Source organism: Chionomys nivalis, chromosome X (genome assembly GCF_950005125.1).
Source record: "Chionomys nivalis chromosome X, mChiNiv1.1, whole genome shotgun sequence".
Lineage (NCBI taxonomy): Eukaryota > Metazoa > Chordata > Mammalia > Rodentia > Cricetidae > Chionomys > Chionomys nivalis.
In genome coordinates this window covers 72,222,663-72,366,841 of record NC_080112.1, presented here as the reverse complement: position 1 = coordinate 72,366,841, position 144,179 = coordinate 72,222,663, and the positions used below count along the sequence as shown (strand labels likewise).

The window sequence follows — 144,179 nt, the reverse complement described above, 5'->3', positions numbered from 1 at the left end:
TTTTGAACATAAAAAATAATGCTGTAGATATCACCAAAACTAATTTCAAGTTATACTATACAGCTATGGGAACAAAGTAGCATGCTAATGGCACAAACCATTATAAATAAATGGAATAGAACAGAGAACCATGATGTAAACCCATCCAAATGCAATCAACTAAGTATAAAGATGTAAAAATAATGCATTGGTTTCTTCATCAAATGGTACTAGGAGATCTGGATATCCATATAAAGAAGAATGAAGCTAGATCCCTTTATCTTAGCCTATATAAAAACAACTACAAATAGATCAGAGTCAATAGTACAATACTTTATAAAACTCTTGACAAGAAAAAGGAGAAAAAACAGTTCAAGCACAAGTAAGGATTCTCTTTCCTGAATAGGACCCTATTTGCTCAGGAAATAAGCTTAACTATTGACAAATGGGATTCATGAAAGTAAGAAAGTTTCATGCTGTAGAGGAAACAATTGAGTGGAAAGGCAGCCTGAAAAGTACAAGAAATTCAGCTAGGTGGTGGTGGGGTAAGCCTTTAATCCCAGCACTCTGGATCTCTGTGAGTTCAAGGCCAACCTGGTCTACAAGAGCTAGCTCCAGGACAGGCCTCAAAGCTACAGAGAAACCCTGTCTCGAAAAATAAAAAAAAAAAAAAAAAAAAAGAATGCAAGAAATTCTTTGCCAACTACATCTGGCAGAGGCTTAATACCTAGAATACACAAAGAACGGAAAAAAACCCTACCTAAATCAAACAGCTTAACCAATGAAATAAACACATAGTTCTCAAAGCATAGAATACCAAGAGTCAGTAAATAATGAAAAAAATGTTCAACCTCAGATGATTAATATTGTCAGTTTGGGAGGATCTAAAATCACCATGGAAACAGCCCTTGGTCACGTCTGTGAAGGATTAGGTTAATTGAGCCCCAAAGACCCACTCTAACCCCTGGGTGGCATCATTCGCAGGTGGTGGTGGTAGGGGGCTGGTTGCATAAGAAGGAGAAAAGACGGACGAGCGTGAGCATTGTCTCTGTTTCCTGACTGTTCAGTGTGACTAGTGCATCACACTCCTGCTGCCATGACTTCCTCAGTCTATATCTCCAACTTGTGGGTCGCAATAAATCCGTCCTCTCTTAAATCGTGTTGTTTTTTTCCAGATATTTTGTCAGAGCAACAAGAAAAGTAATTAACACACACGGGTCATTGAGGAAATGCAAATTAAAACTCTCTTGAGATTCCATCTAATTGTAATCACAATGGCAGTCTTTAAGAAAATGGGTAACAGCCCAGCATGGTGGCACAGGCCTTCAGTACCAGCACTCACAGAGGCAGAGGCAGGTGGATCTCTGTGAATTTCAGGTTTAGCGTGGTCTACAGAGTTCCAGGACAGCCAGGGCTATACAGGGAAACTTTGTCTCGAAAAACAAACAAACGATAAAAGAAACACGTGTGAAGCTACAGAAGGGCTGTGTTACTGCTTTACCTGCTTGTCCTCTAATGGGACTTTTGATGAGCAGGAAAAGCCTCCAGGTTGTCACAATCACCTATGGAACAGTACTTTCTTAAGTACTGTTCTCTACATGAGTGGACTGAGTGTAGCCCACTTAGTAGAAATCAAATTATGCTCTTAACTCGCCTCTTTTCTTTCAGAGTGTAGCTGTATTGACTAGCAAGTATGCATGTTTTGACTTTTATTGCATTTAATCCAGTCAATCAATCAATCAATCAATCAATCAGTTCTCTCCTACCATGTGGGTTCTAAGGATAAAACTCAGGTCATCAGGCTTGGTGGCAGTCACCTTTACTGTTTGAATCATATCATCAGCCCATATGCATGTTTTTGAAAGGAGCAAGCTGGGTTTCTATTGGCAGCTGAACTTTTGAGTTGTGACTATTGCCCAGATATGTCTATGCTTTACTCAGGAGAAGTATATACACTTTTTGAAGAATAATTGTTATTTTCTTGGGGATTTATTTAGGTTAGTGAAGAGAGTTTTATTTTAAGGTAGGACAAATATGTCTCAATATTTAGCTATATCTTCTCTAAAGTCAACTGGCTAGATGTTTATTTTTTATTGATCAGAGAGGCAAACAATCTGGAGTGTATGTACAATTCTTAGTAGGCTATAATGGATTAATAATAGGTCTTCAAGTGAGACCTCTCCTTTGATTTTATGAATCTCTGGTTTCGTAGAAAGGCGCATGATTAGTTTTGAAATGGTACCAAATTGCTGGTTTTGTTTTTTTAATTAGTTTTTCAGGACAGGTTTCTGGCTGTCCTGGCACTCGCTTTGTAGACCAGGCTGGCCTCAGATTCACAGAGATCCACCTTCCTCTGACTCCTAATTTGTGGGATTAAAGGCATGAGCCATCACGCCTGGCTAAATTGATTTGCTATATTTTTAAGCCTATCTGCCACATGCATCTTCTATGCCATTCCGTGAAACTGGCTCAATGTAATTCCTATTATTTACACATTACTATTTTCTGTTTAAGATGTCATTTCCGCCTTCAGTTACCGAAAGACCATGTGTTTATTAATAACACCTACCATATAAAAGTTACCTATTAATTGATTACTAAGTCAATAGAAAATGTTCTTATAAGGTCCCAAGGATCAAAATACCTGCCCTGGTTATTTTTGAGCACAACCCATGTAGTCATTGTGATTTTTTTAAAAATATTTTACACATTTTATTCTGACATCATTTTTAAAAATATATGCGTACATTTAGCAATGTCCTTTTCTTTATATATGGTTTCATTTTTGTCCTCCAGGCTGTGCTTTCCATACTGCTCATTTGTTTTGCGAGTGTTCACCAGACACTTTGGCTTGACTGACTCACCATGTGCTGCATAATTTCTTTGAGGACTTTTGTAACAGAGACAGTATATACAGGACTTCAGTCTGTTTGATTTTCTCCTTCTTGTTTCTTCTTAAAATAAGCATGTTGGGCTCCTAGCAACCCAATGGTGACTCACAACCATTTATAATGGGATCTGGTGCCCTCTTTGGGCCTGCAGGCAAACATGCAGGCAGAACATTGTATACATAATACAGAAATAAATACATAAATACATAAAAATAAATAAAATAAGCATTTTCCAGTTTCTCATATTTTCTTTGAATATATTGTACAACATTTTATTATTTAGAAGATATTATGTCTCAGGCAAAGGTTTTTTTTTTCTCCACTCAGGAGGTGCTAATGTGCAATATTTTCTTTTAGAAAGGTAAGTGGTTGTCTGTGTGACCATCATCAAAGAGGACAGAACAGATGAGCTTGTTGGATTCAAGTCTGAAATGACAACAAATTATTTCTACTATAATTTTCCAGTTCCTGGGGCTGGAGAGATGGCTCAGAGGTTAAGAGCATTGCCTGTTCTTCCAAAGGTCCTGAGTTCAATTCCCGGCAACCACATGGTGGCTCACAACCATCTGTAATGGGGTCTGGTGCCCTCTTCTGGCCTGCAGGCATACACACAGACAGAATATTGTATACATAATAAATAAATAATAAAAAAATTCCAGATCCATGTAACATGCTTAGTATTGAAAAGAACCCACAAAGCCTGTCAAAAGCCGTCAAATAGGCATGCTATCCTCAGTGACTTTCACCATGAGAAAACTGAGATATTTCATATATATTCCAGAGACTCCACGGTTTCCTGGAGCATGCTTGCTTCCTTTCTGTCACAGAGAATTAATGGATGTCTGCTGAAATCATGTATGATTTTAGGTTTTGTTGGCAGAACTACAATGGAATATTTCAACATCTCTTTGTGACCTATAGCCATTTTTTAAAGACTCATCCAAAAGTTTGATAATTCTTGGAACAAGTTCTCCAAAATAAAAATGTTCTACTCTGTGAGAAATATTGTAAGAATCATGACTGGCAAAAGCTTCTAGGACAGTGTGCATGTCCTAGGAGAAGTAAGAGTGCCTTGTCCACACTTATGTGAAAATTCTCTGCTCCATTATCGGTATACCATGGATTCTGCATGCATCTGGAGAGAATGCTGGATCATCTTCCCTTGGTGGGAGTGCTGTTGATGTACTATTTATTTATTTATTTATTGTATATACAATATATGCCTGCAGGCCAGAAGAGGGCACCAGCCCTCATTACAGATGGCTGTGAGCCACCATGTGGTTGCCGGGAATTGAACTCAGGACCTTTGAAAGAGCAGGCAATGCTCTTAACGACTGAGCCATCTCTCCAGCCCTGTTGATGTACTTTTAAGAGCACTTTTGAATATCACATATTGAAAGGAGTGCTCTTTGGCAGCCTACTCTGAATCAGATGTAACACACTTCTGCGGTGATGATAGGCCAAATGCTGCTGGTCCATAAACTAGGTCCTCTGTGGATGCAACCATTTTCTCTGCTAAATCGAGTACATGTGGTCCAACATACTGACACTTCAGGGTAATGGCTATATCTATGCTGATTCTCAATTTGCTAGAAAAGTCCTTGTCTATCTCATATTCATACTTTAGTCATGTATGTTTATACACTGGGAATTCCATTATTGTTAATAACGCTACAGTGGTAAATGCTATTAGAGAATTTGTCACCCAACTGGCTGACATTTCTACATAACTGTCAGAAACTGTGGCAACAGCATTCAACTCTTGCACCAAACTTAACCCCCCCCCCAACTCAGTCACATCATCTTCAGGGAAACCTCCCTCTTCCTTCATATAGTCATGATTTGTTGGGGGCGGGGCACACACCATGACACACATTTAGAGGTTAGACAACAGTCTGTAGGAGTAAGTTCTCACCATCATGTGAGCATCCTCTTGTGCTACTGTCCCAGCTGGCCACATAAACCCAAATCATTATGATTCTTTACATGCATGGTTTTATTTTATGAAATTATACCTTTACATTTCTAAAAAAGTTTTTTTGTTTTTTGAAATTAAAGTATAATGACATCATTTTCTCCTTTCCTTTCTTACCTCCAACTCTTCCAATGTAACCCCTTTGATCTCTCTTAAATTCATGGCCTCTTTTTATTAATTGTGTTTTATAACATAACACAAATATATACACTCGGCCTTCTCAGTCTATATCATGTTCCTTGTATGTATATGATTTCAGAACTAACCATTTGGTATCAGATAACCAATTGTGAGTCTCTTCCTGGGACAAGTTCTCTTGCTCTCAGCATTTCTTCTTCTTCTTCTTCTTCTTCTTCTTCTTCTTCTTCTTCTTCTTCTTCTTCTTCTTCTTCTTCTTCTTCTTCTTCTTCTTCTTCTTCTTCTTGTTTTTCGAGACAGGGTTTCTCTGTAGCCAGGGTTTCTCTGTAGCTTTGGAGCCTGTCTTGGAACTAGCTCTTGTAGAGCAGGCTGGCCTCGAACTCACAAAGATCTGCCTGCCTCTGCTGGGATTAAAGGCGTGCGCCAAAACCACCCGTCGCTCTCAGCATTTCTTAGTTGCCTATAGTTCTTTGTCATTTTTGTTTAGGTCTTATTTAAGCAGTCATATTAATGAGACTTCATGGGTATAGTTTCTCTGGCACTTCTAGGACACACAACCTCACAGCAAACTTCCTATTACTCTAATTCTTACAATTTTTCTGCCCATTCCTTTTTGCTGTGATCACTAAGTGTTAGGCATAGGAGTTGTGTTGTAGATAGATCAGTTGGGGCTGGCCATCACACAATCAATTGTTCTTTGAATTTTGACTGGGTATTATTATTTTTTTTTGTAGTGGTCTCCTGTTGCAAAGAGATGGTTCCTTGGTGAGAGGTATGATTTATACTTATCTGTCAGTACAAGAACAAATATTTATGATGTAGTTAAAGATTAGGCTGGTTTAATAACATGGTGGTTGTAGATTCTCCTCCAAGATCTATGACTTCACTACCCCCGGGTAATGGGTTAGGTTTCCAGTACTAGGCATGATTTCCATCTTTTTAAGAATGTCTTAAGTCCAATTAGAGAGCAATTGGTTACCACAAAGGTATGTGTGCCACTATTGCAACCCCTAGGGTTATCATGCTATGCCACTTATTGTAGTTTATAGACATCATTGCTATGTAGGACTACTGTTCGCATCCCTTTCTTCGAACTTTGCATGGTACCTACTGGTAGCCTAAAACCTAGTACGCAGGGAGGAGGCTTTCATGCCAGAATCAGTTCTTATCTTCCACTTCCTGTGTCTGAAGTATGTGGCAGTTTCAGTAATGTGGATTCACCTTCAATCACTGGGAGGCAATCAAGGGCAACAATAGCCTATAATGTTTGGGGGTATCTTGAACAGCTCTCATCTACAACTCAAGGAAGCTTCTCACGCCTGGTGTTTTTTGTGAATTGACTCTTCGGTGGACTACTCATTGTTAGCATGAATGGGAAAATGAATAAACAATATCTATATGTAATTTTAGATAAATAGATACTGATATTATATGGCTTTTTAAGAATCCTTACAGTTATTTCGCCATCCTCCCTCCTTTTCTTTATATGTCACCCTTCCTGTCCCTAATTAAATTCCCCTGATTTCCTCCATTCAAATAACTTGTACACCACTCTTTTCATCTCTATTGCTTACCTGATAAGATCCCCTTATTACTTTTCCGTTTTCTGTAGTTACTCCAGTTTGTATACTTTCATCTGACTATTTGTAGCCAGGAAGTTAAGGAACAGTCCTTCCTTATCTCTTCTGATTAGTTTTGGTTAGAATCTGTTTGGGCTATCCCCACCCCACACGCCCCCAACAGAACCTACCTCTCACCCCTCCTAACTAAAGTGGAACTCTGAAACGCAGCCTGCTACACTACTGAGAGGACAAAAAAAGCTAATGAGCACCCACCTGGCAGGATACCCCACTCTCTAGGCCCACCAAACCGGGGCAAAGCCCCGGGCCCCACTCCCACCAACCTTGGTTTCTTTTTCTTTTTCTCTTTTTTTCTTTTTCGAGACAGGGTTTCTCTGTGGTTTTGCAGCCTGTCCTGGACCTAGCACTTGTACACCAGGCTGGTCTCGAACTCACAGAGATCCACCTGCCTCTGCCTCCCGAGTGCTGGGATTAAAGGCGTGCACCACCACCGCCCGGCCCCAACCTTGGTTTCTCTAGCAAGTCAACAGGCAAGTTTCCAGCACGTGGGCTGCTCCACTACCCCCATCACATCCTTTGCACCCTGCAAGCTACAAGTCCAACTCTGTCCCCAAACTGTCCTAATACCCACCCCCACAATCTCAGTGGAACTCTGAAATAGCCTCCTACTACAAAAAGAGGACCAAGGGGCAAATGACTACTCACCCAGCAGGACACCCTACTCTATAGGCCCACATCCTCCCTGTCAAAATCCCAGGTCCCTATCCCACCAACATTGGTTTCTCTAGCCACCAGCAAGTGAATTTTCAGCAGATGGGCTGCTCCAGTACTCCCATCCCATTCTTTGGAACATGCAAGATACAAGTCCTACTCTGCCCCCAAACCCTCCTAATACCCTGCCCCCGGCATTCTCAGTGGAACTCTGAAACATAGCCTGCTATTACAGAGAACTGAACAAGAGGTGGGTGACCACTCACCCTGTCGGACTCCACACCTTCTAGTCCCTCCATACTAGGTCAAAACCCCAGAATACTGTCCTACCTGCCTTGCCTTCTCTAAACTGCCAGCAGGCTATATTCCTGCAGGTAAGCTGCTCCAAAACCCCATCCCATCCATTGTACCATGAAAGCTACAAGTCCCACTCTGCCCCCAAACCCTCCTAATACCCGCCCCCCACCCGGCAATTGCAGGGGATCTCTGAAACACAGCCTGCTACTACACAGAGAGGACCAAGAGACAATTGACCACCCACGGGGAGGGGTACCCAACTCACTAGGCCCCCATACGGGGGCAAAACCCCAGGGCCCATCTCCCACCAACTTCAGTTTCTCTAGCCAGTCAACAGGCAAATTTCCAACAGGAAGGTTGCACCAATACCCCATCCCAGGCTTTGGACCCTGCAAGATACAAGTCCTACTCTGCCCACAAACCTTCCTAATACACTCATCTGCCCCGCAATATCAGTGGAACTCTCAAACACAGCCTGCTACTCTACAGAGTGGAGCAAGAGGCAAATGAACTGTGATATGTTGTAGAAATTTTCTTTTCTGGTCTTGTCCATTTGGTGTTAGGTGTGTTTCTTGTATTTGTAAGAGTGTGCCTTTTCTTAGTTTGGAGACATTTTCTTCCATAATATTGTTGAAGATCTTGTCTATGCGCTTGACCTGGGGTTCTTCTCCCTCGTTGATACTTATAATTTGAAGGTTTGATCTTTTGTTGGTGCCCTACATTTCATGAATATCATTTTCCTGTGTTTTTAGAAGTTTTTTTCATATTCTTATTTGGTTTAGATTCTCAGCTTAATCTTCAAGTCCTGATCTTTATTTTCTGCTTGTTTCATTCAACTTGTAAGACTTTCCCTTGAGTTTTCTTCTTGGGTTATTGGATTTTTCAATTCTGTCTTCATCTCAGGTTGAGTTCTTTTCAATGTTTCTATCTTTTTATTGAATTCTGTCTTCAGATCCTGGATTGCTTTTGTCATTTCCTTTAGCCTTGTGTTCATGTTTTCTTGATCATCCCTCAGGCAATTACTATTTTCTTTTATTATTTTCTTTAGATGTTTCCTTGTATCTTCTTTAAATTCACAACTTTTTGATGAAATTTAAAATATTGCCTTAATCTTTCATGTTGATTGCGTTTTTGAAATGAAATCTGGTCACATGGACATTTCCTGTTAGTTCTGTGTCTGAAATGGACACAGCAGTTTGGGAAGGAGCACAGAGTGTGTGGGCTCGGTTGGGCCTAAGGGTTGAATATATTTTAAGTGGAAGAAATTCAGGTGGACATAGGGAACTGGATTGGCATGTAGGCTAGGCATTGGAGTTTTGGGGTGGATCTGGGAGTTGAGGACAGTTTATGGAGGGGAGAATCTGTTGAAGTCACCAGGCGAGACCCTGATACAAGATGTGCAGAACCTGACTAGGCAGAGAGAGCGAGTGTGGCACATGAGGAGCCTGTAGGTGGGGAACAACATAAGCAGGGGCGATCAGATTAGGTGAGGGCACTGATGTGGCCCTGGGATAGATCTAAAGATTTGAGGAGGTTGTGTGAATGGGAGGAAGGACAAGGAAGACACACTTGGATATACTTTGGCACAAAACACACAGGGTCTTGCTGGACAGAGAGAGAGGTTGAATATGATGTATAGGTTGGGGAGAGAGGGTTCACATTCTAATGCATATTTGGTAAACAATGAGGAGATCTGAAAGTATTCTACAATGGTGTATTATATAAGCAAGGAGATATTCAAACATACCTACTGGCATAGGTTGAGTCACTTTAAACCAAAAGAAGTATTGTTTTTGTACTTTGGTACTAAAGTATGTTATCATAAAGAACATCCTTGATTTCCCTTGCTTATTGAATGTAACACATTTGTTTCCTTGCAATTCTGTGGGTGACTCACTCTATTTCAACTATTGTTGTGTTTCTTTTTCTTTTATGAGTCATCTTTCCCTTCAAGCTAGGATATTGTACTTTAACATCCTTAGTAAATAGACTCATCTGCTCCTTGGAGACTTTGTTCATCTATTGTTTAAAAGGAAAATAAAGAACTTTTATGGAATAATTAACTGATTAAGAAATGAAACAAAAATGTCTCACAATAGAATTCTATTTACATCGTGCCAAACTAACTGTGCCCTGTACATAGTTATTTCCACCATTGCAATTAGTATCTTTTTAAAAACTTATGCTCAGATTAGAAGGTCCATTTTGTTATTCATTTGCCACATATTTATTGACTGCATTTTAACATCTCTATTAGACTCTAGAGATAAGAAAGACACATAAACCATGCTTTCAAGGAGTCACAGGTCCAATGAGAAATACAATTATTTGTAATAAATTACAAAGACAAATATTTGTAATTAATGCCAGAATGACCGTAATAGAGGGGCTTAAGATGCTGTGAAAGTAACAGGAATAGCCGAGCGGTGGTGGCGCACGCCTTTAATCCCAGCACTCGGGAGGCAGAGGCAGAGGCAGGCGGATCTCTGTGAGTTCGAGGCCAAGAGCTAGTTCCAGGACAGGTTCTAAAGCTACAGAGAAGCCCTGTCTCGAAAAATAAACAAACAAACAAACAAAAAAAAGTAACAGGAATAAAGTAGCTAACTTTGACTATGGATAAAGTATTAGCATGGTAAGTGAGGCTACTGTGTGATTGGAGAAATGGAAAGGATGGAGAAATAGGGAAAGGGGGGGCATTGCTTTACCAAATATATGATGTCTTTACTAAATGTCAGGCAGAGAAATTGGGAAAGGAAATTCCTGTTAGAGAAGTAGTCATGTGAAAAGATGCAAATTATAGTTCATTGTCAAACTCAGTTCCTGCTTTGGGCTCATAGACTACTATTTTAATCATAGCTACACTTCCACCATTTCCTTTCCTTTACTTCATAAGGATTGTGGAGTTGTAGTATGTACATAAAAACTTGGAGTTGGGAGTGGTTGTGTATGCCTATAATATCAGCACTTGGGTGTTTTAGGCAGAATTATCTTGAGTTCAAGGCAAGCCTGAACTATAAAGTGAAACCTTAGGGAAAGAGAGATAGGGGGAGGGTAGGGGAAAGAATGACAGGGAGAGGAAGGAAGGAGAAGGAACAAGAGATGGTAAATGATTTCTTTACTGTCGATTAACAAACAAAATTCATGCAGAAATATTAAAGAACAAATGGGAAACCTGAACCAAGTCACAAGTCACCAATTATACCCACCATCACTCACTCCTTGCTCAAAAACATGGCCTCTCCCTTGGTCATGTTCATACCTAATGAAAACCATGCCTCTTGGACCAAAATGCTCCTCTCAATTGCTTAGCAGACCAGTGAGAAAATTCCTGTAACATTTCCCCCTTTTTTTCTAATTAAGAAGGAATGGTTTAACCCAAACATAGTAAAGCTGTATTATCAAGTATTGCCCCAAACATAGGCTAAGAGAACAGATATGAAAGTAGGCCCATCCTTCTGCTGTATGCAAGAAACATATATCAACTTCAAAAACAGACATTACCTCGGAGTAAAGGGTTTGGAAGAGATTTACCAATCAAACGAACCTAAGAAACATGTGGATCACCTAGGACAGAGAGGGCCGAAGGAAACAAGCTCTACTTTCATATCTGTTCTCTTAGCCTATGTTTTTTTTTAAAAGTGAATTGAGTCCATTGATATTAAGAGATATAAATGACCACTGATTGTTAATTCCTGTTACTTTTTCCATGGTAGTGTTTATGTGCTTCTATTCTTTGAGGTTTGCAGGTGTCAGGTTCTCTGTTGCCTGTGTTTTCATGGGTGCAGATAATTTTCTTGGGTTTGAATTTTTCTTCTAGTAGTTTCTGTAGGGCTGGATTTATGGATAGGTGTTATTTAAATCTGGTTTTGTCATGGAATATCTTGTTTTCTCCATCTATGGATAGGTGTTATTTAAATCTGGTTTTGTCATGGAATATCTTGTTTTCGCCATCTATGGTGATTGAAAGTTTTGCTGGGTGTAGTAGTCTGAGCTTGTATCTGTGGTCTCTTTGTGTCTCTAAAATGTCTGTCCAAATGGTCTTCAGCATTTTCATTGAGAATTCAGGCATAATTCTGGTAGATCTGCCTTTATATGTTACTCAGTGTTATTTCTTTGCAGCTCTTAATATTTTTCTTTATTCTGCATGGTTAGTGTTGTGACTATTATATGGTTAATGGACTTTTTTGGGTCCAGTCTATTTGGTGTTCTGTAAGCATCTTGTACCTTCATAGGGTTATCTTTCTTTAGGTTGGGAAAGTTCTCACCTATGATTTTGTTGAATATATTTTCTTTGCCTTTGAGCTGGAGTTCTTCTCCTTCTTTTATTCCTATTATTCTTAGGTTTAGTCTTTTCATGGTGTCCCAGATTTCCTGGATGTTTTGTGTTAAGAATTTATTTGATTTAATATTTTCTTTGATTGGTGAATCTATTTCCTCTATCACATCTTCAATGCCTGAGATTCTCTCTTTCTTCTCTTGTATTTTGTTGGTTATGCTTGCATTAATAGTTTCTGCTCATTTACCCAAGTTTTCCATTTTCAGAATTCCACCAATTTGTGTCTTCTTTCTCACCTCTATTTCAGTTTTCAAGTCTTAAACTGTTTGAACTGTTTGCTTCCCCTGTTTGATTGTTTTTTATTGTTTTTTAGCTTTCTTTAAGGAATTTTTTTGATTTATTTAATTTTTTGTTTTATCCTCTATTTCTTTTTTCTTTGAATATTTTTTTCTGCTGTCAATTCTTTTTTATTATTATTTCATTTTATTACTTTACAAAATACCAATCCAAATTTTCACTTCCTTTCCTCCTCCCACTTCTCTCCCACTCCCTTTCCCTACCCCCCCCCACTCCTCTCCACTCTTAAGAGAGGGCCAAGCACTGTTTCCTGTGGGAAGTCCAAGGCCCTCCCTCACACATCCAGGCTTAGGAAGGTATGCATCCAAAGAGAATAGGATCCCAAAAAGCCAGTACATGCAGTAGAGACTGATCCCAGTGCCATTGTCATTGGCCCTTCAGTCTGCCCCAACTGTCAACCACACTCAGAGGGACCAGTTTGATTCCATGCTTGTTCATTCCCAATCCAGTTGGAGTTGGTGAGCTCCCGTTAGCTCAGGCACATTGTCTCAGTGGGTGAACCCCTATCCTCTATTTCTTTAAGGGAGTTTTTCATTTCCTTTTAAGTGTCTCTATCATCTTCATAAAGTTATATTTAAGGTTGTTTTCTTCTGCTTCTTCTGGGTTAGGATGTTCAGATTTTCCTGTTGTATGACCCCTGACTTCTGGTGTTGCCATGTGGCTTTTTAGGTTGTTGAATGTATTTCTGCATTGGTGCTTACCCTTCCTTTCCTCCATTTGGTGTGGGCAAGGTCATTGCTTCTTGCTCAATTTCTTGCAGTCGGTATCTGTGTCTCAGGGAACCTCTCTTGGATTGATCATTGCAGTAGCTGTCTGTGTCTTAGGGAGCTGCTCTTGGTCTGCTTTATGTAGTTGCTGTCTGTGTCTCAGGGAGCCACTAAGATCTCTCGGATTGGGTGTGTTTGGAGGTGGAGTGGGACTTGTAGATTACAAGTGTCTGGTGAATGATGGCGTGTTAGAGCAACCTGTCTGCAGGTGGATTGTCTGCTGACTGGCTAGTGAAACTGAGGCAGGTGGGGGAGGGGCATGGAGTTTTGCTTTGAGGCATGGGCCCAGATACTGGGCTGTGAAGATGGAAGCTGATTACTCATCTCTTGGTCTGCTCTGTGCAGATGCAGTCTGTGTCTTAGAGAGCTGCTCAGGTCTCTGGGAATGGGTGGGTTTGTGGCCAGAGTGGGACTTGTAGGTTACAGGGTCCTGTCGATGAGGGTTGGTTGGAGCAGCCTACCTGCAGGAAGCTAGCCTGATGGCTGGCTAATGAAGCTAAGGTAAGTGGGGGAGGGGCCAGGGTTTATTCTCCCCTCCCCTGGGCCTAGGGCCTAGACACTGGGCTGTCCAGCCAGGGAACTGGACACTCACCTCCTGGCTCATACTGTGTCTGGAGTGAGAGTCTTAATGAAGAATCATCTTGATGAGGATCAGTTTGTGGGCATGGTATGGGCATGTCTATGTGAGATTGTCTTAATTGTTAATTGATATAGAAGACCCAGCCCAGTGTGAGCAGCAGTGGGTAATGAGTGACAAAAGGTAGCTGAGAGAGCAAGTAAGGTTGCATGCATTTTTCCTCTCTGGTCTTGACTGTAGATATGATGTATCCAGTCACTTCCCATTGTGACTTCTCTGCTATGACAGGCTGTAGCCTGAAATTGTAAGCTGAAACAAACTGCTTTTTCCCATAAACTGCTTTTTGTTCCAAGTATTTAGTTACAATAACAGAATAAAACTAGAACAATATAATATTTCTTTCTGTATATGGGTATTTGTAGGCAAAAGTTTCTGTCCCTCCCAGTTCCACAGCCATTCAGTCTCAAATACATATACAAATATCATAAACTGTTTGGCCTATTGCTCAGGCTTATTATTAACTAGCTCTTACAACTTAAATTAATCCATAATTCTTATCTATTTTTAGTCGTGTGGCTTGCTACCTTTTCTCAGTAAGGCATTTTCATCTTGATTCCTCTGTGTCTGGCTGGTGACTGTGTCTCTGCCTTTCCTCTTCCCAGAATTCTCCTAGTCTGGTTGCCCCGCCTATACTTCCTGCCTGGCTACCAGCCAATAAGCATTTTATTAAGCCAATACAAATGACTAATCTTTGCAGTGTGCAAGAGCATTCATTATCCCACTGCAGATGATCTCACTTAGCATAATGTCTTTTAGATTTATCCATGACAGATTTCTTTGTTTTAAAATTTATATTATTTATTATTAGTGTGTATGAACCTACTGTGGCTTGTGTGTTGAGGTCCGAGGATGGCTTTGTGTAGTTTGTTTCTTCTTCCACATTTCCATGAGTTATGAAGACCTAATTTAGGTCATCAAGCTTTCATGGCAAGGACATTTAAACTCTGAGTTATCTTCCCAGCTCCAATTACAAAAAGTCCCTTTAACTCCTCTTAGATCCATCCTTGCCTCCCTACCTTGCAACTTCATATCCTTAAAAAAAATAATATACTGACTCCAATTTGTGCAACCAATATACTCCAGGGTGTAGGGCCCATCCACTGGAGACAACAATATGGGGGTTCCTTCAAAAATATAAATAAAACTACTATATAATCCAGATTTTATTCTTATATAGCTAAAGGATGTGAAATCCATGTTTCCAAACAATGCCTGCATACTCGTACATATGTATTAGTATTTAGTCACTATAGTCAGTGTATGGAATAAATTCTACAAGGAGCTGCTCTTTTAGAGAAAACTAACTCTCCCCCAAGAAGTCACCAACTTCCCATAGCATCTCAGGGGTGAAGCCTTGTGAAAACCTCCTTTTTATATTCTAGAATGTTGATTGACATGATCTTGAGCAGACAACCATGGCTCCATTAGCTGCTGCCAACTTCAGAAAGAAGCTTCTCTGGCCAAAGTTTAGAGTTGCTCTAATTTGTGGAGTGCATTGCTGGTAGAGCTGTGCTGGGTTGAAAGGTCATGTTCTCAGATCACACTGGCTCTAGCAGGCTCTAGATGATATTGTGTGCAGGAGAGACGAATGGGAGCCGCTCTTCTGTGCAGTTTCTGGTTTTGGCATTTTGGGGCTCAGAGGTCTCCTCCAAACCCATTCAGGCTGTTGGAGGAACATAATGCCCATGGATGCAGAACTTCTGAAGGCTACATATCCATATAAAATCCATGTACATTTTCATCCACTTACTTAGAAATGGACACTTAGGTTTATTTCATATGTTGACTATAGTGACTAAATACTAACATATGTACGAGTGTGCAGACATTGTTCAGAAACACAGATTTCACATTCTTTAGCTGTATAAGAAGAAGTAGAAAATCTGGATTATATAGTAGTTTTATTTATATTTTAAAGGAACCCCCATACTGTTTTACACAATGGCTATATTTTCTTGAACATTTGTTTGTGTGTTTTGAGTCAAGGTCTTACTATGCAGTCCTGGCTAGTTTGGAACTCACTATGTAGACCAGGCTGACCTTAAACTTACAGAGCTCCACCTATCCCTGCCTCTGAGTGCTGGGATTAAACACTTGCACCACCACACCCAACTCATAATTGCTATTTTTAAAAAATTAAATTCTTTAATAGTTCATAATCTCTTGAGTGAATTTAGTCATTTTCACCTCGTATTAGCCTTTCTTATGCCCCTTTCTTCTTCCCAACAAGTCTTCCTACTCTCATGTCTTTTCTCTCTGTGTGTGACTGACCCACAGAGCTTAGTTAGGGTTGTATGCACACAATGACTGTTTTAACTTATTCTCCCTTCAACAATGGGTAAAGGTTGTCTTTTCTCCAAATCCTCTGCAATACTTATCCTTTATGTTTTTGGTAACAGCCACCCTAACATGTTTCTGAATTTTCACTTGTACTGCTCTTATGTGTGTTGTTTTAAGAGAAAGATTTATTAGTGTTCTTTATTTACTTTTATAAAGATTATTCAGGGCAGTTATAAGGGTGTTATATTATACAATTATCAATAAATGTAAAATGCATTGCATGTAGGTGAAATATAGTAGTATACAAAAAAGCATTTAAATGCTTATTATTTTATTTCTATAAATTGTTTAGGCAATATAATACTTTGATATATATATACAATGTGTAGTGATCAAACCATGGTAATTAATGTATTGATTTCCTCACTATATTTTTGTTTGTAGTCTGTGAGCTCCTAACATCTAGTTATTCATAAAATGTTTAATATGTTATTGTGTGTTGTTTTGTAGAGTTCTGGAACCCTAGAATATATTAAATTTATCTTACTGTCTTTGGGTATCCACTATGCAAGCCCCTATAACCTTACTAGTCTCTCCCTCCTTGGTCTCTAATAGTAACAAGTCCACATTTCAATTAACTCTAAAATGTTTGTACAAGAGACCATGCAGTATGTGTCATTCTGCTTCTGATTTATTTCATTTAATATAATGTCTTCTGGTTGCATGCACTTAGCCACAAATGATGGAATATCACTTTTATAATTCATTTACATTCTATTATATAGGTGTGTGCCTCATTTTCTTTATCTATTCATTTGTTCATGAGCATCTGTGTTGAAGGAGCTGCGGGCTGGCATTCCTGCCACCCAGGTCCCGGCCGCCTGGCTAGCTCATGCCCCAAAATAACGACACACAAACTGTATTCTTTTAAACACTGTCTGGCCCATTTCTATTAATGTGCATAGCACCTTGAGGTGCTCTTACCGGGAAGATTCTAGCCTACGTCCATCCTGGGTCGGAACTTCATCACGTCTGCCCTGGAGAGGAGCAGGCATGTCGTCTTTCTGAGGCATCTTACCTCACTTCCTCTTCCTTCCAGCATTCTGTTCTGTTTACTCCACCCACCTATGTTCTAACCTATCCGGGCCAAGCAGTTTCTTTATTAATTAACCAATGACCTTGCTCCATCACATCTGGGTTATTTTTATATCTTATCTTTGTGAATAGTACTATAACAAATGGGCATGTAAGTGTGTTCTGATATGACAATATTTATTTTGGATGTATTCTTGTCTTCGTTAGGTTTTTATTCCTGTGAAGAGACACTATGACCATGGCAACTCTTAAAAAGAAAACATTTAATTGAGGGGACTTGTGCAGTTCCAGAGTTTCAGTCCATTATCATCATGGTGGGGAACATGACAGCATCAGGCAGATATGGACTGTGGGAGTTGAGAGTGCTACATCTTGCAGGCAACAGGAAATCAACTTTCACACTGGGTGATATCCAGGGTATATGAAACTTCAAAGCCCACTCCCACAGTGACACACTTCCTCCAACAAGGTCATACCCACTCAACAAAGCCACACTTCCTAATAGTGTCATTCTCTATGAGATTATGGGATTATGGGGGCCAATTACATTCAAACTACCACAATACTCAAAATGATATAGCTACTGTTAGTATTCAGACATCTGTACCGGCCTGCCCTTGGGATTCTGATAGGTTACATCCTGTGCACATTCGCTATGTTCCCTTTTAAAAGGGCCCTACCAACCTCCCATCTCTCTGTCTCTATCTGTTTCTCTCTTTCTCTGTCTGTCTGTCTCTCTCTCCCTCTCTTCTCTTCTGCTGCTCCTGTCCCTAGAGGCCTGTCTCCCCCTCCCCTTTTCTCTTTTTACATTCCCTTTCCCTTAATAAAAACCCCTCCACATAAACTTTGTTGCACGGCATCTTTCTCATGCTCGCCATTTTTTCTAAACCACAACAGCTAGATCATATGATATATCTATTTTAGTTTCTTTCTTTCTTTCTTTCTTTCTTTCTTTCTTTCTTTCTTTCTTTCTTTCTTTCTTTCTTTCTTTCTTTCTTTCTTTTTTTTCCAAGACAGGGTTTCTCTGTGGCTTTGGAGCCTGTCCTGGAACTAGCTCTGTAGACCAGGCTGGTCTCGAACTCACAGAGATCCGCCTGCCTCTGCCTCCCGAGTGCTGGGATTAAAGGCGTGCACCACCATCGCCCAGCCTATTTTAGTTTCTTTAGGAAACTTTAAGATAAAATTCTCTGTACTGGGCATACTAGTTTACATTTCTGTCAGAGATGCATGGAAGTTTTCTTGCTAGCATCTATTGTTTTCATGAAAATATGTTTGATTGTACACCTGCAATTCCAGCAATAGGGACTCTGAGCCAGGAGGATTATACATTTGAAGCCAATCTGGGAAATTTTATAAATTCCAGTCCAACTTGGGTTATATGTCAAGAGCCTGATTTGAAAAACAAATGAATACACCTTCCTCTAAACTCCACAAAGAGTAACAGTACAAAGTTGAGGCCAGAGGCATGGATCTATAATTCTAGTACTTAGGAGATATTGAGGTAGGAGAATTAGAAGCTCTAACTTATCCTTGGTCACATAGCAGTTTCAAGACCAACCTAAACTACCTACCTGAGAACCTGTCTCAGAAACAATTTAACAAAAATTAATAATTGCTATTTTAACTGTGGTAAGATAGAATCTCATTATAGCTTTGGTTCACTTCTACAAATTTTCACGTGTTTATTGTTTACTTGTATCTCTTCTTTTGATGATTTGTCCAATGTAAATTTTATTGCTTGATTTGTTTTAGTCCATCAAAAATAATCTTCATATGCTTTGCATATTAATTCTCTGCCTGTTGTATAGCGTGCATAGACTTTCTCCATTTTAATGGTAGTCTCTTCACAGCACTGCACTTTATTATTTCATAGGATCTTATTTGCAATTTTTTTCTCTGTGTTCTGTGCTTTGGAGTCCCATTCAGGAGGCCATTCCATTGCATATGCCAAAGATTTTGACCCTCCATGGTTTCCTCTGGTAGTTTCAGATCTTACATTAAGATATTCTATTCATTCATTTTGATTTCAGTATGGAGAGAAGGGGTCAGGTTTCGGTCTATTACATGTGAATTGATGCCACGTTGAAACTTTAGCTAAGAATCAGTTTATTATAAATGCAGAGGCTCATTATTCCATTCCATTGACCTGTGCATCTATTTATACACCAATGGTGTGCTTTTTGGCTACTATCATTTTAAAAATACAAACACGATACTTTAAGATTACTTTGACAACTCTTCACTAGCTGCAGCACTGGGGAGAGCAGTCCCTGTACCTCGCCTGGGCAACACAATAGAGCCAACCCTGTTGGTGGAGGTGTGGGTGAGCCAGTCCCAATATTGTGAACATGGGAGAACTGTCCCCATTACTCTTCTATCTTGTAGCAGCTTGGGTGGGGGAAAGATGCCCTCCCCCAAGAACAGGAGACCGTCCTGGCCCTCAGGCTCTGCTTCTCTGATCTTCCAGCATTAACCTCTATATCTGACTCCGAGTTTTTATTATTAATGCCAATTAGAATTTGTGCTATACGTTCTTTTAGCACTGAGATTAGTAAAGTCCAGAACCAACTCTGAAAGCAGCACCAAAATCAGTAACAGAATTCTGAAGCTATTACTAGAGTCCACAGGAACATTTTTTTTTCTCTTCAGAGAAACCTCAAATTTTCCTTTAAGGCTGACTACACACACACACACACACACACACACACACACACACACACACACACAGCAAAAGCAATCCCCGAATCTACAAAATAATGCTTAAATCAATCTAAATTACATACATAAGTAAACAGAATAGTAACGTGTATCCATGGATTGAAAGAGCTCTTTATGTCAGTACTGGCCTGTGTGCTGGCCTCTGCCCTATAATTGATTGATTTCAAGCTTGGTGGCAGCGCTCTACGTCTTGCTACTGAGTCCCCTGCTCTCCCTCCCCCTCCCCCCCGCCCCCTCAGGTGAGGTTGTCAGGGCAACCAATGCGGAGCACTGCAGACAGGTTGTAATGTCTGCTTGTCTGCTGGCTGCAGTGCTTGCTGCAGTGCTCACAGCTTTCAACCAGCATCTCTGGGCGAGCCCTGCACATCCACCAACTTCGCTTTCCCCATGAAAACCTGGTAACTATGACGTACGTGTGGTAGCAGCTGGAGTGTTGTCTCCTTCCAACGACAGTGTACTTCGAAATGTGGCAAGAAACATTTGGCTGAAACATATGAAGTCAACATCTGCTTGTGAAATTCTCAATAGGTGCTGGCGTCTGTGGAGGGCCTGAGGGAGGGAGACAGAGAGGGGCTATGCTTCTGCAGATTATTTAGCATCAACAGTCCAGTTTCACATAAGCAAAATGAGGCATTCTGTCTTTCTGTAGACGTTTCATTAGGGTTCTCTGCATTTGCCAGTGTGAGCTTCTCTTCTCAAGTTCTCAAGCCTGATTACCAGTCTTGGAGGCTCTCTTCATTGTTTGCTTTAGTCTTCCAAGATGGGGCCTGCAGGTACCAGTTGTGACATACACTGGCTTGCCCTTTTTTTTTTTTTATTGTTAGAAGCTTCAAGGGTACAAACACGTGTGTGCGAGAGCCAGCACCTCCATGGTCTCCTGTCAAGAAACCTTCACAAAGTGTCAGTGAATGATTGTGGAGAGTTCTCAGAGTCATTACAACTCGCAAGGGTACAGTGCTTCATGAATTCTGGAAAGTGTGGAAAGAATTGCAGGTAGTTTTATCTACATTATTCAGGAAGGCAATGCTTTGTTATGAAAACCTCCATTTTTGGTTTTAGAGACATGCAGATTACATAGGGCGATATTATAGAGGAAATTAGGGTCCTCTCTTGGGGTTCTTAGTCTCCACTTAGAAAACCATTTAAGAATAGACTCAAATGGAAGCCCAAGGACTACTTCATTACAGTTTAAAGGGAAAAAAATCCCCATGGCGGTCAAGCTGTAAACCTGCCACCACAGCTGCCTGAAAAGGAAGGTGGAGGAGAAAAGCTGTGTGGTTTAGGTGGGTATGGAAGTCAGACACATGCTGGGCAGGGGAGCTTTCGAGAAAGAATGAGGAGGCACAAGGTGTCAGAAAAAGCATACTCATGTTTTTGCCAGCATCTCAAACTACCCCCCCCGCCAAAAAACAAAAAAACAAAAAAAGAAAAACACAGATGATTGTACCTAAAGGTTGCAGGACCCACTGGAATGTCATGGTAGTCCATAGGGGTTACTCTGAGGGAAGGGAATGGGAATTCTGGGAAGGAATAGTACAGTATTTCATTAAAGAGAAAATTATTTATCCTGTTTCTTTAGCATGCCTTAAGGTAAGCCTGCCTTTCTAGGAGGGTCCCCTTGGCTGGGAGGGATTTTACATCTCCACCGAGAGCAGAGATTTTTCTCTTACTGGGCATTTTTGACTGTTCTAACAAACTCTCAGCATCATGTCTTAGTGAAGGAGAGAGGCCTCTTCAATGTATTGCTTTTGTGGATGTTGACATTGAAATGCTCCTGCAGAATTATGGAGCTTCTGTAGATGGATTGTGGAAGTCACCAGCTTCTATTTGTTGCTGAAGACAGATGAGGTCTATCACATGGACTTAGAAGTTGTTTTCATAGAATTCACCAAAGAATGGGCCTAATTTGCAATGGGGAAATGTCTTGTTGAATTGGGCAGTGGACAGAACTGGAAAGTGACCGGAACAGGAGTAGCTCAGACTGGCTTACTCTCTAGGAGGTCCAGAGCACGTGACTTTTAGGGCTTTTGTCTGTTGACTGGCTGGCAATTCAGAGAGGTTAAAGACCTATGAAGATAAAGATGTATAGGCATGTGGATGGCACAGTCTTAATGTCCTAAAAAACATCAGGGTAGTCTCATGACTGTATGAAAAGCCCCAGGAGACAGGGACACCTTCATTCCCGGAGTGCTTGCCCCAGGAGCTAAGCAAACTGTGGTAACTGGACGAACTGTGTGGTAATTCTTATCAATGTGGAGAAAAAGAAACAATTCTAAGCAGAATTGTTTAAAGATGAGGGCAAGCTTGTTGGCAATCTCTACATAAAACCAAAGAAAGCCTGCTCAGTGGTAATTTTAGCTGTAGCCTGTGTGGTATTTCATGATGTTTCCACAAATCCTTCCTAAAAACAACTGATACTGTAGTATAAACATTTTTTTTGTATATTAGAAGATAGTTTAAAAATAGCAGATTATTTCATAAAAAGAAAAATATCCCCCTAGGTCCTGATCCTAGAAATTGCAATGGCAATTAGCAATTCATCATTATCATTTTTCTGAAAATGGCTTAATTAAAAAATCTGGAATAGTAATCCAGTTTGAATCATTAAAAAAAGATTTATGGGCTGGAGAGATGGCTCAGTGGTCAAGAGTGCTAACTCTTCTTCCAGAGGTCCTGAGTTCAATCCCCAGCAACCACATAGTGACTCACAGTCATCCTGTAATAGGATCTGGTGCCCTCTTCTGGTGTGCAGGCAGAACACTGTATACTTTTTGCTTTATGTGTTTTTTTGCCTGCATATATGTATGTGTACAACATGTGTGCCTGGTGCCCAAGGAGGTCAGAGGAGGGCATTAATTATCCTGGGACTAGAGTTACAGGAAGCTGTGGACCATGTGCATGCTGAGAACCAAATCCCAGCATTCTGCAAAAGCAACAAGAGCCGACTCTCCAGTATGGTTTGTTTGAATCTTACCTGATTTATCAAATTACTCTTCATAACTTAATTATGAAAATTACAGACCAAAAAGAGCTCACAAAATGCCATATGATCACTACCTGAATGCTTGCCACTGATGTCAAAGTTTGGGGTTCTGGAAATAATGTCAGACTGTAGATATTTGGGTGAAGTGGAACTTGACCTTGAAAAGGAACCAATTATGATCCTTAATTTTGGACTATGGTTTTTAAAGTAGGAGAGTACTATCTGGGTTTTTTTTCACCATTTAACAAACAAATAGTTGTGAGAATGAACAAAATTGAACACTTGGTCGGGATTTTATTACCACAGGGAAAGATGGTTCTGAATCATTGACACATGGAAGAAATGAATTGTGCTTTCCTCCTATGTTTACCTAGTAGAATAACTTGAATCACAGCCAGCAATCTTCTGTAGAAGATATGTTCTCAGCTGGGTGGTGATGGTGCGTGCCTTTAACCCCAGCATTGTGGAGGTCAAGGAAGAGTGAATCTCTGTGAGTTTGAGTACAGCCTGGTCTACAGAGTGAGTTCCAGGACAGCCTGCGCTGTTACACAGAGAAATCCTGTCTTGAAAAAACAAACAAACAAACAAACAAGCAAAAGGCTGGAGTGATGGTTCAGTGGTTAAGAGCACTGGGTGCTCTTCTAGGGGACCTAGGTTCAATTCCCAGCATCCACATGGCAGTTCACAACCATCTATAGCACCAGTTTCAGGGGTCTGACGCCTTCATACAGACATACATGCAGGCAAAACACCAATACACATAAAATAAAAATAAATAAATTTTAAAAAGAAAAACAAAAAAGATATGCTCACATGTATGTTCTGTTGTGTGGGTGCGTGTGCAAAACCATAAAGCTATAACTGGAGGGAAAGCAGGTGTTTATTTTTATGTACTCTAGAGTCATATATATAGTACATTTGAGAAGACAGAAAACAGTGCATGTGTTACACATGTAAAGGACTTGTCTACATAGATAGAATCATGTTAGTAAGCTTTAGAAACACCAGAGTCAACAGGGAATTCCATTAACAACTAACCCAGTAAAACTAGGCAGATGTTAACTATGTGCAGATTTTATTAGGCTACCTAGCCCATATTTACTATTTAAATCTTTATATGATGAAATATAATGATGAGTTGTAAGAACAAATACATGAAGGGAGCTGGAGAGAGTGTTATGGGTTTAGGAGCACTTCCTGGTCAATCATGAGGACTGGAGTTTGTGTACCAAGTCTGATATTCTGTAAACACCTGTAAAGCCAGGTCCAACACCCTCTTATAATCTCTGCCCATGCATAGGCATACACACCTGCACACATGTGAGCATACATTCACACAGGCACATCATACCCATACATAAATAAAATGAATCTTAAGACAAAGATCAGGGCTGGAGAGATGGCTTAGTGTTTAAGAGCACTGGCTGATGTTTTAGAGGACCTAGGGTTCAAGTCCCTGAACCTGCATGTCAGTTCACAAGGCTTTGTAACTCTAGTTTCGTGGGATCTGATGCCCTCTTTTGGCCTCTACAGGTATCAGACATACCTATTGCACAAAAATGTACATGTAGGGGCTGGAGAGATGACTCAGTGGTTGGGAGCATGAGTTCAATTCCCGGCAACCACATGGTGGCTCACAACCATCTGTAACGAGGTCTGCTGCCCTCTTCTGGTCTGCAGACATACACACAGATAGAATATTGTATAATAAATAAATAAATATTTAAAAAAATGTACATGTAGGCAAAATACCCAAACACATAAAATAAAAGTAAAGAAAATATTAAAGAAAAAGAAATACAAAGACCAGAAGAGCAAAACCTTCATTGTTGCTATTAATATCCAAGCCTAGAAATGGTCTTTTCCTGGCTAAATGTACATCCTCTCTTAATATAAAAGAAAAGTAAAATTCCACTTGCTGGGAAGTAGAATTGTTTCAATAAATTTTACCAGTGGCTGTTACCATCACGTTAATAGGCAATCTTCACTTTCCAAGGACTAAAACTATAATGACTCTAGTGCATTTTCTGTTTCAATTTCTCTGCCTAGCATCTAAAATCAGAAAAAGTTTGAGGCTGGGTCATTAAGACAGATCTGAAAAAAAAAAAAAACAAAAAAACGGGTTATTTGTGTTGCTCCCTTTCCCCAGAAGATTGCTTTTCCATTTTTAAAGCAAACACGCATAATAAAAATTAATTTTATAAGCCTTTAATCCCAGCATTTGGAAGGCAGAGACAGGAAGATCTCTGTAAGTATGAGGCCAGCCTGGGCTACAATGTGAGTTCCAGGACAGCTTGGGCTACCCAGAGAAATCCTGTCTAGAAAACAAAACAAAACAAAACAAAACAAAACAAAACAAAACAAAACAAAAAAAAACAAAAGAGAGAGATAGAGAGATAGAGAGAGAATTTTGTTATGGCATTATAATACATATGTTATTATACTTTGCTCTTATTCCCCCCCCCATACCTACCACACCCCCACCTCTCCTTAGTCTCTAACCTCGCTCTAAACGGTTGCCACATCTGCTTTCATGTCACATACATTCCATTACTCTTTTTTGTGTTTCTGCACATAGTTTATTTTGCCTACACAATGATTTGATTCATTTTCCTGATAATGTCATGATTTCATTTTTCCAATGCTGATTAAATTCCATTTTAAACCACATTTTTTCATTCATTTATGTTTTGATGGGCATCTAGGTTGACTCCATTTCCTAGCTCCTGCAAATGGAGCAGCAATGAATATGAATGTGTAAATTTCTCTATGGTGGATATAGATTTGTTTAAGTATATTGTTGGGAGTATTATAGCTTACTCATGTGATAGTTTTATCTTTAGTTTTTCCTCAGGAAATTTCACACTGTCATAGCAGTCGCATCAGTTTATATTCCTACCGACAGTGTGTAAGGAATCCTTTCCCCCCAAGTCTTTGCCATTTTTGTTGTCATTTCTTTTCTTCTTCCTCCTTCTTCACCTTCCTTTTAAGTGGGAGAAACTTCCTTATATTAGAAAGCCTTTAGGAATAAAGCAGTTAAGAGTGGAAGACAGGGCTGGAGAAATGGCTCAGAGGTTAAGAGCACTGGCTGCTCTTCCAGAAGTCCTGAGTTCAATTCTAGTACCCGCATGGTGGCTCCAAGCATCTGTAATGAGATCTGGCGCCCCCTTCTGGTACTCAGGCAGAATTTTTTTTTTTTTTTTTTTTGGTTTTTCGAGACAGGGTTTCTTTGTGGCTTTGGAGCCTGTCCTGGAACTAGCTCTGTAGACCAGGCTGGTCTCGAACTCACAGAGATCCGCCTGTCTCTGCCTCCCAAGTGCTGGGATTAAAGGCGTGCGCCACCACGCCCGGCACAGGCAGAATATTTTATACATAATAAATTAATAAATCAAAAGAAAAGAGAGTAGAAGACAAAGGACCAGATAGGGTACATCCTCAGGCCATGCCATTTGTTTTCTTGACTGTAGTCTGATGGCATCTCAAAACAGCTTTAATTTACAATTTCCTGATGACCAAGGATGTTAAACAGTTTTCAAATATTTATTAGCTAATTGTTTTTCTTCTTTTGAGAATTATCTAGCAGCAGGTTCATTTTAAGGTCAAATAAATACATTTTCGTCATTCAGACTCACCAACACACACACACACATTTCTCCTTGTTTTGTTTATCTGTATTTCTAACATCTATCTGTCTATCATCTTTGTTTTAATCTTTTATTCCCTTTGTCTTGAAACATAAGAGGTATTGACTAGCCGGGCAGTGGTGTAGCACAAACCCAGCTCTCAGGAGGCAGAGACAGGTGAATCTCTGAGTTTACAGAGAGAACTCCAGGACGACCAGGGCTACACAGAGAAATCTTGTCTTGAGCAACCCCAAAACAGTATTGGCTCTTTATCTTTGAATTTAAGTGTGTTAACATATATTACTTCAGAGTATTTAATTTATAGGGTGAAAAGATGAGTAAATATCAAAGACTAATTTCTTTTTTGGAGAAGAAATAAGTGCGCATTTGATTGTTCAAGATAGATGTATCATGTTAGGAGGAATTATGATACTATTATTGTCTTTATTTTGAATTAAGTATGTCTTAAGGTGACCCAAGCACCCCAGATGAGCATCAATGACAAACCAAAGTTCAGTTTCACCTTCACTGAAATCCAGTTTGGTGAGACCAATGAATTATTATTATTATTATTATTATTATTATTATTATTATTATTATTTCTTCCAGAGATTAGGTGAGGGCTTATTTGCAGGAGGCCAGGTGGTCCCCAAACAGCTGCATCATTGCGAAGTAAGCAGCCGCCCTCCATTGTGGAGCTCTGGCCGGAATTCATCTTTGATTTCAAAGATGTGCAGTGGCTTCCAAGATCACCTGCAGCTTGGGAAGGAAGCAACTTGCTGAATGTGTCAATAGCTCCATTACCATTACCATAGCATCTTGTTTATACTCAGAGGAAAAACACTATCCATCCATACAAATAGTTAGAATGTTATTCTGAGGGCTGGAGAGATGGTTCAGTGGTTAAGAGCATTGCCCACTCTTCCAAAGGTCCTGAGTTCAATTCCCAGCAACCACATGGTAGCTCACAACCATCTGAAATGCGATCTGATGCCCTCTTCTGGCCTGCAGGCAGACACACAGACAGAATGTTGTACACATAATAAATAAATAAAATATTAAAAAAAGAATGTTATTCTGAGGATTTTTCCTTCTGTAGCATGGATTGAATTCATCCATTCAGTTGAAGGCAAGGAGAAAATTGCTTCTCTCTGACAGGTTCAAACTAGAGTATTGATTATTTTTCCAGCATTCGTCAAGGCTTGCTGCATTACCTAGGAAATAGTCAAAGTTCTCACTATTTAAGGAAGGCTAGCTGGAGCTTTGTAGTGAACGTTCTTTATCACAAATACATCACCAGGCAGTGGTGGCACATGCCCTTAACTCAAGCACTTAGGAGGCAGAGGCAGGGGCATCTCTGTGAGTTGAAGGCCAGCCTGGTCTATATACATAGTGAGTTCCATGACAGCCAGAGTTGTTTGTTACACAAAGAAACCCTGTCTTGAAAAACCACTCTCCCCTAAAAAAAAAAAAAAAAAACCCAAACAAACAAAAAACCAAAAGAAAACTAAACCAAATATATCTGTGAGGCTGGAGAAATGGCTCAGTGGTTAAGAGCACTTTCTGCTTTTAGAGAGAGTGGACTTGGGTTTGGTTCCCCACCCCCACATTGGGCAGTGACGACTTCCTGAAATTCCCTCTCCAGGGATCCAACGTCTCCATCGACACCTGCAGTCACATATACATACCCATACACACACACCCATACGCATCATTTTCAAAAATTAATTATTAAAAAGAGTATGTACTGTACAAGTTAAGTTCCCGGCATCTGTGTTGGAAGGTTTACAACTGTTTTTAACTCCAGCATCCACACTCATGTGGCACACGCTCACACAAACATGCACACAACAACAACAATAATAACTTTTTTAAAGAAAGGAATGCTCAATATCATTAGTACTGAGGAAATTTAAATTAAAACTACAATTAGAGAACGTGCTGCCCAGTTAAAAGTGTAAGGAAGGGACTGGGAAATGACTCAGGAGTTAAGAGCAGTGGCTACTCTTCTAGAGGACCTGGGGTTCAATTCCCAGCCCCCACATGGTAGGTAGCTCACAACTGTCCATGATTCCAGTTTCAGGGGATCTGACACCCTAAGACATGTATGCAGGTAAAACACCAATATATATAAAAAGATAAATCTTGAAAGGAAAAATTAAAACAACAAAGTATAAGCAAAAGTTATAAAAAAGTGGCAAAGTGGGGTACCTTTGGTGGGCTCCGCCAAGGTGTGCCCCAAGGAGAACATGTGACTTGTAAGAGTTTATGCAAGGGCTTACTGGGGGAGGAGGAGAGTGAAAGAGCTAAAGGTCGTCTTGGAGTGGGGATATGAGAAAGACAGACCGGAAAGCAAGAGGAACAAGAGCAAGTCAGAATTGTGACGGTGGGGCACTTTTAAGGGTTGTACATGTTGCATAACTGATGATGGAAAGGCACCTGGTGGCAGGTGATGATATTACTGCCTCTGCCAAGGTTGGTTGGCTGCTGTGGCAGGAATTAACAATGAAAAAAAAAAAACAACAAAAACACACTGAAGATATAAAAAAGAATTTATACACTTTTGATAGGAACAAAAATTATAGTTATTATAGAAACTATTACCCAAGTTCCTCTAAAATTCAAAAATATCTATGATATGATCCAGCTATCCCATCTCTGGATACCTATGCAAAAACAATGAAATCAGTATGTCAAAATGATAGATACATTCAAGTTTATTGCAATTCATAATAGCTAATATATGTATTCAAATATGTGTTCATCAGTGGATTAATGAATAAAATATACTATATATATTTATGTGATTATTATTCAGCCATAATCTAAGTTGCTTGATTTTTTGCAGAAAAATGTTTAGAATAAGTGGCATTTCATCATCTGAAATATGATTAGCATAGACAGACAAGTATCATATGTTTTTTCTCATATGTGAAAGCCAAAATGTCAGCCCAAATGTAGACTAGTGTTCTTCGATGTTGGAAAATATGAAGAGAAGAAAATGAGGAAAGAATGACTGGGTTTGATCATAGCAGATTATGTTTCTGTGTTGAAACATCACACTGAAAGTTACAAATATGCAAACTTGATATGTATTGAGTAGTTACATATAAAAGAAAAATTTTTAGGTATACATAGGAATGCAAGTGTTTCTTTAACATACTGATTTTGTGTCCTTTGAATATGGTAGTTTTGTTTTATTCTTTGTGGAAGGAACTTCAATAGTGTTTTAATAATGGTTGTGCTTACATTCACATGAACAGTATGTAAAGGGTCTCTTTTTTCTACATTCTTGGCTTATTTGTTCTCTTTTGTCTTTTTGATAGTGGGCCTCTTACCAGAAGTGAGGCCATATTTCATTGTGGTTATCACTTTTATTTTCCTCATGAAAAATGATGTAAAGTACTTCTCATATAGTTGTTATTCATTTATGTGTCTTTTTAAAGATTTATTTATTTATTTATTATGTATACAACATTTTGCCTCCATGTATGCCCGCATGCCAGAAGAGGGCGCCAGATCTCACTACAGATGGTTGTCAGCCACCACATGGTTGCTGGGAATCGAACTCAGGACCTCTGGAAGAGCAGCCAGTGCTCTTAACTACTGAGTCATCTCTCCAGCCCCTTATGTGTCTTTTTAAAAAAGTTTTTCAAGCTAGAGTTTCTCTGATTAGTCCTATCATGTAGCCCTGGCTGTCCTGGAACTCACGACCAGGATGGCCTTGAACTTACAGAGCTATGCCAGTCTCTGCTGGGGTTAAAGGCATACTCCACTCTGCCTGGCTTGTGTGTCATTGGTTCTTTTACCACTTATAAAATCACAGTTTTTTCTATTGAATTGTTTCTGTTCTTTATATAATGACTTTATGCCCAGGCATTTTCCTCATTCTGTTGATTGCTTGTTTTTTATGTACAAATCACACTCTCCCAAATCAATACAAAGCAATACTAATAAACTCCAAGGTTTATTAGCAGCAACCGCAGTTTAGCTTCCAAGATGGAGTGATTTTAAGGCATTCCCTAATTCCAAGAGTCTGTGAGATTCTTCCTGAGTTCCGAGAAGATTTAGGACAATATTGAGCTAGGGGGTGTCTTGGAAGATTGAGCCCTCCAGTGCTGGTTTCCCAGAGACAGGACTCAGGTCTGTTGTTTCAGATTTAGGAGAACCTGGCATTTTTAATTTTTTACTGTCCAGCAGCAGGTCACATCTATTAAGTACTTCAACTTCATGATCTGCAAAATCGTGTTCTCCATTGCATTTTGCAGGAGTTGATGTAAGAAGACTTGTTGATCATCATGTGGCCCTCCTGGTGGGAGAAGGTACCCTCTCCACTGGGATGTCACTTCATTACCCTGCCCCTCTTATTTCCTCCTGTAATCAATCTGAAGGTGACACTCTTACCCATGTCCACGAAAGAGATCCAAGAGAGCAGCCCAAGACTAACTTTTTTTGAATGCTGATGCCTTGCTTTCTGTCTAGGAATTTTGAGGTCTAAGAAAAGAGCTTCCTACTTTGTCTAGGGTTTGGAGGTCTTATCTGTCATATTGGAGCAGCAGACCCTTTTAACAATTCACAGGGCTTTGATATGCAGCAGGGTTCCTCCCCAGCCCTCCTTTCTTCAAGGGTTATATTGCAAGGAAAGGTGAGGATTTTCACAGCAAATAAAAGGGTTATCCTAGTCTTTATTGTTTTTAGGGGGGGGGACTCTTAGAAGGGAGGTGTTTATGACCCATTGGTTACACTGGAATACATCTTACCAGTTCCTTTCTCCCATCAAGTTGAGTCTGGCCTCCGGTTATATATAATTGAGGAAGGTCTCATAATCTTTCCAGGAGAAGAGGATTCTCTTTTTATCTGAAGAACACTGAAAGGATGGAGGATGGGTTGCTGGGCTTCTTAGATCAGTGAGAAAAAGAGCTGGGATACAAAACAGCAATGCTGTTATCTGTTGTTGGCCAGACTCCTCACAATTCCCTGGCTGTGCTTTACTGAGGAGAGACTTGAAACTGATCAAGTACGCCTGTGTAAGTGGATTTTTAAATTTTCCCCGAGTAGTTTCCTTGCTTTAAAATGTGTGCAAATAGCATTAAAATTGAGAGATAACATTAGATTTCAAGCGAAACTTCAGGATTTCTTATTAAAAGCAAAGCAAACCCATAAAGACTATTCACCCCCCAAGATCAAAAAGCTTAGAGAAAAGGAACCAAAGAAGAAATACAATAACCTCAGTGACCATATGCTAGCTAAACAGTTCTAAATGGTAACATGAAACTTCATGCTGCACATTTCTTGCCTTGTTTCGTTAGTAATCAGAGACTCACCTATCAGTTGCTTGCGGTGGGAAGGAGAAGGAAGTGATAGTCTAATGCAGAATTTGGTTTTTTTTCCCTCACCTTTATTACTTTGAGCATCTTTTTAAAAAGTGTGTATGTGTGTGTATGTGTGCGTGTGTGTATTTAAATTTTATTATGAAAATATTGCAAATAAAAAGCTACACACTGAAATTAGTCAGATGCAAGAACTCCACAAACATCTGTACAGGTAGAGCAACCATTTCAAGCAGAAGTTGTGAATCTTCATATTGGATTTTATACTTTCACTGTTAAATATATTTTATGCACATATTCATCACTAAAACAAAAAAAAAGACCCATGGCGGATTTAGAACTAGAAAAACAATAAGCTCTATGTCCGCTTCATAACTCCTGTCTATTACCTATTAGTCTCTCCTCATTTTATAATATTTAGCCTTTCTTGTTTTTTCTTTATAAGGTACTCATATGTACTTTTGTTATATATATTATTGGATAGATTCTGAATTTGAGGAAAAGCATGAGAGTTTTTTTTTCTGAGATTTTGTGACTTCACTTAACATAAATTCTAAGTTCTTTTTTTTTCCTACAGATTTTGTGAGCACATCTTTTTTTTTTTAAATCACCCACTATCCTTAATTCTACATTAACAACACTGCTCAGTCCTTCATGCTTCCCACTAGTACCTCAAGAAAGGTGCAGCTTAAGTATTACCACTGGGATGAAATTAGTTCCTTACATATAAAACAAGGTTGTTGAACCTCAAGGGACATTGGATGAATCTGTGACTCTGAGTTAGGTGTTCTCTAAGTGAAGAAAATGAGAAATCAGGACAAATCAAATGGAATATGCTAGAAATGCAAATATGACTATTCTTTCAAATATGTGGTTGAGATGAGGTACCAAAGGTTATAGCTAGAGAAAGGATGTTTTAAAAAAAATGTATTACTAAGCCAATGACTACTTTTTTTGAAATACTTTTTTTGAACTACTTTTGAGAAATAGGGGGAGTAAAACATTACTTGCTGTCAGAGAATTAGCGGATGATTAATGCAGGAGATGGGAGTTAATAGCAGTCTTTAAATATGTAGAGATTTATCAAAATAGCATTGTCAAAGATTGAAGTATAGTGCAGTCTTTCAAAGAAACATCTAACAAGGACTGGGAAAATATCTTCCCCATTATTTCTTGCTATGTGTGCTATTAAATACACTTGTTCCTTTTTCAAATACATAAAGAAAGAAGCCTTACTTTGCTGCGTAATTTATTTTTCGTTTGTTTTCTGGACAGGGTCTCACTATGTAGCTCTGGGTGTCCTGGAACTCACTATGTAGACCAGAGTGGCCTCAAACTCACAGAGATCCACCTGCCTCTGTCTCCTGAGTGCTGAAACTAAAGGTGTGCACTACTATTCCCAGCTCAGACTGGGTAATTTATATGTGATGAGAGAGGGGGCAATGATGGGGGTGAATCCAGGGCTTGGCACATAGTTGGTAAATAATCACTTAGCAACATTCTCAACTCCTGTACTACACTGTAGGATAAGTAGGTGCTCCTAAATTCCATAGTACACTGGAGGAATTTTGAATGCCTACCTTCTGGGGTCCTACTGTAGTCCCATGAATCAGAATCTCTGGCATTAAAAGACAAAAACTAACAAAACTAATCTAGGGCTTGCTATGCTTATGTCCCTGAAGTCTTTCTGTCACATAGGGTATAACCCTCAGATCGGGAAGTTATGTCTCCTATTTCTGTGCTGGTGAAGGTTTAGTTTTGGGAATGTTGCTTGTGAAAATCTCACCTTTAACTAGCAATCATATATTTCATCTGACAAACCTATTCCATCCACAACAATAGCAGGAAGAAAGTTCCCTAAATTATTTACTGCACCAGCAACCCTAGGGACCAATATTCATGGTTTTAACTTTCAGGCATTATGCTGGCCCACCCCTTATCACCTGGCAAGATGCACCTGTCAGCTCAGGTAAATACCTAGCCAGCCCCAGAATTTTACAGTCACGCATGAGCTTGTGGGTATTTAGGCAAATACTTAGTCAGCCCAAGACCTTACAGCCGTACTTAATAAGTAGGGCTCTGTTTGAATGTGCAAAGGGTCCCTTTTAAGCAAGCTCCACCTGACCCTTGCTCTCTCTTCACTACTTCCCCTTTCTTGGTCAACCATCACAACCCCACACCACCACCAATAAAGTTCCACATGGTTTCAGAGTTCAGTTTCTGGGAATGACCCAGAACCACTACTTTCAAGAACAGTAGTATCTCATGCTCAAAATTCCAAAACAGGTTTTTAAGAATAAGGTTTCAGCAGGGTGTGGTGGCGCATGCCTTCAGTCCCAGCCCCTGGGAGTCAGGGGCAAGAAGATCTCTGTGAGTTCAAGACCAGCCTGATCTACAGAGTGAGTTACAGGACAGTCAGGGCTGTTACACAGAGAAACCCTGTCTCAAAAAAAAAAAAAAAAAAGGAAGGAAAGAAAGAAAGAAAGAGAAAGAAAGAAAGAAAGAAAGAAAGAAAGAAAGAAAGAAAGAAAAAAAAGAAAAGGTTTTTTAGGAAAATGTTTGCCAATTATGTTCCCCAGGAAAAACATCCAGAAAGTTTGCAGTTGCATCCTGAAAGCTAGGCTAATGACACATTTTATCTGAAATATTTCAGTTGGAAAGAGATGAACATTCTGTGCTCATATTTTTCCAATTTGTATACCTGAATGCAGACTGAGTACTACATTTTCTTAGAAAGGATGTTTCTAATTCCTCCCGTATCCCCACACCTTCTCTTAGTACACAGATTTTTAAATCAAGATATGAAATTAAATAAAGTTCATAAATCTTAATTATTTGTGTGTGCACAAATAGTATAACAACTATTCGGGTCAAATGTAGAATTTCCTATCACCCGGGGGCTTCTATACACACTTATTACTTATCCTGGAGATTAATTAAATAATCATAGGTAAAGTTTGTCATTACTGTTATGTTGAGAATGCAATCATGCAGTAAATAAAATTTGAGTACTCTTCATTTTGTTTAGCATAACATCTATGAAATACATCAGTCTTGTTGAATAACATTGGTTCCTATTTGTTGATGAGCTTTATTCCATTATACGAATATACAAAATGAGGGTTTTAATTCTCCTTTTGATGAATTTTCTCCAAATTTCAGCTCTTAATAACAAAGCTTCTATAAAATTCTTATAAATATTTTTTGGTGGATTTATTTCTTTTGAGACTATAGACAGCACTGGAATTGTAGAGTAATTGAGTATTTATGTTGAATATTTCTAGTTAGCAAATCAGATCTCCAAAGGCGACCTATTTGTGTTTCTGTCACCAATATTCAATTTGTTCCACATACTTGCCAAACTTTATGATTCTCATATTTCTAACTTTATATAATCATGTGCACGAATATACTGAGGTTTAGTTATGGATTTTTTCCATATCTAAAGGTGATTAATGTATTTTGATATGTTTATTGATCACTTGTAGATTCTTCTTCTGAAGGGTTTGTTACAATATTTTTTTTTTTTTTTTTTTTTTTTTTTGGTTTTTCGAGACAGGGTTTCTCTGTGGTTTTGAAGCCTGTCCTGGAACTAGCTCTTGTAGACCAGGCTGGCCTCGAACTCACAGAGATCCGCCTGCCTCTGCCTCCCGAGTGCTGGTATTAAAGGCGTGCGCCACCACCGCCCGGCTTGTTACAATATTTTTTGCCCATTTTAATTGAGTTACTGTCTCTGTCCTTCACAGGGTGCCCTTCATTCCCCTATTTCTAATAATAATCTTTTCAGATGACCTAGCCATAATTGAATATGATATTCTCTTCCCATAGCATCCCTACTTCTATGTCTACACTAGCAGAATCATTAACACTTGAATTTCAATCAACGGTGTATTTAAGGCAGTACAGACTTTATTTTTTGTTAACCCCACCTGTGTGGTTGACAGTGGGGCCAAGCAGTGATCAGGGCTTCCATTCTCACTCAGCAACAATAAAGAAGATGGGCAGTGAGGGGCAGGGCCAGCCAGTACATTGCTATCCCTACCGTTTTCAGTGGGAACCAATTAGGAACTGAGTGTATCCCCATGAGACAGCCATGAGATGCCAACTAGCCAGTGTCCCAATTTCTCAACATCTGGTGTTAGTAAGGCCCAGTGAAACGTCCAGCTGCCACCTCCTCCTAAGTAACCAGTGATATGAGTTAGAACTCTGCAACTACAGAGATGGCATAAGTGCATTTTGGCAAGGAATTGAACTTACATCCCACCAACAAAAATAAGAGAGCATTGAGTAGTAAGGTGCTGCCCCCACCTGGTTTCAATTGGACACATCAAGAAGTTCCCTTCTGAAACAACCGGTGGAGCACAGTAGAGCTCGTTAGCACTTCACTTCCCCTTCAGTGGGGCAGCAGAGCATATATCCTGGCCCAGTGGTAATGAAGTGTCAAAGAGGCAACAATAGGGCATGGCAGAAGGGGTAGCATCCCCAGTAGAGTTCCCAACTTCTGTCCTCACCTAGCAACAATGTGGTTAAGGAGGTGGTGTTACTTGCTCTTGCACAGACCTAAGGTCAATAAAAGCCAGGTGGAAGATGAGGTTCACCATAATCACCCCACAAAGAGGCAGCCTGAGACATGCAGAACAGTGTAGGTCGGCTCTCTGGGTCTCTCTCCTGCTCTGATATCAATGGAAACACGAGGATGTTAATCTTTTTTTTTTTTTAAAGATTTATTATTTATTATGTATACAGGCCAGAAGAGGGCACCAGATCTCATTACAGACGGTTGTGAGCCACCATGTGGTTGCTGGGAATTGAACTCAGGACCTTTGGAAGAGCAGGCGGTGCTCTTAACCACTGAACCATCTCTCCAACCCGAGGATGTTAATCTTGTGTGTTCAAATGGACTCATTAAGGCAGAAGGAGGTTTGAGGTGCTGCTATTGAGTACTGTTTTCCACATCTTCTGTGCCAGTTAGGCCAAGCAAGGAAATAAACTTCCTCCACCCCCAGCCCAGTAAGCAACAATGGAAGCAAGCAAGCCAGTGAAAAGCAGCGGTGATCTACATTCTGCTTGTGCAAATGGGGTCAGTGTTGTCCACTGGAGGAGGAAGCCTTCACTTCCAGGAAGCAGTGCCAGGCAGAGAAATTTTGTTGCCAAGATGCAGGGGTCACACCTGGAACTGGAAATTCCCAGAAATCTATTCAGTCTTAGGTCAACTGATAGCCGGAAGCCCATCATCCCTATTTGTGTTCCAGCTGTAGCCATCACGGAGGATGGCAAAAGTGACAAGTTATGCCAAGCCTTATTTAAATTTAGACAGATAAATCTTTAAAAAGTTTATATCTTGGGCTGGAGAGATGGCTCAGAGGTTGAGAGCACTGACTCTTCCAGAGTTCAATTCCCAGCAACCGCATGGTGGCTCACAACCATCTGTAATGAGATCTGGTGCCCTCTTCTGGCCTGCAGGCATACTTGCAGACAGAACACCATACATAATAAATAAATAAATACATAAATAAAAAGCTTATATCTTTTGGGTAACTTTTTGTCTGAAGGTATGGTTTTAGAGTTCTTTTTTTTTTTTTTTTTTTTTTTTTGGTTTTTCGAGACAGGGTTTCTCTGTGGCTTTGGAGCCTGTCCTGGAACTAGCTCTTGTAGACCAGGCTGGTCTCGAACTCACAGAGATCCGCCTGCCTCTGCCTCCCGAGTGCTGGGATTAAAGGCGTGCGCCACCATCGCCCGGCTTTGGACTTTATCATTATTCTTTAGTTTTTCTGCTTTTAGAAGCAAACTTTTGTTTTTAAATACCCTCTAGTGCCACACTACATATTTGTAGTTCAACCAATCACAGTTGCTGCATTTCATCTCTTTTTTCTTTTATTTTTGAGATTATAATATACATCCAACATTTCTCCCTTTCTTCCCTTCAAACCCTCCCGCATAAAATTTCCTGCTCTCCTTCAAATCCATGGCCCTTTCCCTATTAATTGTTACTGCATGCATACATGTATTGCGTTGTGCTTTTTAACGTTTAAATAAAGGTTATTTTCGCAATGTGTTTTAGTACATCCTGAGTCAACTGTGTAAATACATCATGACTTTTAAGTTTTAAATCTATATATAACCCTTTTCCTTTAGGTCTGTTACCAAGAGAGACTGATTAAAATTCAGAATTGTACCCAACTATGGCATTTTTTTGTTACTAGATTTGTGTGAGTCATGATTTCCTAAAGTTAATATGGTGTGTGTGTGTGTGTTCCTATGCATATATATGTGTGGAGGCTAGAGGACAACCTCAGGTATCCTAAGGTCTTGTCCATCTCTTTTTGGAGACAGGGTCTCTTACTTGACTGGAACTTGGCAAATAGGCTAGGCTGACTGGCCAGTGAGCCCCAGGGATCTGCCTTCCAGTGTTGAAATTATATATGTGCATGATCATGCCTGGCTTTTAAATATTTTTTTTGGGGGGGGGGCTGGAGAGATGGCTCAGTGGTTAAGAGCATTGCCTGCTCTTCCAAAGGTCCTGAGTTCAATTCACAGCAACCACATGGTGGCTCACAACCATCTGTAAAGAGGTCTGGCGCCCTCTTCTGGCCTTCAGGCATACACACAGACAGAATATTATATACATAATAAATAAATAAATATAGAAAAAGAACATAAAAAAATAAAAATAAATAAATAAAAATTTTTAAAAAGATTTATTTATTTATTAAGCATCCAATGTACTGCTGGCAAGGAAGGCACCAGGTCTCATTACAGATGGTTGTGAGCCACCATGTGGTTGCTGGGAATTGAACTCGGGACCTCTGGAAGAGCAGCCAGTGCTCTTACCCTCTGAGCCATCTCTCCAGCCCTTAAAATTTTTTTAATGTGAGGTCTGGTGATTGAATTTCTGTCCTCATGCTTGCAAAGCAAGCATTGTGTTGACTGAGATGTTGTCCCAGACTCTGCAATATTTTATTATGGGTGTATTTATGCATATTTGTATTTATTTGCAGTTCTGGGGATTATATGTTCTGCTGCTGTGCTACATGCCTGGCTCTTTAGTTTCATTTTCAGATAGCATTTCACTAAGTTGCCCAGTCCAGCCTTGAACCGCTCTGATTTCAAACTTGAGATCTTATCTCAGTGTCCTGAGCAGCTGCACCGAGACTTATGCCTGTTACTAAAGACAAAGTTCAAATATTTGTCTGGAAATCAGTAGCACCAATTGATTTCCAGAGACCTCAGTGTCTCTCAGGTGGCGTCTTCTGACAGATGGCATTCACAGGGGCTTCGCTCCTGTCAGTGTCCCTAAGCAGGAGCCCTTCCTGTGGAAGAAAATGTGTGTTTTTTGTACAGAGTCCGTGAAGGCTGCTGTGGGTCAGATACATGTATGTTGGAAAAGGGTGTGTGTTTCTATTCTGTTGGATTGGAAATTGCCTGTGCTTGTTCTATTAAACTCATCCTTGAACAAAGGTTGAAGGATGAATTTAGATCCATAATGAAATAAATTGGAATCCATGTATTTTGTGGCACCTGAATTCTGAGTGGAAGTGAGCTGGGGTGATCCTTGCACTGCACTTGTTCCTAAGCCAGAATCTTCCCCATACCTCCGGCCTAAAGTATATATCTCTTATTTATCATATACTTCCTCTAACTTCCATATCTTGTAGCCAAAAAGGCTTGACATTTTCAATTTTGAATATCACTATTCTATATGACTGATGATGTGACCGTTTTTCAATATTGGTGATAGAAACCTCTCTTTATTTAAAATATAAAAAAGCAGCTGGATGTTGGTTACACGTCTTTAATCCCAGCACTCAGGAGGCAGAAGCAGGCGGGTCTCTCTTGAGTTCAAGGCCAGCCTGGTCTATGTATTGAGTTCCAGGGCAGCCAGAGCTACAGGGGCTACACAGAGAAACTCTGTCTCCAAAAACCAAAACCAAAACAAAACAAAACAAAACAAACAAACAAACAAAAAACCCAACAATTACTTATTTGTTCTTTTAGTTTGACTTGCATTAAATCTAGCGAAACATTGTTTTCTTTTACTAATTAGAACCAAGGGTAGACAACAGTTTTGGTTTTGCTTTTAAAATAGAAAAGCTGTGCTTAGTAAAAAAAAAAAAAAAAGCTTAGCCCAGTCAAGAGATGAAACCGGCATGGAGTAGTCAAAGGCAGCTTTGGATGGACCACACTGCCTGTGGTGGCCAGTAAACTTTACTGCTGTGTCAAAGTTTCAGGAGACAAAAACTGGTCTGGAACTCGAGTTAGGCTGCCTGGGGAAGGGAGCGGCTACGGGAGAGCTGCTTAGATCTGGCCTCTGTTTTCCCCAGGAGGGAGGCAGAAATAGGCCTGATTAGATCCCTGAACAGGAGCGGGTTAGAACTGGAGAAACGAGCCCTGCCTCCAAAGTTTGCAGGTTTCAGTCTCCTAACAGATTGCACAAAGTTGCCACCTGGTGGCCTGAAATGGTCCTAACAGAGCTGGAAATAGCTTAAGGGAAACTGAAAAATCTTGGAAGACTGAAGTGTGGAGAGTGATATGAATTGTGGTGGGCAGTCCAAGAGGTTTCAGAAGGGAACAATACCAGCAATTAATTAAGCAAGAACCATTCTTGTGATATTTTCATAAAGAATATGGAAGCTTCTTGCTCTAGTCCTAAAAATTTGCCTGAGGCAAAACTGAAAAACAATGGATTAATTTCTTTGGGAGAGGGGATTTAGAAGCAGACTAATATTGACTCTGTTACACTGTTGCTAGTAATCACGCTTATGCAGGTCTACAGTGAAAGAGGTATGTGAAGAAACACAAAATGTACAGTTTGAAGAGAAAACAAGCACCGGAAGATGGTTACTGCTGAGTCTTGTGCTGAAAGGGATCATGGCATTAAGGTGATGTCAGTTCTGCACTAGAATAAAGGCACGAGTACTGTCCTGGCCACTGTTCTATTGTTGTGAAGAGACATCATGACCTAAGTGTCTGGCTATCTAGTATCAGGTTCTTGGTCTCCTAAACAGTGTCAGGTGTGGGTTCCAAATCAGATATTGATTAGTTATTCCCACAATGCTTGTGCTACCATTGCCCTAGAATATCTTGCAAGCACGACATCACTGTAGATCAAAGGGCTTGTGGCTGGGTTGGTGTTTCTCTTTTAGTAGTGTGAAGAATACCTTCCTGTACCAAAGATAACAGAATGTAGAGGTCAAGGCTCTATGTAGGCTCAACCTCTCCACGTTTAATAAGTTGTGTAGGTGTTGTCTTCAGCAATAGGACCTTGCTGTCAGTTTGTGTCGAACAACCTGTATTCTTGGCAACATCCTGGGTAGTTTAGGGATTCCCATGGGACCCCTTTGGCCAATATCTCAATTAGATGTAACTTATTCCTGGTACTGGAAGCTTCTTTTGGTGACAAGAGATAGCGACCTGGGCTCTGTCTCCCCATTATTTGGTGATTTTATTTAGATTTCCTTCATATATGTATGATGTAGGATTCCTCTCTATATGCTGTGAATACCATTGGCTAATGAATAAAGCTCCTTTGTCCTACAGCAGAACAGAATTGAGTAAGGAGGGAATTCCAAGGAGGTAGAAGAGGAACGAACGTGGAGTCAGGAAGATGCCATGTAATTGCTGGAGGAGAAAGACACGAGCCTCATGGTAAGATATAAAATAATAAAAATGGGTTAATTTAAGATGTAAGAGCTAGCTAGAAATATACTTAAGCTATTGGCCAAACAGTATTTCAATTAATATAGTTTCTGTGTGATTATTTCTGGTCTGGGTAGCCAGGAAATGAGGGAGCAGCTTCTGCCTACATATGTGTTTGTTTTAGGAAACTTCTACTGTAATAGGTTACCATGCTACCCCTTAAATGAACCTTAATTTTAGTTGTCTGTCCTCATATTCCCTCCTTCATCTCCCTTTCTTCTCCCCACTTAATCCTCTCATCCCAACCCCACTCTCACTCATCTATAACTTTCTATTCTATTTTCTTTTCCTAGGGAGATCCTTCCCTCTACCCTAGTCTCTTACTCTATATCTACCTTCTGTAGTTCTATGGGTTGTAGTTTGATTATCATTGACTTAACAGATAATATCTACATATAAGCAAATTCTTACCATATTTGTCTTTCTTAGACCGGATTACCTCACACATAATGATTTTTTTTTGTTTGTTTTTTTTTGTTTTTTTTTTTTTTGTTTTTCAAGACAGGGTTTCTCTGTGGTTTTGGAGCCTGTCCTGGAACTAGCTCTGTAGACCAGGCTGGTCTCGAACTCACAGAGATCCGCCTGCCTCTGCCTCCCGAGTGCTGGGATTAAAGGCGTGCGCCACCACCGCCCGGCTAATGATTTTTTTCTAGTTCCATTTACCTGTGAATTTCATGATTTCATTTGTTTAATGGCTGACTAGTATTCTATTGTGCAAATGGATCATGTTTCTTTTATCTATCCATCTGTTGAGCGACATCTAGGTTGTTTGCAGGATATTATGAATAAATCAGCAATGAACATGGTTGAGCAAGTATCTCCATAGTAGGATGAAGCATCTATTGGGTGTATGCCCAAGAGTGGTATAGCTGGATCCTGAGGTAGATTAATTCTCAGCTTTCTAAGGAATTGTCTATTGATTTTCATAATGGCTGTATAAGTTTGAATTCAACCAGCAATGAAGGGGTATTCTCCTTATTCCACATACTCTCCAGCATAAGCTGTCACTTGATCTTAACCATTCTGACAAGTGTATGATGAAATCTCAAGTAATTTTGATTTGCATCTCCCTGATGACTAAGGTTGTTGAACAGTCACTTCAGTTTCCTCTGTTCAAAATTCTCTGCTTAGATCTGTATTACATTTTTAATAAGGTCTGTATCCCATTTAATTGGGTTATTTGTTTTCTCAATATCTCTTTTTTGAATTCTTTCTTTATTTATTTTGGAAATCACCCTCTGTCAGATGTAGAGTTGGTGAAGAGCTTTTCTCATTTGTGTAGGTGGTATTCTTTGCTTTTCTGAGCTTTTCAGTTTCATGAGATACCATTTATTGACTGGTGTTTTTAGTGCCTATGCTATTAATGTTCTGTTCAGAAAGTCATTTCCTGTGTCAATGTGTTCAAGGCTATTCCCTAGTTTCTATTCTATCAGATTCAGTGTATCTGGAGTCCTGTTGAGGTCTTTCATCCACTTGGACTTGAGTTTTGTGCAGGGTGATAGATATGGATATATTTACATTTTTCTACATGCTGATATCCAGTTTGACCAGCACTATTTGTTAAAGATACTGTCTTTTTCTTCCAGTGTGTTTTCTGGCTTCTTTATAAAAAATCAGGTGCCCACAGGTATGTGGATTTATATCTGGGCTTCTGTTTGATTCCATTGATTGATATGTCTGTTTATGTGAAAGTATCATGCTGTTTATTACTACAACTCTGTGGTATAACTTCATGTTGGGGATGGTGGTACCTTTAGCAATGTGGTATTTGAAAGAAAATGGTTCCCAAAGGGAGTGGCAGTATTAGAAGGTGTGGCTTTGTTGGAGTAGGTGTGATCTTGTTGGAGGAAGTATGTCACTGTGGAGATGAGCTTTGAGGTCTCATATACGCTCAAGCCACACCCACTGGGACAGTTTACTTTGTGTTGTCTGCAAGATGTAGAACTCTTAGCTTCTTCTCTAGCACCATGTCTGCCTGCGTGCCACCATGTCCCACTATGATGATAATGGACTAAACCTCTGAAACTGTAAGCCACCTAAATTAAATTCTCCCTTTATAAGAGTTCCCATGGCCATGGTGTCTCTTTATAGCAATAAAAACTGTAACTAATACAAGCAGTTTTTTCTTTCCTTTTCTTTCTTTTTTATTCTTCTCTCATACCATACATCCTGATCACAGCTTCCCTTCCCTCCACAACTCCCAGTCCTTCCCAAACTCCCACTCTCCCAGATCTAGTCCTCTGTTTTCCTACAGAAAAGAGCAGGCTTCCCAGAGATATCAACAGACCATGACATAATAATATACAATAAGATTAGGCACATACCATCATATCAAGGCTGGACAAGGCAACCCAGTAGGAGAAAGAGTGTCCCAAGAGCAGGTAAAAAAATCTTCCCGACTTCCACTGATAGGAATTTCACAGAAAAAAAAAAAAACCAAGCTAACAACCATAACGCATATATGCAGAGGGCCTAGAACAGACCCATGCAGGGTCTGTGATTGCCCTTTCAGTCTCTGTGAGCCTCTATGAGCCCTGCTTAGTTGATTGGGTGGCCTGTACTCTAGTAACTTTGACCTCTCTGACTCCTACAGTCCTTTTTTGTCCTCTTCTGTTGGGTTTTTGAGCTCCAAGGGAAGGGACCCTGGTAGAGATTACCAATTTGGGCTCTCTTTCCACCTAACGTCTGGCTATGGGTCTGATGTGGGAGTCCCCTCTGTGTGTTGCTTGTATTGGTTAATGAATAAAGAAACTGCCTTGGCCTAATAGGGCAGAACTTTGGCAGGTGGAGAAGACAGAACTGAATTCTGGGAGAACGAAAGCAGAGTTGGAGGGATGTCATAAATCTGCTGGAGACAGATGCTGGGAATTTTACCTGGTAAGCCACTGCCACGTGGAGATACACAGATTAATAGAAATGGGTTAAATCAAGATGTGAGAGCTAGCAAATAAGAGGCTAGAGCTAATGGGCCAAACAGTGATTTAATTAATACAGTTCCAGTGTGGTAATTTTGAGGCTAAGCTAGCCAGGTGGCTGGGACGAACAAGTGCCCCCCCCCCCTTGCAACATGGACCTCTGCATCTGCTCCCATCAACTGCTGGAGAAAGTCTATCTGACAATAATTTGACTAGGCACTGATCTATGAATATAGTAGAATATCATTAGGAATTTTTTATTGATTTTTTTTTTAATCCTAGGTCTCTGAGCTATCTAGTTCCAACTTTTTGGTCATCTAGGCCGTGTTGGCCATGGGCTCTCTCTTGTGGTTTGGGCCTGAAACTAGGCCAGTGATTGGCTACTCCCAAAAGTTTTATGCCTCCATTGCCTCATCTTGCAGGCAGGATAGATTGTAGGTTAAAAGTTTTGTGACTGGATTGGTGATCCAGTCCAATACTAGAACCCTGCCTGGTTACAGAAGATCTTTAGTTCAGGCTCCATTTTTACCATTGCTAGGAGTCCTTGCTAGGGTCACTCTCACAGAATTCTTGGAGTGACTATTGCCTCAAGTTTCCACATTACCCCAAATGTCCCCCAATTCCAGTCCTTTGCATTAATATTTAATATCCCCTTACGAATGAGTACATACTGTACATACTGTGTCTGTTTTTCTTTGTCTGGGTTACCTCACTCAGAATAATTTTTTTCCATTAGCCTGCAAATTTCCTGATGTCATTGTTTTTTACTGCTGGATAATACTCCTTAGTGTAAATGTACCACATTTTCTTTATCCATTCTTCAGTCGAGGGACATCTAGATTGTTTCAAGATTATGGTTATTATGAATAATGCTTCTATGAACATAGTTGAGCTGGTGTCCTTATCATATAATTAAGCATCATTTGGGTATGTGCCCATGAGTGGTATTTCTGGGTCTTGAGGTAGATTGATTCCCAGTTAAGAAATAAAGTCTCAATATGGCTCATCAAGCCCCTGTCTAATTTTAGAAAGTTTCAATGTCTTTCTTTCAGAGTCTGGTAACTTAAACCATGCTTTACAGGGCCAAAACATTTGTTAGTTCTTAAGCCTTAGGAGGATATGTAATCTGTCCTTGAGCATCATTATATATGCCTTCTCCTGCTAGCATTTCAAAATTGATGGACACATTATTTTGCTAATTTCTTTTTAAAAATTTATTCTTCTCTCATATATTACATCCCAACTGCAATTTTCCTCCTCTCCTCTTCTTCCAGTCCCTCCCTCTACTTCCCCACTCCCAGATCTAGTCCTCCTCCATTTCCCTTCAGAAAAGGGCAGGCCAAAAGATTCAGAGACAGCCACTGCTTCTACTGTTAGGTGTCCCACAAGAACACTTTATCCTGATATTTTTCTGAATAATTAATCCTTCATAGTAAATATTCATCCCCAGTGAGAAAAGCTTTTGAGAATAACTCTGTCAGAGGGAAGTAAAATATCTCTAGATCAAGGAGAGACAATGTAAAAGGAACAGTTGGTTCATATTTACTATAAGCCTGCATAAGACTCTTAAGAGTTGGGACTGGAAAGATGGTTCAGAGATTAAGAGCACTGACTGCTCTTGGTCCCACCACCTGAGGCCTCTGTAAGTCCCAGGCAGGTGTAAGTCCCAGGTGGGTGAGAAACCATGGTGAGTGACAGAGCTCTGTGGGTCATTGGTGGGGCAGCTAGTCCCACAAGGAGCCATGGCATGTGAGAGGCAGAGACTGATAGGCTTGCCATGTGGAGAGAGGACTTGGGTATGGTTTATTTAGTGGGTTATGGGAGGAAAGGGAAGGGGGGAGAGAGAGAGAGAGAGAGAGAGGCAGAGACAGAGAGATGGGGGAGGAGAGGAGCCACAGCAGCAGCCACCTTTTCTGAAGAGAGACAGGGCAGAAAGAGCTCACAGGCTGGAAGTGGAAGGAAGAGCCACTTGCCTTGGCAGAAGAGGAGTGGGAGTGGGTGGGGCTTGTCTCTTAAAGGAACAGGACAGACCATTATGTTCCCATCTCTTATAATAAAAAGATGGGAGGCTAGGCACAATAGGTTAAAGGAATTTGGATGGCAGATTCTCAAGACTGCTTCTTCTTATTTGTGGGCATCATCTTGGGGGGAATCTAAGAAAGCTGGGTGCTGGTTGTATCTTGGGGTAGTTGGTCTCTTTGCTCCTCTCTGGTGTTTGTGGTATGGAAATGTCTGGTGTCTCTTACACCTGTTTAAGATATTGGCAGAACAGAGGACAAAGTTAACTTTAGGAAAAATATTTTTAGGACCAGGGAATTGAGAGGGGTATATCTGACTTGTTTAAGGTGGATCCTTCGATTTAGCTCCCTGGAACTCACAAGAATTTTTTTGGTTTGTGAAAACATAAGTTTTAAACAGCAGCAGAAAGATTGTGGCAGATGTTTTTGCACAATGAAAAATATTTTTAAGATTATGGAAGGCAACATTAGAGAGATTTGATAACTTGTACTTGTTGAAATTTGTTTGGTGAGGCTGTCCTTTTAAATGACAAAACCCCTCAACTGTCAAACTGCATCAGAGATCTTTGGGAAAGATAATATTTTACTTGAGTTATTGATTAAAAACTGACAGAGAACTTACTTGGTTGGCACCTGGAGTTCCTCCATGGTTGCTGAGGGTCGTATTTGCCTTTTGTTGTTTAGCATAGGGGCTGCCAGGCTCCAGAAGATCCTGTGGGTTAGGAAATCTGTAGGAAGACAAGCCTACCTTGACCTGAGCAGCTAGGCTGTCGATTCCAGTGATTCTGTCCATGGTCTGGTGACCTTCAGTTTAGATGAAAGGCAGTTTTTCCAAGTGGTCAGCACGTGGCAGTTGAAGCAAATTGTGGATGGATGTTATTCTGTGCCTATTTGTCTTCTTTGGAGGAAGTAGAGTGCTGCTGCTAGAAGCCAACCTGTCTCTTTTTGTTATAAAAAGTCTTTTAATAGTTAAATATTTAAATGCCATATTTCCCAGATCTCTGAGCAGTTGAGGGCTGTTTACTGGGTATAGATGAGTTATAACAACAGTATAGTATAAAATCTGCCTGGAGAGCTGAGCTTGACTGTACTGGCTCTCAACTTAACAGGTAAAGCAGGGTTGGATTAAGATACTTAGGCCGGGCGGTGGTGGCGCACGCCTTTAATCCCAGCACTTGGGAGGCAGAGGCAGGCAGATCTCTGTGAGTTCGAGACCAGCCTGGTCTACAAGAGCTAGTTCCAGGACAGGCTCCAAAACCACAGAGAAACCCTGTCTCGAAAAACCAAAAAAAAAAAAAAAAAAAAAAAGATACTTAAAAGTACATACCAATTTAAAACATGAAACTTATTGTTTTTGTAGTCTGAAATGAGATATAATGAACAAGGAAGGTATTAATGAAGCCAACTGGCCCCAGTCTGTGTGACTCAGAAACCAGAGGCTAGAGGCCATCCTGGATGATCTTTTACAATGGGAACCAATTATGAGTTGTCCAAAAGAAAAGAAAAAGAAAAGAGAAAAAATATCCAAGGGACCCCAGGCTCCAAAGTAAGTGCAGTTCTCAGTGTATGCAGTACTAGCATGAAAGGACTACCCTGGGTTGTCTGATCATGTTTTTAGCTATGGGAAACAATCAGAGATGAATGTCAGTGAAGGGCTCAACCGTATCCATAAAGACTGTGGTTGGGGGTAATCCCCCTGTTTCTAGAAACACCATAGGATTGCTGGAAGCTCAATGGTCATTTCCTCAGGTTTGGAGAAATGGTTAAGCTGGCTGGAAGGGGAAAACTCACCCCTGAAGCCATTGGTGTCAGTAGAGGTACGTGCTCAGGCAGATAACCTGGTTCCCGAGGCCAGGGTTCCATGTGTCCTTAGCCAGCCCTCCTGCAGGTAGGAGAGAGTGTGGAGAGAGCCTGACCAAGTCACAAGCACTAATGTAATGGTAAAATGCTGCAGCGCATTTCTCCAAGAAGCACAGTGGGTCACTGCAGGTGGTTTAGGGCAGTGGCAGGTGGGATACCACAGTGGGCCACAAGTGGGCCTGAGGCCTCTCTGGGTCTGGGGTGGGTGGGAGGCAGTGAGTGAGAGACCAGTCCTACAAGGAGTCACAGTGGGTGAGAGATAGAGACAGACAGGTACGCCATGCAGAGAAAGTGGGTATTTATTTAGTGGGTTATAGAGGGGAAAGGAAAGGGAATTGGGGGAAGGGAAGAGCAGAGAAATAGGCAGAGAAAGAGAGAAAGAGAAACACACACACAGAGGAAGGGGAGAGGAAGGGAGAAGCTACCTCTTCAGGAGAAAGACAGAAAAGAGAGAGCTCAGGCTGGAAGTGGAAGGAAGATCCACTTGCCTCAATGGATGGGGGAGGGAGTGGGCAGGGCTTATCTCTTAAAGGGACAGGACAGACAATTACAGTACCTCCAGTGGATTAACCTCCTGCCTTATTATACTTGTGAGCATACCAATACCTAGGAATTCCTCACCTTAATTTTTTCCTTTTCTTTCTCTTAAATTCACATATTTCAGATCCTCATTTGGATACCTCTTGTAAGTGCCAGTGCATACTTAACTAGAGTCTCCTGATTATGGTTGATGGGAATATCATCAGGCATGTATTGGAGGGGTCACAGAAAGACTGAGGCTGTGACAAATTTATTGCAAGTAATCAGACTTTTTATGCCTTTATCAGAAACAGAATATAATGGAGGTTGTCAATATCAACACAATTGTAGTTTTCAGGATACAGTGACAAAGTTTGCAAGCTATACAGGGTATGCAAGATTAATGTCTAAGAACAATTGTTCTGACATATATGCATACATACTTTGGTGACTTCTAGGGAACACAGAGAAACAGAAACAGCCTGAATGCATCATTGCCCAAGGAATTCTCTCAGTTTCTCAGGAATTGAAAGGCACACAGTGCTTCAGAATCCATGGACCCTAGCCTATAAAACCTATGGTGCATACTTCTCAAGGCAGCTAGATCAAGCCAACTCCATGATTCCCTGCAGATAATGTTATTGACAGGAAGGAAAGTCAGTGGATAACTAAGAATAGGGTTTGTAGAAGTTTTTCTCTTCCCACAAGTGTTATGGTTTACAAAAATTTCTCTTTCTCAAGTTGCTGGACACCTTCACTACCTTTGTTGTGGGAGCCCACCAGAGATGACCATCATGCCAGCTGGGACTACACTTAGGTATTTGTTACTGAAGTGTAGCACCAAGTGTTTAGGGTAAGGGGTTTTTGAAGGCAAAAACCACATCCAGATATCTTGACACCTACAGGAGTAGGTTTATGCAAGCAAGAAGTTTAACAGAAGACAAGGTAAGTAGGTAGCTGAATGTGGAGGTCTCCATAAACAAGCAAACAGGCAATCAATCAATCAATCAATCAAGCAAGCAGTTTAACAGAAACTAAGAAAAACAGTTATCTGGAGGAGGAGGTCTTCACAAGCAGGCAGTTTAACAGAATCTAAGATAAGCTAACTGGGGTATCTTGACCTCATGTTACTAGAATAGGGTTGGGTAATTTTCCAGAAAACTTTCCATCAAGGAGATCAAATTCTAGTCAAAACTAAAATGGCCTCTGCAAGGATACAAGATGGAGAAACCTCTGTAATGTCACAGTTAGACAAAAAAACAAAATAAGAAGCAGATTGGTTTTCTGTGATGGTTTGAAAAAGAGTGGCCCCCATAAGCTCATGTATTTGAATACTTAGTCATTTGAGAGTGGCCATACTTGTGAAGGATTAAGAGGTGTGGCCTTGCTCAAGTAGGTGTGGTCTTGTTGGAGGAAGTTTGTCACTGGGCATGGGCTTTGAAGTTTCAAATGCTCAAGTCAGGCCCAATGTAACTCTATCTTCTTGCTGCCTGTCAATCCAGATTCAGAATTATCAGTTCATTTTCCAGCACCATGTCTGCCTGCATGCTGCTATGCTCCCCTCCATGATGATAATGGAATGAAATTTAAGCAAGCACAAATTAAATTCTTTCTTTTATAAGCATTTCTGTGATCATGGTGTAACTTCATAGCAATGGAATACTAAGACACTTTCAGGGACCTTCGTAATCTTGGTACCATTACTGTGGATGGGTTTAACTCTGGCAGTTGCTGAATAAGTCTCAGAGTGCTCAGGCCCTAATCCTAAGAGACAGTGTGACCTAGGTTCTCCTTCCTTAGGAGGCTGCAGCGGCAAAGATGTCCTCCTGCTTTTGTTGAGGTCATGGAAGGAAAAGTAGTAGGAGTGATTGCTTAGACCCTCAAAATTCCTATTTGACTTTCTCACTCTGCTATGGTAACTATGGTAGTGGCTAGTGCAAGCTTGCAGACTGTGGTAAAACATATAGTCAGGGAAATGCTTTAATTAAAGGAGACATTTCAGATATTTACATTTTACCATGTCTGCTGTTGGTTGCTTTTTACTTTTTTGCTCTTCTGGGGGCCCACCACCTGGCTCTGAAATAAATCACACATGGAGGCTTATTCTTACTTATAAATGACTGGCCTTAGCTTAAATGATTTCATCTACCTTTTGTCTCTGGGCTACATTCTTCTATGTGCTACAGCTTCAACAGCAGCATCTGTTAGATGGTTACACAAGACTATCGGATCATCTTCCATCAGGTGCCTTCAGCAGTGAATGATTGCAATATCCTGGAGAAGCAGGACTACATCTAGTAAGTCCAAGATCTCCTTGGAGTGTTTGATAGGTGTCTCCAAGGTGGTCAGTAACCTGGTCTCCTTCCAGATGGCTGCATGATCATGCAGCATCCAGTATGCATATTTAGAATTTGTGTATTTTCTCATATTTCTTTTCTAAGGGTCAAAACTCTCTTTAGGATGATAAAGTCTGCCAGTTGAGCACTGGTGTTAACTTAGAGAAGGTTAGGCTCGAGAGTCTCAAATTTGCTTACCAGTGCAATTTCGCTATGGATGAAACTCCAGGAATCCTATAGTGCCATCTAGTGGCCATTTGGTCTAGTCTAAAGGAACCAACCCAGCTTCAGAATGTCTCCTGCTACTGTGCTCACTCAGGACATTTCATTGAGAGTGCCTAAAGCTCCTAGGTGATAAGCTTCACTCAGGGCCATGTCTAATCTGAAAAGTGAAACACCATTGGAAGAGAGAATGCCCCTCCCTCCTCTGTGAGGGAATATTAGTCTCCACCCAAAGACTTTACTCTTTGGTTAAACATAAAAAAAGAAAAATGGGCGGGCAGTGGTGGCACACGCCTTTAATTTTAGCACCCGGGAAGCAGAGGCAGGAGGATCTCTGTGAGTTCAAGGCCAACCTGGTCTACAAGAGCTAGTTCCAGGACAGGATCCATTGTTCCTGGACATCCTAGTGAAGCAATGAACCCCTTCTCCTTTTGAGGACTAGTGAGACCCTGAGGAGATGCTCCAATATTCTCTATTTCTGTGAACAAGCCTTTGGTAACCCTTAGTGTGGCTGGGATGAAAAGTATATTCATTATTGACATAGGAGAGACTGTTTCTTCCCTGACAACCTTTTCTCCCTAGGCCTTCTTACTATTACTTTACATCCTGGCCCACAGGCAGTCAGTAGAGAAGGAGACAGAGAGACAGACATTGGTGTGGGCTTTTGAAACCTCAAAATGCACCTCTAATGACACACCTCTTCTAACAAGGCCACACTTAGTCCCAACAATTCCATGGAGGAACAAGCATTCAAGCATATGGGGCTACAGGACATTTATATCTCTCTTGACTCCCCTCATCTTTCTCCTTCTATTCAGTTTGACTTTTCTGCCTAGCTATATTCTGTCTTACTATAGGCCGAAGCAGTTTTTATTATCAACCTATGAGAGCAACATACATTCACAGCATACAGAAGTATTATCCCACAGTAGACATTCTCATTCAAACCACCGCATTTCCCCTCCCTGGCTGCATAGGCCTTTAGCCACATCATAAAGAAAATGCCAACCTCAAATATTTCTAAAGTCTTTCATAGTTTCAAGATCACTGAAGGCCCAAAGTCTTTCCTGAGACTCAAGGCAGTCTTTTAACTGAAACACCCTGTAAAATCAAATCAAAAAGCAGATCACATACTTCCAACATACAGTGGCACAGAATATACATTACCACTGCAAAAGGGAGGAAAGGAGACATGGTGAAGAAATACTGGACAAAGCAGGACTAAAACCCATCAGGGCAAACTCTAAATCCCACAACTCCATGTCTGATGCCAAAAGGTTTATTAGATGGCTCCTTGCTTCCAGTTTTGTTGACTGTAACAAACTTCTCTCTGTTTGAATGGTTTCAGGCCCTGTCTGCATCTCTCCTTAGCATGTTTCCCATGACTCAGGCGTCTTCAACATATTGGGATCTCCCATGCAGGGACTCCCTGTCATATTCATGGCCTTTTTAATTGTGACTTTCCTTAGCTGTAGGCAAAGACTGTATAACTCCTTTCCTATATCTTTCTTGAGTGTAAACCCAGAACCACATGGCCAAAGCTGCCAAGTTTTTCTGCTTGCTGTGACTGCAACCTGGTCCCTTCCTTGAATTACATTTGTATTAGCTTCCTGTTGTTGATTGTTTCCTCTGCCTCTTAATCTTCCTTTTAGTTCTTTTTTCACAAGTTGGAAGCTTAGCTGGGTGAGGTCTTGGCCTGACCCTTTATTCAATTTGAATCAGGCCTTTAAATTTTTTATCTCCTTGAGCACAGGACTTGACTTCAACATTATATTTCTTGATGCTCCTTTTCTCCTCAAACTGTATATTTTTTATTTCTTTTTGTCCCACTTTCTCCTTTTCTTTGTAGATATGCATAAGAGTGATCATTTTTATCAATACTAGACTGTCATGAAACCTCTGCCAATCATGTTAGTCAGAAATTCTTCAGTTTAGCCTCCATCAGATTTTTAAGACAAGAGCAAAAAGCAGCTGCATTTTTTTTTTGCTAAAATATCACAAGAATGGTCTCTAGGCTACTTGCTAGTATTCTTTCTTCCTCTCTGAACCCTTTTGATCCAGGCCTGCACAGTCCACTTTATCCTCAGCACTGTCTTCCATGTTCCTACTGGGGTGATCCATTAAACCCCACTTAAATCACCCAAACTCTTTTCTAGTTCAAAGTCCCAAAGTCTTCCATATTCCTCCAACAAACAGCATGGTCAGGCCTGTCACAGAAACACCCTGGTCCCTGGTACCAACTTCTGTCTTAGTCAATGTGGGATTATTGGCAAGAAAAACCATGATCAAGGCAACTCTTATAAATGAAAACATTTAATTGGAGGCTTGCTTACAGTTAGTTTTAGAAAGTGTCTTAGGGTTACTATTGCTGTGATGAAATAGCATAACCAAAAGCAATTTGGGAAGGAAAGGGTTTATTTCATTGACAATTTCATATAGCTGTTCATTATAAAAATTAGTGATCAAAGGAACTCAGGGCAAGGATCTGAAGGCAGGAATTGATGCAGAAGTCGTGGAAGACTGCTGATCACTGGCTTGCTCAGCCTGCTTTCTTTGTATACTTAAAAAATTATTTAATTTTTTTTATTTCTTTTAAATATCAACCACAGTTCTCCTTCTCTCCCCTCTTTCCACTTCTCCCCCACCTCCAAACTCCATTCACTCATCAGAAAGGGTAAGGTCGACAAAGCCTGGCACATCAAGTTGAAACAAAACCAAGCCCCTCCCTGCTATAACAAGGCTGAGAAAGGCATCCCACCATATGGAATGGGTTCCAAAAAGCCAGCTCATACACCGGGGTTAGATCCTGGTCCCACTGTCAGGGGCCCGACAAACAGGCCAAGACACAATTGTCACCCACATGCAGAGGGCCTAGTTTAGTCCCATGTAGGCTCTCCATCTGTCAGCCCAGAGTTTTTGAGTGTCCACGACCTTGGGTGATCTGTCTCTCTGGGTTTTGTCATCATAATCTTGACCTCCTTTGTTCCTATAATATCTCCTCCTTTGATTGAACTCCTGGAGCTTGGCCTGGTTCTTGGCTGTGGATCTCTGCATCTGCTTCCATAAGTTACTGGATGAAGGTTCTATGATAACAATTAAAGTAGTCACCAATTTGATTGCAGGAGAAGACACCCTCTCCACTATTGATAGGAGCCTTGTGAATTCCTGGGAATTTCCCTAGCACCAGGTTTCTCCCTAACCCCATAATGACTCCCTCTATAAAGATATCTCTTTCCTTGCTTTCCCACTCTGTCCCTCCTCTAACTCTATCATCCCATTCCCTCATCTCTCCTTCCCTCCTTCTACCTCACTCCAAGTTTACCCAGGAGATCTCATCTATTTCCCCTTCCTAGGGTGATCCATGCATCTCTCTTAGGGTCCTCCTTGTTACCTAGCTTCTCTGGGTTGTGGATTGTGGTCTGGTTATCCTTTGCTTCACATCTAATATCTATTTATGAATGAGTAATACAATGTTTGTTTTTCTGCATCTGGGTTACCTTACTCAGGATGGTTTTTTCTAGTTCCATCTATTTGCCTGAAAATTTCATGATGTCATTTTTTTTTTTTTACCCATGAGAATTTTCTTTTGTGTAAATGTACCACATTTTCTTTATCCATTCTTCAGTTGTGGGGCAACTGGGTTGTTTCCAGGTTCTGGCTATTATGAATAATGCTTCTGTGAACATAGTTGAGCAAATGTCCTTGTGGTATGATGGATCATCCTTTGGGAGCATGTGCAAGAGTAGTATTGCTCAGTCTTTTTTTTTTTTTTTTGAGACAGGGTTTCTCTGTGGCTTTGGAGCCTGTCCTGGAACTAGCTCTGTAGACCAGGTACTCAGTCTTGAGGTAGATTGATTGCTAAGTTTTAGAGAAACTGTCATACTGATTTCTAAAGTTACTGTACAAGTTTACATCCCATCAGTAGTGAAAGGAGTGTTCCCCTTACTCCACATCCTCTACAACATAAGCTGTCATCAGTGTTTTTGATCTTAACCATTCTGACAGGTATAAAATGGTAGCTCAGAGTTGTTTTGATTTGCATTTCTCTGATGACTAAGAATGTTTAGCAATCCCTTAAATGCCTTTTATCAGCTTGCTTTCCTATAGAACCCAGGACCACCTACCTACAACCTATAATGGATTGTCCTTCCCCAATAAGTCACTAATTATGAAAATGCCCTATTCTTGGATTTTTTTTCTTTTTCTCTGTCCTGGAACATGCTTTATAGACCATGTTGTCCTTGAACTCACAGGGATCCATTTGCTTCTGCTTCCTGAGTCTATACCTGATCTTATGGAGGCATTTTCTCAAGTGAGGTTCCTCCTTTCAGATTATTCTAGCTTGTGCCAAGTTGAGATAAAACTAGCCAGGACAGAAGGTTAGTACATGACTATCATGGTGGAAAACAGACAGCCATGGCAACAGAGTAGCAGCTGAGAAATTTACATCCAAATCCACAGGTAGCAGAGAGAGAAAGAAAGAGAGAGAGAGAGAGAGAGAGAGAGAGAGAGAGAGAGAGAGAGAGAGAGAAAGGATTGTGAGCAGCACTGTAAAATTGAATCAACGTAGGTACTTTAGGGTTATCTTAACTTTAAAAAAGAAGTAAAAAATGTATTTTTCAAATGGAATCTAAAAATGCTTTGGGGAAAAGTTTTTGCTTTTATCTCCCACAGGAGACAAGAGGCTGTGGATCCTTCAGAAGTGGTATTGATAAAGTTGTATTAGAGGAGACCTCCTGACTCTTGATATATGTCAACAAAGGTTATAGCTGGTTTTCCCAGGACTTGGCCATTATCTCAAATTTTTGCAGGGACCCCTAAAAAATATCTTCTCCCAAGATAACAGTTACCAGTTTAGAGAAATTGGTGCCCACATTTTCAAGAGTTGGGGGGTCTGGATGGTCTTTGGCTATTTTGTGTGTTATGGATGCTTGTTATAATTTAGGGGAATATAGAAACATGGATAAAAGACAATTATTAATCTCAGATATTTTGCATTGGTATAGATCTTAGTATATTGATGCTAATTTAGAGTTAATTCTGTTATAATGTAATATGTTTCTATTTTTGTTTGGGGTACTATGCTTATACAGTTAATTTAAAAATGCAATATAAGAAATGAGGTTAGTAGTTAATCTATAATAATCAAACTTGTAGTCACATTAGGTATGTTTTTTAGGTTAAATAGGTATATTTTTGGTACATAAAATTCTTCAAATAATTCAAAGAACTATAGAGTATAACATTTAAAATAATTTATTAACATAGGATTTTTCATGATAACGAAACACATCTGCTGGCAGTACCATTTTCCTTAATAAAAGGATAATGGGCACTGAAGAAACTTCATAGGAGTTTGTTTTATTGTGTCAAGGTTAGCCATTTGGGTAAGAGACTGCTTTTTGCCTTGACTGCTTGACAGTGTGCTGTACAAACTGAAATGTAGGACCCACAGCAAAGTGACTGCTGAACTTTGCCAAGACAAGCCAGGATAGTTATTGAGAGTTCCTGCTTCCCTGAAGAAGCTGTCAGATATTCTGCAGGACACAAAGGAAAGAGACTGATGAACTTTGCCAATACAAGGTAGGATAATCCTTCATATTTCCTGCTACACTGAGAAGTCATTTAGATATTCTAGACTTGCAGGCTAAAGATGGATGTCCTAACATTGCAGAGGAACTTTGGGTGACTGTTCAGGCAGATATCTCTGTTGGTAGGTAATATTACATCCTTCTGTGTCTTTGATTGATTTAAAGACTAAACTATTAGTTATTTCAGTTTTCCTTAGTTATGATAGAAAGTAAATTAGATATTAAACTTTGGATTCACTAAGATGGATAGAAAATGGAGTATTTTCTTTAAATTTACAAAAATACAAATGAACTAGACATTGTGAATGTAATCCTTATTTGATAATTGTTCTTATTGTCTATAGTCTTATGATATTATGATGTTTAATTAAAGCCATTTCTTTTTATTTTGACAAAAGGGGGAAATGTTGTGGAATATTAATTTAATGTTACATTTGTTTGCACTGTGGATCAGTTGTTTTAATGATGCAAAGTTGTGTTGCAGGCTTTTATGTTGCATTTGTTTAACTCTGTGTTTCTGTGTTACTTTTCCTATCTAAAACTCCTGATTGACCTAGTAAATTGCTGAATGGCCAAAAGCAAGGCCAGAGAAAGGATAGGCAGGGCTGGCAGGCAGAGAGAATAAGGAAGAGGAGAGATCTGGGAGAAAAAGAAGTCAAGGAGAGGAGAACACCAGGGGCCAGTCACCCAGCTATACAGGAAGCCACATAGTAAGTAAGAAAGAAACATAATTTGGGATGCCCTTCTGTATGTTATGAATATGTATTATTATCATTGGTTAATTAAGAAGCTGCTTTGGCCTATGGCAGGGCAGAATATAGCTGCTAGGTGGGAAAGCCATACTGAATACAGGGAGAAAGAAGGCATAATTGAGAGAGATGCCAGCAGCCATTGGAGAAGCAAGAGGTGAGGTAATAAGCCACAAGCTTCATTGTAAAATATAGAACAACAAAAATGGAAACAGCATGATGCATATACATCCACATAAAGCCTAAAAAATATTTTTAAAAAGAAGGATTCCAGAACCATAAAAACAGGAGTCAAGCACTACTTCTTGGTAGCCGCATTTTTTCAGATAGGCTCAGTTTTTTGGCAGCAAGCAGATACATGGCTATTTAAGAAATGGTTTCTTGGTTTTTGCTGATGGATGGCTCTTTTGAGAGATCATGCTTAAATCTCATATCAAACCTCACACAGTAATTGTAGGAGACTTCAACACCCTACTCTCACAAATAGACAGGACTGCCAGACAGAAACTTAACAGAGAAATAAGAAAACTAACAGATGTTATGACTCAAATGAACTTAAAAGACATCTATAGAACATTTCATCCAAACACACAATAATACACCTTCTTCTCAGCACCTCATGGAACACATACCCAGTAACAAAGCAAACCTCCGCAGTTAAAAATATTGGAATACCCCCTGTATCTTATCAGATCATCATGGCTTAAAGTTAGAATTCAACAACACTAATTGCAAAAGCCTATAGAACTGATTCACCCCAGGGTCTAGGAAGAAATAAAGAAATTAAAGACTTCCTAGAATTCAATGAAAATGAAGGCACAACATACCCAAACCTATGAGATACCATGAAAGCAGTGCTAAGAACAACGTTCATAGTACTAATTGCTTACATAATGCTGTGGGATCATGCTTTTGTACATTGTAAAGATTTGTCACTTGTATTGGTTTAATAAAATGCTGATTGGCCAGTAGTCAGGCAGGAGTATAGGTGGGGCAACAAGATGAAGAGAATCCTGGGAAGAGGAAAGGAGAGATGCTGTTACCCAGCCAGAGAGGAAGCAAGATGAGAATGCCTCACTGATAAAATTTACCAAGTCATGTGGCTAAACCTAGACAAGAATTATGGGTTAATTTAGGTTGTAGGAGCTATTTAATAATAAGCTCAATTAATAGTTCAAATGGTTTATAATTGATACAAGTCTTGGTGTGTTTTTTGGGACTGAAGTGCTGTGGGTTTGGATGGGACAGAAACTTCCATCTACAACATAAAGGAAGTGGAGACATCTCACACTAGCAACTTAATAACACACCTGAAAGCTCTAGAACAAAAAGAAGCAGACTTACCCTAGAGGAATTGACAGCAGAAAATAATCAAATTGAGGGTTGAAATCAATAAAATAGAAACAAAAAAAATTTACAAAGAATCAATGAAACAAAGAGCTGGTTCTTTGAGAAAATCAACAATATAGAGAAACCCTTATCCAAACTAATCAAAAGACAAGGAAAAAATATCCAAATTAACAAAATCAGAAATGAAAAGGAGAATATAACAACGGCCATTGAGGAAATCCAGAGAATCATTAGCTTATACTTTGAAAACCTGTACTCCATATGTATAATAAAAAACTCAGGATAGTCAAAACAATCTTGTACAATAAAGGAACCACTGGAGGCATCACCATCTCTGATTTCAAGCTATACTATAGAGCTATAGAAATTAAATCAGCTTAGTATTGGTCTAAAAACAGACAGTGGATCAATGGAATCAAATTGAAGACCTTGGTATTACCCCACACACCTTCGAATGCTGATTTTTGACAAAAAAGCTGAAATTGTACAATGGAATAAAGAAAGCATCTTCAACAAATGGTTCCAGTATAACTGGATGTCAACATGTAGAAGAATGCTAGTAGACCCATATCTATCCCCATGCACAAAACTCAAGTCCAAGTGGATCAAAGACTTCAACACAAATCCAGTTACACTGAACCTGATAAAAGAGAATGTGTGAAGTAGTTTTGAATGCATTTGCACAGGAGACCACTTCCTAAATATAACACTTGTAGCACAGACACTGAGAGCAACACTTAAAAATGGGAACTCCTGAAACTGAGAGGCTTCTGTAAGGCAAAGTAAGACAAAATGGCAGCCTACAGAATGGGAAAACATCTTCACATCTGACAGGGCTGATCTCCAAAATATATAAAGAACTCACAAAATGAGGCATCAGAATACCAAATAATACAATTTAAAATGGGGTAAAGATCTAAAGAGAATTCTCAGCAGAAGAAACTCAAATTGCCAAAAGACATTTAAGGAATTGCTCAAAATCCTTAGCCATCAGGGAAATGCAAATAAGAACAACTCTGAGATACGATCTTACACCTCTCAGAATGTCTAAGATCAAAAACACTGGTGACCACTTATATTGGAGAAGATGTGGAGTAAAGGGAACATTCCTCCACAGTTGATGGGAGTGCAAACTTGTACAGATGCTTTGGAAATCAGAATGGCAGTTTTTCAGAAAACAGGGAATCAATCCGCCTTAAGACCCAGCAATACCACTCTTGGCATATACCCAAAGAATGTACATTCATACCACATGGCATTTGCTCAACTATGGTCTTAGCAGCATTATTTGTTATAGCCAGTACCTAGAAATTATTTAGATGCCCCCTCAACTGAAGAATGGATAAAGAAAATGTGATGCATTTACACAATGGAGTGTTACTCTGTGGTAAAAACTATGACATCAAGAAATTTGTAGCAAATGGATGGAATTAGAAAAAAAAAATCCTGAGTGAGGTAACTCAAACCCAGAAAGACAAACATGTATGATGAAGGCATAAATCACAAAACAATCCCACACCAGTTTGGAATTATGATTAATAAAAGTGTTATTTATTTAAGGGGAAAAACTTACAGATCCCTGTCCTAGACAACAGCCCTCTGAGCGAACAGATAGAGTCTAACAGCCAGAAGTGGGAACCAGAAGCAAGAGTGCGAGAGCACGGCTACTGCTGCTTTTTAAAGCAAAATGGTGGCGCACACCTTTAATCCCAGCACTCGGGAGGCAGAGGCAGGCAGATCTCTGTGAGTTTGAGACCAGCCTGGTCTACAGAGCTAGTTCCAGGACAGGCTCCATAGCCACAGAGAAACCCTATCTCAAAAACCAAAACAAACAAAAAACAATAAAGCAAAAGAGACCATACCCAAGTGGGTTGGTATCTTAATGTTATTGACTGAAGGAGCAGAAGGAGCTCCCACAACACCTCCCCCTTTTGTTTAAGTAAGAGAGTTCCAAACCCAATACAAAACAATGTACACTAGATCAAATATAAGATTAGAGTTATAATCAGCATAAACAATATTAAGCAAGGAACATATGCTAAATGTTTTAATAAGCATTCTATCCTAGGGAGTCTAAGTCTTGTATTGGAAATGGCTTGGCTAGACCATAAGAGGATGGTAAGTATGACTATCTAATCTTCAACCCCATCGAAGGCCTGAGAAGGGAGATAATATTATTTGAGCAGGGAGGAAGTACAATCAAGTAGCTTCTAAAGTGAGCAATATATGAAAGAAACAATTAGCTACCTGAGCAATCACCCAAAGTCTCATTTTGAAATGTTGAAGCAACCAACTTTGGCATTGGCCTAGAGTAATTGACGGACCATTTTCAGAGGCAGGAAAATTTTTAAAACCATCTTATCCTATCTTGGCAAGATTTGACAGTCCTGCTTATCCATTTCCAGAAATCATGCAACTCGTCAGTGGTTGAGGCATTGTCAGTTCCTTGCCCAAAGGCCAGTTTTGCCAAGAAGAAAACAAGCTCCAAATGGAGTGTCTTAAGTGCTCCACATTCTCCCAGGAATAGATTGGTTCTGTCAGAAGCAATCATGTCTCATGTCAAAAGAACCCTAAGTTATTTAAATGCCATGTTCTACAGATCCTTGAAGTGGTTGAAGATTCCCTATCTAGACAGAATACAGTCTCTGTATATCTAAAGAACCTAATTGATCTGACTGTATGTACAACAAACATGAACAACTATTGACCTATAATAATTAATACCTATATAACTTAAGAGTAAAACTTCATGTCAGAATATTAAATAATCTGTAAATAAATGTGCAACAAATGAGCACAGTGACCTCAAAATGTAAATAATCTATAAGTATTTTGATCAGAGATAGGAGTAATATATAATGCAATATGAAAATATATCCTAAAAGTTGTATCAATATAAAAAATGTCCTAAACCAAGGTAGAAACATGCATATATACAATCTGACAAAATAACTTTCCATCGGTATATAAATGTAAACAAAAGTAAGAGATATAATTTGAACTTGTATCAATATTCAAAACCATACCAATGTAAATTATCCATTTATAATAGCTAACAAGTATTCACTCTATTACCCACTATTACTATCTCCCTTTTTTTCCAAACATAGTTTTTACCCCAACCCTCTATCTAGTACAAGTAATAATCAATGACCACTAAACAGTGTTCCCAACCCTATGGACAAACTTTTTTGGGATAGAGAGCAACATCTTCTAGAATTGCTTCTTGCTGTCATGGGGGTGATGTTCTCTTAATGGGATCCTGCAAAAATTAAGTGGTGATTAAGTTCCAAAATTACTGTCAAGTATAGTTGCAAACAATTTCTGAGCAGTCAATAGGATTTTTGTTTTGTTTTGTTTTGTTTTGTTTTTTCAAATTTCTCATTTGTTGTTCTGGCCAGAATATGAAAAGGTGCATCATTTCAGCAGCTGGTACCCAAAAGAAGTGGTCTTATAGTAGCGCTGTCTGCATCATGATGTCATCTTAACTAGGTGGAGTTGTTGCTGTGGGGCCCTATCTTCTTCCTGGAAATGTCAAAGTTTACTTCAGGAAAAGGATCTGTAGGAAAATCTATGTTCATCACGAAAAACTTAAACATCATTCATATAAACATACATTAAATGAAGAATATGATATAGACAAAAAAGGCATGGAGAAAGTAAAATTTTTCCTAAAATCTTTCTTTTGTCCCAAACCAGATGGCTCCTGATATGAGACAGAAATTCTGAGTGTTCCTTTTAACAACAAGCTTGGATTTTGAGAAGTACAGAGCCATTGTCCAACTCCAAACCCAGCTATGTGTGTATGTAAATGAAGTGTAAACAGTACCCAGATTCATAAACCATATTCTGTTTTCGAGATGCTCCTTAGTGGATAGTTATTTTTTCTTCTGTCGGCATTCAAACATCCAAGGTCTCTTGAATTTTTGATGGTGTGTATTTTCCTGTAAAGATAAGAGCAGAACCCTTCCCTAACCCTTATGAGCTTTGCTTACCCCCTGTATGATTGACACAGTTGTGGATGTGGTATCATTTCTCTTTTTCAAGAGATTTCTCCTTTTCAAAGAAAATCTTTATTAATTTTGATGGTATCCATAATTTTTCTTCTCCTGTGGAAACAAGAGCAAAACCCCTTCCCCAATGTAGTACAGCTCCTGGTTTTCATTGTGAGGTTAACACATCCTGAAATATACTGGTTGATTCAATTCAGAAGTTTTTTCTGCTATCCAATGCCTCTCTGCTGCTGTTCCTTTCTTATTAGTGTTAAGAAAATTCAAGGTTAATAAAACATTATGCAGTCTATTTCTGGGGGTATTTTCTGTCCCTTTCTGTTTGTTCAGCATATCCTTTATAGTATGATTTGACCTTTCTATAACTGCCTGACCTGTAGGATTATTTGGTATACCTATACTGTGCTTTATATTATAATAAGCAAAAAAGTGTTTCATTTTATTAGATATATATGCTGGACCATTGTCTGTCTTTATTTGTGCAGGTATACTCATGAGGGCCATAACTTCCAATAAATGTGTGATTTCTGAATCAGCCTTTTATGAGCTCAAGGCAGTTTCCCATTAAAAATGTGTCTATGGTGTGGTATACATATTTTAATTTACCAAATTCTGTAAAGGGGAACATATCCATCTGCCAGATTTCATTCTTTTGAGTACCCTTTGGGTTACTTCCTGCAGGCAATGATGTTTGATTATAGAAAGAGCAAGTAGGACACCTCTTTATAATCTCCTTAGCTTGTTGCCATGTAATAGAAAACTCTTTAAATCTTTGCTATTGACATGATTTTTTTAATGAAATTCAGAGGCCCGCAACATACTTCCAATCAATAATTGATCTTCTGCATTACTTTGTGATAGAGGACCTGGCAGACCTGTATGGGATCGGATGTGATATATATATATATATATATATATATATATATATATATATATATATGAGACAAAGCCTATTCCTAATTATGTCTTGCACCTGGATAAATAATGAAGTCAATTCTGTATCATCTGGTATGAATTCAGCAATTTCAATATGCGAGATAACTCTTTCTGCATATTGCAAATCAGTAACTATATTGAGAGGTTCTTTAAAATCCCTTAGTACCATAAGAATAGCATATAATTTTGCCTTCTGGACAGAATTATAAGGGCTTTGTTCCACCTTACTTAATTCTTCTGATTTGTAACCTGTCTTCTCTGATTTATTTGTATCAGTATAAAACTTGTGGGCTCCAGTTATTGGTGCATCATGTACAATTTGGGGAAGAATCCAAGAAATTCTCCCTATAAGGTTAAGTCCATTGCTTTTTGGATAATTGCTATTAATTTCTCCCCAAAATTATTACAAGCCCTTTGCCAGGGTTCATTGTCTTCCAATAACTTTTTTATTTCATCAACAGTAAAAGGCACTATAATCTCTGCTGGGTCTATACCTGCTAATTGATGAAGTCTCAATTTACCTTTTATAATTAATTCAGAGACTTTTCCCACATAAGTTTTTAATTGTTTTACTTGGTTTATGTGGTAAAAAGATCCATTCTAAGATAACATCATCCCTCTGCATTAAAATTCCTGTAGGAGAAATTCTGGAAGGCAATATGACCAAAAACAATTAAGATTTGGATTCACCCTATCCACATGTGCCGTCCTGTACAATCTCCTCAACAATCATCAATTCCTTTTCTGCTTCAGCTGTTAATTCTCTGGGACTATTCAAGTCTTTATTATCACCTAAGGTTTTGTTTAAATGAACTATTAGATCAAGTGTTATCCCAACAGCCAGTCGTAGACTGGAAATATCTCCTAATAATCTTTGAAAGTCATTAAGAATCTACAACTGGTCTCTCCAAATTTGTGCCTTTTGTGTTCTAATTTTCTGTAACCTAGGTAATTAACAGAATTTCCTCTTTGAATCTTTCCAGGAGCAATTTGTAATCCCCATTTAGGCAAGACTGTCTCTGTCATTTTTAGAGTTTTAGAAGTTGCTTACAATGCACTTCCTGTTTATTTAGGTAGTATTATATCCTTCTGGATTCTTTGATGGAGTTGAGGAATAAATAGTTATTATTATAGTTTTCCTTAGTTATGATACAAGATAAAGTAGATATAAATATGGTAACTTTAGTTCTTGCTTGATAACTGTTTTGTTATATGTAATTTTACTATGTTAAAGTTAAAGCCTTCCATTTCGTTTAAACAGAAAAGGGGAAATTGTGTAAGAGGTCCTTCTGTTTATGTGTTGCTTTCATTGGTTAATCAATAAAGAAACTTCTTGGCCTGATAGGGCAGAACTTAGGTAGGCGGAGAAGACAGAACTGAATGCTGGGAGGAAGAAAGCAAACTGAGAGAATTGTCATGGAGCTACCAGGTCAGACATGCTGAATCTTTCCTGGTAAGCCATGACCTGGTGGTGATTTACAGATTATTAGAAATGGGTTAAATCAAGATATGAGAGTTAGCCAATAAGAGGCTAGAAATAACTGGCTAGGCAGTGATTTAATTAATACAATTTCTGTGTGGTTATTTCGGCTGTCATATTTATAGTTAGACTAACCAGGTTCTTTAGATATATAGAAATTATATTCTGTATAAATAGACAATCTTCAACCTCTTCAAAGGGCTGTAGAAAATGGCATTTAATTTAACTTAGAGTTCTGTGGTAGTGAGACACAACAGCTCCTAGCAACACCTATCTATTCCTGAGAGATTGTTGAGCACCAAAGACACTCCACTTGGGGCTTGTCTTCTTCTTGGCAAAACCGGTCTTTGGGCAAGGAACTGCCCATACCTCAATGACTGACAAAATACATAGTATCTGGAAATGGATAAGCAGAGCTGTCAAATCTTGCCAAGACAGGGTAAGATGGATTTGAAAAAATTCTTGCCTTTAAAAATAATCTATCAGTTATTCTAGTCCTTAGCTAAAGTTGGTTGCTTCAAAGTTGCAAACGTGACTTTGGGTGATTGCCCAGGTAGCCAGTTGTCTCTGTGATTTGTTACATGTTTTGGAAGTTGTTTGATTGCACTTCCTAATTACTCAGGTAACAATTTTTCCCTTCTCGAATTTTCAATGGGGTTGAAGACTAGATAAATGTAGTTACTTTCCTTTCATGACTTGGACAAGTTATTTATTATACAAGACTTAAGCTAGTTAGAATAGGATATTTGTTCTTATTGTATATAATTTTGTAGTAGGTTTACAACTCTCTTATTTAAACAAGTGGGGGAGGTGCTGCTGGAAGGTGTATAGCTAACAACTTCCTGCCTACTGGGAATCACACAGAGAATCCTGATTTGTAAGTTTTATCTATTAATAAATACCTGTATATTTCTTAGTTTTGAGTTAGTGTGGGATTCCTTTTATTAAGCGCCAGAGCTCTCTGCATTCACATAATGAAGAAACAATCCTTTAAATCAATAACAATGAGAGGCCATCCCTTTGGTAACAGAGAAGGCAGAGGAATTCCAGATTGTAGAGGGTATATAGGTTGAATAACCTCGTTGATAGTCCTTAGGTCTGTCACCATTTTCCATTTTCCAGATTTCTTTTTGACGGCAAATACAGGAGAATTCCAAGGGCTGGTAGATTCTTCTATATGTAGAGCATCTAGTTGCTCTCGTACCAGCTGTTCTAAAGCCTACAACTTTTCCTCAACTAGAGGCCACTGCTTAACCCATATTTGTTTCTCAGTTAACCATTTTAAAGGTAGGGCTGTTGGTATCTCTGAAAGTTTATCAATTGCTTTGTGTTCTTTTTTTTTTTTTATTTTCGAGACAGGGTTTCTCCATAGCTTTTGGTTCCTGTCCTGGAACTAGCTCTTCTAGACCAGACCAGGCTAGCCTCGAACTCACAGAGATCTGCCTGCCTCTGCCTCCTGAGTGCTGGGATTAAAGACATGTGCCACCACTGCCCGGCTGCTTAATGTTCTTGTACAGCCCGAATGGCTGGCATCCACAGTCTATAATATCTTCTAATATTTTCCTCAGAAACATAAGTTTTGGGGGCTGCAGAAAGGTTAATCTGGGTATTCCATTTCTGCAATAAGTCACGACCTCACAAAATCACTACAATATTGGCTATGTATGGCCTTAGTCTTCTTATTTGCCCTTCAGACCCTATGTATTCAATCCATCTTGTGCTTTGTTTTACCTGATATAGGGTTCCAATTCCCAGGAACTGAACATCTACCTCTTGAAGAGGCCAATTCGTATGCCAAGATTCTGGAGTAATGATACTTATACCCCTACCCATGTCTAATACGCCTTCAATAAAAATACCATTTATATAAACTCAGCTTTGGTCTTTGATTGTTTATGGAAGTCTGCCAAAATATACGTTTCCTTTGTCCTACTGAAGTTTTTGACTCATCCTCCACATTTAACCCTTCATTCAGACCAATATTGCTTTTTACAGCAGGCTTTGGATTTTTAATGTTTTTTGGTGAGACACGTTTTCCACTGTAACTGGGAATGAATGGATCACATTTGTCATGGGAGCCTGCAAGAGGCCCCCCGCACAGCATTTCCTGATGGTATCAGGTTGCCTTGTCTATCTTTTGTTGACCTGCATTAATTTGTCCAATGTTGGCCTTTTCCACACCTCCTACATACACCTGAACCCTGAGTCTTCCTATTTCTGCCATTCCCAGAGGAGGTATTATTCCTAGGAATCCATTGTCTACAATGCCTTCTCATATGTCCCATTCTATCACCATTAAAACATTTGGTATTTTGATGTATTCTCTTACCATTGGAAATTGCTTCTCCTACCCACCATTCAGTACCATAATCAAATGTCTCAACATTCATTGTATTTAAAACCCATTTGATGGAGGTGGGTCTTGTATTAATCTGTTGCTTTCATTGGTTAATTAATAAAGAAACTGCCTAGGCCCATTTGATAGGCCAACCCTTAGGTGGGTGGAGTAAACAGAACAGAATGCTGGGAGAAAGAAGCCGAGTCAGTGAGTCGCCATGATTCTCTCACTCCAGACAGACGCAGGTTAAGATCTTTCCTAGTAAGCCAGCTCGTGGTGCTACACAAAATATTAGAAATGGGTTAGATCAATATGCGAGAGCTAGCCAATAAGAGGCTGGAACTAATGGGCTAGGCAGTGTTTAAAAGAATACAGTTTCCATGTAATTATTTCGTATAAAGCTAGCCGTGCGGGTGGCCAGGTGCCAGGAACATAGCCCGCTGCTCTTATTACAACAGAGTGGCACCCAACATGCTAATGAACTCCACGTAAAACCTGAGAGGGCTTGAAAAGGAGAGAGAGAGAATTTAAGACAGTTTTTTGCTGTTTGTGGGTTGCATGCCGCAAAGAAATTGTCCTGACCCAGCAACAGGAAAAAACTGGCTGTTTTAAAATGCCGGCTTTCTGGGCTGTGCCGCCATTGCGATCGCTGTCTGGCTCCTGCAGGAGACAGAGCTTTTGAATGGAGCATTTGGAGTAAAGTGCTACGATTTGTTTGATGGCAACTAGACTCACTGTGTGCCTAAAAGGAAGTCATTACATGCTGTGGCTCAGAGGCACAAGCAGCTCCACCATGCTACTGGTGCAATGTGCAAGGATCAGAGGCATGAGCGGCTCTGCCATGTTGGACTGGGCGGGGCAAGTAGGCAGTACCTGTTTTTGACCTAGGAATGTCACAGCTTAGATTCTTAAGAGCTTAGCGATTTAAAAGCACAAAACAAAGTGCTCCTGGATAGTAAAAAAATTACAGATTCACAATAGAACAGATTCAGATACTGTTGGATGAATGTACGTAGGCTTGAGAGAAAGAAGAAAAAAATATGGAGAATAAAGTTAATGGTTTACAGATAGTTATAGATTAAAAGAAATAAAGAAAAATAAGCCATGTAAAAATGGAAAATTCACAGAGAGTCTGGATTATGTACATTGTGTTTTCTTTAAAATTTTTGACTGTAAAGGAGCTAAGTACAGAGAGACATTTCATTACATGGGCTGCCAAGCTAAACCAGAATGGATATAAGGGTATTATGATTTCAGAATTTGGGACTAAGGATATGATGCTTTGGAGAGGGTCTTCTTTTGTTTTCACAGAGGATGCGACCCTGTGGATTGCATCTATACCAATATGGTATGATAGACCACGCCCTCCTGAAAGGTTGCTGTGAACACCTTCAGAAAATTACTTCACTCAACTGCCGACTGAGATGACCCTGACACACAGGTTACACCGTGAAAGATTTGAATACAGCGCCCCCATTCAGCAGGAAGCAGTTTGGAGAAAAAAACTGCGCCCATGTTCCCAAATATTGTTTATAAATGTTCTTTTACATTTAAAGGGGGATATGATATAGATACGAATAATTTGCATTGGTATGATTTTAAGGTCAATTTTGTTATATGTATATGCATATTTCTAATCTTGATTAAGGTATTGTGATTGTATAGTTCATTTAAAAATGTAATGTATATAGGTTGTTAATAGATAGTCATCAATAATTGTCAAGCATTTAGTCATGTTAGTTAGATTTTATAGATGTGCATAGATATATTTCAGCTAGATAGGCATTCTTCATATCTTTCAAAGACTGCAGAATATGGCATTTAATGTTTTAATAACTTAGGGCTTTTCATGACAATGAGACACGTCTGCTCCTGGCAGCACCAATCTACTTCAAGAGGAAGATGGGCACTGAAGAGGCTCCTTAAGGAGTTTGATAGCCATTTGGGCAAGAAACTGCTCTTGCCTGGACTGTTGCATAAACTGGGCACAAAGAACCTGCAGAGAGAGGACTGCTGAACTTGCCTAAAGGTGAGATGGTCTTTCGGGGTTCCTGACTCATGAAAGAGTCTGCGAGACATTTTGCAGGACACAGCAAAAAGTGACTGAACTGTCTTTGGAATTTCCTGCTTCAGGGAAAATATCTGCTGGATACTATGGGCCTGAAGGCTGAAGATGGATGCCCCAACAGTACAAAAGAACTTTGGGTGACTGTCCAGGCAGTGAGATGTCTCTGTCATTTCTAGAGTTTTGGATCTCTTGTTTGCTTAGGTAATATTATATCCTTCTGGAGTCTTTGATGCAGTTGAAGAATGGTTAGTTATAGTTATAGTTTTCCTTAGTTATGATAAAAGATAAAATAGATATAAATATTGTAACTGTAATTCTTGCTAGATAACTGTTTTGCTATATGTAATCTTACTATGTTAAAGTGAAAGCCTTTCTTTTTTGTTTAAACAGAAAAAGGGGAAATGATGGAGGTGGGTCTTGTATTAATCTGTTGCTTTCATTGGTTAATTAATAAAGAAACTGCCTAGGCCCATTTGATAGGCCAACCCTTAGGTGGGTGGAGTAAACAGAACAGAATGCTGGGAGAAAGAAGCCGAGTCAGTGAGTCGCCATGATTCTCTCACTCCAGACAGACGCAGGTTAAGATCTTTCCTAGTAAGCCAGCTCGTGGTGCTACACAGAATATTAGAAATGGGTTAGATCAATATGCGAGAGCTAGCCAATAAGAGGCTGGAACTAATGGGCTAGGCAGTGTTTAAAAGAATACAGTTTCCGTGTAATTATTTCATATAAAGCTAGCCGTGCGGGCGGCCAGGTGCCAGGAACGTAGCCCGCTGCTCTTATTACTACACCCATTCATCCATGGGTACTGATCTGATCTTTAAAGGCCCAAGGATCCATTTGCACCCAATGTTGGCATTCTCATAAGCCAAAGATTCAATTATTATATGTCTAGCTTCTGGGTCAGTTACCCCTATTTGTACAGCCCTAGTTAGTCTTTGCAAAAAGTCACTAAAAGGTTCTCTCTGACCCTGTTTAACTCTAAGATGTAATTCAACTCTCTTTCCTAGTTCCTGAATCCTGTCCCAAGCCTTTAAAGCTGCTGTACAACATAGCAGTTAGGTCTGCCATCTGATTTCCTTTAGCTACAGTATCTTGAGCTTATTGGTGTCCTGGACAATGTATGATGGCTACCTTTCTTAGCAAATGTATGGCCTCGAGGAGGCTCAAAATTTCTTCTTTATTTTTTATGTCTTTTCCTGCAGATGTCAACAGTCCTCTTTGTCTGTATATTGCTCTGTGTATATGGGCAGTGGCAAAAGCATTCCTGCTGTCAGTGAGATGTTGATAGACTTCCCCTTGCCATCCATAGAGCTTGTATCAAAGCCACATGTTCGACTTTCTTGGCTGATGTCCCTTCAGGGAGGCTACTGGCCCAGGTCACTTGCTTTCCATCCACCACTGCTGCCCCTGCCTCCTGCTCACTTTCAACCATGAAACTGCTGCCATCCATATACCAGCTTGGACTCCCAGACCAAGGCTGATCCTTCAGACCATTTTGGGTACCAGCTTCTTCTGCCAGAATGTCAGCATAGTGATGGGTAGATGAGGAGTCATCAGTCTCAGGCAGTAGGGTAGTGGGATTGAGGACAGCAGGGGGAGTGAAGGTCACTCGCTCAGTCAACAAGAAGCTTTGATAATGTGTCATACAAGCGTTGGTCATCCATCGGTCAGGGGGCTGTCAGATAATGCTTTCTAGAGCATGGGGTGCCACTACAGTTGTCTGTTGTCCCAGAGTGAGCTTATCAGCCTCTTTGATGAGCAGAGCTACGACAGCAATAGCTTTCAGGCAAGAAGAACATACACTGGTAACAGGGTCTAAATTTTTGGATAGGTAAGCTACTGGCCTCTTCCAAAGTCCCGAAGTCTGAGTAAGGACTCCTCTGGCAACCCCTGCTCTCTCATCCACATAGAGAGTAAAAGGTTTAGTTAGGTCAGGTAAGGCTAAGGCTGGGCCCGTCAGTAGGGCCCTTTTAATCTCTTCAAAGGCTTTCTGGTGATCCAGGGCCCATGCAAACACCCCCCTTCTTTGGTTAGGGGGAAGAGTGGGGCAACTAAGGTCACAAACCTGGGTATCCATAGCCTGCAGAAGCCAGCAGTGCCCAAGAATTCTCTTACTTGCCTTGGTGTAGTGGGGTGGGGATCTGAGTTACAGTCTTTTCCTGGCTTCCGTTAGCTATCATTTCCCACCTCAGAGGGCATATCCCAAATAAGTAACCTCTGTCTGACACAGCTGAGCCTTTTTAGCTGAGGCTCGGTACCCCAACTCACCTAAGTCCATTAGTAATTTTTCAGTTCCTTGTCTGCACTCAAGTTCAGTAGTTGCTGCCAAAAGTAAATTGTCAACATACTGAAGCAAGGTTACCTGTAGGTTTTTAGCTCTGAAGGTGGCCAGGTCCCAGTGGAGGGCCTTATCAAAAAGAGTGGAATTATTTTTGAAACTTTGGGCTAGTCTGGTCCAGGTCAATTGACCTACCAGTCCAGTGTCCGGGTCTCTCCATTCAAAGGCAAAAACAGGTTGGCTGGAATAATGTAACCTCAGGCAAAAGAATGCGTCTTTTAGATCTAGAACAGTGTACCACTTCCTGTCTGGTGGGAGTAAGCTGAGAAGGTTGTATGGGTTGGGGACAGCCGGGTGTATGTCCTGGACCCTCTTGTTAACTTCCCTTAGGTTTTGTGCTGGTCTGTAGTCGTTAGTGCCAGGCTTTTTGATGGGCAACAAGGGAGTGTTCCAGGAAGACTGGCAAGGCACCAAAATACCTTGTTGTATAAGCCTCTGGATATGAGGTCTAATTCTTTCTCTGGCCTCTTGGCTCATCAGGTAATGACACACTCCTATGGGGGAGATATCAGTCTTTAGTCCCACTACTACTGGGGGAACTCTCACTGCCATTCCCATACCCCCAGTCTCTGCCCAAGCCTTAGGAAATGTCACTAACCATTCCTTAATGTCAGGGGTCTTTGCCTGACTCAGGAGCTCATGTAGTCTATACTCTCCTTCGAGTCTCAGGGCCAATATCATGGAGGTAGGAGTCTCTCATGTTACTTCCAGCCTGGTTCGAGTAAACCTGATCTGGGCCTTCAACTTTGTTAACAAGTCTCTTCCTAATAAAGGCATGGGACACTCAGAGATAACCAGGAAGGAATGAGTCACTTGTCCTCTCTCCAAATCTATAGATCATAAGGTGGTCCACGGATATTGTTTCTGTCCAGTTGCTCCAATTACTATATTCTTTGTATTCTTTAGCTTCTCCAATGATTGTTTCAGCACAGAGTGCTCAGCCTCTGTGTCCACTAGAAAACTCATAGGGGTCCCCTCCACAGTCAGGGTTACCCTAGGCTTGGGGAGGGGGTCTGAACCTCATCCCCTCTAATCATCTTCTTCTAGAGCCAGTACCTTAGAGGCCCTTCCTTTCTTCTTTGGGCATTCTCTTGCCCAGTGTCCTTTTCCTTTGCAATAAGCACATCGGTCTTTGTCCAAGGGGTGCTTCTGTCCATCTTCACTCATCTTGCCCAGGTTCCCTATCTGTCTAGGTCCTGTCTTTTCTTTCTCTCCTACCACTGTGGCCAAAATTCTAGTCAAATTTCTCTCTTGTCTATGATCCCTCCAGCCCTCTCTTTCCTCTGCCTCCTCTCTCTCTCTCTCTCTCTCTCTCTCTCTCTCTCTCTCTCTCTCTCCCCCAATTCTCTTCCCCCGTCTCTTGCTTATGAAACACTTTCTCTGCTTCCTTAACCAAATCCTGCAAGGTATAATCCTGCAACCCTTCTAACCGCTGTAACTTCTTCTTAATATCTGATGCTGACTGTCCTATGAAGGCCATAGCTACCACTGCTTGCTGACCCTAAGAGGTTGGGTCAAAGGGAGTATAATGCCTGTAAGCCTCCATTAAACATTCAAGAAACACAGATGGCATTTCAACTGGCTCCTGAAGAACCTCCCTTACCTTGGCCAAATTAGTAGGGCATCTTGCAGCTCCTCAGAGACCTGCCATGAGAACTTAGTGATAGACCGTCAGCCGCTCCCTACTTGCAGCCGTATTGAAGTCTCAATCAGGTCAGTTAAGGGGAAACCTGGCATCTATTTCATTCGGAAGATTGATTGGTGCCCCATTTGCTCCGGGGACATTTTTCTGGACCTTCAACAATATCCTCTCTTTATCTTCAGTAGTGAAGAGGACCTGTAAAAGCTGCTGACAGTCATCCCAGGTGAGTTGGTGGGAAAACATCAAAGATGCCACCACTCCTGTCAGGCTGGTGGGATTCTCTGAAAAGGAATGGTGATTAGCTTTCCAGTTGTAAAGATGAGCAGAGGAAAATGGTCAATACTGGAGTGGTTGGAGATGGGGTGGGTCCACCGGAGGGCCATAGATGTGCAGTGGCAACGCCACTGTTGAATCTGGTCCTCTGGGACCCTGTGCAGGACTCTGAGCACACTGACTTCGTGTGCCTGTTGCAGATCTCTGACCCCCCCCCAAGTACTGCTGCTAGCACCAGGATTAGGTATCTGGGGCAGTGGGTAAGGGGGTGGTGGAGGGCTCGGCCATTCAGGTGGCTCCTCAATCTCAGGATAGATTTTAGGAGGAGCCAAAAGTTGGTTCTCGGGCGAATTGTCAGGCCTCGGAGCTACAGGTTTCAGTTTGCACTCTGACTCTCAGAGAGCCAGGGCTCAGGAGCCTAGCTTCCATCTACACATCCAAGGCTTAACCCAAGGTGGGGGATCCTGGACCAAATCTTGCCATACAGTAATGTATAGTTGTTGATTGGGATGGGATCCCGGTCCTTCCTGAAAAACAATAGCTTTAATTTCAAAAATAATGATTAAATCAAAGGTGCCCTCTGGAGGTCAGCCGACACCAAGTGGGCTACTCTGAGGAGCAAAAAGTCTTCCATGGCCCTTTCTTAATCTCAATTGACAAGTTGTGTGCTCTAGCCTTAACATCAGTGCAATGATCCAGAGTCAAACTCAGAGGGGTCATCACAGTCTGTCCCATCATCAAAGTCACAAGTAAGACTAAACAGAGACCGAAGACACACAAACAAAGGCTAACAAAACCTAGACACACAAAACCACTCCAGAAATACAGATGGCTGGGAGGGCGTATAGTTCCTCCAATCTAGGAGAACTTCCGTCTCCTCACCAGCACCCAGGCAGGAATCTCCCAGGCATCCCTGGGGTCCCTCCTCACCTCCTGGGTTGTCTCCCAGGGTGGAAGTTGATGATCTCCTAGCACATCTGCTGATCACTCCCTCCGTCTCCTCCCGAGACCCGAGCGACTGCAAAACCGAAAGTACAGGACCTGAATTCAGCTGGCAGGGAAACACAAAGACACAGACAATGCCTCACCTCCAAGTGGGTCTTTCGAGATGAGGGTGGTTGCCAATCCCAGGACAAGCCCCCAATGAAAGACCCCTGGAGTTGGAAGACTCTCACTCAAGTCTCGGGATAACACAACCCTCCCCAAGTACTCACAAGAGACTGTCCTTGCTGTAATCACACGAGGTTTATTGACAGAAACCAGCGTGCTGGGGCAGAGACTCATATCCCATGCAGGGGTAGAGGAGTTAGACCCCGAATAGCTGGGAGAAGAGGTATTTAAGGGAAGAAACCACAACCCAAAGCGGGTAGGGAAGGCATCATTGGAAGATTCTGAAAATACCAGTGATAATCACAAGGGCGTAACTCCCTGTTTCTCAAGATTGTTCTCAAGAATATAATCTAACTTTGTGGTCAGACAGTTCCTGGAACAAAGTCACTGAACTGGCCAACCTAGATTTTTGGCTCTACTCTTCCTGCTAGGGGAAGGGGTCTGGATTTATCCTGGCCTTTCACAACCAACCAACCAACCAACCAACCAACCAATCAACCAACCAACCAACCAACCAAACAAACAAAAAACTGAAGATGAATACATAAATATTCCAAAGGTACAATGGTACCTATAGAATAACCACTCATTCTATAGAGCAGAGAACTTAGCTTCTCACGAGTTCTCTGATCTGATAAATCATTTAAAAAGCATTAAAAAAACCCAGAGGCTCCCAGGTGGATCGGGAAGCCAGGCCATCCCTGCCCCTTTACAGTTAGCGACACTGATGTGGTGGACTTAGTGACCATGGTGGTGTTTCACGATGAGGTGGAGATCGAGGACTTTCAATATGGCAAGGACTCAGAGACTTATTTCTACCCCTGTCCCTGTGGGGACTTCTCAATCACCAAGGAAGAGTTGGAGAGTGGAGAAGACGTGACAACGTGTCCTAGCTGCTCTCTCATTATAAAAGTGATTTATGATAACAGTAAGTTTATGTGTGGAGAAACAGTCCCAGCACCTTCAACCAACAAAGAGTTAAATGCTGAAGAAGCCCTCAGAAACCCAAATCCTGAGCAGCAGGAAATGAGCCCAGGTGGATGGATCAGGTGCTGAGTAAACCACCTCTCTACAAGACAGCTGTCTGTGGCTTGCTCTTCCATGGGCATGGATCACTATCAGCCACTGAATTCATCACAAGAAATGAGCCTGTGACATATCAGCCCTGGACTTTTTTTTTTGATTTTCGAGACAGGGCCAGCCCTGGATTTTATGCTTGTATGGGATTGGAAGGATTCCTAATTGTCCATCTGAATTTAAAGAAAGGCACTTTTTCTTTCTCCCAGGTGCATCATTTGAATATCATAAAACTAACTCATTTCTGAAAACATCATAATCCACTTTAATCCTGAGGCTTTTTATTTTATTTTTAAAGATTTACTGTTTTATTTTTATTGTGTGTGTGTCCATTTGTGTGGGGGTATATGCATGTTGAGTACAGCTGCTCAGGAAGGCCAGAGGCATTGGGTTTCCTGGAAGAGGAGTCGCAAATGGTTTTGAGTCACCCAACATGGGTTACTGGAACCCAGATTTGGGTTCTTTGAAAGCACGACACGTTCCCAACCTCTGAACCATCTTTCCAGCCTGCAGGGTCTTTATTTTAAAAGTTAACATTTTGATGGAGTTGAGGAGCTGATTCAGATGAGGCCTTTTTTTGTCATTTGCTTTCTTGGAAACTTAAGGAAATCTGTGCCTTTCCTGGTTCTGTGCTCTGGCTCCTTTGGTAGCTAGTCACCTGACCTTGCTGGGACTGCATTGCTCCTGTTGGCAGTCATTTCTTTTGCTCTTTGTGCACAGAGTTCAGTCATGGTATTGACTGTGAGGCCACAGTTTCTCTATAACTTCCAGTTAGTGACTGAGGAGGGAAAAGCTAGACTGAAATGGTAGAAGAAACAGCTCCTGATACACGGTGCATCCCTTATGTTAGGACAGGGGAAAAGGAAACACAGCCAATGGAAGAAAACTGGTGTCAGTGAGAGGTGTCATGTCTGCCAAATTGGAAAATGAAAGTACATGAATAATTTTGCCAGGTTGGAGCAAGTATTTCTGTATCCGGACCTTTATTTCTTGAAATGACTGAGGGGACTACATTTCAGACAGAGGTTAGGTTGAGTCTTCATATAACAGCAATTGTAACATGTCACAGCCTGTGTGGCCACTAGTCCTAATAAGTGACACCTCCACAGCAGAGGGTGAGCTTGAAAATGTGAGCTGGCTCTAAATGGACATGCCCATGAGGGCACACTAATAAGCGTACACATAATGGTGTTCAAATCAGACATTCAGTCCTGTTGAGCAGGACTAACCTTGAGAAAGAGAAAATTGTGGAGCTGAACTATTACTCTTCCCTCACTGAGGATTGAGAGTAGCAAGAAGTCAGACTCAGTAGTGCAGAAGTTTGAAAAGTTTCTGTAAACACAGCTTTGCTGTGAATACACAGACTTGAAAGTGCACTGGTATCTAGCAGATAGGGGGCGTGGCTCCTGCAACTAAGAAATAGCCAGTAGGACTGGAGAGATGGCTCATGGGTTAAGAGCACTTGCCCAAGATGATCTGTGTTTAATTCCCAGCACTCGCATAGTTCACAACTGTCTGTAACTCCAGTTCCTGGTGTTCTCATGCCTTCTTCTGACCTTTGTGGATGCCAGGCATGCATGTGGGGCACAGACACAGATGCAGACAAAACACCCATACAACTAAATAAAATTCTTTTTTAAAAAGAGAGAAAATAGCTAATAATTATGCTATACCCACCCACTCAAAAAATAAAACAAAAACAAAACAGAGTTTTGAGTCTCATTCTGAGGATTCCCGGAGGCAGGATCACCATTTTGGACTGAGGTAGAGGTAAGAACCAGTGACTGGTTGTTTCACTTTTCTGACCTTCAAATTGAACTCCAATATCTGTCTTTCTGTTGTTATTAATAGTCCCACATTTTATTAAGAGCCAATGTCTGTCTGTTTTGTTTTTCTGACCTTCATGTTGAACCCAAATATCTGTCTCTGACTTTTTATTAATCGTGCTACGTCTAGTTCCTGGACTGTGCTCAGTCTCAGACCTCCCTCAGAGCGCTCTCAGTGGCACAGTGAAAAAGAAAGTATTTTCTACCCAAATAAAGAAAAAACAGTTTTCCCTCAACTATACCAATACTACTGGCTACTAAATATGCCAGGGGCTTCATACCAAACAGGTCTCCAGGTCTCTGTACACACTAATGGGTATCCTACAATTCAGTTCAGCCCTGACACTGTCATGTGTCATGTGTATCTAACACACACAGGTTGAAACCTATTTAAACACAGAAAGGGCTCATAATGGCATTTATACAACCATACTATGAACTGGGCTCCTTTCACATTGCACAGTAGCGAGTCATGGTGGGCTCAACACCTGCAATTCCAGCATTCAGGAGCCTGAAGCAGGATTGCTTCAAGTTTGAAGCCAACTAGGATCACCTATCCAGACCCCGTCTCCAAAAATAAAAACAAACCAACAAGATACAAGCAAATTTAGCAGAACGTTGCTGGGAGCAGATTGAATAGCATCCACATCTACACAGTCAGGGGATGGGTGAGTATGTGAGTATGGCACGGGGACTTCATTAGACAAAGGTCCAGACACAATTTGGAATGAAGGTGATTAATTTGAAGCCTGAGAGGTTGATGGAAGGACATGTTGTGTTTATTGTGAAGGAAGTAAAGGAGCTGGGCAGGAAGGGGCAGGACTAAGAGAGTACAGGAAGGACAGCATCAGGTCATAGGCTTCTCAAGCCCCAGAGCATGCTGGGGACTTGATTTGCCTGTCTGTTCTCCTTTCTTCACTGTTTCCTGATCTTCTTAGGTGTCTGCATGGGGCTAGGCCACTTGCATGGCCTCCGGAGGTAAACTATGAATACATCTATTGGCTGGGCTCATTGAGAAATGGCTGCATGCCCCAACAGAGAAAGGGGGCATTGGTTGGAGTTATTGAAAATACTGGTTCTCATCCCAATGTGGCTGGCAAGTGCCAGCCTCAACACCATGAAAGCACAGTGTTATCAGGGTCACCATACAGTCTGTTATCAGGGAAGCATGGAGCCTAGAGGTGAAAAGGGACAACCCTGGGACACCCATACCCAACTATTTCTGAAGCTAATATTATCCTTTGAGTTTTCAATTGCGTGAGGTAATAAAGTTCCTATTTCATTTAAACCAAAAAGCCCTGTAAAACCCAGAATTTAAAAATAAAATAATGATTGATTTTAAACAGTTGCTATTTTCAGTTCCCTATCTTAAGCAGCACTAAGAAGGCTACAAGAGAAAGAATCTCACAGTAAGTATTATGATGTCAGACATTCTGTAACCTCTGAACTCTGCTTCTAGACAGCTAGAGTTGCTGTTGCCTTAGGATCTCCACAACACAGCTCTTGCCAGTAGAGCCAAAATGAAGGCTCTACTGTGGTTTTACTGTGTTTTGTATTTTGTTTCCTACTGCCGTGGTGGTAAGACATAGATACCTGAATATCCTTATGTATTTTTCTTTCCCTTCTATGTCCAAAGACCATTCTCCTGTCTGTCTCATCCCTATTTCATTTCTTATCCTTTTCTGAACTAGTTTAACCTCCTTCTTTGGTGCCTCCTCTCATTCTCTTATCCCTCATCTACATCTACACATCCACTTCATTCTTTTTACTCCCTTCTTTCTATCTCTATTTTCTGCCCCACCTTTTAAATGGCACTGCATCAGATAGAACATCTTTGCCCACCTTTCCTTGTATAAACCTCGTTTTCATTTAGTTTAAATGCATAGAGAAGAGATGTAGTATTGAGTTGTGGTCATGGTGGGGGATATCACACATCTACTCACACAGAAGAAATCACACATGTGAAGGAAGTTAGGCCAAACTGAATATGCAACAGAAATTTTCCAGCTAAATTTGAGTAGATTAACTAAAAAAAAAAAATTAGAAAGTTCTTCAGCATCCTCATTCCTATCATACCCCTTTTCAGTGCCCCAAGTGCTGAAACAGAGTCTGCGTTCAAGCTCATTGATTGGAAATCTACTACCAGTGGACACCTACATTGACATACCATGGCTGGTGTCTATACCTGGAAATTGTCAGGGTATTGTCCTGACTCCATGGCTGATTCTTTCTACAGCTAACTGTCTGAAAAAAACGTGAGTAGGGGGAGAAACAATGTTCTTGGGTCTTGGATCTGTTAAATGAGTTTTTCTTTTTAGGACTCCTGCTGGGATTCCAGAGAAACTCAATGAAGAAGATGCTGATAAGAATCACTGTAAAAAAGAATCACTTTCTCGTATTGAAATCACATAACCGTTTTGTTACGATTACCTAGCCAATCTCTTTTCTGTTTTCTCTCACTTTATTTTTCATTTCTTTTTCTCTCACCGATTCTATTGAAAATTAATTGAATATTCACCGTTGTCATGCTCAAAACTAAGTTCTGAGGAGTCATAAACGAAAGATATAATATCTAGGGGAGGAGAGATGGTTCAGTGGTTAAAACTTGCCTGTCACCAAGCCTGATGACCTGAGCTTGATTCCTGCAAGTTGTCCTCTGAGTGCCATGTACTTGCTGTAGTATGTGCATACACAGGCATACATAAAAATAAACAGATTAAGAACATGAAATGAAATTTTTTTTTGCTGATATTTGTTGAGTACTACATTTTTCTCTGCTCCCCTCCCTGCCTCTCCCCTTCCCTCTCCAATCCTCCCCCAAGGTCCCCATGTTCCCAATTTACTCAGATCTTGTCTTTTTTTACTTTCTACTTCCTATGTAGATTAGATCTATGTAAGTCTCTCTTAGTGTCTGCATTGTTGTCTAAGTTCTCTGGGATTTTGGTTTGTAGGCATGCTTTCTGTGCTTTATGTTTAAAAACCACTAATGAGTGAGCACATAAGTACAAGATAATTGTCTTTCTGTGTCTGGGTTACCTCACTCAAAATAAAGTTTTCTAGTTCCGTCCATTTTCCTGCAAAATTCAAGCTGTTGTTATTTTTTTCTGCTTTATAGTATGCCATTGTGTAAATGTACCACATTTTTCTTATCCATTCTTTGTTCGAGGGGCATTTAGGTTGTTTCCAGGCTCTGGCTATGACAAACAAAGCTGCTATGAACATGTCCTTGTGGCACAATTGAGCATCCTTTGGATATATACACAAAAATGGTTGGTGTGGGACCATTGTCTATTATTTGTCAATTATATTTTAAATAATTGTTGACTGGCCAGTAGCGAGACAGGAAGTATAGGCAGGACAACCAGACAGGAAGTAGAGATGGGTCAAGGAGAACAGGAAATTTTGGGAAGAGAATGCAGTCCTGTCCCAGACACAGAAAAAGCAAGATGTGACTGCCTCGCTAAAAAAGGTACCAAGCCATGTGGCTAACATAGTCAAGAATAGTGTGCTAATATAAGTTATAGGAGTTAATAAGAAGCCCGAGCTAATGGTCCAATCAGTTTACAGTTAATATAAAACTCTGTGTGATTTTTTTGGGGACTTAAAGATTGCAAGAACCAGGTAGGATAAAAACCCTGACAACAAATGGCACCCAAATGGACAACTGCATCCACATAAAGCCTGTGAGCTTGGGAAGTAATTCTAGACAAAAATAATAGAGTTAAAAATGGCTTACTGATAGCAGCATTTTCTCAGGTGGGTTCTATTTGCTAGAGGCAAATGTGCATCATTTAAGAGAGTCTTCCTGACTCAGCTTTAGCTGTAAAACCTTGCAGCTCTTTTAAGAGGTCCTTCCACTAAAAAGGTACCAAGACATGTGGCTAACATAGACAAGAATAATGGGCTAATATAAGTTATAAGAGTTAATAAGAAGCCTGAGCTAATGGGCCAATCAGTTTATAGTTAATGTAAAACTGTGTGATTTGGGACTTAACAATTGCGGGACTGGGCAGGACAAAAAAACCCCAACAACAAGTGATATTACTGGGTCTCGAGGAAGGTTGTTTCCTAATTTTCTGAGAAATTGCCACACTGACATCCAAAGGGGCTGTACCAGCTTGCATTCCCACCAGCAATGCAGAAGTGTTCCCTTTACCCCACAACCTTTCCAACGTAAGTTGTCACCAGTGTTTTTGATCTTGGCCATTCTTACAGGTATAAGATGGAATCTCAGAGTTGTTTTGATTTGCATTTCTCTGATGATTAAGGATGTTGAACATTTCCTTAAGTGTCTTTCAGCCATTTTAGATTCCTCTGTTGAGAGTTCTCTGTTTAGGTCTGTACTCCATTTTTTTGTTGTTGTTGTTGGATTATGTGATCTTTTGGTGTCCAATTTCTTGAGTTCTTTGTATATTTTAGAGAGCAGACCTTTGTCTGATGTGGGGTTAGTGAAGATCTTTTCCCATTTTGTAGGCTGTCATTTTGTCTTATTGACTGTGTCCTTTGCTTTACAGAAGCTTTTCAGTTTCAGGAGGTCCCATTTATTGATTGTTTCTCTCACTGTTTATGCTGCTGGGGTTATATTTAAGACGTGGTCTCTTGTGCCAATGCATTCAAGTGTACTTCCCACTTTCTCTTCTATAAGGTTCAGTGTGGCTGCCTTTATGTTGAGGTCTTTGATCCATTTGGACTTGAGTTTTGTGCATGGTAATAGAATGGGTCTATTTTTATTCTTCTACATATTGATATCTGGTTATGTCAGCACCACTTGTCAGATATGTTTTATTTTTTCCATTTGATATTTTTTGCTTCTTTATCAAAGATCAGGTGTTTAAAGATGTGTGGATTGATATCCGGGTCTTCTATTCAGTTCCATTGGTCCTCCTGTCTGTTTTTATGCCAATACCAGGCTGTTTTCAGTACTGTAGCTCTGTAGTAGAGTTTGAAGTCAGGGATTGTGAAGCCTCCAGAAATTCTTTTATTGTACAGGATAGTTTTGGCTATCCTGAGTTTTTTTGCTTTTCCATATGAAGTTGAGTATCATTCTTTCAAGGTCTTTGAAGAATTTTGCTGGGATTTTGGTGGGCATTGCATTGATTCTGTAGATTGCTTTTGGTAGGATTGCCATTTTTACTATGTTAATTCTGCCTACCCAAGAGCATGGGATATGTTTCCACTTTCTGGTGGCTTCTTCAATTTTTTTCTTCAGAGATTTAAAGTTCTTGTAATACAAGTCTTCCACTTGTTTGGTTGGAGTTACTCCAAGATATTTTATGCTATTTGTGGCTATTGTGAATGATGTTGATTCTCTGATTTCTTCCCCAGCCCTTTTATCATCTGTGTTCAGGAGGGCTACTGATTTTTTTGAGTTAATCTTGTATCCTGCTACATTGCTGAAAGTGTTTATGAGTTGTAGAAGTTCCTTGGTAGAATTTTTGGGATCACTTATGTAAACTATCACATCATCAGCAAACTGTGAGAGCTTGACTTCTTCTTTTCCAGTTTGTATCCCCTTGATCTCCCTTTGGTGTCTTATTGCTCTAGCTAAGACCTCAAGAACTATATTGAATAGATATGGGAGAGAGTGGAAACCTTGTCTTGTTAAGTTTCTCTCCATTTAGTTTGATATTAGCTGTTGGCTTGCTGTATATTGCCTTACTTATGTTTAGGTATCCCTGCTCTCTCCAAGACCTTTATCATGAAGGGATGTTGTATTTTGTCGAAAGCTTTTTTGGCATCTAATGAGATGATAATGTGGTTTTTATTTTTTGCTTGTTTATATAGTGGATTATGTTGACAGATTTTTGGATGTTGAACCACCCCTTTATCTGTGGGATGAAGCTGACTTGATCATGGTGGATGATGGTTCTGATGTGTTCTTGGATTTGATTTGCCAGTATTTTATTTAGTATTTTTGCATCAATGTTCATGAGTGAGATTGGTCTGTAATTCTTTTTCTTAGTAATGTCTTTCTGTGGTTTGGGTATCAGGGTAATTGTAGCCTCATAAAAAGAGTTTGGCAATGTTCCTTCTGTTTCTATTATGTGGAATAATTTGAAGAGTATTGGTATTAGTTTTTCTTTGAAAGTCTTGTAGAATTCTGAACTGAAACCATCTGGTTCTGGGCTTTTTTTGGTTGGGAGACTTTTGATGACTGTTTCTATTTCTTTCTTCAGCAGTTATAGGTCTGTTTAATTTGCTTATCTGGCCTTGATTTAATTTTGGTAAGTGATATTTATCCAGAAAGTTGTCCATTTCCTTTAAGTTTTCCAATTTTGTGGAGTTCAGGTTTTCAAAATATGACCTGATGATCCTCTGTATTTCCTCCATGTCTGTTTTTATGTCCCCCTTTTTATTTCTGATTTTGTTAATTTGGATATTCTCTCTCTGCATTTTGGTTAGTTTGGATAAAGGTTTGTCTATTTTGTTGATTTTCTCGAAGAACCAACTCTTTGTCTCATTGATTCTTTATTGTTTTCTTTCTTTCTATTTTGTTGATTTCAGCTCTCAATTTAATTATTTCCTGCCATCTAGTTCTCTTAGGTGAGCTTGCTTCTTTTTGTTCTAAAGTTTTCAAATGTTCTGTTAATTCACTAGTGTGGGATTTTTCCAAGTTTCTTTATCTAGGCATTTAGTGCTATGAACTTTCCTCTTAACGCTGCTTTCATTGTGTCCCATAAATTTGGGTATGTTGCATGGTCATTTTCATTGAATTTTAGGAAGTCTTTAATTTCCCCCTTTATTTCTTTTTTGATCCATTGATAATTCAGGTGAGCATTGTTTAATTTCCATGTGTTTGTGGGTTTTCTGGAATTAGTATTGCTGTTGAATTCTAGTTTTAAACCATGGTGATCGATAAGATACATTGGGTTATTCCATTTTTTTTTTTGTATTTGTTGAGGTTTGTTTTGTTACTGAGTATGTGGCCAATTTTTGAGAAGGTTCCATGAGGTGCTGAGAAGAAGGTATATTCTTTTCTGTTTGGATGGAATATTCTATAGATGTCTGTTAAGCCCATTTGAGTAATAACATCTGTTAGTTCTCTTATTTCTCTGTTCATTTTGTTTTGTCTGATTGACCTGTCCAGTGGTGAGAGAGGAATGTTGAAGTCTCCCACTATTAGTGTGTGGGGTTTAATGTATGACTTAAGCTTTAGAAGTGTTTCTTTGACATATGAGGGTGCCCTTGTATTTGGGGCATAGATGTCTATTATTGAAATTTCCTCTTGATGGATTTTTTTCTGTGACTAATATGAAATGACCTTTTTTGTCTCTTTTGACTGATTTTAGCTTGAAGTCTATTTTGTTAGATATCAGGCTTGTTTCTTAGGTCCATTTGATTGGTATATTTTTTCCCAACCCTTTACTCTGAGATGATGTCTGTCTTTGAGGTTGAGATGTGTTTCCTGTATGCAGAAGAAGGATGGATTTTCATATCCAATCAGTTAGCCCATGTTTTTTTATAGGCGAGTTGAGTCCATTTACATTAAGGGATATTAATGACCAGTGATTTCTATCTCCTTTTAATTTAGTTTTCATTGTTGGAGATGATAATTTGGGCATTTTTTTCTTCTTTGGGATTTGCTGTTATGAGATCATCAATTGTCTGTGTTTTTGTTGGTGTGGCCATCTTCCTTCTAGTATTTTGTGTAGGGCTGGGTTTGTGGCTAGGGATTGGTAAAATCTAGATTTGTCATGGAATATCTTGTTTTGTCCTTCTATGGTAATGGACAGTTTTGCTGGGTATAGTAGTCTGGGCTGGCGTCTGTGGTCTCTTATTGTCTGCATAATGCTTGACCATGACCTTCTGGCTTTCATTGTCTTTAACGAGAAGTCAGGTATAATTCTGATAGGTCTACCTTCATATGTTCTTGGCCTTTTTCCTTTGCAGCTCTTAATATTCTTTCTTTACTCTGTATGTTTAGTGTTTTGATTACTATGTGGCAAGAGGACTTTTTTTTTTTTTGATCCAGTCTATTTGGTGTTCTCTAAGGTTCTTGTATCTTCATAGTTATATCTTTCTTTAGGTAGGGAAAGTTTTATTCTATGATTTTTGTTAAATAATTTTTCTGGGCCTTTGAGTTGAACTTCTTCTCCTTCTTCAATACCTATTATTGTAAGATTTGGCCTTTTCATGGTGTCCCATATTTCATGGATATTTAGTGTTAAGCTTTTCTTAGATTTAATGTTTTCTTTAATTAATGAGTCTATTTCCTCTATTGTATCTTCAGTGCTTGAGATTCTCTGTTCCAGTTCTTGTATTCTGCTGTTCATTCTTGCATTTGTGGTTCTTGATCTTTTTCTCATGATTTCTGTTTCTATAATTCCTTTGGCTTGTGTTTTCTTTATTGTTTCTATTTCAGTTTTCAAGTCCTGGATAGTTTCTTTAATATGTTTGGTTTCTTTTTTTTTTTTCTTGCTGATTTTTTTTATTAATTAATTAATTTAATTATTAAAGATTTCTGCCTCTTCCCCGCCACCACCTCCCATTCCCTCCCCCTCCCCCAATCAAGTCTTCCTTCCTCCTCAGCCCAAAGAGCAAGCAGGTTTCTCTGCCCTGTGGGAGGTCCAAGGACCACCCACCTCCATCCAGGTCTATTAAGGTGAGCATCCAAACTACCTGGGCTCCCACAAAGCCATTACATGCAATAGGATCAAGAACCCATTGCCATTGTTCTTCAGTTCTCAGTAGTCCTCATTGTCCATTATGTTCAGCGAGACCGGTTTTGTCCCATGCTTTTTCAGTCCCCGGCCAGCTGGCCTTGGTGAGTTCCCGATAGATCATCCCCATTGCCTCAGTGTGTGGGTGCACCCCTCGCCGTCCTGAGTTCCTTGCTCGTGCTCACTCTCCTTCTGCTCCTCCTTTGGATCGTGAGACTTCAGTCCAGTGCTCCAATGTTGGTCTCTGTCTCTGTCTTCTTTCATCGCCTGATGAAGGTTAATATTCAGGGGGATGCTTATATGTTTTTCTTTGTGTTCACCTTCTTATTTAGCTTCTCTAGAGTCACGAATTATAGTCTCAATGTCCTTTATTTATGGCTAGAAACCAAATATGAGTGAGTACATCCCATGTTCCTCTTTTTGGGTCTGGCTTACCTCACTCAGGATAGTGTTTTCAATTTCCGTCCATTTGTATGCAAAATTCAAGAAGTCATTGTTTTTTACTGCTGAGTAGTACTCTAATATGTATATATTCCATACTTTCTTCATCCATTCTTCCATTGAAGGACATCTAGGTTGTTTCCAGGTTCTGGCAATTACAAACAATGCTGCTATGAACATAGTTGAGCATATACTTTTGTTGTATGTTTGGGCATCTCTTGGGTATATTCCCAATAGTGGTATTGCTGGGTCAAGAGGTAGGTTGAACCCGACTTTCCTGAGAAACCGCCACACTGCTTTCCAAAGTGGTTGCACAAGTTTGCATTCCCACCAGCAATGGATGAGAGTGCCCCTTTCTCCACAACCTCTCCAGCAGAGGCTATCATTGGTGTTTTTGATTTTAGCCATTCTGACCGGTGTAAGATGGTATCTTAATGTTGTCTTGATTTGCATTTCCCTGATTGCTAAGGAAGTTGAGCATGATCTTAAGTGACTTTTGGCCATTTGAACTTCTTCTGTTGAAAAGTCTCTGTTCAGCTCAGTGCCCCATTTTATAATTGGATTGATTAACCTTTTACGGTCTAATTTCTTGAGTTCTTTGTATATTTTGGATATCAGACCTTTGTCAGTTGCGGGGTTGGTGAAGATCTTCTCCCAGTCAGTGGGTTGCCTTTCTGTCTTAGTGACAGTGTCCTTTGCTTTTATGTTTGGTTTCTTTTTCTTGGTTTTCTTTAAGTGATTTGCTGATATCTTCCATTTTTTTGTTTGTCTTTTCCTCAATTTCTTTAAGGGAATTTCTCATTTCATCTTTAAGAATTTCAAACATTCTCTTGAGGGTACTTTTTAGATCATCTTCTTTTGATTAATCCATATTTCAGGCCTTGCTGTTGTAGGGACTTTAGGTTTTACTGGCATTGTGTTGCTCTTTGTGGTATAGGATGTGATCTTACCTTTTCTATTCATCTTTTCCTCTAATAGGTGTGATTGGGGCTGTCTGAGATTCTGTTGAATAATCTTCTAGGTGCTAGCGAATCTAAAGCTCAGATGGTTGTTCCTTATGGTACAGTCAGTGTCACAGTTCTAGTTACCCCATTGGTTACTTCTGTTTCTAGAGATGGCTCAGTGCTCCTGTGCTTTGCTCTGCTCCTTTGGAGTTTTCTGTCTCAGGCCTACTTTGGCTTAGGTTGCTGATCTGTTTCTGTAAATCCTGATCTGGATTCCATCCTGCAAAAGACCCTGCCTTGGAGTTGTACCTGTTCTGATGGAGATGGCTGACTCTGGATCTGGTTCCTGCCTATTCCCTTGGAGGACCCAGGTTCACTCACACCCAGACTGTTAGAGGTTCTGGCTCCCAGTTCCTGGGAGGTTCTAGACTCATGCCCAGACCCACCGGGGTGTTAGCTTAGGTCTACTCCCTTGAAGGTCCCAGATTCATGTTCGGATCCTTAGCAGTCTCTGGCTCTGGCTCACTCTCTCAGCAGTTACTCCCCTGTACATGTTCTAGTGGAGATCATTGACTCTGGATCTGGTAGCTGGCTCAATCCTGATTCGATGGTGTCCTGGGACTGGATTTGGTCCTGGCTTCTGCTCCTGGTGGAGCTTGTTCTTTCCCTGTCCTAGGTACCTGGTTCAGTCCTACTCTGGTTCCAGTTCCAGTTGAGATTGCAGACTCTAAGTTAGGTCATTGGCTCAATCCAGATCTGCCAGTGTCCCAAAACTGGGTTGGCTCCCGGGACTAGATTTGCTCCTTGAATTTATTTTAAAGGGCAGATATTATCTCTATTCTTGAAGACATGCTAGTTTTTCATCAAAGATAAAGATACAAGTCTTTTGTGTCATCTGAAGAGATTGCATTTTTATCACAAATGCAGCAAGAAACAGAAATCATTAATATTACTAAGGTTATAAGCAGAATTTGTTCAAAATTATTTGCTCTGATATCAATTCAGTTGCCATGTCATTCAGGCCTTTATCTTCATTCCCTATGGTCATTGTTTTAATTCAGATATTCATGATGTTGATTCTGGAATACTTTAATGCTGTTCTTGACCCTATCCTTTATATTCTTTTTTAAAAAATACTTTAGCTAATTTTTTGAAAATTTCATACACAGTATTTAGATTATACAACCCTATCTACACCCAAGTCCAGCCCTACCTCCCCACCCACCCCAATTTATGTGCGTTCTCTCTCTTTCTTTGTAAGATTCATGTAGCCCAAATTGTGTTGTTCAACTACTCCTGGGTATGGGGTCTCCTTCTGGATATGGTCATCCTACCATTGAAGAAAATTGACTCTTCTTCCAGCAATATCAAATATCAATAGTTCTTGAGCTAGGTGTGAGACATCATACCAACCTTTCTTCCCCCTTCCATGCTGGGACTATTGTCTAGCTCATTTTTGCAAATGTTCTATGCATGCTGTCACAATTGCTGTGAGTTTATATGCAAAACTTCACTGTTGCACCAGGAAAACACTATTTCTTTGAAGTCACCCACAACCTCTGTCTCTTATGATCTTTTTGCCTCCTCTTCTGTGAAGATCTCTGTTTTTTGGAATAGAGGTATGAAATAGATGTCACATTAACAGCTGAACACTCTGCAGTCTCTTATACTCTATATGCTGACCAGTTGTGAGTCTCTGTTACATGCCATCTTCACAAGAAGAAGCTTCTCTGGATGAGAGTTGAGAGATGCACTGATGTATGGGTATGGCAATAAGTGACTAGGAGTGGTTTTAATACTATGCCCATTTTAGAAGGATAATAGTACTAGGTTCTTCCCTTGGGCCTATGACTTATCTAGCTACAGGTTCTTGGTCCTGTTAGTGGTATCAGTTATGGGTTCTATCTTATGGAACAGGCTTTAAATATTATCAGAAAGTAGTTGGTTATCATCATAACATTGAGTCGTGGACATACCTGGCCAGAGCAGTCCTTCTTACCTTTTGGTGACACACTTCCTCCAACAAGGCCACATTTATATGTTTATATATGTCCTTTGTATCCCTAAGCTTTTCAAGACTTTTATCATGAAAGGGTGTTGGATTTTGTCAAAGATATTTTATGCCTTTAGTGAGATGAGATGATCATGTGGTTTTCATATTTCAGCCTGCTTATATGGTAGATTACATTGATCAATTTATATATGTTGAACCATCCCTGCATCTCTGGGACAAAGCTTACTTGATCATGGTGGATGATCTTCTTGATGTGTTCTTGGATTTGATTTGCCAGTATTTTATTGATTATTGTTGTATCTGTGTTCATGGGGAAAATTGGGCTGTAATTCTCTTTCTTTGTTGAGTCTTTATGCTGTTTGGATATCAGGATTATTATTCTCTCACAAGAAGAATTAGGCAGTGTTCCTTATGTTTCTATTTTGCAGAATAATTTGAAGAGAATTGGCATTAATTCTTTGAAAGTCTCTCAGAATCCTGTGCTGAATCCATTTGGCCATAGGAATTTCTTTGGTTGGGAAACCTTTAATCACTGCTGCTGTTGCATTAGGGGTTTTGAATCACTTTAAATTGGTATCTGACCTTGACTTAACTTTTCTTGGTTGTATATATAAAACTTATTCAGTTCTTTCAGGTTTTCTAGTTTGGGGGAGTACAGATCTTAAAATGTGTTCTTATGAGTCTCTGAATTTTCTCACTGTTTTTTGTGATGTCCCCATTTTTGTCTCTAATTTTATGAATTTATATCTTCTTTCACCATCTTTTTATTAATTTTTCTAAGAGTTAATCATCAATATTATTGTTTTTTTCAAAGAATGGACTCCACATTTCATCCATTCTTTGTATTATTCTCTTTGATTTGATTTTTTTTTATTCTTTTTTAATTAAAATTTCCAACTGCTCCCCGTTTCCCATTTCCCTCCCCCTCCTCCCACATATTGCCCCCTCCCCCCGCTCCCCTCCCCCTATCCCCACTCCACTTCTCCTCCCCCCAGTCCACTCCCCCTCCCTCTCGATACTGAAGAGCAGTCCAAATTCCCTGCTCTACAGGAAGACCAAGGTCCTCCCACGTCTATCTAGGTCCAGGAAGGTGAGCATCCAAACAGGCTACGCTCCCACAAAGCCAGTTCATGTATTAGGATCGAAACCTAGTGCCATTGTCCTTGGCTTCTCATCAGCCTTCATTGTCCGCCTTGTTCAGAGAGTCCAGTTTCAACCCATGCTTATTCAGTCCCAGTCCAGCTGACCTTGGAGAGCTCCCAATAGATCAGTTCCACTGTCACAGTGGGTGGGTGCACGCCTCGTGGTCCTGATTTCCTTGCTCATGTTCTCCCTCCTTCTGCTCCTCATTGGGACCTTAAGAGCTCAGACGGTTGCTCCAAATTGGGTCTCTGTCTCTCTCTCGATCCATCGCCAGATGAAAGTTCCTGTGCCATTCTCCTTGGCCTCTCGTCAGCTCTCATTGTTCGCCACATTCAGAGAGTCCGGTTTTATCCCATGTTTTTTCCAGTAGCAGTCCAGCTGGCCTTGGTGAGCTCCCAATAGATCGGCCCCCCTGTCTCAGTGGTTGGGTGCACCCCTCATGGTCCTGACTTCCTTGTTCATGTTCTCTCTCCTTCTGCTCCTCATTATAACCTTGGGAGCTCAGTCCGGTGCTCCAGTGTGGGTCTCTGTCTCTATCTCCATCCATCGCTAGATGAAGGTTCTATGGCGATATGCAAGATATTCATCAGTATGATTATAGGATAGGTTCATTTCAGGTTCCCTATCCTCAGGTGCCCTAATGAACTAACTGGGGACATTGCCCTGGGCATCTGGTAGCCATTCCAGGTTCAAGTCTCTTGCCAACCCTTAGGTGGCTCCCTTAACTAAGGTATGATTTTCCCTGCTCCCCAATCCAACATTCCTTTGACCCCAATCACCCCGATTCCCCCAGTTCCCCTCATCCTCTCCTTCACACTTTTCTCTCCCCATCACCCCTCATCCCCATCCCACCCCACCCCCCAAGATTCCAATTTTTTGCCCATCAATCTTGTCTATTTCCCATAGCTGGGAGGATATCTATATGTTTTTCCTTGGGTTTACCCTCTTGTTTAGCTTCTTTAGGATCATAAATTATAGACTCAGTGACCCCTATCCATGGCTAGAAACCAATTATGAGTGAGTACATCCCATGATCTTCTTTTTGGGTCTGGGTTACCTCACTCAGGATCGTATTTTCTATTTCCATCAATTTGCATGCAAAATTCGAGAAGTCATTGTTTTTTTACCGCAGAGTAGTACTCTAATGTATATATATTCCCCACTTTCTTCATCCATTCTTCTATTGAAGGGCATCTAGGTTGCTTCCAGGTTCTGGCTATTACAAATAATGCTGCTATGAACATAGTTGGACAAATGCTTTTGTCATATGATAAGGCATCTCTTGGGTATATTCCCAAGAGTGCTATTGCTGGGTCCAGGGGTAGGTTGATCCCAATTTTTCTGAGAAACCGCCACACTGATTTCCAAAGTGGTTGCACAAGTTTGCAGTCCCACCAGCAATGGATGAGGGTACCCCTTTCTCCACAACCTCTCCAGCAAAGGCTATCCTTAGTGTTCTTGATTTTAGCCATTCTGACAGGTGTAAGATGATATCTCAAAGTTGTTTTGATTTGCATTTCTCTGATCACTAAGGAGGTTGAGCATGACCTTAAGTATCTTTTGGCCATTTTAACTTCTTCTGATGAGAATTCTCTGTTCAGTTCAGTGCCCCATTTTTTAATTGGGTTAATTATCCTTTTAAAGTCTAGTTTCTTGAGTTCTTTATATATTTTGGAGATCAGACCTTTGTCTGTAGCGGGGTTGGTGAAGATCTTCTCCCAGTCAGTAGGCTGCCTTTTTGTCTTAATGACAGTGTCCTTTGCTTTACAGAAGCTTCTCAGTTTCAGGAGGTCCCATTTATTCAATGTTGCCCTTAATGTCTGTGCTGCTGGGGTTATACATAGGAAGCGATCTCCTGTGCCCATATGTTGTAGGGTACTTCCCATTTTCTCTTCTATCAGGTTCAGTGTGTTCAGATTGATATTGAGGTCTTTGATCCATTTGGACTTGAGTTTTGTGCATGGTGATAGATATGGGTCTATTTTCATTCTTCTACAGATTGACATCCAATTGTGCCAGCACCATTTGTTGAAGATGCTTTCTTTCTTCCATTGTATACTTTTAGCTCCTTTATCGAAAATTAGTTGTTCATAGGTTTGTGGGTTAAAATCCGGGTCTTCTATACGATTCCATTGGTCGACTGCTCTGCTTTTATGCCAGTACCACGCTGTTTTCATTACTGTAGCTCTGTAATAGAGTTTGAAGTCAGGGATGGTAATGCCTCCAGAAGTTCCTTTATTGTATAAGATTGTTTTGGCTATCCTGGGTTTTTTGTTTCTCCATATAAAGTTGATTATTGTCCTTTCAAGATCTGTGAAGAATTTTGATGGGATTTTAATGGGGATTGCATTGAATCTATAAATTGCCCTTGGTAGAATTGCCATTTTTACTATGTTGATTCTCCCAATCCAGGAGCAAGGGAGATCCTTCCATTTTCTGGTATCCTCTTCAATTTCTTTTTTCAATGCCTTAAAGTTCTTGTCAAATAGATCTTTCACTTCCTTGGTTAGAGTTACCCCAAGATATTTTATGCTTTTTGTGGCTATCGTGAAAGGTGATGATTCTCTTATTTCCCTCTCTTCTTCCATATCCTTTGTGTATAAGAGGGCGACTGATTTTTTGGAGTTGATCTTGTATCCTGCCACATTACTAAAGGCGTTTATCAGCTGTAGGAGTTCTTTGGTGGAGTTTTTGGGGTCGCTCATGTACACTATCATATCATCTGCAAATAATGCAAGTTTAACTTCTTCCTTTCCAATTTGAATCCCCTTTATCCCCTTATGTTGTCTTATTGCTATTGCTAAAACTTCGAGAACTATATTGAAGAGGTATGGAGAGAGTGGACAGCCTTGGCGTGTTCCTGATTTTAGTGGGATGGCTTTAAGTTTCTCTCCATTTAATTTGATATTAGCTGTCGGCTTGCTGTATATAGCTTTAATTAAATTTAGGTATGACCCTTGTATCCCTAATCTCTCCAAGACTTTTATCATAAAGGGATGTTGAATTTTGTCAAATGCTTTTTCAGCGTCTAATGAAACGATCATATGGTTTTTTTCTTTCAGTTTATTTATATGATGGATTACATTGATAGATTTGCGTATGTTAAACCAGCCCTGCATCTCTGGTATGAAGCCTACTTGATCATAATGGATAATTTTTCTAATGTGTTCTTGGATTCGGTTTGCCAGAATTTTGTTGAGGATTTTTGCGTCGATGTTCATGAGTGAGATTGGCCTGTAATTTTCTTTCTTGGTTGGGTCTTTGTGTGGTTTTGGTATCAGAGTTACTGTAGCTTCATAAAAGGAATTTGGCAATGACTCTTCTGTTTCTATATTGTGAAATACCTTAAGGAGTATAGGTATTAGGTCTTCTTGGAAGTTCTGGTAGAATTCCGCATTGAAACCATCTGGTCCTGGACTTTTTTTGGAAGGGAGGTTTTTGATAACCGCTTCTAATTCTTCACGACTAACAGGTCTATTTAGGTTGTTCACCTGGTCCTGGTTTAACTTTGGTATATGGTATTTATCTAAAAAAGTGTCCATTTCTTTTACATTTTCCAGTTTTGTGGCATACAGGCTTTTGTAGTAAGATCTAATGATTCTCTGAATTTCCTCTGTGTCTGTGGTTATGTCCCCCTTTTCATTTCTGATCTTATTAATTTGCAAATTCTCTCTCTGCCGTTTGATTAGTTTGGATAGGTGTTCATCAATCTTGTTGATTTTCTCCAGGAACCAGCTTTTTGATTCATTGATTCTTTCAATTGTTTTCTGTGTTTCTATTTTGTTGATTTCAGCCCTCAGTTTGATTATTTCCAGTCTTCTACCCCTTCTAGGTGAGTCTGCTTCTTTTTTTTCTAGAGCTTTCAGGTGGGCTGTTAAGTTTCCAATGTGTGCTTTCTCTGTTTTCTTTAAGTGGGCAGTTAGTGCTATGAACTTTCCTCTCAGGACTGCTTTCATAGTGTCCCATAGGTTTGAGTATGTTGTTTCTTTATTTTCATTGTCTTCAAGGAAGACTTTAATTTCTTTCTTTATTTCTTCCTTAATCCAGGTATGGTTCAGTAGTTGACTGTTCAGTGTCCATGAGTTTGTAGGCTTTCTGGGGGTAGCATTGTTGCTGAATTCTAGCTTTAATCCATGGTGATCTGATAAGATACAGGTGGTTATTAATATTTTTTTGTAACTGTGGATGTTTGCTTTGTTACCGAGTATGTGGTCGATTTTTGAGAAGGTTCCATGAGCTGCAGAGAAGAAGGTATATTCTTTCCTATTTGGGTGGAATATTCTATAGATGTCTGTTAAGTCCATTTGATTCATTACCTCCATTAATTCTCTTATTTCTCTGTTAGGTTTCTGTCTAATTGACCTGTCCATTGGTGAGAGAGGAGTATTAAAGTCTCCTACTATTAATGTGTGCGGTTTGATGGCTGCCTTGAGTTTTAACAATGTTTCTTTTACGTACGTGGGTGCTTTTATATTAGGGGCATAGATATTCAGGATTGAGACTTCATCCTGATGAATTGTTCCTGTTATGAGTAGAAAATGTCCCTCTCCATCTCTTCTGATTGATTTAAGTTTGAAGTCAACTTTGTTAGAAATTAGTATGGCCACACCTGCTTGTTTCCTAGGTCCATTTACTTGATAAGCCTTATCCCAGCCCTTTACTCTGAGTAGGTGCCTGTCTTTGTGGTTGAGGTGTGTTTCTTGTAAACAGCAGAATGTTGGATCCTGTTTTCGTATCCAATCTCTTAGTCTGTGCCTTTTTATAGGTGAGTTGAGTCCATTGACATTAAGTGATATTAATGACCAGTGGTTGTTAACTCCGGTCATTTTTTTTAGTAGTAGATTTTGTGTTTCCCTTCTTTGAGATGTGCTGGTAAAGGGTCTCTAGATGTCTGAGTTACTGTGGTCATTGTTGGACTCCTTGATTAGTGATTTTCCTTCTATTACTTTCTGTAAGGCTGGATTTGTGGCTACGTATTGTTTAAATTTGTTTTTATCCTGGAAAATTTTGTTTTCTCCATTTATAGTGAACGAAAGCTTGGCTGGGTATAGTAGTCTGGGCTTGCATCCATGGTCTCTTAGTTTCTGCAGTACATCTATCCAGGACCTTCTGGCTTTCATGGTTTCCATAGAGAAGTCAGGTGTAAGTCTGATAGGTTTACCTTTATAAGTAACTTGGCCTTTTTCCTTTGCTGCTCTTAGTATTCTTTCTTTATTCTGTATGCCTTGTGTTTTGATTATTATATGGCGAGAGGATGTTTTTTTTTTTTTGATCCAGCCTATTCGGTGTTCTGTATGCTTCTTGAACCTTCATAGGTATATCTTTCTTTAGGTTGGGAAAGTTTTCTTCTATAATTTTATTAAATATATTTTCTGGACCGTTGAGCTGCGCTTCTTCTTCTTCTATTCCTATTATTCTTAGGTTTGGTCTTTTTATTGTGTCCCATATTTCCTGAATGTTTTGTGATGAGAATTTGTTGGCCTTGCTGTTTTCTTTGATCAGCGTGTTTATTTTCTCTATGGTATCTTCAGAATCTGAGATTCTTTCTTCTATCTCTTGTATTCTGTTGGTTATGCTTGCTTCTGTAGTCTCTATTCGTTTACCTAGATTTTCCCTGTCCAGCTGGCCTTCTGTTTGTGTTTTCTTCTTTGCCTCCATTTCAGCTTTTAAGTCTTGAACTGTTTCCATTATCTGTTTGATTGTTTTTCCTTGGTTTCCTAGGGTATCATTCACTGATTTACTCAGTTCTTCAAACTTTCTGTTATACTTCTCATCCATTTCTATAAGGGCATTTTTTTACATGCTGTTTAAGGGCGTCAATCACTTTCATAAAGTCAATTTTATCTACTTCTTCATGATTAAGGTGTTCATGTCCTCCTGTTGTGAGGTCGCTGGGTTCTGGTGGTTTCATATAGTTTTTCAGATTGTTGGGTGAATTCTTGCATTGGCGCCTGCCCATCTCTTTCTCCGAATGCTCCCCTATGGATCTTCTTTTACCGGATCAGGTCTCCTTGCCTACTGATGTACCTTCCCAGTGATGGCACTCTGCAGTGATAGCTCTCCTGGTGCTCCAGTGATGTCTCTCCTGGTACCAATATCAGATCTCCGTGCCCAAAGACGGCTCTCCTGGTACCCAGATTAGCTCTCCCACTGATGGCTCTCCTGGTGCCGAGGTCAGATCACCGTGCAGGTTGGGTAGTTCATAAACAAAGCCCTTGCCTTGCTTGGTGCAGGCAGGCCAGTGAAACAAAGGAAGTCTCGCCTGCCTACTTGCCCTGAGGATTTGCCCCCAGCGCCAGACAGACTGAGCTGGATGATGTTATGTGCCCAAAGAGGAAAGGGGGCAGAAGGAAGAAGGGTTCTGGATGCAAGCTGGGTGGGACAAGAAGAGAGAGGCAGTATGCAGGGTGTAGAGCCCCTGCAGGGAGCCCAGGGAGTATAGGGTGGGGGATGAGGAACTTCAGAGTTCCCTGTCCAGGGCTGCTTCCGCCGCCGCCGGTCACAAACTCACCCCGCTGCTGTCTCTCCTGGTGCCTAGATCAGATCTCCGTGCAGGTTGGGTAGTTCGTAAACAAAGCCCTTGCCTTGCTTGGTGCAGGCAGGCCAGTGAAACAAAGGAAGTCTCGCCTGCCTACTTGCCCTGAGGATTTGCCCCCAGCACCAGACAGACTGAGCTGGATGGTGTTATGTGCCCAAAGAGCTCTTTGATTTGATTTTAACCCTCAGTTTGATTATTTCCTGCTATCTACTCCTCTTGTTGTGATTTTTTTCTTTTTCTTCTATACATTCAAGTGTGTAAGTTGTTAATATGAGATCTCTCTTATTTTTTTATGTAGGCACTTAGTGCTATGAATTTGTCTCCTAGAACTGTCTTCATTGTGTATACAGGTTTGGGTATGCTGTGTAGTCATTCTCCTTCAGTTATAAAAAGTTTTTCAATTCAGCAGTGACTCAGTGACTTGTTCAGTTTCCATGAGTCTGTATACTTTCTTTTGTTTGTATTGTTGATATTCAGTTTTAATCCATGGTGATCAGAGAGAATGTGGGGTCCTCTTTCAATTTTCTTAAATCTATTGAGACTTGTTTTGTGTCCAAATACAAGATCAATTTTTTAAAAATATTTATTTATTTATTTATTTATTTATTTATTTATTTATTATGTATACAATGTTGTCTGTGTGTATGCCTGCAGGTCACAAGAGGGCACCAGACCCCATTACAGATGGTTGTGAGCCACCATATGGTTCCTGGGAATTGAACTTAGGACCTTTGGAAGAGCAGGCAGTGTTCTTAACCTCTGAGGCATCTCTCCAGCCCCCACAAGATCAATTTTGAAGAAAGTTCTATTACCTACTAAGAAGAATGTATTTCCTTTTGTAGTTAGGTAAAATGTTCTGTAATATATATTAGATCCATTTGGTTTAAAATGTCAGTTAGCTCCAGCATTCCTCCTTTTAGTTTTTGTCTGGATGATCTGTTGATTAGTGAAAGTGGTGTGCTGAAGTCACCCACTATTCCTGTGGGAGGGTCAATATGTGATTTTAGCCGAAACTGCTTCTTTTATAAATTTTGTTGCCCTTGTGTTTGCTGCAGAGACACAGTCACCAGACAGATGCAGAAGAAGCAAGATGAGAATACCTTACTGAGAAAAATACCAATTCATGTGGCTAAATATAGATAAGAATTATGGGTTAAGTTTCAAGAGCTAGTTAATAATAAGCCCGAGCAAATAGGCCAAACAGTTTATAATTAATATAAGCCTCTATGTGTTTCTTTGGGAATGAATGGCTGTAGGACTGGGTGGGACAGAAACTTCCACCTACAGTAGGACAGTTCTCTGTAACACTGGGGCATCCATCTTCAACCCATAGGACTAGAATATCTGACAGTCTTTTCTGTGAAGCAGGAATTTTGAAGGACTGTTTGATCAGGTAAAAGGCATCTGTTAACTTCATAAGACCAATTGGACTGTAAAACAAAGCTGTAATATAAATTTTTATCCATGTAATATGAAAGGATGACATGTAACAATAGTTATGGTGACTCCATAGCCTCCAAGTTTATCACATCCCATCTTGTCTCTGGATTGTTCCCATGCAAAGGGATCAGCTTACGGATCACCTGTCCTGTAGTCTTTATTAGCTTCCTCACCTTGTCTGTAGCCAAGATACTTAGGAGGTCTCTCCCAGTCATGGTGCACTGGTGGCTCAAGCCTGCAGGCAGTGGCCAGGAGATGTGTCTTTGGTAGCCAGCATGTGAGACTATGGGACTAGAAAGCTGCGTTTGGTCCCATTTTTGTGTGTTTGGAACCTTTTTGAAAGCTTTCTCAGGTCTTATGTGTAAATATGTGCCCTCATGTTGGACACCATTTGTAGTTGGACTTTTGTTGGGTCTGTTAGTTTTCCAATAATTACATGGAGACACTATTAATTATGAAAGTTTGGCCGATAGCTTAGGTTTGTCTCTAACTAGTTCTTATAACTTAAATTAATCCGTATCTTTTAATCTATGTTATTTTATGTGGCTTGGTTACCTTTACTCTGTATTGCCATATGCTGCTTCTTCTGTGTCTCCTCATCTCTACACTTCTTTTTCCCAGCACCCTCTGTGCCTGGAAATCCTGCCTACTATTGGCCATTCAGCTTTTTATTAAACCAATCAAAGTGACACAAACTCAGAGTGTACAAAAAGATTATTCTGCAACACAGTTTTATCTTAGTTTGGGTTTTCTTTAGTGTTTCTATTTTTATTTTCATGCCTTGAACTATTTTCATTATTCTGCTCCACTATTTGTTTGTGTTTTCACAGACTTCATAAAGGGTTTTCTTCATATCTTAGTTAAGGTCATTGAATATATTCACAATTGGTATTTTGAAGACCTTGTCATGTGCTTCAGCTATCTTGCACTTCTCAAGGCTTATAGTAGAGTTACTGTGTTCTGGTGGAGACATAATGTCTTAGCTGTTAAGGTTTGCAGTTTTGTGCTGGTGTTGGGCATCTGGGGTTCGGATGATTGAGGTGATTCTAGGTGTTGATATCTGGTCTTGTCTTTGTTGGGTGGGTGTTCCATTCCTTGGTTTCTGTTGTTGTCTCTGGATCTTAGGGAAGTGTAGTGACTGTGGGCTCCATTTAGAAAGTGCTTCTTCATGTCAGTTGGTGGCACAAAGTAGTAGAGGTAGGCTTAGAGGAAATGCTTAGAGTGGTTTTGGGAAAGAGATAAGAGGATCCTGTCTGCACTGAGAAGCGGGGTCCCTGGAAATTGCAGGTATGGTGGGAAAAGGGGATTTTGCAAGTAAGGTACAGTAAGAGAAAGAATAATTTGGAGAGACAGGGGTGAATGGGCTAGGGGGACTTATGGTCTGAACCAGGAGTTGGACTCTCCAGTGACTGGAGTTTAGGAGGGAAATGAGGCACCTGTAAGCAAGTTGTTACCAGGCTCAGAGTGAGAATGGAGCAGTCATAATGGAGAACAGGAAGGATAGTGTGAATAACTTACCTGAGTCCCTGCCAGGTCTGGTACTAGGTGTCCTAGGTAGAAATTGTTTTGAGGCATCAGAAGAATAAATAAAGGAATGGAGATAGAGGGGGGTGGAGTGTGTAGAGAGAGACCACAGAAATGAGGAAGTCTCTGTTCACACCAAGGTATGGTGGAGTTCCCAGGGAATGGAGGGATGATAGGAGGATAGGCCCCTGCAAATGTGCTGCTACAGGGATGAGGATGAGAATGGAGAGATTTTAATGGAAGACAGGAAGGAGAGGAAAACAAATCACCTGCCTGTATGCAGGACCAGTGTGTCCACTGGGGGCCCCAGGCAGAAAGTGTTTTAGTATCAGTGACTGACAGAAGGCTGGGTTCAGAACAAGTCCAGTGGAGTCCCCAGAGATTGAAAGTAGGGTGGGAGGAGAGGCACATACAAGCAGGGTGTTACAGGGTTAGGGATGAGACTGGAGAGATTGTAAGGAGGACAGAAAGGAGAGTGGAAACTACCTACCTGAATCCCAGACTCTTGTGAACGCTGGGGATCCCAGGCAGAGTCTGTGCTTATTTTTCAACTTAGAGGATGTTAAATCTGAAATGGAGTTTGAATCTTTATTCTACGGAATTCACTAAGATCCCAGCACGCATAACAACTTTTTGAGAATCAGATAGTTGGTAGAGCTGTAGAAACGAGAAGAAACCAAAGACCAATAGAAGACCTTACATAACCACAGTGTGACTTGGAATAAGATAACATATAAATGAAAAACTGAGCTATTTTATAACTTAATTTTATGTATGCTGCCAAACGATGTCTTTCGTAAGAAATTATATGGATAATCCTTTATTGTCATCAATTAGATTTTTGCACATCCTTCTCTTACCTTAGGAAACTATCACACCTGGACATTTCAGGAGTAAATAACCCAGAAAGCATTCCACATGGACAAAGAATTTGCCTCCATCCCAACTTTGATCCTCAAGATGAAAACGATCCAGTGAAAGCAGATATTGGCCTGTTCATTCTGGAAGAGCCTATCTACGGGGATGAAATTCCACTATCTCAGTCCCCAAATATATCCTTGAAAAGTTGTTCTAAGTGCCAATACAGAAGCTGTGATGTGTATGAATATCAGAGTAAGTTAAAGGACTCAAGTTAAACGATTTCGTGATTTTTGGTTGTGGTCATATGATTCATTTTCTAAAGAAATTCAGTCTCTGAAGTGGGAAGAATAATGTAGAAGAAATATTGGAGGCCATTAAGTCTCTATCACCTCAGTCCACTGGGAGATAAGCTGAAGCATAAGGAAGGAATGGGATATGTCTGGGTTTAAGTCACAACTCTTGCTACAGAACTCTTTCTATACCCAGGTAGTTTAACTACTTTTCTTGTTGTCATGATGAAAGATCTAACAGAGAATATTTGAGACAGGATAGATTTATTTTGACTCATGGTTTCAGAAAGTTCCAAATATGGCTGCTTGTCCCTGTCTACTGGGTGGAACACTTGGAATTTGTGGTGGAGGCTGGTCTTCACTTCTTGGTGGTCAGGAAGTAGAAGAGAGGAGTATAGGAAGGCACAAAGACATGCCTCCAGTTGACTACCTCTCCAACCAGGATGCACTTCATACCTTTAACCATATCTCAATGCTGTTATCATATTCAAGTGATTATTTCATTGTTTTGTTAAGAGTGGTCATGAGCTAGTTCTTTGAAAATGCTATAAGACATGCCCAGAGTTTTGCAAAGATACTCCAAGGTGTTTCTTTCATTGTTACTTTTATGAGATAGGCGTTCTTGGAAAATAGATGTGTAATGTGCAACAGCCCTGGCTGTCCTGGAACACATTTTGGAGACTAGGCTTGGTCTCTAACTCACAGAGATGTGCTTGCCTCTGCCTCCTGAGGGCTAAGATTAAAGGTTTGTGCCACCACATCCTGCAGTCCAAGGTATTTCTTAATCCAATCAAGTTGATGGTCAATACTAAGCATCACAGTAGGTCAAGGAAGGTGTGACTGGTTCAGCCAGTCCAAAATAAGGAGATGTCTAAAAAGAGGAGAGAAAGGAAAGGGGAAAGTGGGGTAAGGAAAGGAAGGGAAAGGAGAATATCTTAGGACGATTATGTGATTGAATTGAGGATGGTGACAAACTAAAGTCAGATATTGGGTGTTTTGGGTCTCAGCATCATCCATTATGTACACCTTCAGGTAGCAAGAAGCTTGGAACCACAAGAGTAAAGAAGATAGACGTGCAGCTGCTAGATTTCTCAACATGCTACCATCAACATTCCTATCTAGAGAAGACTGAGGGCTTGTGTATTCAGAGTCAACCACGAGAAGACTGCTGGGTAATCACACACCAGAGAAATATTAATAATAGGAAGGAAATATAAAAATGTAGATTCTATAAATATTCAAGCAAACAAATGTTAGATAGATAACAGGACAAAAAGAAGTTGGCGCCAGGCAAAATATGGAAAACTGGAAAGTTCCATTGGATATTTGAGAGGCATAGAGTTTACCACAAGGAAGGCTTTAGATACAAATGAGAAATACATTAAATAATCAATAGACACAAAATACAATAATCTTTCTGCTTCTAATTTTATTATAGTTTCTCAGTAGGTACCATAATGAACACAATATGGCTTAAACTTAGCTGTGGAGAGGTTTAAAAGGTACAGATGCAACCCAGTCCACCTATTCTCGTAGTAAAGCTATAGAAAGCAAAGCCCCATGCAGGAAAAATTTTAGGTACCAACATATCTTGGACAACTTGAAATCACATACACAAATACTAGTGACTAGACTTCAAGGGAAGCATTGACTTGAGCTGTGGAGATCTGGACTGAGTTACTGAATGGTATGACCAGCCTTGGATGCTAAATTTTGAGATATGGCAAATAACTTAATTAAGCAAGAACAGATGGAACACTGTTCAAAACTGTTTCAGGTTGAGATGAGGAAATAACACATGTAAAGTTATAGAGTTAGTAGCTAGGTTTTGTAGTGGATAATTGCAAGGAATGAGATTAATACCAGTACTATTTCTGGAAATATATATCAAATATCAGGCCTTATGTTAGTTTCTAGAAACACATAGTTGCAAAAGAACTTCAAGTAAGCACTTAGGGGACTCTTGTGTATTTGGTGAGATAGAGAAGGAACAACTGAGATCAGTCCTCAGAATGTCAGCCTGATAGGGGAGATAGAGGAGCCAGAGTACTCACAAACATCAGATGGTTTACAGTAGTATGGAGGTGCTAGAAAAATCATCCTAGTCCCAGCACCCAGAGCTCACGTTCTTATACAGAAGACAGAGAATAGTAGCCCAGGAGGACAAGTAAATACAATAGATATCAGTAGTACAATAGCAGCATAAAATTAGCACTGAAAGTAAAAGGAAGGTTAATTTGAAGTGTGTTGAAGTTAATGCTATAACTACAACTTAAAGATAAATAGCCATTTACCAGATAGAATATGAAATATAAAATGAAGTGATGGCATTCAGGTCATAGGAGGCAGAATAAGACAAGTCTGGAAGATGTAAAAGCGCATTGATTTTTGGGGAAAAGTAGAGTAGGAGGGAGGAGAGAAGTGAGAGACAAATAATTATGGGACAGATTATAAATATGTTATCACCTTATTATCATAAACAAACTGTATTATTAAAAGAATGGGGGGCATGCAAAGATTTTAACAAGAGAAATGGCATGACAAAGTTTATATTCTGAAGTTTACTTATAGTGGATGTAAAAATGCCCTAAAAGGGAAGACATTGAAGAAATGCAAAACAACAGTTTTATGAGAGACTATTTATGCATTCTTCATTCTTACATTAATAACCTTATCTGAACTAGGGTAATGTAGAGCTGCTCATGGTTTCATGACTTTATGTAATTTTTGAAAAGTGATCAAGAATAAGTAAATAATGCAAGTGCTATTTAAATATTTTGAGTAAATACACCAGGACAAACATAGAACAGCTTTTTTTTTTTTTTCGAGACAAGGTTTCTCTGTGGTTTTGGAGCCTGTCCTGGAACTAGCTCTTGTAGACCAGGCTGGTCTCGAACTCACAGAGATCTGCCTGCCTTTGCCTCCCAAGTGCTGGGATTAAAGGCGTGCGCCACCACCGCCCGGCCAGAACAGTGTTTATTATAACCTTGAATTCTGTATGCAGTCTGGAACAACTGGACTCTAAAGACAGTATTAACCTAAAATATTTGCAACACAAAATAGATGTAAGAGTTTTTGTTTATATAATTTTGTTCAATAGGATTAGGATTAGGTAATCAGGAAAGACATGTGTAAAAAATAAAAGGGTATGAATGGAGTTGTGGAAGAAATTATGAAAGAAGTCATTTGGATATCAGAGCCCTGTTACAAGTATAGGGTAAAGGAAAAGCCAATACAAAGATTTTGATGTGGAAATATGTAACAGGTAGGAGAAGCCAGGTAGCTATAGTATCCTAGCCAAGCTAACAGCAGTAGGGGATATCAAGGTGGTAACAAGGATTTCAAAGGTCTTATAAGCAATTATAAAAGTTAGCCTTTTGACATTGTTAAGACTTGGAAGGTTTTTAATCAGAAAGATGTAGCAGTCTTTCTTAGATTTTAAGTGGATAAATTTGGATGCTGTATAAAAATTAGAAGGAGGACAAAGTGTGCCTTTTCATAAGGACACCACAAGTTTTATCAACAATAGGAGCATTCCTAGATAAGAAAATCATTTAATTATTACTAAAATACTTTTTTGGAAATTATTTAAAGTGTCAGAATCATTGTTGATAGACTGGTAATAGATGTGGAAGAAGGAGAGGTACTGAGAATGACTTCAAAGTTTTTAAATTTTAAAACTTGAACTTTTGAAAGAGTGTGTGTTACTAGGAAAACAGAAAGAAGGGAAGATTTTTGTACACAGAACATAGTTGGTCCTTTTCTGTTTTCACATTAAGTTTGGTATAAAGTTTAGAAATCCAAATTCAGTACTGATAAAGTGGTTGGTTGTAGGAGTCCAAAAATTTGTAGTTAGTAGCAACAGTTGTTATATTCTTTTATCATATACATTGGTAATTCTGGAGGCTGCTTGATAATGATTATTATTTGAATTTCCCCCTCTTCCTCACATGGTATATGAATTTTGTGCACAGTAGACTGCATAAGTGACACATATTTCTTGGTTTCTTTATTCAGATACAGAGAGCCAGTCCTGTTCTATGTCTCCTAAAGAACCGCTGGGAACTGGTGGGCCTCATACAGAAGACTTCAAGAATATGTCAAAATCCCACAGTCATCATTAGAACAGCTCCCTACTTTGCCTGGATGAAACAATTCATCAAGGCATCTAAAAAACTACTGAATCCTACTTCCTCCTTACACTGTAGGAAATTGCAGGAAAATGAGCATGTTCCCCAAATAAGACACAGCCATAATTATATCTCAACCCTGGGCTCACCTGATTCCACTTCAAGGTTTTTGCAAGGAAACATAGGCATTTCTCCACAAACCAAACATATCAAAGATGTCCCAACAATGTTTAATTTTAGTCATGTGAATTCTGTTACTGATGGTTATAAATTGTTACTCAAAAAAAGCCAGACCTCACAAGCTGCTAGTTTTCTACCCAAGCAAGTGAAGTCATTGACCGTTGCCAGGCTTCCACAAAATTCTGAACAGAATTTAGTTCAGTATCATCAGGTTACCCCTTCACCTAATGCAGGGAATTTGCATAAGAATCCATTATCCCAGCTTTTTTCTGACACAGCCACGCCATATACCTCTCCGAAGACTAATAGTGCTAAACCCTGGCATTTTGCAGCAGATACTTCCAATGAGTCTTTCGATAAAATCATGGCAGATATAATTCAACAATGGAGTCCATTTGTAGATGACGGTGTAGAGCCTGCAAATTCCCTCAATGCTAGTACAACTGATGACTCTTGGACAGAGAATAGTACTAATTTAGAAGAGTACAAAAACCTTTTGAAAGCCATAACAAATGGATCTCAGAATCAATATACGACTCAGACCAACTTAGCACCAGAACTTTCTTTTTCTGGGGGACCCTGGGAATACTTTAATTCAGGCAGAGTTTTTACCAAAACAGGTCTACCCTTGGAGCCTCCACCACCCCCCGTTGAAAGCATAAGGATTCCCCAGCCAAGTGGTACAATTGAGCCCTGGGGTTCTTCCTCTGATTATAATGCAAACTCTCAAGATCAATCAGAACCTGATTTACTAAGAGCTCAGAATCATCCTGAGTCTGATTCAGATAGACTACATCCTGTACCAATGGTCAACATAGGTATGCCTTCAACTTCTAAAGTGATTACCAGTACACCTTTACCCATTGATCTTGAGACTAAAAACCCTTCATACGAAATTCCATACAGTACACTACCATCACAAGGAGGTCAGTCTTTACTTAAGGCCATAATAAAGCCTACAGTTGAAGTTCAACCCTAATTGAAAACTGACTCTGAGGGAGCTGGACTGCATCTGAAGTCTACACTGAATCTTAAATGCTTAATGAGACAAGTTACCTTTACTCCCTTGGAACAACTTTTGGCCTTTGAATGACACTTGAAATGTCATTTGTACTAATGAAAAATTGTGTAACATTCATCTCTTTTAAAAATGTTAAAATAAGAATAAAATAAAAGCAAATACCTTTCTTGTTAATTAAATCTTGTTTTGTGCTGGAGTTTGTAATTTTTAAGGATTACTCTTTTTAACATGTGAATCAACTTGATGTTTTGAAGGTTTACATGTTGAAAAATTATTCCAAGATAACTGAATAGTCTCACTGTTTAAAAACACCGTAAAAAGAAGTTACTGGTGCTACATTTCTCCTAAATTGTAAGAATTTTGAAAAGCTATAGAACAACATCATAATAAGAATATTAGCATAGATACAATGAATCCACCTTAATGCCTGAGTTTTATGTTTTATTTATACTCAATTGTATATGTTTGTTATGCAATTTCTGATGTATAATAGTTTCATGCATACATCTCCATGAGATATAATAGTCCTATTACCATGAAGATTCCTCATGCTACCAATTTATAGTCATATCTACTGCCTTCTCACAAGAACCTTGCCACTAATCCTTAGTAGGCATTAATATGTTCTCTAGCACAAGAACTATCATTTTGAGAATGTTATGATAGGAATCATATGCTACATAATTTTTTATAACTGACTTTTTTGTTCAACGTAACTTTCTGTTTAAGTTAATGTTTGTACTAGTAATTATTTTAAATCATGTCATTATGTTTGAAGGTGTGGATGTTTCACTGTTTCTCTATCCATTCATACACTGAAGGTGTCTGGACTATTTTTGTTTTTTATTATTACAAATGTTTTCTATGGACATCAATATGTAGTATTTGTGTGAACATAAAACTTGTTTTTTCTAAGATCAAGGTTCCTGGCTAACTCATCTTAGTTTCTTTTTCTGTAGCTGTGATAAAAACATTCTGACAAGAACAACTTAAGAGAGAATGGTTCCTTCTGGCTCATAGTTCAGATTAGAGTTCATTGTGGTAAAGTCAGAGCTGTAGGATCTTGAAGAAAGTGGTCATATGGTCATAACACATCCACAATCAGGAACAATGCATACTGGTGCTCAGCTCCTTTTCTCCATTGTTTACAATCCAGGATCTCTTGCCAGGGATTGGTCTCACCCCACAATTTAGATGGTTCTTCCCACAACAATTAATACAATCAAACTATTCTCCCACTGGCATGCCTAGATGCCCATTTCCCAGGTGATTTCAGATTCTGTCAAATTGACAACTAACACTAACCATCACACCCAGTGATTACATATTGGAATTTCAATTTATCTAATAAGGTTTATATGCAATTATAAAAATAATGGAGATACCTTGAGCAGTTTCTTCACTTTCCCTCAATAGTAATACGTTGTAATATTATAACATAGATAACAGCCAGGATATGGCTACAACCCTATGACGATTCTGTTAAGTAATATATCCTAAAAGAGGGTGTGGTGATTTGAATAATAATATATAATTCATATATTTGAATGTTTAGTCACCAGGGAGTGGAATTCTTTGATAGGATTAGAAGAATTAGGAGGTGTGGCCTTGTTGGAGAAAGTGTGTCACTGGGGTCTCAAAATCTGATGCTAAATCCAATCTCTCTCCCTGTTGCCTGCAGGGAGATCGGGGTGTAGAACTTTCAGTTATTTCTCCTATACTGTGTCTGCTTGCATACTTCCATGCTCTCTGCCATAATGATAAAGGTTTAAGCCTCTGAAACTTTAAGCAAGCCCCCAATTAAATGCTTTCTTTTACAAGAGTTGCCTTGGTTGGCCATAGTATCTCGTCACGGCAATAGAATAGTGGCTAAGACAGAGGGTTTTAAAACATTTTATTTTATAGTAATACATGGCATAGATATATACATATATATTATATAATGTGTTTAACAAGTCAGTTGTTGAATAGATAAAAAATTTATGCCAAGTTTTTTTTTTTTTTTGTTTTTCGAGACAGGGTTTCTCTGTAGTTTTGGTTCCTGTCCTGGAACTAGCTCTTGTAGACCAGGCTGGCCTCGAACTCACAGAGATCCGCCTGCCTCTGCCTCCCAAGTGCTGGGATTAAAGGCGTGCGCCACCACCGCCCGGCTTATGCCAAGTTCTTGCTTGTATGTGCTTAACTGCTAAAAATTCATTCACAGGATTATGTGTAAATATAACTTTTTCCCCTGGGAAAATCCAAGACTGAAATTTGAGTCATATGGCAATAATAAAACAATGACAAATTTATTCTTGAAAGAAATTGCCTAACTGCTAAGGAAAAAATAACCCAAATTACATATGGAAAGAAATGTTAAAGTTAGTAAATTGGCAAGATAGGAAATATCTAGCACAACCGAGACAAAGTCTAAGAAATGAATCAGTAAGAATGGCAAATTGTCAAAGTTTCTACTTGTTATGCATTACATTAAAATCAAGTAAATTATCTAGTTAAGAGGGAAAGACTGGAAGAACGTGAAAAAGAAAAGCACAACCACTGCACCTATAAGATAAACTTTAGTTTCAAAGATACAAATATGTTGAAAATGAAAAATGGTATACCACAAAAAAACACAATAGAGCTAGAATATGTTTCATAACATCACATAAAGAAGATTTAAAGATCAAATATGGTTACTAGAAATGTATTTTTAAATTTTTATTTTTTTGAGATTATAATATAATTTAATTTCTCTTTTTTCCTTTCTATACTTCAAATCCTCTCATACATCCTTCCATTCTCTCTGTCAAATTCATAGGCTCTTTTTTCACTAGCTCTTATTGCATGCATATATGTACAGATACATTTATTCCTATATAGAGTCTACTTAGTCTTATAATATTACTTGTATGTATGTTTTCAAGACTGACCATTTGGTATTGGATAACCCCTTGGTATGTTCTTCCCTGGGGAAGACTATTTCTCTTACTTCCAGCATTCTTTAGTTGCTTGTAGTTCTTTGTTTAGGGTTGAGGCCTTTTAGGCTTTTCCTTATCCAGAGGCATGTCTACTGGTGTTATCTTTGTTTAGCTCATGTTCAGGAGAGCCTGTTGGATGGAGAATTATCAAAAGGCAAATATAAATCTACCAAAAGGCAACTATATTGCTCCTGATTTCCATAGTTTCTGAACAAGTTTGCAATCTACCAACAATGAGTGAGGTTTCTCTTTTTCCTACATCCTCTCCAGCATTTGTGGTCAGTTGTTCCATTGATCTTAGCCATTCTAACTCTGGTTAGACGAAATCTCAAAGTTACTTTGACTTAAATTTCCCTAGTTGTAATCCATGATGTGTTTTTTTAAAAAGATATTTCTTAGCCAATTTGTTTTGCTTCACTTTTTTTTTTAAACTTTCTTTGTTTTGTTTTTGAGAACTTTCTATTCAGGCTCCAGACCCATTTTTGGAAGGGGTCACTCTTTTGGCCCTTTAATTTTTAAGTTCTTTGTATATTTTGAATATTAAACCTTTATCAAGTGTATAGCCAGCAAAGATTCTTTCCCATTCTGTGGGCTTTCCCTTTCTCTAGGTTCTTTTAGCTGAGAAGATTTTTTTTTTTTTAGTTTCATTAAGTCCTACTTGACAATTGTTGACCTTAATTCTTGGGTCAATGGAGTCCTATTCAGGAAGTCCCTTCCTACACCTTAATTATATAGGGCACTGCCTCTGCTGTCTTTTAGCAGTTTCAGTATTTGAGGATTTAGGCTTAAGTCATTGATAGATTTTGAGTCAGTTTTTGTGCAAGGTGATAGATACAGCTCTAATGCCATTCTCTTGCATGTAGGCATCCAGTTTTCCTAGCAACATTTGTTGGAGATTCTTTCCTTCCTCCTGCATAGGTTCTGGGCATTGTTGTCAAATATTAAGTTACTGGAGTTACATTTGTTTGGGTCTTTGATTTTGTTCATTTAGTAATGAATTGTTTAATCTCAATGAATTTGTGTATTTACTAGAGACTTGGTTGGTGTCAATTTTAATTTTTTAATTATGGTTAACTAGGATATAAAAATGATCCCAATATTTTTGAATTTGTAAAGATTCTTTTTATGTGTGTTTCAAGATGTCTATTTTAGAAAAGCTTTTGTGTGTTGCTGAGTAGTATGTGTGTTCTTTGGTATTTTGTGGAACATTTTGTAGATATCTGTTAAGTCCATTTGATCTGTCAACAGGGTCCAATACAATTTCCCACCCTTATTGACCATTGATCTCCTGCTGTCCACCTCAGAGGGGTGCTGACAGGAAGGGTATGGAGTGCTGCCTTTGCCTCAGCAGAGAGACATGAACTACATGGAGGCATGGGAGATGAGGACCTGAAGGCCTGTGTTGGTCAGGCCTGAGAGGTGCGAGTTGTGACTGGTGTGAGCTTCCTGCTTGACTGAGGTCTCAGGGTGCTGCCCAAGCCTCGGGTGTAGGTGAAACTCTGAGGTGTGGGCTCAGAGGAAAAAGGCTTCCCTAGCGGGGTGTGCAACTAGGCCGCAGTGAAGGCTGTGGGCCCCTCTCAGACCTCCACTGGGCTGTGTACCTGTCATCTAAGCTTCATCATTTGCGTTTGTCCTTCCAGGTGGTAGCGATAGGTCTGCGGTCCTGTGTAACTGACACCGCAGACCTTGTAGTAGTGCATGGAGGTGGCCTGTGGTCCGCCTTGGTCTTCGGCAGCCTGTCCAGGAACTGCAGCGTGTCGCTGGTAAAGCTGGGGTTCTATGTCCCACGGCCTGGCCTGCCCAAGTTGTCCAAGTCCACCAGAGCCTTCTCGGATGCCTGCTGCTTCTGTGGCACCTGCTGGGACTTTGGTAGGTGGTCCAAGCAGTGGGAGCTTGGGCCTGGCCTGCAGAGTGAGGGTGTTAACTGGTCGCTCTGGTGTGTCCTCACAGCTCCTGATCCCCTTTGACTCTCAGCAGCTGGTGTGTGGATGAAGCAGTGACCACAGCTTCATGTTGCTGCTGTCAGTGTATGCCTTTGGCTACCTGGACTGATCTTCAGTTGGGTGCTGCTGGCCCTTGGGCTTCTTGCCTGGTGCTGCTGGAGCCATGGCTTTGAGGCCAGCTTCCTGTGTCATGTGCTGGTGTTGTTTGAGGACAAGGGGCGAGCTGTGCACCTGGGGATACATGCCTGTAATCTGCCTGCCTGGGTTCATTTTCCAGACACTGAAAAGGTAGAATGGCTAAATAAGATGGTAAGGCACATGTGGCCCTTTATTTGTCAATTTATAGAAAAACTCTTTCAAGAAACCATAGAACTGGCTGTGTGCTGAACAAACACCCACCTCAGCATTTTCAGTTTCTCAAAAGTAAATGTGGGTCAGCAACCCCTTAGAGTCAATGATGGTAAGGTTTATACTAAAAATGTAAACAAAAGACAAATTATTCTGGCCCTTCAGATTAGTTTTTTTTTTTTTAACTTTTTCATGTTTTTATTTTAAAGGCACAGCTAGACCCCACCCTCAGTACAGCAATTCCCCTTCGTGGGGAGATCAAGAGGACACACCAAAGCTAACTATATACACAGACAAGCGCGGTGCTTCGGTCTTTTAACTCTTTCCTCTTTTTCTTTCTTTAAATCCCCTTTCTTAGAAGACAAGCTATAGAATACTGGGGCAAAAAAGGGAATAATAAACAAACCAAACTCAGAACCCTCATGTTTATTTGGGGAAGGGGAGGAAGGGAGGTTTGTGGGTGCCCACCCCCACTGCAGTCCCGAGCCTTCATGTCACTTCCTCTGTCCCCCTCCTTGGTGGGCGAGGGAACTGGACTGGGTGAGTTGGGGGGGGGGGAGGTCTGGACCTAGAAAGTGTACAGTGTGGGGAAGCAGAGCCGGGGCACGGGGAGGACTTGGGGCGCACAGGGCGGAAAGGGGCAGCTTGAGTTGCGTTGTGTACATTCTGGGCCAAGACTGGTGGCGGTGACCCGGATAAATGTCGCAGGTGGGGGATTTCTTGCTGCCCTCTGTAACCTGGGGTGTCCCTCTGAGGTCCCCTAGGTCCAGAGTGCAGGGCAAGAAGGCTGGAACCGGGACTGGGGGTGGAAGCTTGGGCAGTGGCCGAGCTCTGTGTTGTGTGGCCCTCGGAACACTGCTCCGTCTCTGTGCCTGTCTCCCCTGTGTCCCCCCCTCCCTCCTCCCCAGGAGCTAATCCGACTTCTAGCCGTCATCCTCCTGGTGAGTGTCCCCATCATGTCCATTCTTGTCCTCCTTAGAGAGGTGTGCCTGAGAGCCCAGAGCCGAAAGAGACAGCAGGTCGGTGCCCGCGCTGACTGCAGGGAGTGATGGCGGCTGGAGCCCCACGGGCAGCGGTGTCAGGGGCAGGGCCAGCGCCAGCAGCTGGGACAGCTGGTGAGCCTGGAGCTGCTGTCGGATGATGGAGTTCAGCTCAGGTGCCGTGACCTGCTTGGCTCTCTCGATAGGTCCCAGGACCTGTTGCTGATGCTCATGTGAAAAATAGGGCAGAACCTGGGCGCAAATCCCATTCAGCCTCTTCACGATTTCAGCCTGTTTATGCATCTCCATGTTCAATCCATAGGACATCTCATAGTACATGATGGAATGCCGCTGCGTCTCTGATTTCTCGCTGGCCAGCTTGTCACACTCCAGCTTGAGGCTGTGGTACTGTGCTTGCAGCAACTGGAACTCATCTTTTTTTTTTTTTTTTTTTTTTGGCTTTTTCGAGACAGGGTTTCTCTGTAGCTTTGGTGCCTGTCCCGGAACTAGCTCTGTAGACCAGGCTGGCCTCGAACTCCCAGAGATCCGCCTGCCTCTGCCTCCCAAGTGGAACTCATCTTTGATGCCATCGCAGGAGTCGGAGGTGGTGAGCTGCTGGGGGAGGTGGGAGGAGCCTGAGTACCGGCTTTGCGGAACCTCACGTCAGTCGCCAGGGGCGCGGGCGGGGGGGGGGGGGGGGGGGGGGGGCGCCGGGCGGCCGCACTTTGTCCCTCAGCTCCGGGGCCCCTTCAGATTAGTTTTGCAGAAAATTGTGAGATTGATTTGGAGATCAATTTTTTGTGGAGCTGGTATGAAAAGTATTCAGATTCGTGGGACAATGTGGATGATCCTGGAGCCCTTGACTGATGACATGCCTTTAGCTGGAACATTGTCCATCTTCTTCCTTAGGAAACCACTTTTAGGGATTAACTAGACAGGACTGACTAATCTCCTAGACATCCCTGGACTGAAAGGCTTATCAAATACTATCATTTTGGATATAACTGTCAATCACTTGCCAAAAAACAAGATCCTAGCTGGGCTCCCTACACTTCCAATAAAGATACAGCCCCATGCAGTCCCCGCCTCCACTCCATCCCTAGATACAGCCCCATGCAGTCCCCACCTCCACTCCATCCCTAGATACAGCCCCATGCAGTCCCCGCCTCCACTCCATCCCTAGATACAGCCCCATGCAGTCCCCGCCTCCACTCCATCCCTAGATACAGCCCCATGCAGTCCCCGCCTCCACTCCATCCCTAGATACAGCCCCATGCAGTCCCCACCTCCACTCCCACCACTCACATCACCCTGGTCTTTTCGGATTCCAGGGAAAACTTAGGGGACTGAGTGCTGGTAACTGTCACATATTAGATCTCACTACCTAAACATCTATATCTCTTTACTTCTCAGAAAAGTTGTAGTCCCAGCTCAATTAAAAATTAAAGCTAACTTTGGAGTTGGAATGTGGCTGTTTCCTTCTCTAAACACAAGCATGTTGTTAGAAGAAAAATTCAGAGTTTCTGTTTCACATCAGAAGAGCTACCTGGTATAGGACAGAAGAAAACCAAAAAGCTTGAACTATTGTTGTCAAAACTCTGTTATCTCCCCAAAATTCTCTTTCTCCCCTTACTTATTTTTTGACTCATTAGTACCTTTCTTTGGCTAAGCAGCTTAAGTATATATTGACAAACTGATAAATAAAATAAATAGATTGTTAGGAAAATAGAGATATATAGATGATAAATAGAAAATAGATGATAGAAAAATAGATCGATAGATACATAGATGTTAGATAGAAGATAGATAGGTAATAGACAGATTATAATAGATGTGACATATACTCAATGGAATAGCAGTACTTTTTAACATATTTATCCTACTTTTAATTATTTGTGAGTGTATGTATGTCTATGTATTTGCCTGTATGGCCCTGCCTATTCCTCTCAACAATTCAATGATTTTTCTGGGGTCCTGAAGGATTTTCTACAGTACTGTCATCCCCTACAACCCACAGGGACAAGCCATTGTGGAGAGAACCAACAGTCCTCTTAAGGAGCTGTTGGCCAGGACTATCTCACCAGATGCCACACCAACTCCAGTGTTGTCTGTGTGACATGATATATGTCATTATGCCGGACGGGAGCTACGTGTCCTATGGGACTAGGCTTCCTGGAGGTCAATGGCAGACAGCCTGGTATTAGCCACCGCTGAGGCATAGATGGGTTTCTCGAGTAGCTGGCTATACGGGATATGAGCTTTCCACAATCTCTTTTATAATAATGATAGTGTTTATATCTATAAGACAAGGATCATTTTCTTCAGGAACAGCTCTGGGATAGGGAATCACAGTATGGGAATATATAAGACTAAAGCAGAACCTTTGTCATACACAGGGTGTATGATGAGCAAGGGAATAGATGGGCTAATGTTGGTGGACAAAGACTGTTATACTTTGAACTTTATAGATAGGCTTGCTAGATCCCAACCCCCATAGTGTCTGCTGTATAAGAAGGTACTAAAAAGTATATTTCAACAGGTGCAGAGAACTGATTAGGCGTATTTGGTCACTAGATGAAATAAAGGGTTAGGAAGAGGAAGGGCCATGATAGCGATAATGAGACAGAAACTTTCTATTCATAAAATGAAACCACTTGCCTGAAGTTTACATTCTCAAGGACAAGATTTCCTCTTCTAAGGATGCTTTATGTCTAATACCTGTTCCTGATAATGTACTTTTCTTATAATATTGCTGATGTGACTAAAAGAAGCTTTCATACTGTGCCAACCAATGACACATGACCTTCTGATTTGTTCTTTGTCTGAATACTATATAATGAAAACATGAATTCAGTAAAATCGCAGCAGATTCCAACCACTCTCTTGTGTGTTGTGTCTGTCTGTCATTCGCCGAACTTGTGCCTTCCTGTTACCAGGACCCTGCTTCTCCCACGGTCTGAGTGGCTCCCCTGAGCCGGTCTGTGGCAACCAGAGGCTAGGAGAGATCCTTATCTGTCCTTAACAGAGGTTCTTTTCCATATGAGCTTCCTCAGTTTTGATGACAAGGGGCTCAGCCCAGCTTACAAGCACTGAGCATCTCTGCCCTGGTGATATGCAGAGATCCTATCTTCCTCCAGTGGCAGCCTCCAGAGCCCTGCTAACCCTTGGGAGAGTAGGTATGCTTGTGTTTTTTCCCAGAATGCCACAATGCCAATATGGGTCCCAGTAAGAGATGAACATTTAGCCATGGATCAGGCTGCTTCCACCAAGGAGGGAATAAACCAGGATGGGCAATGTATATACTCCCCTTTCTTGCTCTCATTACTCATCCCCAACAAATTGGTTTATTAAGAGCAGAGGTTATGGGCCTTTGATGATTCATTTAAAAAAAGTTTGGCATAATATAAAAAAGGATATTGATCCTCCTGGATGTTCACGTATGTATTAATTGGTGGTTTTTTTTTTTTTAACCCTTATTCTCCTTAAATGTCTCATGTAGTAAATCCAACACCAGTAGACAGTAACTAAGGTGACTCCAGGTGTTAATGGCTCTTAGGCATCCTTCTGGCAGTCCTCCACAGGAGCTTATGCATTCCTAGTTATTTGTAATTCAAAATGCTATTATTATCTAGTACCCCACACCTTGGCAGCTCTCCAGGAATGAATGCTCTTGGAGGGCTGGTGGTCAGAGATGGGCATGAGCTTATTTGGCAGGCCAACCCAAGACAGCACAGTCAAGTTGCTGAGCCTCCCTGAGGTGGGGTCAACAAGGTCTGAACAAAGAACTCTGGCTCCCACAGAACATCCTATGTAATAAATAAAAAGGGTGGATATGTAGGAAGATAAGGCCTACTGGACCAAAAGGAGGCAACCTAGAGTCTGCCTGGAGGTATCAAAGATCCTGTCTGTGCCTAGCCAATAAGGAGTTACCAAACAGTGTTTCCTGAGGGCCTAGTGACAGGTGCTCTCAGAGGTCCTGATCGTGCCTAGTCAATGAGAGATGAGCATGAGATGTCAGCTATCAACTGTCTCCCAGCCTGAGTATACAAGTTTTTTCACACTGTTAAATAAATGAGTCTGCAGCAAGTCTTCTGCTTGATTCCTGGCATCTATGTTCATTGGTGTTGCACCTTTTCACCCTCTTCCCCCAAGGAAGATGTTAGAACCCAGCAATAGTACAGGATTGTTTTGTCTATCCTGGGTTTTTCATTTTTCCATATGAAGTTGAGTATTGTTTTTTTCAAGGTCTATGAAGAATTGTGTTGGGATTTTGATGGGAGAGTGCATTGAATCTATAGATTGCTTTTGGTAAGATTGCCATTTTTATCATGTTGATCCCACCTATGCAAAAGCATAGGAGAACTTTCCATTTTCTGGTACCTTCTTCAATTTCTTTTTTCAAAGACTTAAATTTCTTGTAATACAGGTCTTTCACTTCTTTAGTTAGTGTTACCGGAAGCTATGTTATGTTATTTGTGGCTATTGTTAAGGGCGCTGCTTCTCTGATTTCATTCTCAGGTTCTTTATCATTTGTATATAGGAGGATTACTGATTTTTTGAGTTGATCTTGTATCCTGCCGTATTATTGAGGGTATTTAACAGCTGTAGGAGTTCTCTGGTAGAGTTTTGGGGGTCATTTATGTATGCTATCATATCATCTCCAGATACTGAAAGTTTGACTTCTTCCTTTCCAATTTGTCTCCCCTTGATCTTCTTTTGTTGTCTTATTGCTCTAGCTAGAACTTCAGAAGTATATTGAATAGATATGGAGAGAGTGGACAGCCTTGTCTTGTTCCTGATTTTAGTGGAATTGCTTTGAGTTTCTCTCCATTTAATTTGATGTTGGCTGTGAACTTGCTGTATATTGTTTTTATTATGTATAAATACATTCTTTGTATCCCCAATCTCTCCAAGACCTTTATCATGAAGGAGTGTTGTATTTCAGGGAATGCTTTTTCAGCATCTAATGAGATGATTGTATGGTTTTTTCTTTCAGTTTATTTATATGGTGAGTTACAGTGATAGATTTTTATATGTTGAACCGTCCCTGCATCTCTGGAATGAAGCTGACTTGATCATGGAGGATGATTTTTTGATATGTTCTCAGATTCAGTTTGCCAGTATTTTATTGAGTATTTTTGCATCAATGCTCATGAGGAAGATTGGTTTGTAATTGTCTTTCTTGGTTGAGTCTTTGTGTACTTTCAGTATCAGCATAACCTCAGATTCATAAAAAGAGTTTGGCAATGTTCCTTCTGTTTCTATTATGTGGAACAATTTGTGGAATATAGGTATTCTTCTTTGAAGTTTTGGTAGAATTCTCTACCGAAACCTGATGTGGGAAGTGATGTATGCTGTGAATATATTTTGTTGCCATTGGTTAATAAAGAAGCTGCTTTTGGTCAATGACTTGTGGAGGAAAACCAGGCAGGAAATAGAAACAGAGATGGAGAGAGAGAGAGAGAGAGAGAGAGAGAGAGAGAGAGAGAGAGAGAGAGAGAGAGAGAGAGAGAGAGAGTAGGCAGAGTCAAGGAGAAACCATGTAACCATTGAAGGAGAAAGATGTTTGTGGGAGCCTATTGGTACCTTGCTGGTGTGCCCCGACCTTGTGGTGATGCACAGATTAATAGAGATGGGTTAAGATTTAAGAGCTAGTTAGCAATACACTGATGTGATTGGCCAAGTGGTGTTGCAATTAATGTAGTTTCTGTGTGATCATTTAGGGTCTAGGTGCCTGGGAAATGAGCAATCAGCCTCTGACTACAGAATAGGGCCCAAACGACTAGGGCTAGCTGCGTGGCAAACCATACACTTTGGGTTTGGGTACTTGTATACCTTCTCGGGGTTAGGAGGAAAACAGCATGGCTTAGTACTCCCTGCCTGGTCAGGTTGTGAGATCAGGTTTGCTAGGAGTGCACAGTCAGGAGAGCATGGCACCCCACCCCGCCATACACAGAGATATTTCCAGGCCATACAAAGTGCTGCATGGCTGATTTAGCTTTTACTCAGATAACGTGTTTATATGCTACACAGTGCCACCCAGAGTTGAGGTGGTGAGGACAGCTCCTACCTGGCAGTCCCAGAGCTGGTGATGAACTACCTCCGACATATTAAAAGCCTGAGACAGGCAGAACCAGCATCTAGTGTCACTGTGACCAAGCTGATTATCATTTTAAAAATGTTCCTGGTCAGAAAATTATTACAGATAAACAATAAAGGCCGATTCAGATGAAAAAAAAAACCCTGAATGGGTCACAGTGTTGGATAAATGTACATAGGCTTGGGAGAGAGAAGAGAAATAATATAGACAGATGTAAAACAAGTAAATGGTTTAAAAAATAAAACAAAGTCTTTAAAGAGACAGAGTACAGATAGCCATAGATTAAAGGAGTAAAGAAAAATAAGTCATGTAAAAATAGCATATACACAGAGAGTCTGGATTATGTATATTATTGTGGGATTTTTTTTGAATTTTTGAGTGAATGAGCTAAGTACAGAGAGATATTTTATTTTATAGGGTGATAAGGTAAACCAACATATATATTTTAAAGATATCTTGACTTCAAAATTGGGGTGAAAGGATATATTGCTTTGGAAAAGAAGCTCTGCGTTTGTTTCCACAGAGGATGAGAAACAGTAGATTCCTTCCAGACTAATGTGGCTCCTGCTTCTGGCTGTTAGACTCTGTTCCTGTTTGTGCAGAGGACTGTTGTCTAGGACAGTGACATGTAAGCTTTCCCCATAAACAAATAACCCTTTTATTATTCATAATTCTGAACTGGTATGAGATTGTTTTGTGATTTATCATCTGGCACCTGAATGTTTGGTTTTAGAACCCCTCAGCTCTGTTGCACGCCACCGGCTTGGAGTGTGCCCAACTTGGCACGAGCCCTCCCTCAGCTGGCTGCAGCCTGTGCATGGAGCCAGCAGTTCATTTGGTTATAGAATTCTTGTGAATCTGCAGCTTTTCTTGCTGCAGATTGGCCACGGTTCTTTATATTATCTCATTACTCAACTAAGAGCAGCTTCTAGTCCCTGCATGCTAGCCCCAGTGTCTGTGTCCCACCACTGCACACTGTGCAGAAATTCAGAGGGGATACGAGCTTTCCTGGGTGCCTGCTGTTATCTTGTTATCCCTGTGCTCCTGCAGCTGCTGACTGATCTAGGCCCACCGTGGTACACACAGTCTGTGATTTCTATATATATATATATATATTTGATCTAAGTATATTTTTCAGCATTTCACACTAAATTCAGATTCAGACCAGTCACATGACTTCAGGTATACTGATGGACCCAGTTGGGTTCATTTTGTAGGTAGCCCACGACACCTACTGGCAGGTAATGGTTATTTCATATAATCCAGCTAATTAAACCACAGTTAAGATTTAATATCCAAAATATATCATAAGTTGAAAATTTAAAAGGAAAATATGTCAGACAACCTAACTTTCCAAGGTTTTAATAGTCTCTTTACTTATACCATGTGTGAGGTTTTGCAAGACTTATGTGATGTCCCTTCTACATCACTAATTTTGATTCTGGGGATTAGTCTTGTCCTCAATATTTTTTTCATTAAAAATATGGTTTGACAATAGGGCTAAGAATGAAGCATGTTTAGAAATGGTACAGTCTTTACAGACTGATACCAGGCTTCTCAAGAAACAGGTTGGAAATCTGAAGAAGGATATGACCACTTTAACTAACAACTCAGTTAACTGAGGTATTTTTAGAAATGGTATAGACTGGTACCAAACTTCTTGAAAAAGAGGTAGGAAATCTGAAGGAGGATGCAACTGTTTAGGGATTGTTGATTATTACTTGTACTAGAGGGTTGGGGTGAAAACTATATTTGTTCAAAAAAAGGGATAATAATAGTGAATAATAGAGTGAATACTTGTGAGTTATTATTATTCATGGATAATTTACATTGGTATAGTTTTTGTATATTGATACAAGTTCAAATTATTTTTGTTTACATTATTTGTATACCTATGCAATGTTACTCTGTCAGATTGTATATATGCATGATTTTATCTCTGTTTAGGACATTTTGTATATTGATGTAACTTTTCATGTTGCATTATATATTACTCCTACCTCTGATTAAGATACTTATACATTGTTTACATTTTGAGGTCACTGTCCTTATTTGTTGCACATTTGTTTACAGATTATTTAATATTCTGACATGAAGTTATAGTCTTTAAGTTATACAGGTATTAATTATTATAGGTCAATAGTTGTTCATGTTTGTTGTACATACAGTCAGATCAATTAGGTTCTTCAGATACACAGAGATTGTTTTCTGTCTAGATAGGTAATTTTCAACCACTTCAAGGATATGTGGAACATGGCATTTAAATAACTTAGGGTTCTGTTGACATGAGACATGATTGCTTTTGACCATACCAATCTATTCCTGAGAGAATGTTGAGCACCAAAGACACTCCACTTGGAGTTTGTTTTCTTCTTGACAAAATTGGCCTTTGGGCAAAGAACTGACAATGCCTCAACCACTGACAAGTTACATAGTGTCCGGAAATGGATAACAGGACTGTCAAATCTTGGCAAGATAGGATAAGATGGTTTCAAAAAATTTCTTGCCTCTAAAAATGGTCTGTCAGTTGCACTAGGCTTTAGTCAAAGTTGGTTACTTCGACGTTGCAAGATGAGACTTTGGGTGATTGCTCAGGTAGCTAATTGTCTCTGTCATATATTGATGGCTTTGGAAGCTACTTGGTTGTACTTCCTACCTGTTCAAGTAATATTATCTCCCTTCTCAGGCCTTCAATGGGGTTGAAAATTAGGTAGTTGTAGTTACTGTCCTCTTATGATCTAGCCAAGCCATTTCTAATACAAGACTTAGACTCCCTAGGACAGAATGTTTATTAAAACATTTAGCATATGTTCCTTGCTTAATATTGTTTGTGCTGGTTGTAATTCTAAATATACTTGATATCTGTTCCTAGTGTATATAGTTTTGTAATGGGTTTGGAACTCTCTTATTTAAACAAAAGGGGGAGGTGCTGTATGAGCACATTCTGCTCCTTCAGTCAATAGCCTTTAAGATACCAGCCCACTTGGGTGTGGTCTCTTATACTGTAAAAGCAGCAGTAAACGTGTGCCCTCTCTCTTGCTTACGGCTCCCGCTTCCAGCTGTTAGATTCTGTTCCTGTTTGTTCAGAGGACTGTTGTCTAAGACAGTAGTTTGTAAGTTTTCCCCTTAAATAAATAACCCTTTATTATTCATAATTCTCAACTGGTGTGGGGTTGTTTTGTGACTTATGTCATCAGTCATCTACAATAGTCAAGTTTGTAGTCATGTCAGTTAGGTTTTTTAGATGTATAAGATATATATTTCAGATGGATAGGCATTCTTCAAACCTTTCAAGGACATACAGAATATGGCATTTAGAATGTTTAAGAACTTAGGAATTTTCATGACAATGAGACACATCTGCTCCTGGCAGCACAAATTTCTTCAAGAGGATGATGGTCATTGGAGAGAATCCTTATGGAGTTTGTTAGCCATTTGAGCAAGAAAATTCTCTTGCCTAGACTGCTTGATGTTATGCTGTATGAACTGGACATGCATAACCCACAGAAAAATAATGATTGAACTTGCCTAAAAGTTGTAACATGAGGGCTTGCTTGGTGGGTTTTCTGTCCTGCCCAATTCCTACAGTCTTTAGGTCCCAAAGAAAATCACACAGAAATCTACATATGTTGTAAACTGATTGGCCCATTAGCTCAGGCTTTGTATTAGCTCTTATAACTTATGTTAGCCCATTATTCTTATCTATGTTAGCCACATGGCTCAGTACCTTTTTCAGTGGGATAGGTCACATCTTACTTCTTCCGTGGTCTGGGCAGGACTGGGGAGAGAGCTTCCTTCTTCCCAGAATACTCCTGTTCTCATTGCCCCACCTCTACTTCCTGTCTGGTTTTCCCGCCTATACTTCCTGCCTGGCTACCGGCCAATCACTGTGTATTTAAAACATAATTGACAGAATACAGAATTGTCCCCCACTATTCCCCTCCTTTTTTATATAAAAAAGATCATCTGTAATCCATTTTCTTTGGAATGTGGGCATAGTTTTCCAGGCTACTTCTGGCTGGTTGGGGGTGCTGATAATCTTATAGGGACCTAAAGAAAATTTAGAATTATGATTCCAAGTCCTGATCTTGATCACCTCAGGCAGCAGTCTTGAATCTGTTCTGGATGTAGAACTCAGACATCTGGGCCATCAGTTCCTACCAGAGATTTCTCAGGTGGTCTTCCTTGATCAGTTCTGATTTTTCTTAACCCAGAATGAATCTACAGCCTCTCATTTCCTGTGGAAACAAAAGCAAATTCTCTTCTCCAAAGTAACATACCTTTTGACTTCAATTTTGAAGTCAAGGTATTTTCAAAATACTTGTTGTGGATTAACTCAGCGCATTTATAAGAAAATATCTTTTAACAGTTGTTGCTCCTTTCCCAGCATTCAAACAATTCAAAGAGAGCATAATAACATACAGTATCAAGATTCTCTGTGTATTTTTCATCTTTACTTGGCTTTATTTTAAACTCTATTTCTTTTATTTTACTTTTATTTTTGAGACAGGTTCTCTGTTGGCTGTCCTGGAACTCTCTCTGTAGACCAGGCTGTCTTTGAACTCACAGAGATCCACCTGCCTCTCCCTCCCAAGTGCTGGGATTAAAGGTGTGTGCTACCACACCTTGAACTCACAGAGATCTGTCTGCCTCTGCCTCCACAGCATTGGGATTAAAGGTATGTACACCATCACACCCAACTACTCTCTTTCTTTTTAGTTTAAGGATTTTAACCTTTTTTTCTCCCAATCCTACATATATTTTTAACATACAGTAAACCATTTAGAGGTCTTTTTCTTTGAATCTCTCTTTACTATATATCTCTCTTTTTCTGATTCCATGAGTCTTTGATTTACCAAGCAATATGGGTAGGATTAAAGCTGTGGCTTTGATGACTGGATCCAGCTCATTTCTGTGATTCCAGCCTCATAGCAGAGGTACTGGCTGTAGCCATGTTTATTGCCACAACCCTATAGCATTTCAAGGTCCCTGCCAGCAAGCAGGCTGCAGCAGTATGCTCACAAACCACACTCAAATGCTCTGTAGTCAGATTGCCTGCCTCAAAGAGTCAGAGTTTGCCCTGGTTGGACGGCCCAGAAAGCTGGCATTTTAAAACAGTGTGGCTTTTTTCCTGCTATGGCTGAAAACCAAAAAGCATGTGGTCAGCTTTTCATCAACACTATATAAGTGTTTCGTGGAAGGACCTCTTAAAGGAGCTGCGAGGTTTTGCAGCTAATGCTGAGTCAGGAAGCCTCTCTTAGATGAGAGCGCTTACTTGCCTCTAGCAAGCAGAGCAGACCCGAGATATTGCTGCTACCAAGAAGCCATGCTTTACTCTATTCTTTTCTGCCCAGAATTACTTCCCACGCTCTGTCAGGCTTTATGTAGATGCAGTTGTCCACGTGGGCGCCACTCTGTTGTAGAAGGAGCAGGCCATGTCCTGCTGCCCAGCTAGCTTAGCCCTGAAATAACCACACAGAAACTGTATTTAGTTAATTACTGCCTGGCCCATTATCTCCGGTCCCTTGCTGGATAACTCTCACATATTAGTTTAACCCATCTCCATTAATGTATATCGCCACTTGACTGTGGTTTACTGGTATGGGTCGAACCAGTGCCTGTCTTGGGCAGGAGAATCATGGCGTCTGCCTGTCTCTGCTTCCTCCCTCCTAGAATTCTATTCTATCTTCCCCGCCTACCTGAGTTTCACCCTATCAACTAGGCCAAGGTAGTTTCTTTAATAACCAATGAAAGCAACACAAATACAGAAGGGCCTCCTACACCAAAAGTAAGACTGTCTTTCAGGGTTTCTTCTTCATGAAAGAGTCTGCCAAACATCCTGCAGGACACAGAAGAAAGTGACTGACAAACTGCCAATATAGGTGGAACTGTCTTTGAAATTTCCTGCTTTATGAAAAAGTCTTCCAGATACTATGGACCTGTATGCTGAATATGGGTGCCCCAATATTACAAAAGAATTTTGGGTGACAGTCCAGTAGCCCCAAAGTTACAAAAGAACTTTGAGTGACAGTTCAGGAAGCAAGATGTCTCTGTAAATTCTAGAATTTTGGAAGTTGTTTACTGTTTACGTAGATAATATTATATCCTTCTGGAGTCTTTGATGGAGTTGAAGAATAGACAATTATAATATTCCTTAGTTATGATAAAAGATAAAGTAGATATAAAAATTGTGACTGTAATTCTTGCTTGATACCTATTTTGTTATATGTAACTTTACTATGTTAAAGTTAAAGCCTTCCTTTTTATTTAGACAAAAAAGGGGAGATGATATAGGAGGTGATATATGCTGTGAATATGTTTTATTGCCATTGGTTAATAAAGAAGCTGCTTTGGCCAATGGTTTAACTGAGTAAGACCAGGCAGAAAATCTAAACAGAGTTGTAGCAAGAGAGTAGGTGGAGTCAAGGTGATGCCATCTAGATGCTGGAGGGGAAAGATGCTCGCATCCCAGTACCAGTAAATCATGAGCCTCATGGTAAAATATAAAATAATAGAAATGGGTTGATTTAAGATGTAAGAACTAGCTAGAAATATACCTAAGTGATTTGTCAAGCACTTTTTTAATTAATATAGTTTCTGTGTCATTATTCTGGGTCTGGAAGGATGAGAAATGAACAAGCAGGCTCTGACTACAGAAACCGTCCAGCCCTGGGCTTTTTTGGTTGGAAGGCTTTTGATGACTGCTTCTATGTATTTTATTTAGGCTTGATTTGCTGGATATAAACTTTTTTAGGTTGTTTATGTTGTAGAAAGTTTTTCTTTCTCCTTCAACCACACAGATAACTTCACTAGGCATATTAATCTAGGTTGGCTGTCACAGTATTTTTTATGACTATTACCTTTTATGACATTTAACAATTGCTCTGAGATCCTCTGACTGTCAAATTTCCTATTGAGAAAACAGCTGCTATTCTGATGGGTTTCCCTTTATATGTGACTTGTGTTTTTTCTCTTGCAGATTTTAGTATATTTTATTTGTTATATATACTTAGTGATTTAGCTATTATACGTTGTGGGGATTTTCTTTTCTGATGTTGTCTATTTTGTGTTTTGTGTGCTTCTTGTATTTGTATGGATGTGCCTTTCACTAATTTGCTGAATGTTTTTTCCATGATCATGTTGAAGCTATGATCTATGCCACTAACTTGGGATTCATCTATGCCTATGTCAAGTTGGGAGCCTAGGCCCCTGCCCTTCGCATCTATCCCAGCCCCCAAGCCTGGTCTGGACTCCAAATCCCAGGGAGGGGTTAGGACCACTCCCCAGGGTATTTAAGTGATCTCCCAAAAGAAGAACACGTGGTCTCCCTTTCTTCCTCCTGGGGGTCACATTCCCACAGCTTCCCAGTTCCCCCTTAGGGCCACCTGAGAGCACAGATGTCCCATTAAACCTGGATATTTCTTAATTTCGCTTGTTTTGATTTGGTTTGATTGGGAATTTTGCATAGTCAGGGAGCTCATATTAGGAAATATTCCTAACATTTTGGAGGTTCCACCGAGATAGGGCAGGCCCTTTCCATATGGCAGGCCACGTGTTGCAAGGCCCCTAGTCTACACTTTGAGCACTCTACACCATGCTAAAAACTGGCTTCTGGGCTACAGCAGCTGCGTCTTGGTGAGTTCCTTTTCTTAGCTATGCTGTAGGGTTTTGGGGGTACCCATTCATACTTATTTTTGTTGTTTTGTGATTCCTGCTGAAGTTGTGAGGTCACATCGGGAATTCTAGCCCCATGTGCGGTCAAACCTGTGGTATTGGGCTTGGCTGAGGTGGAGATTGTTTGTCCTGGGACACTGGGCATCCAATCTCCACAGCCCCTTTTGGACCTAAAAGCCATTTTGGAGGATGCTCTGAAATGGACTTAGGCCACGTGATTGGGCATAGACTCTAAAATGGGCACTTACAGTTTAAAGCCAGTTCCTATGTTGTCCCTGTAAGCCTCTTACAAAAATCTTTTAAAATTGAGCCTGTCTGATACAAATGAACAGAGCTTACATATAAATGTCCATGGTTTTTGGGCTCTGTGCTCTTGCCCCACCCCTTAGTAGCACAGCACTAGAGGCACTGGCCCTTCCCCCACTCCCTCAAGCCCACACTTCCCAATCCCCCTCCTGCCTCCTGTGGAGCAACATTCTTTCTCCCCCCTTTCCCAATTCAGAGGTTCAAGGTCAACTTCCACCTTCCCCTCCCCCTCCTACCTCACTGTTCCACTCCTGGACCCCCTCTGCACACTAGGTTAGCCCCTCCCATGCTCCCTTTTCTCTTCTAAAACTCTCTCAGGTAGGAAAGCGGCTAGGTTCCTTTTCTACTAATCATTCTGCTTCCTCAGTCAGTACCTGATATTAGGAAAGAGTTGAAAAAAAAGTTGAGGATGGTTCACAAACTTCTATATGAGAATTGGTGAAAATGACCTTTAAAGTTTTTAATGTCCGAGAGGAGTCAGCTGAGTCTTCCTAATAGACAAAGCTACAACAATCTACAGGCCTTAGCAGCTGCCCTAAGGTCACAGGAATGGGGACAAGGGAAGCCAACCACAGGGCTTTATCAAGTGTGACCTAAATGGTCACGTGGCACGATATTCCACTACACCTGCTCTATCTACCAGCAACCTAGACACTGGAAATCACAATGCCCCCATGCAGGCTTGTCCTCTATGCCAAGCCATAGAGATCTGGCCTCATCACCATCGGCAAGTGAAACTGTTTGTATACCTATAATTCAAAGGTTTGTTTGTTTTCATGGTGTCCCACATTTTCTTTGTTTGTTTCATATGTTTTTTTATTTTTCCTTTTCTTTTGTTCTAATTCCTCCACTTTATCTTCTAGTCCTGATATTTTATCTTCTGCTTGATTATTTCTACTTGTAAAATTTTCTTTTGAGTTTTCTCGTTGAGTTACTGGGTCTTTCAATTTTACCTTAAGTCTCCTAATGACATTAGAAGGAAAACTCTGACCCAAATAGATTAACTATACCCACAGAAACACAGGCAATAAGTAATCTCAAACTAGAAAAACCCAAAGACAGGAAACACATCACATATACACAGACACACAGACACAAACACACACACACACACACTATCACCATCACCAACAACTACAAAAAATAACAGAAATTAAGAATCATTGATATCTTTCAGTATCAATGGAATCAATTACCCAGTAAAAAGACACAGACTAACAGAATGGTTGCGTCACATCGAAGTTGGACAAGGCAAACCAACAGAAAGAAAAAAAGCACTAAAAGAAGGTACAAGAATCATTCACACATTCAGAAATCCCATAAAAGCATTAAACTGAAAGCTATAATATATACACAGTGAAAGACCCTACAGACCCCCTCCTCAGAACCCGCAGCTAGCAGGCTCCTGGGAGAACATCCTGTTTGCTTGAAAGATTCTCAGGATCAGCAGTTAGCCTGCTCTCGTGAGAGGAAAACAGGATATCTATAAGATAGGACATCTACAAAGCAGGATGACTGCAAAGCAGGATATCTATAATATAAGAACAGGATGTCTGCTGCCAGACATCCATGCTGGGAGAGGAAAAACCATTCATGCCCCCCGCCTCATTCCAATAACCACGCTTCTGCTTCTGTAAAACTTGCTTTTGCTGCCCTCTTTCCTATAAAAAGACCTCCTCCCAGTCTGCAGGCGCGCAAGTCCTCCAAAAGACTTGGCTGCCCTCAGGTACCTGTATCTATCTAATAAACCTCTTGCAGTTTGCATCTGACCCGTGGTCTCGGCCTGGTCTTTGGGTCCAGGGGTCTCCACCTGAGGGAAGGTCTCTACAGGGGTCTTTCAACAGAGGACTTGGAACAGAACCACATAGGACCTGTGCTTGCTGCTTCAGTCTCTGTGAGTTCATATGAACTTTGCTTAGTTGGTTAGAGGGACTTGTTCTCCTGCTTTCCTCCATCCCCTCTGGTTCCCATACTCCTGCCTCCTCTTTCAAAGGGCGTATTCCCTAAGCTCTAAGGGAAGGCATTTGATGGAGACATCCCAATTAGAGCTGAGTGTGCCAAGGTCTCTCTTTCTGCAGTATATCTGGCTACGGCCACTACATTTATTCCCTTCTGCTGCAGGAGGAAGCCTCTCTGATGATGACGGAATAAGGGTCTGATCTGTAAGTATAGCAGAATATCATTAGGAGTTACTTTATTTTTACTCTCTATTTTTTTAAGAACAGTATTATTTGGTTTAACCCTAGGTCTCTAGGTCTCTGGGTTATTTAGTCTCTCATTCTTGGTTGCACAAGCAGTGTGTGGTTACATCTCATGGAGAAGGCCTTAAGTCAAATCAAACATTGGTTGGTTACTCCCACAAGCTTTGTGCATCATCGCCCTTGCATATTTTACAGGTTGTTCAGAATGTAGATCAAAGGGCTTGTGGCTGGATTGGTGTTTACAGTTCACTTTAGATAGCCCTCAGAGTACTTCCCATACCAAAGACACTGGGACATGGGAGTGAAGGTTCTATATAGCACTAGCTTGACCTCTCCACGTTCAGTGAGTTGTGTAGTTGTTGTCTTCATCAGTGTGGCCTTGATGTCACTTTGTGGAGAGCAACCTATTGTCTTGGCAATAGCCTGGGTTTCTTGGGGATTTCCATGGGACTCCCTTGAACAACTCTATTACATGTATCTTAGGAGGGGGAAGGAGGGAGAGGCAGAGGTGGAGGTGGGCAGGGGGGTTGGGGGAGGCAGGGGAGGAGGGACAGAGATCTGGGGCTAGGGGCTGGCTGCCACTGCGCTCTGCTTAGCTGTTGGGCTCGGTGTGTACTGGGTGGGGGATGGGGGAATTCCACTATGGGGGCAAATGGGAGCTCAGGCACCTTGGGCAGCACCAGCTACTCCCAGCCTGACCCCAGTAAATTGTTTATCGGTGGACTGAGCTGGAAGACCTTACCAGATAGCCTTAGAGACTATTTTAGCAAATTTGGAGACATTAGAGAATGTATGGTCATGAGAGATCCCATTATAAAACACTCCAGAGGCTTTGGTTTCGTCACCTTTGCAGACCCAGCAAGTGTAGATAAAGTATTAGATCAGCTCCACCATGAGTTAGATTCCAAGACAATTGACCCCAAAGTTGCATTTTCTCGTCGTGCATAGCCCAAGGTCTTTGCAATGGTGGAGGGTGTACACGGGATGCAAAAATCTCGACTTGACTCACATGGGGCACCGAGAGGCCATTAGATAATGGTCACAAGAACAACAAAAATATTTGTAGCAGGATTATCTGTGAACACTGTAATGAAAGATGTAAAGCTGTATTTCAAGCAGTTTGGCAAGGTGGAGGATGCATTGCTGATGTTTGACAAAACCACCAACAGGCACAGAGGGTTTGACTTTGTCACTTTTGAGAATGAAGACGTTGTGGAGAAAGTCTTTAAGATTCATTTCCACGAAATCAATAATAAAATGGTAGAATGTAAGAAGGCTCAGCTGAAAGAAATCTTGTTCCCAACTGGAACAAGGCACTGGGTCCGGGGGCTGTCCTACACCATGAATGTGTTCATGCTTGGCATTGGGATGTTGGGCTACCCCAACTTTGTGGGAACCTATGGCCAAGGCTACCCTGGATTCGCTCCTAGCTGTGGCTACCTGTTCCTAGGCTTCCCAGCAGCAGCTTATGGACCAGTGGTGGCAGCAGTGGCAGTGGCTTGAGGATCAGTCCCAAATAGCCATAGTGCTCAACCTAATTTTGATGCACCTGCTTCCCAGGCAGGTTCCAACCCAGTGTGGCCCAGAGGTGTCCCAGGGCCAACAGCCCAGGACCTGTCACCGATCTCTATGGCCCTTCCAACCAGGACTCCAGAGTGGGGAATTACATAAGTGCAGCCAGCCCACAGCCTGGCTCAGGCTTCAGCCACAGCCCTTTGATTGCAATGGCCTTTACAAATGGATACCATTGAATAGGTGCTTCCATTGCCATCTCACTCTGAGAGCATACCTGGATGTCCAGGTAAGACTGGGAGAAGTTTTTGAGTGGCCCTTTGTTTAGGTGATGTCCTCAGACCTGGATCCCCACCATCCTCACTCCTCATCCCAACCAGTGATGGCACACTTTGGATTGAGGGTTGACCATATCTCATCTCAATCCATGATTTTGGTTTGGTCTGTTTGTTTTCCTTTGGTGGTCTCCCTTTCCCGCCCCCTTCTCCTTTCTCCTTTTCAGTCTCCCTAAATCACATTTGGTAGTGATTTTTGACTTAGTCTAGTGTCACCTTAGCTTAATATCTAGTTGAAAGCTAACCTTAGTATACTTGTTGTATATTAAAGAATTTTTTTAAGAAAAAAAATTTGTTTTATTTTGTTGTTTTGATTCTGTTCTCACTTTTAAAGGATGCTGAGATGATGATGTTACTCTCCATTTTTGGTATCAATCCTGAGACTGTAAGAATTTTCATCTGGGACTTTGGCACACACTGAAGCAAAGTTGTGATGTGTGGAGCAGGAGGTGGGCATAGACTCTCTATGTTGCATTGTAGAAGTGACATGCAGTTGGCTGCTTAACAGACTGGCAGTTTGTTTTTGTGATGTCTCTTTGTTAACCTAAGTTTATCTATTTTCAGCAATAAGATAAGGACAGCCATGTTTTGAACACCTTTCTTTTCTATGAGTGCTTTTTTTCTGTTCAAAGAAGTCATATTATAAGGTATTTTTGAAATTGTGAATTCTAAACAAACAAAAACCAAAAATCTTGTAAATATAATCCCATTAACTACATAGAAACTATTAAGAAAGAGAGAATCAAAAATATTTTTGTGGGGGTGTTGAAGGAGCAGTGGGGCTGCATCCCACCGCTCAGCTCCCGGCCACCCAGCTAGCTTTACCTAAAATAATTACACGGAAACTGTATTCTTTTAAACACTGCTTGGCCCATTAGCTCCAGCCTCTTATTGGCTAGCTCTTACATATTGATCTAACCCATTTCTAATATTCTGTGTAGCACCACGAGAGGGCTTACCAGGAAAGATCTTAACCTGCGTCTGTCTGGAGTGAGAGAATCATGGTGACTCACTGACTTGGCTTCTTTCTCCCAGCATTCTGTTTTGTTTACTCTGCCTACCTAATTTTCTGTCCTATTAAAGGCCAAGCAGTTTCTTTATTAATTAACCAATGAAAGCAACAGATAGATACAAGACCCACCTCCATCATGGGGGAGTTGCTCCCAGGAAGTTAGGTGCCCTGGAAGGACGGGAAGGGAGGGAACCTTGATGAAGCTGATGAACTACAAGAGGAAAGAACCCAGTTGCCAGGTTTACCCAGGATTCCACTTTTAGCACCTCTGTTGGTGTGATAGACCTAAGAACTGCATTAGCACCCTGCCAACCCAGCAACCTCTTAGTGTACAGCTTCAAATATTATGGTCTAGCTAGATTTTAATTTAAAATATGAAAAACTGCTTTTCCCAAGACATTTTTAAAGGAAAAAAGCTATAATTTTAATATTTAGCATATTTAAAGTTTACAAACACACCTGCTTTGGCTTATGAGAGGGGCAGGGTGAGACATTCTTTTTCAGTCTTAATTTTTAAATGTCTGATCATTTTATATTGTCCAGTCATTTCAGCACCTCCAATGGTCCTTAGGGTACTCTGCCTCTCTCCTCACTCTGTCCCCCATCCTGCCCCCAGAGATTGATTAATTCTTAATTAATTTTCCTGATTAAATTCTGTCTTCAAACCCCCTTAGCCCCTCACCACCTGTGGCAGGCAGGAGAGCTGACCTAGCACCTCACCAAATGCAACATTAGGGAGAGCAGGCCCTGCACCTCACCTGGGCAGCACAATGGAGCTGATTCTGTTGACAGGGATGAGGGTGAGCTGACTCCAAGAACATGAGTATGGGAGATATGATCTTACTCCTTATGATCTCACTCCTCACTTGCCATACAGTGGCATGAACAAGGGAGGTGTTCCCCTGACCCCTCACCACCTGTGGCAGGTGAGAAATCTGGGTCTGAGGTCACGAGAACCAGTGAGCTGGCCCAGCATCTCACTGGCTTCAGCACTAGAGAGAGCAGGCCCTGAAGTTCACCTGGATAATACAACAGAGATGACCAGGTAAGTCAACCCTGAAGACATAAACAAGGGAGACATAGCCCCACTTCTTGTCTGTAATGTGGCATGGGCAGGGGAGAGATGTCCCTCCTTTTGCCCCTTGCCCCTCACTGCCTACAGCACTTAGGAGAGAAGACCTCACCTGGGAACCACAGTAGTGCCAACCCTGCAGGCAGGGACATGGTTGAGCCTGCTCTAAGGTTGTAAGTGTGGGAGAGCTAACCCTGAGCCCCTTGTCTGCCATGTGGTAAGGGAGAGGGAAAGATGACCTCCCCAATGCCCCTTGCCATCTGCATCAGAATGAGAGAGCTGACCCTGGCCCTTACCAGATGCATCACTAGAGAGAGTAGGCCCTGTACCTTGCCTGGACAACACAGTAGAGCTGACCCCATTGATGGAGGTGTGGGTAAGCTGGCTCCAAGAACATGAGCCTGAGAGATCAAGCCCTACCCCTATCTACCATAAGGTGGCATGGGCAAGGGAGAGAAGTCCCCTCATGCTCTTTTAGGCCTACAACAGGTAGAAGAGCCATCCCTGCGGTCTCTAGAGTGAGAGATCTGGCCCTGAATCCCACCAGCTGCAGCAGTGGGCATAGTGGCCCCAAAACCTCCACTAGATAACACAGTAGAGCTGGCCCTAGTGGTATAGATGTGGATGAGCCAACCTTAAGAACACAAGATCAAGAGAATTGACCCTTGGTGCTTACTACATAGGGTGAGTTAGTTGGGGTGGTGCTGGAGAGCTCACCTGGTATTGAGGACAAAGGAGAGCTGGTGGGCTGACCAACTCAACAATCACCCAGACCCAAAACCAGAGCTATGAGTTGATCCATCCCATCATCCACCCCATCTAAGACCTGCTGGAGCACGTGATGAGATCAACCCTGCAGGCCCAAAGCAGCACGATCTCTGTGACACAGAACAGCAACAAGAGATCCAAGAGGAACCCCAGTAAGGGTCCAGTATTGATGATGTAGTAAAAACCAGACACCTTGAACTGGACCAGTGACTCATTGCAATGAACACTTGGAAGTAATACTATATGGACTGAAGGACATACAGGATGACTCGCTGTGTCACACTAAGCTTCCACAACGAGATTTTTCTTTTTTCCCTCTTTTTTCTCTTTGTTTTTAAATTTTATCTTGTTTTATCCTGGGGAGGTTGCAAGGGTAGAGGGCATATGGGAAGGGCCAGGAAGATAAGTGGGATTGTGATGCATGTTGTGAAATCCACAAAGAACCAATAAAAAGTTGAATTTGGAAAAACAATATCAGTTTTCAAGTCTTAGTGTAGGGGAGTGTGAGTATTACACCTCTAGAGCTGCAAAGATATCCTGACTTATCCAGAAGCCTGGCTACATTTAGAGCCACAATAGGAAAGCTCTGGAGGGGCAGAAAGCTGTAATAGGACAACTCTGGAGGCTAGAGCCCTAGTAGGACAGCTCTGGATGGGTAGAGCTGCAATAGGACCGCTCTGGAGGCTGGAGCCACAATAGGACAGCTCAGTCCTGGAGGGATAGAGCCACAATAAAACAGCTCTGGAGGCTGGAGCTGCAATAAGACAGCTCTGCCTTGGGGGAAAAGTGTCCTGACTTGTTGGGAAGTCAGGCTACCTGAAGATGGGGTGCAGGGATGTCCCTGCATGCTATAACAATGCTGTTCCTCTCCTGGAGAGCCACTAAAGCTGAGCTCTGCTTTGTTCCCCTAAGGGAAGGAACTTTCTAGCAGAGCTATCTGCTACTTCTCAGGCCCAAGATGTTATTTCTTTTGCTAACACTCCACTAAAGGGGAAGCCCCTGCAGAAATGTAGCAATCACGTCTGGCTCCAGTGAAAAGTTGTTACTTTTTCTGCTCAGCCTTGCTCAGCCCTGCTTAGGAAGCGTCCCAGCAAGGTTTTTCTGTTTTGCTCATCCTTACTCCCCCCCACCCCAACCAAGGGAGCGTCTCAGCAAGGTTTTTCAGCTCAGTACCCTAAGGGACATCCCAGCCAGGGTCTTTTATTCTGCACTGGCGAATGAAAACTGTCACTCAAGGTTCTGTTGAGAAAGAGATTTATTTGGGAAGGAAGAGTCCAGGAGAGTGGTTGCCTCTGAGTGGGGAGGGTCGGGGGAAATAAAGACAGTCTCCAACTGAACAGGCAGAGAGGCTTATATAAGGCTTCTTAGGGGCAGTTTTCCCAGGGAGAAGAGTTATTGGTTAGTTTTCCCTGCTCAACGATTGGTTAGTTTACTTGGTCAAAGGCAGAGATGGCTCTGTTTTGTTTGTTTGTTTTTTATTGTCTTTGTTTTAATTGTATCTTTTACACTGTGTTATATTTTCTTTGTTTTAAAATTAACTTATTTATTTATTAAAGATTTCTGCCTCCTCCCCACCACCACCTCCCATTTCCCTTCCCCTCCCCCAATCAAGTCCCCCTCCCTGGTCAGCCCAAAGAGCAATCAGGGTTCCCTGGCCTGTGGGAAGTCCAAGGACCACCCACCTCCATCCCAGTCTAATAAGGTGAGCATCCAAACTGCCTAGGCTCCCACAAAGCCAGTACGTAGGATCAAAAACCCATTGCCATTGTTCTTGAGTTCTCAGTAGTCCTCATTGTCCGCTATGTTCAGCGAGTCCAGTTTTATCCCATGCTTTTTCTGACCCAGGCCAGCTGGCCTTGGTGAATTCCCGATAGAACATCCCCATTGTCTCAGTGTGTGGGTGCACCCCTCGCGGTCCTGAGTTCCTTGCTCGTGTTCTCTCTCCTTCTGCTCCTGATTTGGACCTTGAGATTTCAGTCCGGTGCTCCAATGTGGGTCTCTGTCTCTGTCTCCTTTCATCGCCTGATGAAGGTTAATATTTAGGAGGATGCCTATATGATTTTCTTTGGGTTCACCTTCTTATTTAGCTGCAGAGATGGCTCTGATCTCAGGGTCAAACTGTGTTCCTTTTACTGTTCCTTTCTAGCCTTTTGACTCTAATCTTAGGACCAGAGAATATTTCTTTCACTGGCTCTGATTCTAGGGACAAAGTGTGTTTCTTTGACACTAGTTTCACAGCCAGGGCATGTTTCTTTGGTTCTGGGTTCAGGGATAAAGATGTTTCTTTCCCTGACTGAGGTCTCAGATCCAGAGTGTTTCTGTCACTGGCTCTGGGTTCAGAGTCAGAGTGCTCAGTGATTGGTTGGTTTCCTGCCCGGGGATTGGGTGGTTCAGTTGGGCAGTTGGGAAGGGGCAGAGATGGCTCTGATTTCAAGGTCAAATTGTGTTTCTTTCATTGGTTCTTTTTAAGATTAGAGCTTTTTGTCTCTAATCTTAAGACTAGGGTATATTTCTTTCATTGGCTCTGATTCTAGGGACAAATTACGCTTTGGCACTGGTTTCAGAGTCTGGGCATGTTTCTTTGATTCTGGGTTCAGGGATAAAGATGTTTCTTTCCCCTGACTAGGGTCTCTCGGATCCAAGATGTGTTTCTTTCACCGACTCTGGGTTCAGAGTCAGGGTGCTCAGAGATTGGTTGGTTTCCTGCTCCAGTTGACCCTTTACCCTACACTTAGGTTGTCTTTCTCTTTTCAATGGCCATATCTTTTTATTTATTCTAATACCATGCTGGTTTTATTATAATAGTAATAGCTTTGTAGTACAACCGGAAATTGGGAATAGTAAGGCCTCCAGTAGTTCTTTTATTGTTCAGAATTATTTTTAGCTATTCTGGGTATAGGGTTTTTTTTTAAACTCTTTTGGGGACCCTCCACCCAGCTCCAAAATAAGTACCTGGAGAAAAACTCAAAGCCATCCCACTAAAATCAGGAACACGACAAGGCTGTCCACTCTCTCCATACCTCTTTAATGTAGTGCTTGAAGTTCTAGCAATAGCAATAAGACAACATAAGGGGATCAAGGGAATTCATATTGGAAAGGAAGAAGTTAAGCTTTCGTTATTTGCAGATGATATGATAGTATACATAAGCGACCCCAAAAACTCTACCAAAGAACTCATACAGCTGATAAACACCTTCGGTAATGTGACAGGTTACAAGATCAACTCCAAAAAATCAGTTGCCTTCCTATACACTAAGGATAAGGAAGCAGAGAGGGAAATCAGAGAAACATCACCTTTCACGATAGCCACAAACAGCATAAAATATCTTGGGGTAACTCTGACCAAGGAAGTGAAAGATCTATTTGACAAGAACTTTAAGTCTTTGAAGAAAGAAATTGAAGAGGACACCAGAAAATGGAAGGATCTCCCTTGCTCTTGGATTGGGAGGATCAACATAGTAAAAATGGCAATTCTAACAAAAGCAATCTATAGATTCAATGAAATCCCCATCAAAATCCCATCAAAATTCTTCACAGATCTGGAGAAGACAATAATCAACTTTATATGGAAAAACAAAAAACCCAGGATAGCCAAAACAATCTTATACAATAAAGGATCGTCTGGAGGCATTACCATCCCTGACTTCAAACTCTATTACAGAGCTACAGTATTGAAAACAGCTTGGTATTTGCATAAAAACAGAGAAGTCTATCAATGGAATCAAATAGAAGACCCGGACTTTAGCCCACAAATCTATGAACACCTGATTTTTGATAAAGGAGCTAAAAGTATACAATGGAAAAAAGAGAGCATCTTCAACAAATGGTGCTGGCAAAACTGGATGTCAATCTGTAGAAGAATGAAAATAGACCCATATCTATCACCATGCACAAAACTCAAGTCCAAATGGATTAAAGACCTCAATATCAGTCTGAACACACTGAACCTGATAGAAGAGAAAGTGGGAAGTACTCTACAACACATAGGCACAGGAGACCACTTCCTACGTATAACCCCAGTAGCACGAACACTAAGGACATCATTGAATAAATGAGACCTCCTAGACTGAGAAGCTTCTGTAAAGCAAAGGACACTGTCACTAAGACAGAAAGGCAACCCACTGACTGGGAGAAGATCTTCACCAATCCCGCAACTGACAAAGGTCTGATCTCCAAAATATATAAAGAACTCAAGAAACTAGACCGTAAAAGGTTAATCAACCCAATTATAAAATGGGGCACTGAGCTGAACAGAGAATTCTCAACAGAAGAAGTTCAAATGACCAAAAGACACTTAAGATCATGCTCAACTTCCTTAGCAATCAGGGAAATGCAAATCAAGACAACATTAAGATACCATCTTACACCTGTCAGAATGGCTAAAATCAAAAACACCAATGATAGCCTCTGCTGGAGAGGTTGTGGAGAAAGGGATACACTCATCCATTGCTGGTGGGAATGCAAACTTGTGCAACCACTTTGGAAAGCAGTATGGCAGTTTCTCAGGAAATTCGGGATCAACCTACCCCTGGACCCAGCAATACCACTCTTGGGAATATACCCAAGAGATGCCCTATCATACAACAAAAGTATATGCTCAACTATGTTCATAGCAGCATTGTTTGTAATAGCCAGAACCTGGAAACAATCTAGATGTCCTTCAATGGAAGAATGGATGAAGAAAGTATGGAATATATACATATTAGAGTACTACTCAGCAATAAAAAACAATGACTTCTTGAATTTTGCATACAAAGAGATGAAAATAGAAAACACTAACCTGAGTGAGGTAAGCCAGACCCAAAAAGAGGAACATGGGATGTACTCACTCATATTTGGTTTCTAGCCATAAATAAAGACATTGAGACTATAATTCGTGATTCTAGAGAAGCTAAATAGGAAGGTGAACCCAAAGAAAAACATATAAGCATCCTCCTGAATATTAACCTTCATCAGGCGATGAAAGGAGACAGAGACAGAGACCCACATTGGAGCACCGGACTGAAATCTCAAGGTCCAAATCAGGAGCAGAAGGAGAGAGAACACGAGCAAGGAACTCAGGACCGCGAGGGGTGCACCCACACACTGAGACAATGGGGATGTTCTATCGGGAATTCACGAAGGCCAGCTGGCCCGGGTCTGAAAAAGCATGGGATAAAACCGGACTCGCTGAACATAGCAGACAATGAGGACTACTGAGAACTCAAGAACAATGGCAATGGGTTCTTGATCCTATTGCACGTACTGGCTTTGTGGGAGCCTAGGCAGTTTGGATGCTCACCTTACTAGACCTGGATGGAGGTGGGTGGTCCTTGGATTTCCCACAGTGCAAGGAACCCTGATTGCTCTTTGGGCTGACAAGGGAGGAGGACTTGATTGGGGGAGGGGGAGGGAAATGGGAGGCGGTGGCGGGGAAGAGGCAGAAATCTTTAAGAAATAAATAAAAAAAATTAAAAAGAATGTTTGAGACCCTTAAAGAGGAAATGAACAATCCACTCAAAGAAATGGAGGAAAAGAGAAACAAAAAATTGGAAGACATCAACAAATCCTTTAAAGAAAACCAAGAAAATACAATCAAACATATGAAAGAAACTATTCAAGACTTGAAAACTGAAATAAAGACAATAAAGAAAACACAAGCCGAGGAAATTATAGAAACAGAAATTATGAGAAAATGATCAGGAGCCACAAATGCAAGCATGAACAGCAGAATACAAGAGATGGAAGAGAGAATCTCAAGCGCTGACGATACAGTAGAAGAAATAAACTCATCATTCAAACAAAACATTAAATTTAACAAAAGCTTAACCCCAAATATCCAGGAAATATGGGACACCATGAAAAGATAAAAACTAAAAATAATAGGTATAGAAGAAGGAGAAGTCCAACTCAAAAGCACAGAAAATATATTTAACAAAATTATAGAGGAAAACTTTCCCAACCTAAAAAAAGATATGCCTATGAAGATACAAGCTTACAGAACACCAAATAGACTGGATCAAAAAAAGTCCCATTGCCACATAATAATCAAAACACTAAACAGACAGAATTTTTAAAAAGAATATTAAGAGCTTCAATGGAAAAAAGGCCAAGTAACATATAAAGGCAGACCTATGGGAATAACACCTGACTTCTAAATGGAAACAATGAAAACCAGAAGGTCCTGTTCAAGTGTTATGTAGACATTAAGAAACCACAGATGCCAGCCCAGACTACTATACCCAGAAAAACTTTCAATTACCACAGACAGAGAAAGCAAGATAATCCACAACAGAACCAGATATAAATAACACCTATCCACAAATCCTTCCCTACACAAAGTACTAGAAGGAAAACCCCAACCCAAGGAAGTCAGGTAAACCCACAAAAACATAGACAACAGATTATCTCATAGGAGCAAAACACCCCAAAAGGAAAAGTACACACAATATCACCAACAAAAAACTAAAATAAGAGGGACTAGCAAGCATTGGTCATTAATACCCATTAATGTAAATGAACTCAACTCACCTATAAAAAGACACAGGATAACAGATTGGATATGAAAACAAAATCCATCCTTCTGCTGCATACAAGAAACACACCTCAACCTCAAAGACAGACGTCACCTCAGAGTAAAGGGTTGAGAAAAAAATTTTCCAATAAAATGGATCTAAGAAACAAGTTGGTGTAGCTATCTTAATATCTAACAAAATAGACTTCAAACTAAAATCAATCAAGAGGGACAAAGAAAAACATTTCATATTAGTCACAGGAAAAATTCAACAAGAGGAAATCTTAATAGTGAACATCTATGCCACAAATACAAGGGCACTCTTATATGTAAAAGAAACACTTCTAAAGCTTTAATCATACATTAAACCCCACAAACTAATAGTGGGAGACTTCAACGCTCTACTCTCACCACTGGACAGGTCAGTCAGACAAAAAATGAACAGAGAAATAAAGGAACTAACAAATGTTATGATTTAAATCTATAGAATATTCCTTCCAAACATAAAAGAATATACCTTCTTCTCAGCACCTTATGGAACTTTCTCAAAAGTTGACCATATACTCGGTAACAAAGTAAACCACAAGACATACAAAAAATTGGAATAACCCCATGTATCTTATGGATCACGTGGTTTAAAACTAGAATTCAACAGCAACACTAATTCCAGAAAGCCCCAAAACACATGGAAATTAAACAACGCACATCTGAATCATCAATGGATCAAAAAAGAAATAAAGGGAGAAATTAAAGACTTCCTAAAATTCAATGAAAATGACCACACAACATATCCAAATTTATGGGACACAATGAAAGCAGTGTTAAGAGAAAAGTTCATAGCACTAAATGCCTACATAAAGAAGCTGGAAAAATCCCACACTAGTGAATTAACAGAATGATTGAAAATTTTAGAACAAAAAGAAACAAACTCCCTCAAGAGAAATAGATGGCAGGAAATAATCAAATTGAGAGCTGAAATCAACAAAATAGAAACAACACAAAGAATCAATGAGACAAGGAGTTGGTTCTTAGAGAAAATCAACAAAATAGACAAACCTTTATCCAAACTAACCAAAAGGCAGAGAGAGAATATCCAAATTAACAAAATCAGAAATAAAAATGAGGACAATAACAACAGACACAGAGGAAATACAGAGAATCATCAGGTCATACTTTAAAAACCTATACTCCACAAAATTGGAAAACTTAAAGGAAATGGACAACTTTCTGGATAAATATCACTTACCAAAATTAAATCAAGGCCAGATAAGCAAATTAAACAGACCTATAACTGCTGAAGAAATAGGAACAGTCATCAAACGTCTCCCCCCGCCCCCCCAAAATCCCAGGACCACATGGTTTCAGCTCAGAATTCTACAAGAATTTCAAAGAAGAACTAACAACAATATTCCTCAAATTGTTCCACAATAGAAACAGAAAGAACATCGCCAAACTCTTTTTATGAGGTTACAATTACCCTGAAACCCAAACCACAGAATGATATTACTAAGAAAGAGAGTTACATACCAATCTCACTCATGAACATTAATGCAAAGAATACTAAATAAAATACTGGAAAATTGAATTCAAGAACACAACAGAACCATCTTGCACCATAATCAAGGCGGCTTCATCCCAGAGATGCCGGGATGGTTCAACATATGAAAATCTGTCAACATAATCCACCATATAAACAAGCTGAAAAATAAAAACCACATGATCATCTCATCAGATGCTGAAAAGCTTTCAGCAAAAATACAACATCCTTTCACGATAAAGCTCTCGAAGAGAGCAGGGATACAAAGAAAATACCTCAACATAATAAAGCCAATATACAGTAAGCCAACAGCCAACATCCAACTAAATGGAGAGAAATTCAAAGTGATCCCATTGAAATCAGGAGCAAGACAAGGTTGTCCAGCCTCTCCTTATCTATTTAATATAGTTCTTGAGGTCCTAGCTAGAAAGACAACAAAAGGAGATCAAGAGGATACAAATCGGAAAAGAAGAAGTCAAACTCTCACTATTTGCTGATGATATGATAGTTTACATAAGCGACCCCAAAGATTCTACCAAGGAACTTCTACAACTTGTAAACACTTTCAGTAATGTAGCAGGATACAAGATTAACTCAAAAAAATCAGTAGCTCTCCTTTACACAGATTATAAATGGGCTGAGAAAGAAATCAGAGAAACATCACTGAAGGAGAATGCTTAAAAGATATCCCACACTAGTTCAGAATTGAATATAATAGCCGGTTATTTATTTAGGGGTAGACTCACAGATCATAATACTCTGCTCAAACAGTGAACAGTAACCAAATGCCACAGCCAGAAGGGAGAGAGAAGAAAAAGAATATAGAAAATAAAGTTAATGTTGTAAAAAAAAAAGGGGGTAATGTCTTTAAAGAGACAGAATAAAGTGATAGAATAAAAATAAGCCACATAAAAATGGAAAATTCACAGAGAGTCTGGATTCTTTGTATTATTGTGTTTTCTTTAAAGTTTTTGACTGTAAAGGAGCTAAGTACAGAGAGACATTTCATTATATGGGCTGCCAAGCTAAACCAGAATGGATATCATAAGGGTATTATGACTTCAGAATTTGGATCTAAGGATATGATACTTTGGAAAAGAAATTCTTCTTTTGTTTTCACAGAGGATGAAACCCTGTGGATTGCTTCTATCCCAATATGGTATGATAGATAGATACTATGGGCCTGAAGGCTGAAGATGGATGCCCCAATGGTACAATTGAACTTTGAGTGACTGTACAAGCAGCGAGATGTTTCTGTCATTTCTAGAGTTTTGGAAGTTGCTTACCTCTTGTTTACTTAGGTAATATTATATCCTTTTGGAGTCTTTGATAGAGTTGAAGAGTGGTTAGTTATACTTTTCCTTTGTTATGGTAAAAGATAAAATAGATCTAAATATTGTAATTGTAATTCTTGCCCTCCTGAAAGGTTGCTGTGAATACCCTCAAAAAATTACTTCACTCAACTGCCGACTGAGATGAACCTGGCACACAGGTTACATCATGAAAGATCTGATTAACAGCGCCCCCATTTAGCACAAAGCAGTTTGGAGAGAAATAACTATGTCCGTATTTCTAGATATTGTTTATAGATGTTCTTTTACATTTAAAGGGGGATATGATATAGATATGAATAATTTGCATTGGTATGGATTTTAAGGTCAGTTTTGTTATATGTATATGTATTTCTGATATTGATTAAGGTATTGTGATTGTGTACTTCATTTAAAAATGTAATGTATAATCAGGAAATATAGGTTA

The 144,179-nt window shown here is 40.4% G+C and overlaps 2 protein-coding genes and 4 pseudogenes across 2 annotated transcripts; 3 read left to right on the top strand and 3 right to left on the bottom strand.

Annotated features, from left to right (window-relative positions):
• The window catches only part of LOC130868473 (endoplasmic reticulum-Golgi intermediate compartment protein 2-like), a 21,915-nt pseudogene extending 17,214 nt beyond the window's left edge, over nt 1–4,701 (bottom strand).
• A 66,017-nt stretch (nt 4,702–70,718) lies between these two features.
• LOC130868472 (uncharacterized) lies at nt 70,719–75,840 on the bottom strand (annotated as a pseudogene).
• Nucleotides 75,839–76,147, top strand: LOC130868471 (diphthamide biosynthesis protein 3-like). The gene has a single exon (XM_057760683.1). The coding sequence runs from the start codon at nt 75,839–75,841 to the stop codon at nt 76,145–76,147; it is 309 nt and encodes a 102-aa protein (XP_057616666.1).
• Nucleotides 76,148–79,514: 3,367 nt separating this feature from the next.
• LOC130867358 (uncharacterized) lies at nt 79,515–106,536 on the top strand. The gene is made up of 6 exons (XM_057759240.1): nt 79,515–79,572; nt 80,081–80,249; nt 101,564–101,811; nt 102,882–103,021; nt 105,867–106,013; nt 106,492–106,536. The coding sequence occupies exons 1-6, from the start codon at nt 79,515–79,517 to the stop codon at nt 106,534–106,536; spliced, it is 807 nt and encodes a 268-aa protein (XP_057615223.1).
• Nucleotides 106,537–113,342: 6,806 nt separating this feature from the next.
• On the bottom strand, nt 113,343–127,366 carry LOC130868470 (TLE family member 5-like; annotated as a pseudogene).
• Nucleotides 127,367–130,334: 2,968 nt separating this feature from the next.
• Nucleotides 130,335–131,443, top strand: LOC130867357 (RNA-binding protein Musashi homolog 2-like; annotated as a pseudogene).
• The last annotated feature ends 12,736 nt before the right edge of the window (nt 131,444–144,179 follow it).

Bases quoted from the DNA above. Each gene is read 5' to 3' on its own strand.
- LOC130867358 (XM_057759240.1), top strand. From the start codon at position 79,515: ATGAAGGCTCTACTGTGGTTTTACTGTGTTTTGTATTTTGTTTCCTAC. The intron at 80,250-101,563 runs GTGAGTAGGGGG...CTCTTACCTTAG, and splicing joins GCTAACTGTCTGAAAAAAAC to GAAACTATCACACCTGGACA. The intron at 103,022-105,866 runs GTAATCACACAC...TTCTTTATTCAG, and splicing joins AACCACGAGAAGACTGCTGG to ATACAGAGAGCCAGTCCTGT.
- LOC130868471 (XM_057760683.1), top strand. From the start codon at position 75,839: ATGGTGGTGTTTCACGATGAGGTGGAGATCGAGGACTTTCAATATGGC.